The sequence below is a fragment of the Neomonachus schauinslandi genome, chromosome 3, assembly GCF_002201575.2.
Source record: "Neomonachus schauinslandi chromosome 3, ASM220157v2, whole genome shotgun sequence".
In the NCBI taxonomy this organism is placed as follows: Eukaryota; Metazoa; Chordata; class Mammalia; order Carnivora; family Phocidae; genus Neomonachus; species Neomonachus schauinslandi.
Genome location: NC_058405.1, coordinates 139191022 through 139335200, shown reverse-complemented (window position 1 = coordinate 139335200; position 144179 = coordinate 139191022). Strand labels below are relative to the sequence as shown.

Sequence of the window (144179 nt, the reverse complement as noted above, 5' to 3'; positions counted from 1 at the left end):
AACCCGCTTTGAGGTTACTGGCCTAATGGAAGACACAGAATATCAGTTCCGCGTGTATGCTGTTAATAAGATTGGATACAGCGACCCCAGTGATGTGCCAGACAAACACCGTCCCAAGGACATCTTAAGTAAGTGTTATCAGGAGAAATAGAGTTTTTCTCATCAGGCATATTATAAAAGGCAGTATAGAACCCCCTTATGTAGATTTGTTTATTTATGAGCATTAGAGTTGGTAGCTCCAGGAGTACATTGTAATGGAGACTGGGTTGGTACTTTATGATATCCTACACAGACCAAATGGAATGCACGCTGATCTGTGGCTTTGAAAAGCTTTTCATACTTACATAAGAATTCATGTCTTCAAAAGAAGAATATGGAACATAGGAATTTTATTCTGAAAATAGTTTTTTTTTTTAACTAAGTAGTGAGCTATTTGTCATTCTAATGGGCTTTTTTTTTTTTTTCATCTTCTAATCCATCCTTCTTCATAAGTATGTAATTACAGGCTGTCCATCCTAATTTCCCTTCTCACCATTTTTCTATTTGCTTATTTCCCATAACCATTTCTCCCTTTATTTTGAATTACTTGGTATAATACTTCACCCCCTATATATTTTTCTTCCCATATGAAATAAAGAGAGCCAGATTATACATCAGAGAGCTTCACTGAACATAGAAAAGAAAAACAAGAATGGAAGAGAGCCAAGAATCAATTATCTAGGGGCGCCTGGGTGGCTCAGTCGTTAAGCGTCTGCCTTCGGCTCAGGTCATGATCTCCAGGTCCTGGGATGGCGCCTCACATCAGGCTCCCTGCTCAGCGGGGAGTCTGCTTCTCCCTCTCCCTCTGCCTCTTCCCACTGCTCCTACTCTCTCTCTCTGTATCTGTCTCAAATGAATAAATAAAAAATTCTTTAAAAAAAATCAATTATCTACGTTTAATAGAGAGAGTTTGAGAGTATGGAAGGTTTGTGAGAGGAGGAGGAGAGAAGGTACAGATCCTTCAGGGAAAACTTGGGTTTAGCCTACAGGATATTAGAATATAGAAAGATCAACAATCACTACAGAGTGTTGAAATAGTTGACAAAAGTTTTGAGGATCATACTAAGAATTTTTTAGAGACCTAGAAATCCGTTCTGAAAAAGAAACTAAGAGTGGTAAGGTTAGTCCTTGGAAATATATTTGACTATTAAATTATTTTAAACAGTCCCACCTGAGGGAGAGCTCGATGCTGATTTGAGGAAAACACTCATATTACGTGCTGGAGTTACAATGAGATTGTATGTACCAGTAAAAGGACGTCCACCTCCAAAGATAACTTGGTCTAAACCAAACGTCAATCTAAGAGAAAGGATTGGACTTGACATAAAATCAACGGACTTTGACACTTTCTTGCGCTGTGAAAATGTGAACAAATATGATGCAGGAAAATATATCTTGACTCTGGAGAACAGCTGCGGTAAAAAGGAATATACCATTGTAGTGAAAGTGCTTGGTAAGTCTATTTGAAGAAAACAATCCTATGTTAAAAATGTACTTTATGTATTTTTTACATATTCATTTCTTATTTGTCCATGATTTGTCCAGATACTCCCGGGCCACCTGTCAATGTCACTGTTAAGGAAATATCCAAAGATTCTGCTTATATTACCTGGGATCCTCCCATTATTGATGGCGGAAGTCCCATCATAAACTATGTGGTGGAAAAACGTGACGCAGAGAGGAAGTCCTGGTCTACGGTGACGACTGAGTGCTCAAAAACAAGCTTCCGAGTGTCTAACTTGGAGGAGGGAAAATCCTACTTCTTCAGGGTGTTTGCTGAAAATGAGTATGGCATCGGCGATCCTGGTGAAACACGAGATGCTGTCAAAGCTTCTGGTAAGCAAATGGGCTACTACCCCATCATTTTGAGTGACCTCTTACCTTGGTTATCTGGTGCTTAAACCTATCATTTCTCCTTTGCTTTAGAAACTCCTGGACCAGTTGTGGACCTGAAAGTGATATCTGTAACTAAGTCATCTTGTAGCATAGCCTGGAAAAAGCCTCGCAGTGATGGTGGCAGCCGAATTACCGGATATGTAGTAGATATCCTGACTGAAGACAATAAGTGGCAACATGTTATGAAATCATTAAGCTTACAGTACGCCGCAAAAGATTTGACTGAAGGCAAGGAATATACCTTCAGAGTGAGTGCTGAGAATGAAAATGGAGAAGGAACCCCAAGTGAAATCACTGCTGTGGCAAAGGATGATATTGGTAAGCCTTTAGCCACGCATCTTCATTTTCCCTTTATTGCCATCAAAAGTGCACTCTTGAGCCCTACTCACAGGCTTATCTAAAAGTCCTTTAAAAATTATAATAATCTGAAAAAATTAATTGCCTGGTCTGAAAAATGACAATAATTTATCTCTGCTGTTTTACAGTGGCTCCTGACCTTGACTTAAAGGACATACCTGATTTGTGCTACTTGGCTAAAGAAAACAGCAACTTCCGTCTTAAGATCCCCATAAAAGGCAAGCCAGCTCCATCAGTATCCTGGAAGAAAGGGGAAGATCCTCTACCAACTGACACAAGAGTCAGTGTTGAGTCAACTGCAGTTAACACAACTCTTGTGGTACATGATTGCCAAAAATCTGACGCTGGAAAATACACAATCACACTGAAGAACGTTGCTGGCACCAAGGAAGGAACTCTTTCTATAAAAGTTGTTGGCAAGCCTGGCATCCCCACGGGACCAATCAAATTTGATGAAGTCACAGCAGAAGCCATGACCTTAAAGTGGGGTCCTCCAAAGGATGACGGAGGTTCTGAAATCACCAACTATATCCTAGAGAAGAGAGATTCTGTAAACAACAAGTGGGTGACCTGTGCCTCAGCTGTCCAGAAAAGCACCTTTAGAGTAACCAGACTTCATGAGGGCATGGAATACACCTTCAGGGTCAGTGCTGAAAATAAATATGGTGTAGGAGAAGGCCTGAAATCAGAGCCAATTGTTGCTAAACATCCATTTGGTGAGTGTCTCAGAGTCAGAAAACACAAAACAAAACATGTTTTTGAAAAAAGTTCCCTAGTATAACTCTTGCATCATCTACTTTTTCCTAGATGTGCCTGATGCTCCCCCACCTCCCAATATCGTGGATGTCAGACATGATTCGGTATCTCTAACTTGGACTGACCCCAGGAAAACTGGTGGCTCTCCAATTACAGGTATTTCATTTGCTCTTCTCCTACAGCTTTTACATTAATGTTTCTTCCAAATCGTCCTCCCTGAAAAACAAGCTGAATGTATGCTCCTTATTTATAGCACTACCTGCACATACAGTAATGGTTTTTTTTCCTTTCAGTACATTAAGCATTAGTTAAGCTAATACTTGATTTCAATGAAAATCTCCTAATAGTTAAAAAGGCTTCGTAGTGGTACCTCTTTTTCTAAGAATTTTTCAACAGAAGGTGCAATAAATATACATATTCCAAGAGAAAAAAAAAAGTGCCTAGGAAATAAAAGTATAGATACTAACAAGAATGACTATTTATTCCATATTATGTCCACATATAAACCATTTGGGCAAAAACATGTACTTAAAAACCAGACTGGCATTTGTATTTTCTACCTGGATTGACAAATTCACCGGGTCTTTTTTTTGTAGGGTATCATATTGAGTTCAAGGAAAGAAACAGCCTTTTGTGGAAGAGAGCTAACAAGACTCCTATTAGGATGAAAGACTTCAAAGTGACAGGATTGACTGAAGGTCTTGAGTACGAATTCCGAGTCATGGCAATCAATTTAGCAGGAGTAGGCAAGCCGAGCCTGCCATCAGAGCCAGTGGTGGCACTTGATCCAATTGGTAAGTCATTATACAAAGAAAAGCCCAGGTGTGTTTTCTGCGTGAAAAAAACACATTGGTATTTGACTGGCTTTTTTGCTTTGTTTTAGATCCTCCCGGCAAACCTGAGGTTATTAATGTAACAAGGAATTCAGTGACCCTCATTTGGACTGAACCCAAATATGATGGTGGTCATAAGTTGACTGGATATATAGTGGAGAAGCGGGATCTACCCTCTAAATCTTGGACAAAAGCCAACCATGTTAATGTCCCAGATTGTGCCTTTACTGTAACTGACCTTGTTGAAGGTGGAAAATATGAATTCAGAGTTAGAGCAAAGAATACAGCAGGTGCTATCAGTGCTCCATCAGAAAGTACAGGAACCATTATTTGCAAGGATGAATATGGTGGGTCTATTTTACTTTTTTATGCACATAAAAAAAAGCAAATTAAGCCTCCTTCCTTTGCTGATTAAAATGTATTTTTTTTTCTTTGCAGAGGCACCAACCATCGTCCTTGATCCCACGATAAAAGATGGGCTGACAATTAAAGCAGGAGATACCATTGTTTTGAGTGCCATTAGCATTCTTGGCAAGCCCCTTCCAAAGTCGAGTTGGTCTAGAGCAGGAAAAGACATGAGACCATCAGATATTGTTCAGATATCTTCGACCCCAACATCTTCCATGCTTACTGTCAAGTATGCCACTAGAAAAGATGCTGGTGAATATACCATTACTGCTACCAATCATTTTGGCACAAAGGAGGAACATGTGAAGGTAACAGTCCTCGATGTACCTGGTCCGCCAGGTCCCATTGAAATCAGTAATGTTTCTGCTGAAAAAGCAACACTCACATGGACACCTCCATTGGAGGATGGCGGCTCACCAATTAAGTCCTATGCTCTTGAAAAGAGAGAAACCAGTCGACTTTTGTGGACAGTGGTTGCTGAAGATATTCAGTCTTGCAGGCATGTGGCCACCAAACTTATCCAAGGAAATGAGTACCTCTTCCGGGTCTCGGCTGTAAACCAGTATGGGAAAGGAGAACCTGTACAGTCTGAACCTGTCAAAATGGTGGACAGATTTGGTATGTAGAGCATCTAAGGGAACTGACATGTTAACATATGCAGCACAGTTTATGAAAGCATGGATTTCTCATAAGTTTGCTTCTTTTTCAGGTCCCCCTGGCCCTCCTGGAAAACCAGAAGTATCAAATGTCACTAAGAACACTGCCACCGTCAGTTGGAAAAGACCAGCTGATGATGGTGGTAGTGAAATCACAGGATATCATATTGAAAGGAGAGAAAAGAAAAGCTTGCGATGGGTGAGAGCAACAAAAACGCCAATTTCAGATCTCAGATGCAAAGTAACAGGACTGCAAGAAGGAAACACCTACGAATTTCGTGTCAGCGCAGAAAACAAAGCTGGAATTGGTCCACCTAGTGATGCTTCAAATCCTGTTCTGATGAAAGATGTGGCATGTTAGTATTTACTTTTTTTTCAACACCACTCATTTGGGAGTGCCAGTATTTCAGAGAAGTTATCCAAAAGCCAAACTCCTAACATACACTTTTGTGTCTTTGCTTCTGTTTCAGATCCCCCAGGACCACCTTCAAATGCACGTGTCACTGATACTACCAAAAAATCTGCTTCTTTAGCATGGGGCAAGCCTCATTATGATGGAGGACTTGAAATCACTGGCTATGTCGTAGAGCATCAAAAAGTAGGAGATGAGGCCTGGATAAAAGATACAACAGGAACTGGTCTCCGAATCACTCAATTTGTTGTCCCTGATCTTCAGACTAAAGAAAAATACAATTTTAGAATCAGAGCCATCAACGATGCAGGTATTGGGGAGCCGGCAATGATTCCAGATGTTGAAATTGTAGAACGGGAAATGGCTCCTGATTTTGAACTAGATGCTGAGCTTCGAAGAACACTTGTTGTTAGAGCAGGACTCAGTATTAGAATATTCGTGCCAATTAAAGGTCGTCCTGCTCCTGAAGTGACATGGACCAAAGATGACATCAACCTTAAAAACCGAGCTAACATTGAAAACACGGAATCATTTACTCTTCTGATTATACCAGAATGTAACAGATATGACACTGGTAAATTTGTCATGACCATTGAAAACCCTGCTGGGAAGAAAAGTGGCTTTGTTAACGTCCGAGTCTTGGATACCCCAGGACCTGTCCTTAACCTGAGGCCTACGGACATCACAAAGGACAGTGTCACCCTGCACTGGGACCTCCCGCTGATAGATGGGGGCTCCCGTATAACAAACTACATTGTGGAGAAACGAGAAGCAACACGGAAATCCTACTCCACAGTCACCACGAAGTGCCATAAATGCACATATAAAGTTACTGGCTTGTCAGAAGGATGCGAATACTTCTTTAGAGTGATGGCGGAAAACGAATATGGAATTGGTGAGCCAGCAGAAACAACAGAACCCGTGAGAGCCTCCGAAGCACCGTCACCACCAGACAGTCTGAACATTATGGACATAACTAAGAGCACAGTCAGCCTGGCATGGCCTAAACCAAAGCACGATGGTGGCAGTAAGATCACTGGCTACGTGATTGAAGCCCAAAGAAAAGGCTCTGACCAGTGGACCCACATCACCACTGTGAAGGGGTTAGAATGTGTCGTGAAGAATCTAACCGAAGGGGAAGAATACACCTTCCAAGTGATGGCCGTGAACAGTGCAGGAAGAAGTGCCCCTAGAGAAAGCAGACCCGTCATTGTCAAGGAGCAGACAACGCTTCCCGAATTGGATCTTCGTGGCATCTATCAGAAATTAGTCATTGCCAGAGCTGGTGAGAACATCAAAGTGGAAATTCCAGTGCTTGGTCGGCCAAAGCCCACAGTTACGTGGAAAAAAGGAGACCAGATTCTTAAACAAACACAGAGAGTTAACTTTGAAAATACAGCCACTTCAACCATCTTAAATATCAACGAGTGTGTAAGAAGTGATAGCGGGCCCTATCCATTAACAGCAAGGAACATTGTGGGAGAGGTTGGTGATGTCATCACTATTCAAGTCCACGATATCCCAGGGCCACCTACTGGACCAATCAAATTCGATGAAGTTTCATCTGATCTTGTAACCTTCTCTTGGGACCCACCAGAAAACGATGGAGGTGTACCAATAAGCAACTATGTAGTAGAAATGCGCCAGACTGACAGTACTACATGGGTTGAGTTAGCAACCACTGTCATACGCACTACCTATAAAGCCACTCGCCTTACTACCGGACTGGAGTATCAATTCCGGGTAAAAGCTCAAAATAGATATGGAGTTGGACCAGGCATCACATCTGCATCTATAGTTGCCAACTATCCATTTAAGGTTCCTGGGCCTCCTGGGACCCCTCAGGTGACTGCAGTTACCAAGGATTCAATGACAATTAGCTGGCATGAGCCTCTTTCTGATGGTGGAAGCCCCATTTTAGGATACCACGTTGAAAGGAAAGAACGAAATGGTATTCTCTGGCAAACTGTGAGCAAAGCATTGGTACCAGGCAACATTTTCAAATCAAGTGGACTTACAGATGGTATTGCTTATGAATTCCGAGTGATCGCAGAAAACATGGCAGGCAAAAGCAAGCCGAGCAAGCCATCTGAACCTATGCTTGCTTTAGATCCCATTGACCCACCTGGGAAACCAGTTCCTCTAAATATTACTAGACACACAGTGACACTTAAATGGGCTAAGCCTGAATACACTGGAGGCTTTAAAATTACCAGTTATATAGTTGAAAAGAGAGATCTTCCCAATGGACGGTGGCTGAAAGCCAACTTCAGCAACATCCTGGAGAATGAATTTACGGTCAGCGGCCTAACAGAAGATGCTGCCTACGAATTCTGTGTGATTGCCAAAAATGCTGCTGGTGCTATTAGTCCACCATCTGAGCCATCAGATGCTATCACATGCAGGGATGACATTGAAGCACCAAGGATAATGGTGGATGTTAAATTTAAAGACACAGTAATATTAAAAGCAGGTGAAGCATTCAAACTAGAAGCTGATGTTTCGGGTCGCCCACCACCAACAATGGAATGGACCAAAGATGGAAAGGATCTTGAAGGCACAGCAAAGTTAGAAATAAGAATCGCAGATTTCTCTACTTACCTGATAAACAAGGATTCATCAAGAAGGGACAGTGGTGCCTATATTCTTACAGCAACGAATCCTGGTGGGTTTGCTAAACACATTTTCAATGTCAAAGTCCTTGATAGACCAGGCCCACCTGAAGGACCTTTAGCTGTATCTGAAGTGACATCAGAAAAATGTGTATTGTCATGGTTGCCTCCACTGGATGACGGAGGTGCCAAAATTGATCACTATATAGTTCAGAAACGTGAAACCAGCAGATTGGCATGGACAAATGTAGCCTCAGAAGTCCAAGTGACAAAACTAAAGGTCACTAAACTTTTGAAAGGCAATGAATACATATTCCGCATCATGGCTGTAAATAAATATGGAGTTGGAGAGCCACTGGAATCAGAGCCTGTGCTTGCAGTAAATCCTTATGGACCCCCTGATCCACCCAAAAACCCTGAAGTTACAGCTATTACTAAAGATTCAATGGTTGTCTGCTGGGGACATCCTGACTCTGATGGTGGAAGTGAAATCATCAATTATATCGTAGAACGGCGTGATAAAGCTGGACAACGCTGGGTGAAATGCAACAAGAAAACTCTTACTGATTTAAGATATAAAGTGTCTGGACTGACAGAAGGACATGAATATGAGTTCAGGATTATGGCTGAAAATGCTGCTGGAATTAGCGCACCAAGTTCTACCAGTCCATTTTATAAAGCTTGTGATGCTGTGTTTAAGCCCGGCCCACCAGGTAACCCACGTGTTCTAGATACGAGCAGATCATCCATTTCAATTGCTTGGAATAAACCTATCTACGATGGTGGCTCAGAAATCACTGGGTATATTGTTGAGATTGCCCTGCCAGAGGAAGATGAATGGCAGATTGTCACTCCACCAGCTGGGCTCAAGGCAACTTCTTACACCATCACCAACCTCACAGAGAATCAGGAATATAAAATCCGCATCTATGCCATGAATTCTGAGGGAATGGGAGAACCTGCACTTGTTCCTGGAACTCCAAAGGCTGAAGACAGGATGCTGCCCCCAGAAATTGAACTGGATGCTGACCTGCGCAAAGTTGTTACTATAAGAGCTTGTTGTACCCTGAGACTTTTTGTTCCAATCAAAGGAAGGCCTGCACCTGAGGTGAAGTGGACCCGGGAACATGGAGAATCCTTAGATAAAGCTAGCATTGAATCCACAAGCTCTTACACCCTGCTCATTGTTGGAAATGTAAACAGATTCGACAGTGGCAAATACATACTAACTGTAGAAAACAGCTCAGGCAGCAAGTCTGCGTTTGTCAATGTTAGAGTACTAGATACGCCAGGCCCTCCACAGGATCTCAAGGTAAAGGAGGTCACTAAATCATCTGTCACATTGACATGGGAGCCTCCTCTCCTTGATGGAGGTTCAAAAATAAATAACTATATTGTTGAAAAGAGGGAATCAACAAGAAAAGCATATTCAACTGTTGCAACAAATTGCCACAAGACGTCCTGGAAAGTAGACCAGCTTCAAGAAGGGTGTAGTTACTATTTCAGGGTTCTTGCTGAAAATGAATACGGCATTGGGCTGCCTGCTGAAACTGCAGAGTCTGTGAAAGCATCAGAACGACCCCTTCCTCCAGGAAAAATAACTTTGGTGGATGTCACCAGAAATAGCGTGTCACTCTCTTGGGAAAAACCAGAGCATGATGGAGGCAGCCGAATTCTAGGCTACATTGTTGAGATGCAGAGCAAAGGCAGTGACAAATGGGCCACATGTGCCACAGTCAAAGTCACTGAAGCCACTATAACTGGATTAATTCAGGGTGAAGAATACTCTTTCCGTGTTTCTGCTCAGAATGAAAAGGGCATCAGTGATCCTAGACAACTGAGTGTGCCAGTAATTGCCAAAGATCTTGTCATTCCACCAGCCTTCAAACTCCTGTTCAATACATTCACTGTACTGGCAGGTGAAGACCTAAAAGTTGATGTTCCATTCATTGGACGCCCTACACCTGCTGTAACCTGGCATAAAGATGATGTACCACTGAAGCAGACAACTAGAGTAAATGCGGAGAGCACAGAAAATAATTCATTACTGACGATAAAGGAAGCCTGCCGAGAAGATGTGGGACATTACACAGTTAAACTGACCAACTCGGCTGGTGAAGCTACCGAAACCCTTAACATTATTGTTCTTGACAAACCAGGGCCTCCAACTGGACCAGTTAAAATGGAGGAAGTGACAGCTGATAGTATTACTCTTTCCTGGGGCCCACCTAAGTATGATGGTGGGAGTTCTATCAATAATTACATTGTAGAAAAACGGGACACTTCCACAACCACCTGGCAAATTGTGTCAGCGACTGTTGCAAGGACAACAATAAAGGCTTGCAGATTAAAGACCGGATGTGAATATCAGTTTAGGATTGCAGCTGAAAACAGATATGGAAAGAGCACCTACCTCAATTCAGAGCCTATTATAGCCCAGTATCCATTCAAAGTTCCTGGTCCTCCTGGCACACCATTTGTGACGCTCTCCTCCAAGGACAGCATGGAAGTACAGTGGAATGAGCCAGTTAGTGATGGAGGTAGCAAAGTCATTGGCTATCATCTAGAACGCAAGGAGAGAAATAGTATCCTCTGGGTGAAGTTGAATAAAACACCCATTCCTCAAACCAAGTTTAAAACAACTGGCCTTGATGAAGGCATTGAATATGAATTTAGAGTCTCTGCAGAAAACATCGTGGGCATTGGCAAGCCAAGTAAGGTGTCAGAATGCTACATGGCTCGTGACCCATGTGATCCACCAGGGCGGCCAGAGGCAATTATTGTCACACGAAATTCTGTGACCCTCCAGTGGAAGAAACCCACTTATGATGGTGGAAGCAAGATCATTGGCTATATTGTAGAGAAGAAAGAATTGCCTGAGGGCCGCTGGATGAAAGCCAGTTTTACAAATGTCATTGACACTCAGTTTGAAGTAACTGGCCTAGTTGAAGATCATAGATATGAGTTCCGGGTTATAGCTCGAAATGCTGCAGGAATGTTTAGCGAGCCTTCAGAAAGCACAGGAGCAATAACAGCAAGAGATGAGGTAGATCCACCACGAATAAGTATGGATCCAAAATACAAAGACACAATTGTGGTTCATGCTGGTGAGTCATTCAAGATTGATGCAGATGTTCATGGCAAACCAATACCGACCATTCAGTGGGTAAAAGGTGATAAGGAGCTTTCAAATACAGCTCGATTAGAAATAAGGAGCACTGACTTTGCCACCAGTCTCAGCATAAAGGATGCAGTACGCACTGACAGTGGTAATTACATATTGAAGGCCACAAATGTTGCAGGGGAGAGATCAGTTACTGTAAATGTCAAAGTTCTTGATAGACCAGGACCACCAGAGGGACCTGTTCTGGTATCAGGAGTGACAGCAGAAAAATGCACACTAGCTTGGAAACCCCCACTACAGGATGGTGGAAGTGACATCATAAATTATATTGTGGAGAGGAGAGAAACCAGCCGCTTAGTTTGGACGCTGGTTGATGCCAATGTGCAAACTCTCAGCTACAAGGTTACTAAGCTTCTCGAAGGCAATGAGTATATTTTCCGTATAATGGCTGTAAACAAATATGGTGTTGGTGAACCGCTTGAATCTGAGCCAGTGATTGCCAAGAATCCATTTGTAGTGCCAGATGCACCAAAGGCTCCAGAAATCACAACAGTGACCAAGGACTCAATGACCGTCGTATGGGAAAGACCAGCATCTGATGGTGGCAGTGAAATTCTTGGATACGTTCTTGAAAAACGGGATAAGGAGGGCATTAGATGGACAAGATGCCACAAACGCCTGATTGGGGAATTGCGCTTGAGAGTAACTGGACTCCTAGAAAATCACAATTACGAATTCAGAGTCTCAGCCGAAAATGCTGCTGGACTTAGTGAACCAAGCCCGCCTTCTGCTTACCAAAAGGCTTGTGATCCTATTTATAAACCAGGACCTCCAAACAATCCCAAAGTCATAGATATTACCAGGTCTTCTGTCTTCCTTTCTTGGAGCAAACCAATATATGATGGTGGCTGTGAAATCCAAGGCTACATTGTTGAAAAATGTGACGTGAGTGTTGGTGAATGGACAATGTGCACACCACCAACTGGAATCAATAAAACAAATATAGAAATAGAAAAGCTGTTGGAAAAGCATGAATACAATTTCCGTATCTGTGCTGTGAATAAAGCTGGAGTTGGAGAACATGCTGATGTCCCTGGACCTGTTATAGTTGAAGAAAAATTAGAAGCACCAGACATTGAACTTGATCTAGAACTAAGGAAAATTATAAATATAAGGGCAGGTGGCTCCTTAAGACTATTTGTTCCTATTAAAGGTCGTCCTACACCAGAAGTTAAATGGGGAAAGATGGATGGTGAAATCCGAGATGCAGCTATAATTGATGTCACCAGCAGTTTCACCTCTCTTGTTCTTGACAATGTCAACCGATATGATAGTGGAAAATATACTCTCACATTAGAAAACAGCAGTGGAACGAAGTCTGCCTTTGTTACCGTGAGAGTCCTGGACACACCAAGTCCTCCTGTTAACCTGAAAGTCACTGGAATCACTAAAGACTCAGTATCAATTACATGGGAACCTCCTCTGTTGGATGGGGGATCCAAAATAAAAAATTACATTGTTGAGAAACGTGAAGCCACAAGAAAATCATATGCTGCAGTGGTAACAAACTGCCATAAGAATTCTTGGAAAATTGATCAACTCCAAGAAGGCTGCAGTTATTACTTTAGAGTCACAGCTGAGAACGAGTACGGTATTGGCCTTCCAGCCCACACTGCTGATCCTATTAAGGTTGCAGAAGTCCCACAACCTCCAGGAAAAATAACTGTGGATGATGTCACCAGAAACAGTGTCTCCTTGAGTTGGACAAAGCCTGAACATGATGGTGGCAGTAAAATCATTCAGTATATTGTGGAAATGCAAGCTAAACACAGCGAGAAATGGTCAGAGTGTGCTCGAGTCAAGTCCCTTGAAGCAGTAATTACTAACCTAACTCAGGGAGAAGAATATCTCTTTAGAGTTGTTGCTGTAAATGAAAAGGGAAGAAGTGATCCTAGGTCCCTTGCAGTTCCAGTAGTTGCCAAAGATCTGGTCATTGAGCCAGATGTAAGACCTGCATTCAACAATTACAGCATACAGGTCGGCCAAGAGTTGAAAATAGAAGTGCCAATTTCTGGACGTCCTAAGCCAACCATTACCTGGACTAAAGATGGTCTTCCACTGAAGCAGACCACAAGAGTCAATGTTACTGATTCACTTGACCTCACTGTACTCAGCATTAAAGAAACTCATAAGGATGATGGTGGACATTATGGAATCACAGTGGCTAATGTTGTAGGTCAGAAAACAGCATCCATTGAAATTATAACTCTAGATAAACCTGATCCTCCAAAAGGACCTGTTAAATTTGATGAAGTCAGTGCGGAAAGTATTACATTATCTTGGAATCCCCCATTATACACAGGGGGCTGCCAGATCACCAACTACATTGTTCAGAAAAGAGATACAACCACCACAGTATGGGATACTGTTTCTGCTACTGTTGCCAGAACCACACTCAAAGTGACCAAACTGAAAACTGGTACGGAATACCAATTCAGAATATTTGCTGAAAACAGATATGGACAAAGTTTTGCCTTGGAGTCTGATCCAATTGTAGCTCAATATCCCTACAAAGAACCAGGCCCTCCAGGCACACCATTTGTCACAGCCATTTCCAAAGACTCCATGGTCGTTCAGTGGCATGAACCAGTCAATAACGGCGGAAGCCCAGTCATAGGTTACCACCTTGAGAGAAAGGAAAGAAATAGTATTTTGTGGACAAAAGTCAACAAAACCATTATTCATGACACTCAGTTTAAAGCAGTCAATCTTGAAGAGGGCATTGGATATGAATTCAGAGTTTATGCTGAAAATATTGTTGGTGTAGGTAAAGCAAGCAAGAATTCCGAATGCTTCGTAGCCAGAGATCCCTGTGACCCACCAGGAACCCCAGAAGCAATAATGGTTAAAAGAAACGAAATCACTTTACAGTGGACCAAACCTGCTTATGATGGGGGAAGTATGATTACAGGTTACATTGTAGAGAAACGTGATTTGCCTGAGGGTCGCTGGATGAAAGCCAGCTTCACAAATGTCATTGAAACTCAATTTACCGTGTCTGGTCTTACTGAAGATCAAAGATACGAGTTCAGAGTCATTGCAAAGAATGCGGCTGGTGCAATAAGTAAACCCTCTGACAGTACTGGACCAATAACTGCCAGGGATGAGGTTGAACTTCCAAGAATTTCAATGGATCCAAAATTCAGAGACACAATTGTGGTAAATGCTGGAGAAACATTCAGGCTTGAGGCTGATGTCCATGGAAAGCCTCTACCGACCATTGAGTGGTTACGAGGAGATAAGGAAATTGAAGAATCTGCCAGATGTGAAATAAAGAACACAGATTTCAAGGCTTTACTTATTGTAAAGGATGCCATTAGAATTGATGGTGGACAGTATATTTTAAGAGCTTCCAATGTTGCAGGTTCTAAGTCATTCCCAGTAAATGTAAAAGTGTTGGATAGACCAGGACCTCCAGAAGGGCCAGTCCAGGTTACCGGAGTCACTTCTGAAAAATGCACTTTAACATGGTCTCCACCACTTCAAGATGGTGGCAGTGATATTTCCCACTATGTTGTTGAAAAGAGAGAAACGAGTCGACTTGCCTGGACTGTTGTTGCTTCAGAAGTTGTGACCAATTCTCTGAAAGTTACCAAACTCTTAGAAGGGAATGAATATATTTTCCGCATAATGGCTGTCAACAAATATGGTGTTGGAGAGCCTTTGGAATCTGCACCAGTACTGATGAAAAATCCATTTGTGCTTCCTGGACCACCAAAAAGCTTGGAAGTCACCAACATTGCCAAGGACTCCATGACTGTCTGTTGGAACCGTCCAGATAGTGACGGTGGAAGTGAGATTATCGGTTATATTGTAGAGAAAAGAGACAGAAGTGGCATTAGGTGGATAAAATGTAATAAACGCCGCATTACAGATTTGCGTCTAAGAGTAACAGGATTAACAGAAGATCATGAGTATGAATTCAGAGTCTCTGCAGAAAATGCTGCTGGAGTTGGAGAACCAAGTCCAGCTACAGTTTATTATAAGGCTTGTGATCCTGTGTTCAAACCTGGCCCACCCACCAATGCACACATTGTAGACACCACTAAAAATTCAATTACACTTGCCTGGGGTAAGCCCATCTATGATGGTGGCAGTGAGATCCTAGGATATGTAGTAGAAATCTGTAAAGCAGATGAAGAAGAATGGCAAATAGTTACTCCACAGACTGGTCTGAGAGCCACTCGATTTGAAATTTCAAAACTCACTGAGCACCAAGAGTACAAAATACGAGTCTCTGCCCTCAGTAAAGTTGGCTTAGGTGAGGCTACATCAGTTCCTGGTACTGTGAAACCAGAAGATAAACTTGAAGCACCTGAACTTGACCTTGACTCTGAATTAAGGAAAGGAATAGTTGTAAGAGCTGGTGGATCTGCCAGAATTCACATTCCATTCAAAGGTCGCCCAACACCTGACATCACCTGGTCTCGAGAGGAAGGGGAATTCACAGATAAGGTCCAAATTGAAAAGGGAGTAAACTACACCCAACTATCAATAGATAACTGTGATAGAAATGATGCCGGAAAATACATTCTCAAGCTGGAAAACAGCAGTGGATCTAAATCTGCTTTTGTAACTGTGAAAGTTCTTGACACCCCAGGACCGCCACAGAATTTGGCAGTCAAAGAAGTGAAAAAAGATTCTGTCCTGCTGGTATGGGAACCACCCATCATTGATGGGGGTTCAAAGGTGAAGAACTATGTTATTGACAAACGTGAGTCAACCAGAAAAGCATATGCTAACGTGAGTAGTAAATGCAGCAAAACAAGCTTTAAAGTTGAGAATCTTACAGAAGGAGCCATTTATTACTTTAGAGTTACGGCTGAAAATGAGTTTGGAGTTGGTGTTCCAGTGGAAACCGCTGATGCTGTGAAAGCCGCTGAACCTCCTTCCCCACCAGGAAAAGTGACACTCACTGACGTGTCCCAGACCAGCGCATCGCTGATGTGGGAGAAACCTGAACATGATGGTGGCAGCAGAGTCTTGGGTTATGTTGTTGAAATGCAGCCCAAAGGAACAGAAAAATGGAGTGTTGTGGCCGAATCCAAAGTCTGTAATGCAGTGGTTACTGGTTTGAGTTCTGGACAAGAATATCAGTTCTGTGTCAAGGCTTACAACGAGAAAGGAAAAAGCGATCCAAGAGTGCTTGGTGTTCCTGTCATAGCCAAGGACTTGACCATACAGCCTAGTTTTAAGTTACCATTTAACACATATACTGTCCAAGCTGGAGAAGATCTTAAAATTGAAATTCCAGTTATCGGCCGACCAAGACCTAACATTTCATGGGTCAAAGATGGTGAGCCTCTTAAACAAACCACAAGAGTAAATGTTGAGGAAACAGCCACTTCAACAATTTTGCACGTTAAAGACAGTAATAAAGATGACTTTGGAAAATACACTATAACAGCAACAAATAGTGCAGGTACAGCCACAGAAAATCTCAGCATCATTGTTTTGGAAAAGCCCGGACCTCCAGTTGGACCAGTTCGGTTTGACGAAGTTAGTGCAGACTTTGTGGTCATCTCATGGGAACCTCCAGCCTATACTGGAGGTTGCCAGATAAGCAACTACATTGTAGAGAAGCGAGATACAACTACCACCACTTGGCATATGGTATCAGCAACAGTTGCGAGAACAACAATTAAAGTAACCAAACTGAAAACAGGCACTGAGTACCAGTTTAGAATTTTTGCAGAAAACAGGTATGGAAAGAGCGCCCCTCTGGATTCTAAACCAGTTATTGTACAATATCCATTTAAAGAACCTGGGCCACCTGGAACTCCTTTTGTGACATCCATTTCAAAAGACCAGATGATTGTGCAGTGGCATGAGCCAGTTCATGATGGAGGAAGCAAAGTTATTGGCTACCATCTTGAACAGAAAGAAAAGAACAGCATCTTATGGGTCAAATTAAATAAGACTCCCATTCAAGACACCAAATTCAAAACAACTGGGCTTGATGAGGGCCTTGAGTATGAGTTCAAAGTTTCTGCTGAAAACATTGTTGGCATTGGCAAGCCTAGCAAAGTGTCAGAATGCTCTGTTGCTCGTGATCCATGCGACCCACCTGGTCGCCCCAAAGCCATTGTTATCACAAGAAACAACGTTACACTGAAATGGAAGAAACCTGCCTATGATGGTGGTAGCCAAATAACAGGTTATATTGTAGAAAAGAAAGATCTACCTGATGGCCGCTGGATGAAAGCCAGCTTTACCAATGTATTAGAAACTGAATTTACGGTGAGTGGACTTGTAGAAGACCAAAGATATGAATTTAGGGTAATTGCAAGAAATGCAGCTGGCAACCTCAGCGAACCATCTGAAAGCACTGGTGCCATTACTGCCAGAGATGAAATTGATGCACCAAATGCCTCACTGGATCCAAAATATAAAGATATAATCCTTGTTCGTGCAGGAGAGACTTTTGTCCTTGAAGCTGATATCCACGGCAAGCCTATACCTGATATTGTTTGGTCAAAAGATGGAAAAGAGCTTGAAGAAACAACTGCTAGGATGGAAATTAAGTCTACTATTCAGAAAACTACTCTTGTTGTCAAAGACTGTATACGTACTGATGGAGGACAGTATATTCTGAAACTCAGCAATGTCGGTGGTACAAAGTCCATACCAATCACTGTAAAGGTACTTGATAGGCCAGGGCCCCCTGAAGGACCTCTGAAGGTTTCTGGAGTTACCGCTGAGAAATGTTACCTGGCATGGAACCCACCTTTACAGGACGGTGGCGCTAATATCTCACATTACATCATTGAAAAGAGAGAAACAAGCAGACTCTCCTGGACCCAGGTTTCAACTGAGGTACAGGCGCTTAACTACAAAGTCACTAAACTTCTTCCTGGTAACGAGTACATTTTCCGTGTCATGGCTGTGAATAAATATGGAATTGGAGAGCCCTTGGAATCTGAGCCTGTTATAGCCTGTAATCCATATAAGCCACCAGGTCCTCCTTCACCACCTGAAGCCTCAACAATCACCAAAGATTCTATGGTAGTAACATGGGCACGCCCGGTGGATGATGGAGGTGCCGAAATTGAGGGCTACATTCTTGAAAAACGAGATAAGGAAGGCATTAGATGGACCAAGTGCAACAAGAAGACTCTAACAGATCTCCGATTCAGAGTAACTGGCCTTACCGAAGGTCATTCCTATGAGTTCAGAGTCGCTGCCGAAAATGCAGCTGGTGTGGGTGAACCTAGTGAGCCATCTGTCTTCTATCGTGCATGTGATGCCTTGTATCCACCAGGTCCACCAAGTAATCCAAAAGTAACAGATACTTCCAGGTCTTCTGTCTCCCTGGCGTGGAATAAACCAATTTATGATGGTGGTGCACCTGTTAAGGGCTATGTGGTAGAGGTCAAGCAAGCCACTGCTGATGAATGGACAACCTGCACTCCACCGACAGGATTACAAGGAAAGCAGTTCACAGTGACCAAGCTTAAAGAAAATACTGAGTATAACTTCCGTATTTGTGCCATCAATTCTGAAGGTGTAGGTGAACCTGCAATTATACCTGGCTCAGTTGTTGCTAAAGAGAGGCTAGAGCCACCAGAAATAGAACTTGATGCTGATCTCAGAAAGGTGGTTGTTCTGCGGGCAAGTGCTACTTTACGCTTATTTGTCACAATCAAAGGGCGACCAGAACCTGAAGTTAAATGGGAAAAGGCAGAAGGCACTCTCACGGAGAGGGCCCAGATCGAGGTGACCAGCTCCTACACAATGTTGGTAATTGATAATGTTACCAGATTTGATAGCGGTCGGTATAATCTGACCCTAGAAAATAACAGTGGCTCCAAAACGGCTTTTGTTAATGTCAGAGTTCTTGACTCACCAAGCGCCCCTGCGAATTTGAATGTAAGAGAAGTAAAGAAAGACGCGGTGACATTATCTTGGGAGCCCCCTCTTATTGATGGTGGAGCTAAGATTACAAACTACATTGTTGAAAAACGAGAAACTACAAGAAAAGCATATGCTACTGTTACAAACAATTGCACGAAGAATACTTTTAAAATTGAAAATCTGCAAGAAGGATGTTCTTACTACTTCCGAGTCTTGGCTTCCAATGAATACGGGATTGGTTTGCCAGCTGAAACGACTGAACCCGTTAAAGTTTCTGAACCACCCCTCCCACCCGGAAGAGTGACTCTTGTTGATGTGACCCGTAACACAGCTACAATTAAGTGGGAGAAGCCAGAAAGTGATGGTGGCAGCAAAATTACTGGTTATGTAGTTGAAATGCAGATGAAAGGGAGTGAAAAATGGAGCACTTGCACACAAGTTAAGACTCTAGAAGCGACTATATCTGGCCTAAATGCGGGAGAAGAGTATACCTTCAGGGTAGCTGCAGTCAATGAAAAAGGAAGGAGTGATCCCAGACAACTTGGAGTGCCGGTAATTGCAAGAGATATTGAAATAAAGCCCTCCGTCGAGCTTCCTTTCAATACTTTCAATGTAAAGGCTAGAGACCAACTTAAGATTGATGTTCCATTTAAAGGAAGACCTCAAGCTACTATAAGCTGGAAAAAGGATGGTCAGATTCTTAAAGAGACCACAAGGGTCAATGTTTCTTCTTCAAAGACTGTAACATCACTATCTATTAAGGAAGCTTCCAGGGAAGATGTTGGAACTTATGAATTATGTGTTTCGAACAGTGCTGGATCCATAACAGTTCCTATAACTGTAATTGTCCTTGACAAACCAGGGCCTCCAGGACCTGTTCATATTGATGAGGTTAGTTGTGACAATGTAACAATTTCCTGGAGTCCTCCGGAATATGATGGTGGCTGCCACATTAGCAATTACATCGTTGAAAAGAGAGAAACCACTTCTACCACATGGCATGTAGTTTCACAGGCAGTTGCAAGAACATCCACTAAAATAGTTCGTCTCACAACAGGAAGTGAGTATCAGTTCCGTGTTTGTGCAGAAAACCGCTATGGCAAGAGCTCCTACAGTGAATCTAAACCTGTTGTTGCGGAGTATCCATTCAGCCCCCCAGGTCCTCCTGGTACTCCTAAAGTTGTGCATGCCACAAAATCTACCATGATTGTAAGCTGGCAAGTGCCAGTTAATGATGGAGGAAGTCAAGTAATTGGCTATCACCTTGAATACAAAGAGAGAAGCAGCATTCTTTGGTCAAAAGCAAATAAAATCCTCATCACTGATACTCAAATGAAAGTCTCCAGCCTTGATGAAGGACTGATGTATGAGTATCGTGTATATGCTGAGAACATTGCTGGAATTGGTAAATGCAGTAAATCTTGTGAACCAGTCCCTGCAAGAGATCCCTGTGACCCTCCTGGACAACCTGAAGTCACCAATATCACAAGAAAATCAGTGTCACTTAAATGGTCCAAACCACATTACGATGGTGGAGCTAAGATCACAGGATACATTATCGAACGTAGAGAACTACCAGATGGCCGGTGGCTGAAGTGCAATTTTACTAACGTACAAGAAACATACTTTGAAGTAACTGAACTTACCGAAGATCAGCGTTATGAATTCCGGGTTTTTGCAAAGAATGCAGCTGACTCAGTTAGTGAACCATCTGAATCCACTGGGCCTATTACAGTTAAAGACGATGTCGAGGCTCCAAGAATTATGATGGATGTCAAGTTCCGAGATGTTATTGCTGTCAAAGCTGGAGAGGTCCTTAAGATAAATGCAGACATTGCAGGGCGACCTCTGCCAGTAATTTCCTGGGCCAAGGATGGGGTAGAAGTTGAAGAAAGAGCAAGAACAGAAATTGTCTCGACAGACTATAATACTTTGTTAACAGTGAAAGACTGTGTCCGACGAGACACTGGGCAGTATGTACTAACACTGAAGAATGTTGCAGGAACTCGGTCCATGGCAGTTAACTGCAAGGTACTTGATAAGCCTGGCCCACCAGCAGGACCACTTGAAATAAATGGTCTCACAGCTGAGAAATGCTCGCTTTCCTGGGGACCGCCCCAAGAAAATGGTGGCGCAGATATCGACTATTACATTGTAGAAAAACGTGAAACAAGCCACCTCGCATGGACAATGTGTGAAGGAGAATTAAGGACAACATCCTGTAAAGTAACCAAGTTACTCAAAGGCAACGAATACATCTTTAGGGTAACGGGTGTTAATAAATATGGTGTTGGTGAGCCCCTGGAGAGCATGGCAGTAAAAGCACTAGATCCATTTACAGTTCCAAGTCCACCAACATCTTTGGAAATTACATCTGTGACCAAAGAGTCCATGACCCTTTGCTGGTCGAGGCCAGAGAGTGATGGAGGCAGTGACATCTCGGGATATATAACTGAAAGGCGAGAGAAAAACAGCCTACGATGGGTGCGTGTAAACAAAAAACCAGTTTATGACCTGAGAGTGAAATCAACCGGACTTCGGGAAGGATGTGAATATGAGTACCGGGTTTATGCAGAAAATGCTGCTGGCCTGAGCCTTCCAAGTGAAACCTCTCCCTTGATTCGGGCAGAAGATCCAGTGTTCTTGCCATCTCCTCCATCCAAACCCAAAATTGTGGACTCAGGCAAGACAAACATAACTATTAGCTGGGTTAAGCCCTTGTTTGATGGCGGGGCCCCAGTAACTGGATACACTGTAGAATACAAGAAATCTGATGAAACTGAGTGGGAGACTGCCATTCAGAACTTAAGAGGCACAGAATATACCATCGGTGGACTAACAACAGGAGCCGAGTATGTTTTCAGAGTAAGATCTGTCAATAAGGTTGGTGCTAGTGATCCCAGTGATAGCTCCGATCCCCAAGTAGCAAAAGAAAGAGAAGAAGAACCTGTATTTGATCTTGACAGTGAAATGAAGAAGACCTTGATTGTCAAGGCCGGTGCCTCATTTACCATGACCGTACCTTTCCGGGGAAGACCAGTACCTAGTGTCTTGTGGAGTAAGCCAGACAGTGACCTCCGCGCTAGAGCTTACATTGATTCCACAGACTCTCGTACGTCACTTACTATTGAAAATGCCAACAGAAGTGATTCTGGAAAATACACAGTAACAATTCAGAATATTGTGAATGCTGCTTCACTGACCTTAGTTGTCAAAGTTTTAGATTCTCCCGGTCCTCCAACCAATATTACTGTACATGATATAACCAAAGAGACTGCAGTGTTATCCTGGGATGTTCCTGAAAATGATGGTGGAGCACCAGTGAAGAATTACCACATAGAAAAACGTGAGGCCAGTATGAAAGCATGGGTCTCTGTAACCAACAACTGTAACCGCCTCTCCTATAAAATCACCAACTTACAAGAAGGGGCAATTTACTACTTCCGAGTCTCTGGAGAGAATGAGTTTGGTGTTGGTGTACCAGCTGAAACAAAGGAAGGAGTAAAAATAACAGGTATGTTTTAAGAACAAAGAACATCTATATATCCATATTAATTTTCCTAGAATACTATGAATCACTCTAATTAGTCTCACTTAATTTTAAAGACTTTTGGTTCACACCTCAAATAATTCATACTATAGCACAACATGAAATCTCTAATAGAGAAAGTTCTTTGTTGATTAAAAAAATGCAGAAATTTACATAGCTGGAATTAGATCATATATGTTGAATTTAAATATAACTGAATTTGACTGCACATATATATAGTGTGTGTGTGCAGAAATTATATGATTAAGTTTCTTATTAGATTGTTCATCTTATTCTTCACTTTTATACCCATGATAAATTTGGGATAAATTTTACCATTTAATCTAGTCACTTGACACTTAATTTGAATTTGGATGCTATGACATACTATGACATGTAATGACAAAGCTTGGTGAAGCTTTGCTTAGCTCAGAAGCCAAACTAGTTACATAAAAAGTAGGACTCAAATCAAAGGAAGTATGTGGCCTTCATTTAAAAGTTTTCTTTGACAATGCAGAAAGAACACACAGGGAAAAAAATGTAATAATCCCTTTCTTCTGATGTTTTACTTTCTTAGAAAAACCAAGCCCACCTGAAAAACTTGGAGTAACAGGTGTATCCAGAGATAGTGTTTCCCTGACCTGGTTGAAGCCAGAACACGATGGTGGAAGCAGAATTGTACACTATGTCATTGAAGCACTAGAAAAGGGACAGAAAAATTGGGTTAGATGTGCGGTGGTAAAGTCAACCCATCACATTGTTTCTGGTCTGAGGGAGAATTCTGAATACTTTTTCCGGGTGTTTGCTGAAAATCAAGCTGGTCTGAGTGACCCAAGAGAGCTTCTGCTTCCTGTTCTTATTAAGGAACAACTAGGTATGTCGAATTTTATGTAGAAGCAAAATTTGAGATGGTTTGTACTGATGTAATTTTTAGAGACTCTTTTTCACCTTCATCTACCATGCTCTTATTTTTCAGAACCACCTGAAATTGATATGAAGAATTTCCCAAGTCATACTGTATATGTGAGAGCTGGTTCAAACCTTAAAGTTGACATTCCAATTTCTGGAAAACCACTGCCCAAAGTGACCTTATCAAGAGATGGTGTCCCCCTAAAGGCAACCATGAGATTTAATACTGAAGTTACTGCTGAGAACCTGACCATCAATCTCAAAGAAAGTGTTACCACTGATGCTGGAAGGTATGAGATCACTGCTGCCAACTCCAGTGGAACAACCAAAGCTTTCATTAACATCATTGTACTGGATAGGCCTGGTCCCCCAACTGGCCCTGTTGTGATTAGTGATATAACAGAAGAAAGCGTGACTCTCAAATGGGAGCCACCGAAGTATGATGGCGGAAGTCAAGTTACTAATTACATTGTACTCAAGAGAGAGACAAGTACTGCAGTATGGACTGAAGTGTCTACAACAGTTGCAAGAACCACGATTAAAATCATGAAGCTGACCACAGGAGAAGAATACCAATTCCGCATCAAGGCAGAAAACCGCTTCGGCATCAGTGATCACATAGATTCAGCATGTGTGGTTGTCAAACTACCATACAGTAAGTTGCAAACTTTTTAAAGATCCCAGGTTCTCATTTACATAAATGTTTTAAGTGTCTGTATTAACCTAAGGGATTTCTCTCTTTTGTAGCAACACCTGGACCACCATCTACACCATGGGTCACCAACGTTACTCGAGAAAACATCACCGTGGGCTGGCATGAACCAGTGTCCAATGGAGGCAGTCCAGTTATAGGCTATCACCTGGAAATGAAAGACAGAAACAGTATTTTATGGCAAAAAGTCAACAAATTGGTCATCCGCACAACTCACTTCAAAGTCACAACAATCAGTGCTGGACTTATTTATGAATTCAGGGCATATGCAGAAAATGCTGCTGGTGTTGGAAAACCCAGCCATCCTTCTGAACCAGTCCTAGCCATTGATGCCTGTGGTATGTATTTTTCATGAGGAGGATGATTCAGACTACTTAAAAATGCAAAATCTTATTTCTGCAAAACAAAATAATGTTGACACAAGTTCCACTGACCTGCTTTCTCTTATTACCACAGAGCCTCCAAGAAATGTCCGTATCACTGATATTTCAAAGAATTCTGTCAGCCTTTCATGGCAACAACCAGCTTTCGATGGAGGAAGCAGGATTACAGGCTACATTGTTGAGAGACGAGACCTTCCGGATGGCAGATGGACCAAGGCCAGCTTCACCAATGTTATCGAGACTCAATTCGTCGTCTCTGGCTTAACTCAGAATTCCCAGTATGAGTTCCGTGTCTTTGCTAGGAATGCCGTTGGTTCAGTCAGCAATCCATCTGAGGTTGTAGGGCCCATTACATGCATTGATTCTTATGGTAAGCGTTTTTAGAACTTTGAATCCCAACAGCAATTTAACCCAATATTTTTGCATACTTTTTCTGGTCCTAATCTATAGAATATCTTTTACTATGCACCTTAATTAGATATTTAGAAGAAAGTATGTGAACCAGCTGGGAGTCTCAGGAGGATTCCTTAATCTCTCCTGGTCTCTTAACTGTAAAATGTGAGATTTGGACTACAGGATATCTAAAGTCCCTTCCAAATTCAACCTTTTAGAATTCTTTGATTGTATGAGTTGGTGCTTTCCCTTTTCTATTTTAAACTATCAGAATCAATAATTAAAACCATGGTTGAATGCCCAGAGAATATTCCTCTTAAATAAGTAAAAGACCAAACAGAGGCATTAATGATGACAGTATTAGCAGTAGCTAACATTTACTGGGTATTTTTCATGAATTCTCTCCCTTAATTCTAACAACCCTAACATTAGCCCATTTTATAGAACAGAAACTGAGGTTTAGAGTGCTTATGTAACTTCCCTAACATGGAGCAGATCATTAGTGTAGAGTGGGAATTCAAAAAGACTCTAGAACTTTCTCTACATTGTTGTCATCCCAAAACACACATACTTGGCCATTCTGGAAAATCAGGAACACATTCAACTTAACAATGGTTTCAAAATTAAAATTTCATGAGGGTGAGGTACCCGGTGACACTTTCTCTAAAAGTTCCCTGTGTTGAAGGAGTCTCTCTGATATCTGGGCAAAAGTATTCACTCCTGTCCTCATGCTCAGAATCCCAGGGCTGCTCTTTATGAATCAGGCTTTGTGGACACTGTTGTAAGACTGTGAAGCAAGTCAAATTTAGTTCTGTATCTCAAAAGTTCTAAGCAGCCTGGCAGAGAATCTGTCCAGTGAAATACAGAGCCCTGTGAGTAAAGAATTCAGACTTCAAGAGTCAGACATGAACGGCCTACAGTTGGATGTCAGTGAACTGGGAAGGGAAGATAACAAGAACAGGAGGTAGTCAGAGGAAAAGAAAGGAGAACCTAGAATGAGAGAAAATGTATAATGCAGCTTCTTCGGGATGTTCTCACTACCATATCCCATTTTGTCCCTGGAATTAAACACCTGATAGACTTTAAAATACATTTCAAAGGCATTGAAGTCCCTGTGTGATTACTGCAATGTCACTGGAGGACAGAGCTTCCTCACAACCTTTCTTCCCCATCTGGGATAGAAGCATGGCTTGTAAAATTTAAAGTTTAAAATAGTAAGTAAATAAAATTAAAACTACTATATACATATATATTAATAAAAGCCAGTGACCCTACTTCGAAGTTGCAATTATTTTTTCCATCCTTGTGGTCTTTTAAATATTTCTCATCTGTTTTTCCTACAGGTGGACCCGTAATTGATTTGCCTCTAGAATATACAGAAGTTGTCAAATACAGAGCAGGTACATCTGTGAAGCTCAGAGCTGGCATTTCTGGCAAACCTGCGCCTACAATTGAGTGGTATAAAGATGATAAAGAGCTACAAACCAACGCACTGGTGTGTGTTGAAAATACCACCGACCTTGCATCTATACTCATCAAAGATGCAAGTCGCCTGAATAGTGGAATCTATGAACTAAAACTAAGGAACGCCATGGGCTCAGCCTCAGCCACCATCAGACTACAGATCCTTGGTAGGTGCTGATTATAGGCCGTCATATTTTGTTTGCCTAAAACTTAGCAATTTTAAATTAGTAGCCTCTTAAAAAGTACTGACATATTGTTTTATTCTTTCGTTCACAGACAAACCAGGACCTCCAGGTGGTCCCATTGAATTTAAGACGGTCACTGCTGAGAAAATAACCCTTCTCTGGCGCCCTCCAGCAGATGATGGTGGTGCAAAAATCACTCACTACATCGTGGAAAAACGTGAGACAAGCCGCGTAGTATGGTCTATGGTGTCTGAAAATTTGGAAGAGTGCATCATAACCACCACCAAAATTATCAAAGGAAATGAATACATCTTCCGGGTTCGAGCCATGAACAAATATGGAATTGGTGATCCACTGGAATCTGATCCAGTGGTAGCAAAGAATGCCTTTGGTGAGACATGACTTCATTAGGAAACTGAAATCAAATGCTTGAAATTTTTCAAATGAACTATTCTGCTAGCTTGTATGTTTTCTTAAAATGATTTTCTTAGAATGTTTTCTTTTGTCTCACATCTCCCCTCACTGTCATCTGTCACAAGGGAAAGGATAGTCAGTGAAACTAATATTCTTACATAGGATTTGAAGATTGAAAGGTAGAATTTATCAATGATGTCGATCCTTCAAACTCATTTTCCTTCTCTTTTCTAAATAGTTACTCCTGGGCCTCCAGGCGTACCGGAGGTGACCAAGATTACCAAGAATTCAATGACTGTTGTCTGGAGCAGGCCAGTTGCAGATGGTGGTAGTGAAGTAAGTGGCTATTACCTTGAGAAAAGAGACAAGAAGAGTCTGGGATGGTTTAAAGTCTTGAAGGAGACTATCCGTGACACCAGAGAGAAAGTGACCGGCCTAACGGAAAACAGTGACTACCAATACCGAGTTTGCGCTGTAAATGCTGCTGGTCAGGGTCCATTTTCTGAACCATCCGACTTCTACAAAGCTGCTGATCCTATCGGTAAGTGCTCATAAATGCAGCATCTTCACCTATGTCTCCTTCATGTCCCTAAATTGTACATGATCGTGTAATTACTGTATTCTGAATGGTCATTCCAGACCCTCCAGGCCCACCAGCTAAGATAAGAATAGCAGATTCAACCAAATCCTCCATCACTCTTGGCTGGAGTAAACCCGTCTATGATGGAGGCAGTGCTGTTACTGGATATGTTGTCGCAACGAGACAAGGAGAGGAAGAGGAATGGACTGTTGTCTCTACCAAGGGAGAGGTCAGAACTACAGAATATGTGGTATCAAACCTCACACCTGGAGTCAACTACTACTTCCAGGTATCTGCTGTAAACTGTGCTGGACAAGGAGAACCTATAGAAATGACTGAACCTGTACAAGCTAAAGATATACTTGGTATGTTCCCACTGGTATGGTTGTGCTTTGTTTTGTTTTTTTTATGGGAGTGCTCCTAGGAAATCATTCATTTTTTTGCTTTAAAATTAAAATATATGTCCATTTTATGTCTGCAGAGGAACCAGAGATCGACCTAGATGTGGCTCTCAGAACCTCTGTTATAGCTAAAGCTGGTGAAGACGTACAAGTGTTGATTCCCTTTAAAGGCCGGCCACCACCTACTGTAACATGGAGAAAAGATGAGAAGAATCTCGGCAGTGATGCCAGATACAACATTCAAAACACCGATTCATCTTCGTTACTCATGATTCCTCAAGTCACTCGCAATGATACAGGAAAATATATTCTCACAATAGAAAACGGTGTTGGTCAACCAAAGTCTTCGACTGTGAGTGTTAAAGTGCTTGATACGCCAGCTGCCTGCCAGAAACTGCAGGTGAAACATGTTTCTCGAGGCACAGTCACTTTGTTCTGGGATCCTCCTCTCATTGATGGAGGATCTCCCATAATTAATTATGTCATTGAAAAGAGAGATGGCACCAAGAGAACATGGTCTTCAGTGTCACACAAATGTACCGGTACATCCTTTAAGATAACAGATTTGTCAGAGAAAACTCCATTCTTCTTCAGAGTTCTTGCAGAAAATGAAATTGGAATTGGGGAACCCTGTGAAACTACAGAGCCAGTGAAGCCTGCTGAAGTCCCGGCTCCTATCCGTGATCTGTCAGTGAAAGACTCAACAAAGACTTCTGTTACCCTGAGCTGGACCAAGCCTGACTTTGATGGTGGTAGCATCATCACAGAATACATTGTGGAAAGGAAAGGTAAAGGTGAACAAACATGGTCACATGCTGGCACAAGTAAGACCTGTGAAATTGAAGTTAGCCAACTTAAGGAACAGTCAGTCCTGGAATTCAGAGTGTCCGCCAAAAATGAGAAAGGGCTGAGTGATGCTGTCACTATTGGGCCAATTACAGTGAAAGAACTTGTAATTACACCTGAAGTTGACCTGTCAGATATCCCGGGGGCAAAAGTCGCTGTGAGAATTGGGCATAATGTGCACCTCGAATTACCTTATAAAGGAAAACCCAAACCATCTATCAGTTGGCTGAAAGATGGTTTGCCATTGAAAGAAAGCGAGTATGTTCGTTTCAGTAAAACCGAAAACAAAATTACTTTGAGTATTAAGAATGTCAAGAAAGAGAATGGAGGGAAATACACCCTTATTCTCGATAATGCAGTTTGTAGAAACTCCTATCCCATTACAATCATCACACTTGGCCCACCATCAAAGCCCAAAGGGCCCATTCGATTTGATGAAATCAAGGCTGACAGTGTCATCATGTCATGGGACGTGCCCGAAGATGATGGAGGAGGAGAAATTACCTGTTACAGCATTGAGAAGCGGGAAGCTTCACAAACTAATTGGAAGATGGTGTGTTCAAGTGTTGCCAGGACAACTTTCAAAGTTCCTAATCTAGTCAAAGATGCTGAATACCAGTTTAGAGTTAGGGCAGAAAATAGATACGGAGTCAGCCAGCCACTTGTCTCAAACATTATTGTGGCAAAACACCAGTTCAGGATTCCTGGCCCCCCAGGAAAGCCAGTTGTATACAACGTGACTTCTGATGGCATGTCACTAACTTGGGACGCTCCAGTTTACGATGGTGGTTCAGAAGTTACTGGATTCCACGTTGAAAAGAAAGAAAGAAATAGCATCCTCTGGCAAAGAATTAATACATCACCAATATCTGGAAGAGAATATAGAGCTACTGGACTAATGGAAGGCCTAGATTACCAGTTCCGTGTATATGCTGAAAATTCTGCTGGCCTAAGCTCGCCCAGTGACCCAAGCAAATTTACTTTAGCTGTTTCTCCAGTAGGTAAGTAACTGAGTATTATTTGAATATATTTAATTCAGCAACTGAATATCTTACTAACAAGTAAATCAAACACAGCTTTTCTTCCACATATCACCTTCTCACCTATCTTCTGTCCACTAGAGAGCTGGTCAAGTAAAGCAAAGGGGATGATTTTAAGTCAGTCTAATAAAGTAATTTAAAGTTCTTTTTAAAGCTTAGCTACAAAAAAAAAAAATTGAAATTAAAATGAGCTCAGGGGATTTATTCATTTTTTCCTTCCACTGTGAATGAGCTGATGACAGAAATGGATTACGGAAATGATACTGTTAATTTCCATATAATTTTTTAGACCCACCTGGCACTCCTGACTACATTGACGTCACCCGGGAAACCATCACACTTAAATGGAACCCACCATTGCGTGATGGAGGCAGTAAGATTGTGGCCTATAGCATTGAGAAACGGCAAGGGAGTGATCGCTGGATCAGATGCAACTTTACTGATGTCAGTGAATGTCAGTACACAGTCACGGGACTTAGTCCTGGGGATCGATATGAGTTCAGAATAATTGCAAGAAACGCCGTTGGTACTGTAAGTCCGCCCTCGCAGTCTTCTGGCGTTATCATGACAAGAGACGAAAATGGTAAGCATTTACAACTGATCTCCAAATATGCCTAAAGGCATTCACATTTTTTTAAAGATCCTTTAGGCCCCTGGTCTGTAAAAGGGGAGCAGGAACATCATTTCATACAGATTACCCAGGGTTGTTATGTGGATGAATTAGATTTTCTACCTTTCAGATAAAAAGAAGAAGAAAAAAAGCTAATTGGCATCAATTCTTTTTACCATGGCTATTGTCTCACTCTGTTCCCATATAAATAGCATGCAAATGGGAATGAGGTTTTTAGTTTTGTAATTCCAGTCATTTATAATAAAGAAAAACACTCTCAAGAATAACTATCCAGCTTTACTGAAGTTAGTAAAATACAACATACACCCAATGGTACAGTCATCAGCTTGCTTGAGTGCAGCTGATGACCTCTTACAGGAACTTGTTTGAATATACAACAGCTTTAGGAAGTAAATGATTTATAAATGTTTTCTTCTTACAAATGGCAATGCAAGATTAATAACATGACAGACATAAAAAGGGGATAACCTGATAGCATGCAGATGTTCAGCCCCATAATCTAAATTCTCAATTATCAATCCTGCTTTCACAATAGCCTTTGGTAACACAGGATAAACATTACCCTTCCAAGCTTTAGGACATGGTGCTAATGTAAAACATGCTTATGTTTTTATTTAGCCAAACTAACTCATAGTATTTCTATTTCTTTTATAGTTCCACCAACTGTAGAGTTTGCCCCTGAATACTTTGATGGTCTCATTATTAAGTCTGGAGAGAGCCTTAGGATTAAAGCTTTGGTGCAGGGACGGCCAGTACCTCGAGTAACTTGGTTTAAAGATGGAGTAGAAATTGAAAAGAAGATGAATATGGAAATAACTGATGTCCTAGGATCCACCAGCATTTTTGTTAGAGATGCTACCCGAGACCATCGTGGTGTATATAGTGTGGAAGCCAAAAGTGCATCTGGCTCCTCAAAAGCAGAAATTACAGTGAAAGTACAAGGTACTTCTGAAATAACTTCTTAATCTTACAATTTACAGGACTTGGGTTAGAGACATGCCTGACTACATTTTTAAGGGGCAAGGAAAAATAAACTAACTCTGGAACCTTTTTCTTATAGATACACCAGGAAAAGTAGTTGGGCCAATAAGATTCACCAATATTACTGGCGAGAAGATGACCCTGTGGTGGGATGCTCCTCTCAATGACGGCTGTGCTCCCGTCACTCACTACATCATTGAAAAACGGGAAACCAGCAGACTTGCTTGGGCACTAATTGAGGATAATTGTCAAGCCCACAGCTATACTGCCACTAAACTAATAACTGGCAATGAATACCAATTTCGTGTTTCTGCAGTTAACAAGTTTGGTGTTGGGAGGCCACTTGATTCCGACCCAGTGGTTGCTCAAATACAATACAGTAAGTATCTGTATTTACCAAGTGGTACTATGTTGTAAGATTAACTTCCAACCAACATGTCTAACTTGTCTTCATTTTACAGCTGTTCCCGATGCCCCTGGCACTCCAGAACCTAGTAATGTAACAGGCAATAGCATTACCCTGACATGGGCAAGGCCAGAATCAGACGGTGGCAATGAAATTCAACAATATATCCTTGAAAGGAGAGAAAAGAAAAGCACACGATGGGTAAAAGTGATCAGCAAAAGACCAATCTCTGAGACAAGATTCAAAGTCACTGGTCTGATAGAGGGTAATGAGTATGAATTCCATGTCATGGCTGAAAATGCTGCAGGAGTAGGACCTGCAAGTGGTATCTCAAGACTAATCAAATGTAGAGAGCCGGTCAGCCCACCAAGTGCTCCCACTGTGGTCAAAGTGACAGACACATCCAAGACAACTGTGAGCTTAGAATGGTCTAAGCCAGTGTTCGATGGCGGCATGGAAATAATTGGATATATTATTGAAATGTGCAAAGCTGACTTAGGAGACTGGCACAAGGTAAATGCAGAGGCATGTGTGAAAACAAGATATACAGTCACTGATCTACAAGCAGGTGAAGAATACAAATTCCGGGTTAGTGCTATCAATGGTGCTGGAAAAGGAGAGAGCAGTGAAGTGACTGGCACAATTAAAGCAGTTGACCGATTAGCAGCTCCTGAGTTAGATATCGATGCAAACTTCAAGCAGACCCATATTGTTAGAGCTGGGGCCAGTATTCGCCTCTTCATTGCCTACCAGGGTAGACCCACTCCTAGAGCTGTGTGGACCAAACCTGACTCCAACCTTAGCATTCGGGCTGATATCCACACAACAGACTCTTTCAGCACCCTCACTGTGGAAAACTGCAACAGAAATGATGCAGGGAAATACACCCTTACTGTAGAAAACAACAGTGGTAGTAAATCAATCACATTCACTGTAAAGGTGCTAGACACTCCAGGCCCACCTGGCCCAATCACTTTCAAGGATGTGACCCGCGGAACTGTTACACTGATGTGGGATGCTCCTATCCTTGATGGTGGTGCCCGAATCCATCATTATGTGGTAGAAAAACGAGAAGCAAGTCGTCGTAGCTGGCAGGCTATCAATGAAAAATGCACTCGTCAGATCCTCAAGGTCAGTGACCTGGCAGAAGGCATTCCATACTATTTCCGTGTTTCTGCAGAAAATGAGTATGGTGTGGGTGAACCCTATGAAATGCCAGAACCAATCGTAGCCACAGAACAGCCTGCTCCCCCTAAGAGACTTGATATCATTGACACAAGCAAATCCTCTGCAGTCTTAGCTTGGCTTAAACCTGACCATGATGGAGGCAGCCGGATCACTGGCTACCTTCTCGAAATGAGACAAAAGGGATCGGACTTCTGGGTTGAGGCTGGTCGCACCAAACAGCTGACTTTCACAGTTGAGTGCCTGGTTGAGAACACTGAATATGAATTCCGTGTGAAGGCCAAGAATGATGCTGGCTACAGTGAACCCAGGGAAGCCTTCTCCTCTGTCATCATCAAGGAGCCTCAAATTGAGCCCACTGCTGATCTCACTGGAATTACTAATCAGCTCATAACTTGCAAAGCAGGAAGCACATTTACCATTGATGTCCCAATCACTGGTCGTCCTGCTCCCAAAGTAACATGGAAGCTTGAAGAAATGAGACTTAAGGAGACAGATCGAGTGAGTATCACAACAACAAAAGACAGAACCACCCTGTCTGTAAAGGATAGCATGAGAGGTGACTCTGGAAGATACTTCTTGACCCTGGAAAACACAGCTGGTGTTAAAACATTTACCATCACAGTTGTGGTCATTGGAAGGCCAGGTCCAGTAACTGGCCCCATTGAGGTCTCATCTGTCTCAGCTGAATCATGTGTCCTATCATGGGCTGAACCTAAAGATGATGGAGGTACTGACATTACTAATTACATAGTTGAAAAGCGTGAATCAGGCACAACAGCTTGGCAGCTTGTCAATTCCAGTGTCAAGCGCACTCAGATTAAAGTCACTCATCTCACAAAATACATGGAATATTCTTTCCGTGTCAGTTCGGAGAACAGATTTGGTGTCAGCAAGCCTCTAGAATCAGCACCAATAATTGCTGAGCATCCATTCGGTAAGAAAAATAAAAATATTTCCAACTCCATTATTAAGTATTTCCCTTGAATTTTATAAAACTGTATTCATATTTGATACCTTTGTTTATATTTAGTCCCTCCAAGTGCTCCTACCAGACCTGAAGTTTACCACGTGTCTGCCAATGCCATGTCTATTCGTTGGGAAGAACCTTACCATGATGGTGGCAGTAAAATCATTGGCTACTGGGTTGAGAAGAAAGAACGTAACACCATTCTTTGGGCGAAAGAAAACAAAGTGCCATGCTTAGAGTGCAACTACAAAGTGAGTGGCTTGGTAGAAGGACTAGAATACCAGTTCAGAACATACGCACTCAATGCTGCAGGTGTTAGCAAAGCCAGTGAAGCTTCAAGACCTATGATGGCTCAAAACCCAGTTGGTATGTATTAAAACTGAATGGGTATATTTGTTTATTATCATCATCACCATCATCATTATTGACACTAGAATTCAGAGTTGTATTTTTTTAACTTGACTTTTGCATCCCTTCCAGATGCACCAGGAAGACCAGAGGTAACAGATGTCACAAGATCAACAGTGTCACTGATTTGGTCTGCCCCAGTGTATGACGGTGGCAGCAAGGTTGTGGGCTACATCGTAGAGCGTAAGCCGGTCAGTGAGGTTGGAGACGGTCGCTGGCTAAAGTGCAACTATACCATTGTATCTGACAATTTCTTCACTGTGACTGCTCTCAGTGAAGGAGACACTTACGAATTCCGTGTGTTGGCTAAGAATGCAGCAGGAGTAATTAGCAAAGGATCAGAATCTACAGGCCCTGTCACTTGCAGAGATGAATATGGTAAAATAAATAAATAATAATTATCAATGTACTCCTTTTAAATGATTACCATTTTGTGAAAATAAACTGTCATATATTTATTCATATCCATTTTGCCTATGACAGCTCCACCCAAAGCTGAATTGGATGCCAGATTACAGGGTGATCTGGTTACCATCAGAGCAGGCTCAGATCTTGTCCTTGATGCTGCAGTTGGTGGCAAACCTGAACCCAAAATTATCTGGACCAAAGGGGACAAGGAACTAGATCTCTGTGAAAAAATCTCTTTGCAGTATACAGGCAAACGAGCAACTGCTGTGATCAAGTTCTGTGACAGAAGTGACAGTGGAAAATACACGTTAACAGTGAAGAATGCCAGTGGGACCAAGGCCGTGTCCGTCATGGTCAAAGTTCTTGGTAAGCATGTCAAATGTTCTTTTATTTCTTATAGAATTTTCAAGTGTGGAGAAAAAAAAGATCTGAATCATTACTTGCCATTGACACCTGTTTCAGATTCCCCTGGCCCATGTGGAAAGCTCACCGTCAGCAGAGTAACAGAGGAAAAGTGCACTTTAGCCTGGAGCCTTCCTCAGGAAGATGGAGGGGCAGAAATAACTCACTACATCGTGGAAAGACGAGAGACTAGCAGGCTCAACTGGGTGATCGTCGAAGGCGAATGCCCAACCCTGTCCTACGTAGTTACCAGACTCATTAAGAACAATGAATACATATTCCGAGTGCGGGCAGTGAACAAATATGGCCTTGGTGTGCCTGTTGAATCAGAGCCAATTGTAGCCAGAAACTCATTCAGTGAGTATGAACACTTTGAAACAACTTGGTAGTTAAATATAATGGAATCAGGGGAGAGGGAGGCATTCCTATCAATAGTGATTTTGTGTAATTCTGACCATCCTCATTTTCATAAAAATATAAACAGCTATTCCATCACAACCGGGCATACCTGAAGAAGTTGGGGCCGGCAAAGAGCATATCATCATTCAATGGACAAAACCTGAATCTGATGGTGGTAATGAGATCAACAACTACCTAGTAGACAAACGTGAGAAAAAGAGTTTGCGCTGGACACGTGTCAACAAAGACTATGTGGTATATGATACCAGGCTGAAGGTGACTGGCCTCATGGAAGGTTGTGATTACCAGTTCCGGGTCACCGCGGTGAATGCTGCTGGTAACAGTGAACCCAGCGAAGCTTCCAACTTTATCTCATGCCGAGAACCATCATGTGAGTTCCAAGAATCACACATAAACCATCAAAACCATGTTACAAATAATTTACCAATATACCATTTCCAAGAACCTCTGGAATTTATGAATGATCTCGAAAAGTATATGCTTATTAGAGGGATCTTAAATACAGCTAAGCCAGAACATTTCAACCATACTTCTGTTGATAAGTTAGCAGTTACATTGCTAAAAATTATCACAGTATTTTCCAGTCTGTGAAAAAATTATTTTCCTACCAATATGAAAGAGATTTTATAAATATTGTGTAGTGATAATAATTACTAAAAAGAAAAAAATGTCTCTTTTAAGAAGAGCATAAAGGTTAGTATTCTAATAAGTGCCTAACAAATTATTGTCACAAGAGCTTCAAAAATAAGTGGCAAATCCTTGTACAGAGTTTGAGCCCAATGACTAAAAAGAATATACCATTGTGACTGAATAGGGGAAGAAGAAGAAACCACTTCCTGTACTCATTAGAAACATAGAGGTGACAAGTGATATTAACCCTGTGAAAGCTGAGCAACTAAGGAAAAGTCCCTGAGAACAGGTATTTTAAGCAATGAGCTGGGCTAGAAGAATCCAACATAGCTAGCCAAAGTAGCAGGAAAAAAACATCTATCTTTCTAAAGAAATGTAATTTTTAAAATAAAATAATAATGATGTTGATAATGATATAGCATATAGCACTGTCCTATAATATCAGAGGAACCCAGTTACGCAGATTATCTTGGTGAGTGTGGACAAAGAACAAAAATGCCTTACTTTTCTGGGGGAGGGAGAATAAGAAAGGGAAGGTGACTACATACTTGTGGGTTAAGATGCAGCGATCATAGGGTAACTTGTATTTCTTATGGCCCATAAGGATACATCTTCAATGAATCCTTTTTTTAAATTTTAATCCTTTACTACACTATAAAAAGACCTTTTAAAATATTGAGTTTAATAAATCACAGGGTTTCCCCCCCCCCCAAACCTTTTTAAAAGACCTTTTGAAATACTGGGGGGGGGGGGGCAAGAAGAATAATGTCTTTGTGAGTCTTAAAAACCAAAAATATAAACCTCAAAGCTTCCTTATTTGTATAATGTCTGAATCCCCCTTTTTAAATTCCACAGATACCCCTGGACCACCTTCTGCTCCAAGAATTGTGGATACCACCAAGTCCAGCATTAGTTTGGCATGGACCAAGCCCATGTATGATGGTGGCATTGACATCATGGGATATGTTCTTGAAATGCAAGAGAAGGATACTGATCACTGGTACCGAGTGCATACCAATGCCACCATAAGAAATACTGAATTCACTGTGCCAGACCTTAAAATGGGCCAGAAATACTCCTTCAGGGTTGCTGCTGTGAATGCCAAGGGTATGAGTGAATACAGTGAGTCAACTGCTGAAATTGAGCCCGTGGAAAGACTAGGTATTTATAATATAAGCTTTTAGGTGAATTATTTTCTCACCACACCTGTTCGTGAATTACGTTTTGACATTTACTTTCCAGAAATACCAGACCTAGAGCTTGCAGATGACTTAAAGAAGACTGTGACCATCAGAGCTGGGGCCTCATTGCGCCTGATGGTGTCTGTATCTGGAAGACCACCTCCCGTCATCACATGGAGCAAGAAGGGCATTGACCTTGCAAACAGGGCAATTATTGACACCACTGACAGTTACTCTTTACTTATTGTGGACAAAGTTAACCGGTACGATGCTGGAAAATACACTATTGAAGCCGAAAATCAATCTGGCAAGAAATCAGCAACAGTCCTTGTTAAAGTATACGGTAAGTATTGGTCTTAAAATTGACTATACTGTGAGTAGATCTCTTAGAAAAAAATACCCCTTGACCTAGGATCACCTCTCTAGAGAGAAACCATGTTGAATACGTGTTCCTGGAAGACACAAAACAAAAAGCTATCAAGCAATCGGCAAATAAGTATGAATCTTACATTCTATTTTTTTTTTTAGATACTCCTGGTCCCTGTCCTTCGGTGAGAGTTAAAGAAGTATCAAGAGATTCTGTGACCATTACCTGGGAAATTCCCACAATTGATGGTGGAGCTCCTGTCAACAATTACATTATTGAGAAGCGTGAAGCTGCCATGAGAGCATTCAAAACAGTAACTACCAAATGCAGCAAGACACTTTACCGAATTTCCGGACTTGTAGAAGGAACCATGTACTATTTCCGAGTGTTGCCAGAAAACATTTATGGCATTGGGGAACCCTGTGAAACATCTGATGCAGTTCTGGTCTCAGAAGTACCTCTGGTGCCTACAAAGCTGGAAGTGGTCGATGTCACCAAATCAACTGTCACTCTGGCCTGGGAAAAACCACTCTATGATGGTGGTAGCCGACTCACTGGATATGTTCTTGAGGCCTGCAGAGCTGGCACTGAGAGATGGATGAAGGTTGTCACCTTAAAACCCACCGTCCTAGAGCACACTGTTACTTCCTTAAACGAAGGCGAACAGTACCTATTCAGAGTAAGGGCACAAAATGAGAAAGGCGTGTCAGAACCAAGAGAGATCATCACAGCCGTGACTGTACAAGACCTCAGAGGTATGTACCACATCACCAAAAACATCAATAATAGTGAAGTAAAGAAAACATTCTGAATTCGTGATACCTTGTCATAGAAACAATGCTTAAGAATTAAAGGGCTACTTTCTTTCTCCTAGTGTTGCCAACAATTGATCTTTCTACAATGCCTCAGAAGACCATTCATGTCCCAGCCGGCAGACCAGTGGAGCTCGTGATACCCATCGCCGGTCGTCCACCTCCTGCTGCTTCCTGGTTCTTTGCTGGTTCTAAACTAAGAGAATCAGAGCGTGTCACAGTTGAAACTCACACTAAAGTAGCTAAATTAACCATCCGTGAAACCACTATCAGAGATACCGGAGAATATACACTTGAATTGAAGAATGTAACTGGAACTACTTCAGAGACCATCAAAGTTATCATTCTTGGTAAGGATGTGTGACAAAGACACATATATGCAAGTTGTTGATGTTCAGTCACCCAATTGTGATCTGAAGTGAAAATTAATTTCCCGGATTTCTTTCTCTTTCATAGACAAGCCTGGTCCTCCAACTGGGCCTATTAAGATTGATGAAATTGATGCTACTTCAATTACCATTTCCTGGGAACCACCTGAATTGGATGGTGGTGCTCCATTGAGCGGTTATGTGGTAGAACAGCGTGATGCCCATCGTCCAGGATGGCTGCCAGTGTCTGAATCAGTGACTAGACAGACTTTTAAGTTTACCAGACTCACTGAAGGAAATGAGTATGTGTTCCGCGTGGCTGCAACAAACCGCTTCGGGATTGGCTCTTACTCGCAGTCTGAGGTCATAGAATGTCGCAGCAGCATCAGTAAGTCCTTGGACCTTTCAGGCCACCATTCTCCCCACCTGATTCGGAACGTGAACAGAAGGGAATCTGTTTTTACTATGTCCTAAGGAAAAAGAGGTCCCAAAATTCACCCCAGGGTCTTTCTAAGGTTTCTAAATTTTCCTGGAGGTTTTCAACATGGTTAATTTTTTTTTTTAATGAAAAAGAGGAAGGAGAAAAGGAGGGATGGAGACAGGAGGGACTGGCTAGGTTATAATGAGAAAAAAATACAGAATGCATGCTTAATAAATGTTTATAAAATTGAAGAAAATGAGGAATCTCAAGAAAAGTACAAAAATTGGAAAAATAGTCACAAGTCTTACATGCTATTTAAAAAGCTAAGACATACTTACAGAAATGTGCCTTTATTTTAATGTATTCTCATTGCCATAATGTGTTTACCTCTATCTTACTCCAGGTATTCCTGGACCTCCAGAAACATTACAAATATTTGATGTCTCCCGTGATGGCATGACACTGACTTGGTACCCACCAGAAAACGATGGTGGCTCCCAAGTGACTGGATATATTATAGAGCGCAAAGAAGTGAGAGCAGATCGATGGGTCCGTGTAAATAAAGTACCAGTGACAATGACACGGTACCGTTCCACTGGCCTTATTGAAGGCTTAGAATATGAACACCGTGTCACAGCCATTAATGTGAGAGGGACTGGGAAACCAAGTCGTCCTTCCAAACCCATCGTTGCCATGGATCCAATTGGTAAATACATTGTGTATAGGTCAATTTTTTGAGGTATAATTTAAATGTAGAAAAATTTATCCTTCTGAAATATGTAATTCTAAGTTTTGAAAAGGTCCTATTGTATAAGCACCACCACAGTCAAAATACAGAATTCTTCCATCAGCCCCAAAAGTTCATTTGTGGATACCCTCCCCACTCCAGCCCCTAGCAGCTTTGGGCAAGTAACTTTTTATATTCTCCTCTTGAATCTATTCCCCATTCTTTAAAATGGGACTTATAATACATGCCCTACATCAGTGTTTAATTCTTTGAATAAGTTAATATTTCTGAAAGCACTTTAAAATCTGATGATAAATGTAAGATGGTAGTAGTGTTCATAAACAAAGCACATTTAAGACAAAGGAAAAAGCCAAGAGCTTTAAGTATTTTTAACTGATAAAAATGAATAAAATTTTTTAAAAAACTATATTCTAATGCTAACAGTCCATGTTTACACAACTCATTGCATGTTAGGTGGCAGAGCCGAGTTTCAGCTTTGCAGCAACAATATCTTGTTGTCTTATTCTTAACCCCAGCTCCTCCAGGAAAGCCACAAAACCCAAGAGTTACTGATACAACAAGGACATCAGTCTCCCTGGCCTGGAGTGTTCCAGAAGATGAAGGAGGATCTAAAGTCACAGGCTACTTGATTGAAATGCAAAAAGTAGATCAACATGAATGGACCAAATGTAACACCACCCCAACCAAGATTCGGGAGTATACCCTAACACATCTACCTCAGGGCACTGAATACAGATTCCGTGTCCTAGCTTGTAATGCTGGTGGACCTGGGGAGCCTGCTGAGGTACCAGGAACAGTCAAAGTCACTGAAATGCTTGGTAAGACATATGATCGCTTACTTTCTGCTAATAATTGCCTTAAGATTTATTTCTTACCATCCCCCCCCGCCACTGCCCAAAAAATGCTAATTGTAACTGGCTCTTTTTTCCCAGAATATCCTGATTATGAACTTGATGAAAGATACCAAGAAGGTATCTTTGTAAGACAAGGTGGAGTCATCAGACTTACCATACCAATCAAAGGAAAACCATTCCCAATATGTAAATGGACCAAGGAAGGCCAAGATGTTAGTAAGCATGCCATGATTGCAACCTCTGAAACACACACTGAGCTTGTAATCAAAGAAGCAGACAGGGATGATTCTGGCACTTATGACCTGGTTCTGGAAAACAAGTGTGGCAAGAAGGCTGTCTACATCAAAGTCAGGGTGATAGGAAATCCCAACCCTCCTGAAGGGCCACTTGAATATGACGACATACAAGCTCGCTCTGTAAGGGTCAGTTGGAGACCCCCTGCCGATGATGGTGGTGCTGACATCTTAGGCTATATTCTTGAGAGACGAGAAGTGTCTAAAGCCGCCTGGTATACAATTGATTCCAGAGTCCGAGGTACATCTCTGGTGGTAAAAGGCCTCAAAGAGAACGTGGAATACCATTTCCGTGTTTCAGCTGAAAACCAGTTTGGCATAAGCAAACCCTTAAAATCTGAAGAACCAGTCATACCAAAAACACCACTGAGTAAGTACTCTTCCAACCACCACATTGTACAAATTCTTCCAGTACTCTTTCATTTTGAAATGAAAGCCATCAGCTTACAAGATATGGGACTGTACTCTTAACACACATTTTCTACTTTATATCCATAGATCCTCCGGAGCCTCCAAGCAATCCTCCAGAAGTGCTCGATGTGACCAAGAGTTCTGTCAGCCTGTCTTGGTCCCGGCCCAAAGATGATGGTGGTTCTCGAGTCACAGGCTACTACATTGAACGCAAGGAGACATCAACTGACAAGTGGGTCAGGCACAACAAGACTCAGATAACAACCACAATGTACACTGTCACTGGGCTTGTTCCTGATGCAGAGTATCAGTTCCGCATCATCGCACAGAATGATGTTGGCCTAAGCGAGACCAGCCCTGCTTCTGAACCAGTTGTTTGCAAAGATCCATTTGGTAAGGAGAGTTTCTGAAGGGGTTCAAACCAAAGAGGCAAGCCATCTTTGGTCTTTCTCTTTTATTTCAGCAGTAAAACTGATTCCCCTTTCAATTGTTTTAAAAATATTTCAGATAAGCCAAGCCAACCTGGAGAAGTTGAGATTCTTTCAATATCCAAAGATAGTGTCACTCTACAGTGGGAGAAACCTGAATGTGACGGTGGCAAAGAAATCCTTGGATACTGGGTTGAATATAGGCAGTCTGGAGACAGTGCCTGGAAGAAGAGCAATAAGGACCGCATCAAGGACAGACAATTCACAATAGGGGGTTTGCTGGAAGCCACTGAATATGAATTCAGGGTTTTTGCTGAGAATGAGACCGGGCTTAGCAGACCTCGAAGAACTGCTATGTCTGTAAAGACTAAACTAACATGTAAGTAGCCACTAGTTCTCTGCTTATGACCTACAAACTAAGCAACGTATTGAGGCTAATTCTTCCTTTATATTAAGTAGACATACAGAAAACCTTACTGGAGAGCAAGTGTTTGGGAAGAGTGAACTCACTTTGGCATATACACACACAGGAAATAGCTGCTATGTTCTATAGGGAGTCATTCCAAGCACATAACTCAGTAGATGTTAGGTGCAGTGACCTGAGCACCTTCTTAGAGCCATTTCTCCTTCAAATGCAATGGTTTGGGATTTTTTTTTTTAAAGATTTTATTTATTTATTTGACAGAGAGAGACACAGCGAGAGAGGGAACACAAGCAGGGGAGTGGGAGAGGGAGAAGCAGGCTCCCCGCAGAGCAGGGAGCCCGATGCGGGACTCGATCCCAGGACCCTGGGATCATGACCTGAGCTGAAAGCAGTCGCTTAACCAACTGAGCCACCCAGGCGCCCTGGGATTTTTTTTTTTTTAATGCTTCCTAATAAGACTTGTATGGTCAACAAATGTACCCCACTTCAGTGAACCTAAGGCAGAGATTCTCTCTATAGATTTATAGAGAGAATTCATATTTCCCCAAACCCCTAAACATTATTGATGTCTCCCAATTGTAAAGAGAAAAGTCACTCTACATAATAATGTGACGATGTGGCTCACTGAATCCCTATTTTCCATAGGGCCCCAGGAAAAGTGCTATGACATTGTTAAGAACTAGACTCATGTGTAAATCATGGTATCTAATAGAGTTAGTCAAAAGGATAAATTCATTCCTGATATACAAGGACAGAGGATTACAGATTCAGTGGTAATAATAATGCATTACTATTATCTTTCATCTCCTTCAGCTGGAGAGGCTCCAGGAGTGCGCAAAGAAATGAAGGATGTTACCACCAAGTTGGGCGAAGCTGCTCAACTGTCATGCCAGATTGTTGGAAGGCCTCTTCCTGACATTAAATGGTACCGATTTGGTAAGGAGCTGGTACAAAGCCGGAAGTACAAAATGTCTTCAGATGGACGCACACATACGCTAACAGTAATGACAGAGGAACAAGAAGATGAAGGTGTTTATACCTGCATAGCTACTAATGAGGTTGGAGAAGTAGAAACCAGTAGTAAGCTTCTCCTGCAAGCAACACCACAGTTCCATCCTGGTTACCCACTGAAAGAGAAATATTATGGTGCTGTGGGTTCAACACTTCGACTTCATGTCACGTACATTGGTCGTCCAGTACCTTCCATCACTTGGTTCTATGGCCAGAAACTTTTGCAAAACTCAGAAAACATTACTATTGAAAACACTGAGCACTATACTCATCTTGTCATGAAGAATGTCCAACGTAAGACTCATGCTGGGAAATACAAAGTTCAGCTCAGCAATGTCTTCGGAACAGTTGATGCCATCCTTGATGTGGAAATACAAGGTATTTTATTTTAGTTTTTAGTGTTTTTTTAATTTTTCAAGGAAAAAGAGATCTCAGGCGACATACTACAAAGAAAACCACTATCATTGTATTTTCTCACAACAGATAAACCAGACAAACCCATAGGACCAATTGTGATAGAAGCTCTATTGAAGAACTCTGCAGTGATCAGCTGGAAGCCACCTGCAGATGATGGAGGCTCCTGGATCACCAACTATGTGGTGGAGAAATGTGAGGCCAAGGAAGGGGCTGAATGGCAATTGGTGTCTTCAGCCATCTCAGTGACAACCTGCAGAATTGTAAACCTCACAGAAAATGCTGGCTATTACTTCCGGGTTTCAGCCCAGAACACTTTTGGCATCAGTGAGCCTCTGGAGGTTGCCTCAGTTGTGATCATTAAGAGTCCTTTTGGTGAGTACAACCTCTACAGTCTTCCTATGGCAAAATTCCATCCTTACATAAAACTCTTATTAACAGAAATAACTTTTGAAAGAAAATAGCCAAGATTCAAATAAAGTACAAGTGCGTTTTGGCTCACTAAAATTGAACTTTTGCAATCTACAAGGGCAAATATAAACCCTGTTCTTCTTTAAAAATGAACTTTGTGTTTTGATAAGTTTCTTAGCATAAAGTGACCCATTTCATTTTTCTGGAATAGCTGTTCTTAGAACTTTGGGTTCGTAAGATTTTCTTTAAAAAAACTAAGCTTTTAATAAAGCTGCTTGTTTCACCTCATGACTCAAATCTTTCTTGTTTCTTTGAAACAGGAAAGCCAGGTGCTCCTGGCAAACCAACTATCACTGCTCTCACAAAAGATTCTTGTGTTGTGGCTTGGAAGCCACCTGCCAGTGATGGAGGTGCAAAGATTAGAAATTACTACCTTGAGAAACGTGAGAAGAAGCAGAATAAATGGATTGCTGTGACAACAGAAGAAATTCGAGAAACTGTCTTTTCAGTGCAAAACCTTATTGAAGGTCTTGAATATGAGTTCCGTGTGAAATGTGAAAATCTAGGTGGGGAAAGTGAATGGAGTGAAATATCAGAACCTGCCACTCCCAAATCTGATGTCCCAATTCAGGCACCACACTTTAAAGAGGAACTGAGAAATCTAAATGTCAGATATCAGAGCAATGCTACTTTGGTCTGCAAAGTGACTGGTCATCCGAAACCTATTGTGAAATGGTACAGACAAGGCAAAGAAATCATTGCAGATGGATTAAAGTACAGGATTCAAGAGTTTAAGGGTGGCTACCACCAGCTCATCATTGCAAGTGTCACAGATGATGATGCCACAGTTTACCAAGTCAGAGCTACCAACCAAGGGGGATCTGTGTCTGGCACTGCCTCCTTGGAAGTAGAAGGTAAATACCTCAAATCTATAAAAATCAGTTTGGTGCTAGATGACATATTGTTAATTAGGGTTGGGGGGGGGGTCGTTGCACTTAAATAGTGTTGGGTATTGCTAAATTACATTCTTTCTTCTTTTATTCTGCTACAGTTCCAGCTAAGATACACTTGCCTAAAACTCTTGAAGGCATGGGGGCAGTTCATGCTCTCCGAGGTGAGGTGGTCAGCATCAAGATCCCTTTCAGTGGCAAACCAGATCCTGTGATCACCTGGCAGAAAGGACAAGATCTCATCGACAATAATGGCCACTACCAAGTTATTGTCACAAGATCTTTCACATCACTCGTTTTCCCCAATGGAGTAGAGAGAAAAGATGCTGGTTTCTATGTGGTCTGTGCTAAAAACAGATTTGGAATTGATCAGAAGACTGTTGAACTGGATGTGGCGGATGTTCCTGACCCACCCAGAGGAGTCAAAGTTAGTGACATATCACGAGATTCTGTCAACTTAACATGGACTGAGCCAGCTTCTGACGGTGGCAGCAAAATCACCAACTACATTGTTGAAAAATGTGCAACTACTGCAGAAAGATGGCTCCGTGTAGGACAGGCCCGAGAAACACGTTATACCGTGATCAACTTATTTGGAAAAACAAGCTACCAGTTCCGTGTAATAGCTGAAAATAAATTTGGCCTGAGCAAACCTTCTGAGCCTTCAGAACCAACCATAACCAAAGAAGACAAGACCAGAGCCATGAATTACGATGAAGAGGTAGACGAAACCAGGGAAGTTTCCATGACTAAAGCATCTCATTCGTCAACTAAGGAACTGTGTGAGAAATATATGATTGCTGAAGATCTTGGGCGTGGTCAGTTTGGAATTGTCCACCGTTGCATTGAAACATCCTCAAAGAAGACTTACATGGCCAAATTTGTTAAAGTCAAGGGGACTGATCAGGTTTTGGTAAAGAAGGAAATTTCCATTCTAAACATTGCCAGGCACAGAAACATCTTATACCTCCATGAATCATTTGAGAGCATGGAAGAATTAGTTATGATCTTTGAGTTCATATCAGGACTCGATATATTTGAGCGCATTAACACAAGTGCTTTTGAACTTAATGAAAGAGAAATTGTAAGTTATGTTCGCCAGGTCTGCGAAGCACTTGAGTTCTTACATAGTCACAATATTGGACACTTTGACATTAGACCAGAAAATATCATTTACCAAACAAGAAGGACCTCCACCATTAAAATCATAGAATTTGGTCAAGCCCGTCAGCTGAAGCCAGGGGACAACTTTAGGCTTCTGTTCACTGCCCCCGAATACTATGCACCTGAAGTCCACCAGCATGACGTTGTCAGCACCGCCACAGACATGTGGTCACTTGGAACACTGGTGTATGTGCTGTTAAGTGGTACCAATCCATTCCTGGCTGAAACTAACCAACAGATAATTGAGAACATCATGAATGCTGAATATACTTTCGATGAAGAAGCATTCAAAGAGATTAGCCTTGAAGCCATGGATTTTGTTGACCGGCTGTTAGTGAAAGAGAGAAAATCTCGCATGACAGCATCCGAGGCACTCCAGCATCCATGGCTGAAGCAGAAGATAGAAAGAGTCAGTACTAAAGTTATCAGAACATTAAAACACCGGCGTTACTACCACACACTGATCAAGAAAGACCTCAACATGGTTGTGTCAGCGGCCCGAATCTCTTGCGGTGGTGCAATTCGATCTCAGAAGGGAGTGAGTGTTGCTAAAGTTAAAGTAGCATCCATTGAAATTGGCCCAGTTTCTGGGCAGATAATGCATGCAGTTGGCGAAGAAGGAGGATATGCCAAATATGTATGCAAAATTGAAAATTATGATCAGTCTACCCAAGTGACCTGGTACTTTGGAGTCAGACAGCTGGAGAACAGTGAGAAATATGAAATCACCTATGAAGATGGAGTAGCCACCATGTACATCAAAGACATTACCAAATTTGATGATGGCACCTACAGATGCAAAGTAGTCAATGACTATGGTGAAGATAGTTCTTATGCAGAACTATTTGTTAAAGGTGTGAGAGAAACTTACGACTATTACTGCCGTAGAACCATGAAGAAAATTAAGCGCAGAACTGACACGATGAGACTCCTGGAAAGGCCACCAGAATTTACGTTGCCTCTCTATAACAAGACAGCTTATGTGGGTGAAAAGGTCCGATTTGGAGTAACTATAACTGTCCACCCAGAGCCTCGTGTAACATGGTATAAATCAGGTCAGAAAATCAAACCAGGTGTTGATGATACAAAGTACACATTTGAATCTGACAAGGGTCTTTACCAGTTAACAATCAACAGCATAACTATAGATGATGATGCTGAATATACGGTTGTGGCAAGGAACAAATATGGTGAGGACAGCTGTAAAGCAAAACTGACTGTAACCCCACACCCACCACCAACAGATACAACCTTAAGACCCATGTTCAAACGGCTGCTGGCAAACGCAGAATGCCAAGAAGGCCAAAGTGTCTGCTTTGAAATCAGAGTGTCTGGCATCCCCCCACCAACATTAAAATGGGAGAAAGATGGCCAGCCATTGTCCCTGGGGCCTAACATTGAAATTATCCATGAAGGCCTGGATTATTATGCTTTGCACATCAGGGACACTTTGCCTGAAGACACAGGTTACTACAGGGTCACCGCCACGAACACAGCTGGATCCACCAGCTGCCAGGCTCACCTTCAAGTGGAACGCTTAAGGTACGTCAAGCATGAATTCAAGACTAAGGAGGAGCGTGAACGACACGTCCAAAAGCAAATTGACAAGACACTAAGGATGGCTGAAATTCTTTCTGGAACTGAAACGGTGCCACTGACACAGGTAGCCCAAGAGGCTCTGAGAGAAGCTGCCATCCTTTACAAACCAGCTGTAAGCACCAAGACTGTAAAAGGGGAATTCCGTCTTGAGACGGAAGAAAAGAAGGAAGAGAGAAAACTCCGTATGCCTTATGAGGTACCAGAACCACGCAAGTACAAACAGACTACCATAGAAGAAGACCAACGCATTAAGCAATTTGTGCCTATGTCCGACATGAAATGGTACAAAAAGATACGTGATCAATTTGAAATGCCTGGGAAAATTGACAGAGTTGTACAGAAAAGACCCAAGCGCATCCGCCTTTCAAGATGGGAACAGTTCTATGTGATGCCTCTTCCACGCATTACAGATCAATACAGACCTAAATGGCGTATTCCCAAACTCTCCCAAGATGATCTTGAAATGGTGAGACCAGCCCGCCGCCGTACACCTTCTCCTGATTATGACTTTTATTACAGACCTAGAAGACGTTCTCTTGGTGACATGTCAGATGAAGAATTACTCCTTCCCATTGACGACTACTTGGCAATGAAAAGAACAGAGGAAGAGAGGCTGCATCTTGAAGAAGAGCTTGAATTGGGTTTCTCAGCTTCACCGCCAAGCCGAAGCCCTCCACGTTTTGAGCTTTCTAGTCTGCGTTACTCTTCACCACAAGCTCACGTCAAGGCGGAGGAAACAAGAAAAGACTTCAGATATTCAACGTACCACATCCCCACGAGGGCTGAGACTAGCACAAGTTATGTGGAACTGCGGGAACGGCACGCCCGGGCCTCGTACAGGCAGCCAAAACAACGGCAGAGGATCATGGCTGAGAAAGAGGATGAAGAGTTGCTTCGTCCAGTCACTAGCACCCAGCGACTCTCAGCATACAGAAGTGAGCTTGACCACATGTCAAAGGAAGAAAAGTCTAGAAAGAAATCAAGGCGACAGAGAGAAGTGACAGAAATAACCGAAATTGAGGAGGAATATGAAATCTCAAAACACGCTCAGCGAGAGGCCTCCTCAAAACATGCTCAAAGAGAGTCCTCCTCCTCATCAGTGTCTAGGCTGCTGAGGCGGCGGCGTTCCTTGTCTCCAACCTATATCGAGTTAATGAGGCCAGTGTCCGAGCTAATCCGGCCACGCCGACCGCCAGAGGAGGAATATGAAGATGACACAGAGAGAAGGTCCCCTACTCCGGAGAGAACTCGCCCTCGTTCCCCTAGCCCTGTGTCTAGTGAGAGATCACTCTCGAGATTTGAGAGGTCTGCCAGATTTGATATCTTTTCCAGGTACGAGTCCATGAAAGCTGCTTTAAAGACTCAGAAGACATCAGAAAGGATGTATGAAGTTTTGAGTCAGCAGCCTTTTACGCTGGACCATGCCCCTCGAATCACACTGAGAATGCGCTCCCACAGGGTACCATGTGGCCAAAATACGCATTTTATCTTAAATGTTCAGTCTAAGCCAACCGCTGAGGTTAAATGGTACCACAATGGTGTCGAACTCCAGGAAAGCAGTAAGATTCATTACACCAACATGAGCGGGGTATTAACCCTAGAAATTCTGGACTGTCAAGCTGAGGACAGCGGAACATACCGGGCCGTGTGCACCAACTACAAAGGTGAGGCCTCGGACTACGCGACCTTGGATGTAACAGGCGGGGATTACACTACCTACACTTCCCGGCGCAGAGACGAACAAGTACCCCCATCTGTTTTCCCTGAGCTGACAAGAACAGAGGAATACGCTGTTTCGTCATTCAAGAAAATGTCTGAGATGGAAGCGTCTTCTTCGGTCAGGGAAATGAAGTCACAGATGACAGAGACAAGGGAAAGTCTCTCGGCATATGAACACCACGCATCCGCGGAAATGAAAAGTGCTGCGGTGGAACAAAAGTCGCTGAAAGGAAAAACCACACAGAGAAAGATCAAGACGACTTTGGTGGGAGCAAGAATTCTGACGAAGCCAAGGTCTGTCACTGTGTATGAAGGTGAGTCTGCGAGGTTTTCTTGCGACACAGATGGGGAGCCAGTACCCACTGTGATCTGGCTGCGTGGCGGCCAAGTGATAAGTTCTTCTGCCCGCCACCAAGTGACCACCACAAAGTACAAATCAACCTTCGAAATCTCTTCGGTCCAGGCTTCTGATGAAGGCAACTACAGCGTGGTGGTAGAAAACAGTGAAGGGAGGCAAGAAGCTCAGTTCACTCTGACTGTTCAGAAGGCCAGGGTTCCTGAAAAGGCTGTGACGTCACCACCGAGAGTCAAATCCCCAGAGGCTCGAGTGAAATCTCCAGAAGCCGTTAAGTCTCCAAAACGAGTGAAATCCCCGGAACCAGTCACTTCCCACCCAAAAGCCTTATCACCCACAGAGACAAAACCCACACCAACAGAGAAGGTTCAGCAGCTGCCGGTCTCTGTCCCACCCAAGATAACTCAGTCCCTGAAAGCAGAAGCTTCTAAAGATATTGTGAAGCTGACCTGTGCAGTCGAAAGTAGTGTATTATGCGCAAAAGAGGTCACCTGGTATAAAGATGGCAAGAAACTGAAGGAAAATGGGCATTTCCAGTTTCATTATTCAGCAGATGGTACCTATGAGCTCAAAATCCATAACCTCACAGAATCTGACAGTGGAGAATACATCTGTGAGATATCTAGCGAAGGTGGAACTTCAAAAACGAACTTCCACTTTATGGGACAAGCCTTTAAGAGTATCCATGAACAGGTGTCAAGGACATCAGAAACTAAGAAAGCGGTTCAGAAAACTGCTGAGTCGACAGAAACCAAAAAAACTGAACCAAAAACTCCTGAACCAATTTCCTCAAAACCAGCCATCGTTACTGGGCTGCAGGATACAACAGCTTCTGCAGACAGCGTCGCTAAGTTCACGGTTAAAGCTACTGGAGAACCCCAGCCTACCATCATCTGGACAAAGGATGGAAAGGTAACCAGGTCTTAAACGTCTCTCAATTTTATCTCCTAAAAATCTAACCCCTTCCCTCCTCCCTGTCTCCCCAAAAATGTTTAAACTTAACTTACTTTTTAAAACTCAAATCACTTGCATTCTATAGGCAGTTACACAAGGAAGTAAATACAAACTCTCTGAAGACAAAGGAGTTTTCTTCTTAGAAGTTCTTAAGACTGATACTTCTGACAGTGGGCTTTATACTTGCACAGTAACAAATTCAGCTGGATCTGTGTCCTCTAGCTGCAAATTAACTATAAAAGGTAGGTTGGCTTTTGTTTTTACCAGTGTTTTTCAGAAAATTATATTAAGGGGCGCCTGGGTGGCTCAGTTGATTAAGTGACTGCCTTCAGCTCAGGTCATGATCCTGGAGTCCCTGGATCGAGTCCCGCGTTGGGCTCCCTGCTCAGCGGGGAGCCTGCTTCTCCCTCTGACCCTCCCCCCTCTCATGTACTCTCTCTCTCTCTCACACTCTCAAATAAATAAATAAATAAATCTTAAAAAAAAAAAGAAAATGATATTAAGGAAAGTTTTCTAAACATTCTCCCTTATACACACACACACACACACACACACACACACAAAAGTATTAAAGTAAAACTGTTTTCCAAATTCCAGAATACCATTTGTACACAAATATAGAAATACACATATTTAAAGAAAGCATAATATTAGCATAAAAAGCACTTATCAAGTGCCTAATTATACATGGTGATATATAAGATTCCAAAGAGGCAGCCCCTGTTGCCAGGAATATTTAGGAATGAAGTCAGGCGAATATACAAAATGGTACTGCTTCCATAAACCTACACTCTTGCTAATTTTCCCAAGCAATGCAGTTAGTAAAAGAGCTAGATTACTTTTCCAATTAAAATTAGGCTGCTTTCATTCAATCTTCTAAAACATAATTCAATTTTTTATCAAAAAGTTCCTAAATCCACACATATCCTAAATATTTTGACTGTTCTTTTCAAGACTTTTTCAAGTCATAAGAATCGTCTTCAGTTTAGTTTAAAGAATCATTATACTGATCTCAAAAGTCATGCATGACAATTTTCCAAGACTAGGGCTGAGAAAGAATTAAATATTACCTACACTGCATACAAAAGGCAACGTTCCTTTTCTTTGTCTCATTTATTCGCTTGTAGAATCTATAAGAGTAAAGGGTGGGTGGGGCCTCTTTCCAGTTAAGTTTGCCTTACAGAGGTTTCTTTTTTAGCTGTAAAAGACACTGAGGCACAGAAAGTGTCTACACAAAAGACCTCTGAAATTACGTCACAAAAGAAGGCAGCTGTCCAAGAGGAAATTTCCCAAAAAGCGCTAATTTCTGAAGAAATGAAAATATCAGAGGTGAAATCTCAAGAGAAGGCGGTTGTCCAAGAGGAAATTTCCCCAAAAGCCCTAATTTCTGAAGAAATGAAAAAATCAGAGGTAAAATCTCAAGAAAAGTTAGCCCTCAAGGAGGAAGCTTCAAAGGTTCAGATTTCTGAAAAAGTCAAGAAATCAGGAGCAACCTCTCTGGAAAAATCCATCGTCCATGAGGAAATCACTAAAACATCAAAGGCATCAGAAGAAATCAGAACGCATGCGGAGATCAAAGCATTTTCTACTCAGATGAGCATAAGTGATGGTCAGAAGGTGACCTTAAAAGCCAACATTGCTGGTGCCACGGATGTGAAATGGGTACTGAATGGCGTAGAGCTCACTAACTCTGAGGAGTACAGATATGGTGTCTCGGGCAGCGATCAGACCCTAACCATCAAGCAGGCCAGTCACAAAGACGAAGGGATCCTCACCTGCATAGGCCAAACCAGCCAAGGGCTCATCAAATGTCAGTATGATCTGACCCTGAGCAAAGAACTCTCCGATGCTCCAGCCTTCATCTCACAGCCCAGATCTCAAAATATTAACGAAGGACAAAATGTTATCTTTTCTTGTGAAGTCAGTGGTGAGCCATCCCCAGAAATCGAATGGTTTAAAAACAACTTGCCGGTAAGTTTAATTCTGAATATACCATCGAAGAAAATTTAAAATGCCACATCTATTCCTGAAGAGCTCAAAGAAACACTTCTTCCCCCTCCTTACATTTTAGATTTCTGTTTCTTCAAATATCAGTGTAAGTCGCTCCAGAAACGTATATTCTCTTGAAATCCGAAATGCCTCAGTAAGCGACAGTGGGAAGTACACAGTTAAGGCCAAGAATTTCCATGGCCAGTGTTCAGCTACCGCTTCCTTAACAGTCCTTCGTAAGTATATCTTTCCCATTTTCCTCACATGCTTAAGGCCTTTATGTATTTTTTCCCCTTTGTCTTCAGCACAGCCAACTCTGAGGAGCCTCATTAAATTCCATGTGTAACAGGCACAGGCCTCCTGTGTGAATTCAGCCTTACGGTCAAATTTTCTTTGCAGCTAAACAGATATGTGGACAAATTAACTTTCTAAGCCAAGCTACCAAGTACCCGGTTATATATTTTTTTTCCAGAATGCACAATAACTCTGTGATTTTCTATATGACTAATCATTTTTCCCCTAGTTATTCTAGCACCTGCATGTAATGTAATGATAGAAATCTAAAGATTCATTTCTCGGAGACATTGAGCTAGCTCTTGACAAATGTATGTATTTGCTTATGCTTTCACAGCAAATTGTTTGGGTTACGTTTGTGTGTGTGTGTGTGTAAGTTTTCCATCTCTGGAAGTCATTGTCAGATGTCCCCAGTTAACCAGAGGTCATTGATGTTCACCGTGTATCTGCTATGCTCCACAGCTCTAGTTGAAGAACCTCCCAGAGAGGTAGTATTGAGGACAAGTGGTGACACAAGCTTGCAAGGAAGCTTCTCGTCTCAGTCAGTCCAAATGTCTGCCTCTAAGCAGGAGGCCTCCTTCAGCAGTTTCAGCAGCAGCAGTGCTAGCAGCATGACTGAAATGAAATTTGCAAGCATGTCTGCCCAAAGCATGTCCTCCATGCAAGAGTCCTTTGTAGAAATGAGTTCCAGCAGTTTTATGGGAAAATCTAGCATGACACAACTGGAAAGCTCAACTAGTAGAATGCTTAAAGCAGGCGTAAGAGGTGAGCAATAAAAAATTACTGGTAGAGATAGACAAGCCTAGTAGCACGGTAGAGTCTTTAGTTCATGTAATTTAGTAGAAAGCAAATCATGTTTTCAGCGATCCTAAAACGTTTTTGTTGTTGTTCTATAAAGGAATTCCACCTAAAATTGAAGCTCTTCCCTCTGACATCAGCATTGATGAGGGCAAAGTTTTAACAGTAGCCTGTGCCTTTACGGGTGAGCCTACTCCAGAAATAATATGGTCCCGTGGTGGAAGAAAAATTCAAACCCAAGAACAACACGGGAGATTCCACATTGAAAACACAGATGACCTGACGACTCTGATCATCATGGACGTACAGAAACAAGATGGTGGACTTTATACCCTGAGCTTAGGGAATGAATTTGGATCTGACTCTGCCACTGTGAATATAAATATTCGATCCATGTAAGAGGGCCTGTGGTCCTCATACTCATACTCCTTCTTAACCTTTCACAAATGATTCACATGGACTAATCTTTCTGATCTGTAAATATTCCAAAAGAAAAAGTAGTTTTGTATCAGCCTAAATGAGTCAAAGTTCAAAATTAGACATTTCGATCTTTCATAATTGTTGACCTAAGAATATTATACATTTTCTAGTGACATGTACATACTGTATATAGCCGGATTAACGGTTATAAAGTTTTGTACCATTTATTTTATGACATTTTACAATGTAACTTTTGAAACTAACCGTTGGTAGGAGAAAGTTTCTTACGGAACGAATACCCTGCTCAACACTTAATCAATCTTTGTGCCTCAACATAATGTTGATGTCTAAGTATGCCTCAGTGGGTTGAGCAATTCCCCATTGAAGAAGTCCTATCCACCTAAAAGATGATGCCATGCATGTAACCGGACATGTGCACCAATACCTATTGAATCAGAAATGTAAGGCATTGGTGATGTTTGCATTTACCCTCCTGTAAGCAACACTTTAACGTCTTACATTTTCTCTGATGATGTCACACTCTAAGTTATCACGACTTAAATATCACCAGAGCAGAGTGTAACGGCCAACACTCTGTTCGCTCCTTCTACACTGTCTCTGACCATAGAGAGTGCGGGAATAGCTTGGAAAAGTAACATCGCCTGGCCATCCCTTCATTTCACCAAGCTATTCAAGTATTCCTATGCCAGAGCGGTGTCAACTCTTGGAGGTTCTGGGGTGCAGCCAACGCCTTCGTGTGGTAGCTCTAAATTCAAATTTAAACCTGAGAAACTGGGGCAACTAAGCAATGAGCCACAGCAAAAAAAAAAAGAACAACAAAATAAAGCTGTCGTTAAATTAAAAACAACTACACCATTACTAACTGCCCAAAATGTCAATTTGATGTAGTTCCTTTCATGCAGTTATAAATTCAATTGTTAGTTACAATTGTTGGACCTCCTTGAGAAATAGTAACAACAAAATAAAGCAAGCTATCTGCACCTCAAACTGTGTGGTTGGTTGTTTTTTGTGAAATTCTGGGGTTGGGGAGTATGACCTCACAAATCACAGAAATTATCACAGATAAGATTGAGTAAATCGAGCTCAAAAAGGCCCATGTCAATAGGTTCTTTAAAGCAAATATTTGAATTACTGTGTTAAATATATTCAACAATTTTTTAAAGCACAGATTTGATTCTCATGGATAAATTTATTCTCAAAACTTAACAAAAAACCCCCAGAATAACAGCTTAAATCATTAAAATTATCAAGAAAAGTATTTTTATGGGGACTGATTCAACTCAATCCATCAAAAATCCGGAACATCTACAGTTCACAGTATTTTGTGTTAGACACCCTTGGGAACAACACAAAGATGAGCAAGATAACATAGACCCTACCTGAAGGGATGCAATGAAGAGACAATGACAGCCCGGACAGGCTGTGAGTTTGGGGGGGGGAGGCTTGAGGGAGGGGAGGGAAATAACCTCCCGGACAAAGAGGGACACCTGTCAGCCAGAGCAGTCTCTGCAAGCCAGGGCAGCTAAAGAGCCACCACTCAAGAAACCTGGTCGGGTACACTTACCCTGGGGGACCTGGGCGGTACCAACAGCATCTACGACATCATGTAACCATTTTAAATGCCTATTCTTACCTTAAAACGAGAGACAGAACTTGCTGGGTGATTCCTGGAGGGGATTTCCAGCCCCAATGTGCTAATATCCTCACGTCCCATCTGTGACTGTACAGCCCATGCTCATGTGAACTCTAAAGCTGAAAGGATTTCACCCTGGCCTCGAGAGCCAGTCTGGGCCGGGGAGAGCAGGGAGGGCCGACAGCCTATCCAGCCAAGGGCAGCCACGCCAGAGGCAAGGTCTGACCTCTTTTTATGCCTTAGCAGAAGCCTGCGGTCTATGCCCGGCCGCGTGGGGCGGCCATGGGAACGTATTACCTTCGTTCAATAGTAGCTGATTATATAGATGAACGGTGTAGAGGTGGGGCGGGACGTAAATGGCAAACAGCTGGTAAAATAACAAATTCAACTGAGAGTCTCTATGGAGACTGATTCAAGAATAATGTTTTATGCTTGTGCTCCAAAAAGAGAAAGTAATTTGTATTTGTTTACTCTGCCCCAAATATAACTTTGAAGAATTCAGAGGAAGTCCAGTTTCCTTGTAATAGGAGAAAAGATTGTCTGCTAGAAAAATAGGAGAATCTTTAAAAATAGATTGGCCCATCAATTTTTAGTCTAAGGTTATAAAAAGTGAAAGCTTTACAGCTTTACAGTGATAATGTCAGGCTGGTAGACCCTGTGGGTACACAAGAGGTGGGGGAAAGAAGGAACCTGCAGAGGTGAGAGGGCACCTTACTGCCCACTGCCTTCTCGGTGCCAATGACCCCTGCCCCGAGCTGGCAGGGGGGAGGTACGAGTCCAGCCCAGCAAGCCGGGCTCCCCTGAGGATGCGGTGTGGGAATGTGGCTCATGGGGATGACCCCCATTCACTCCTACCCCACTTTAAGAAAAGGTGGGAGGCAAGTAAGGGGAGAAAGCATGCCAATGCTTTCCAATCCCTCAGGAATCATGTGGAAAAGCCAGCGAGTCCTGAAAGTCAGGACTCCAAATCTGAAATTCATGTTTATCCTCATATCTTCAGGGGTCCGTGAACATACTGAGATTATGTCTATGTATATTTTTTAGGGATTATGACTCCTAGTTTTCATTTCATTTTTAAAGATGTCAGTGATTCAAAAAGTTTAAGAAATACTGCCCTACATGTTTCAAAGGGAGCAGGCAGATAGATGCCAAGGCATCTGAGAAATACCTACACATAGCTCCCACAAAAAGAGGCAGTGGTGAGCCCCATTTTGGAAACCGCTCTGATAGGGGAACAGAAGGCAAGCTGAGGACAAAGCAGAAGCTGACACCCTGCAAACACCCCCCCCCCCCAATATGTGTGACATTCCTCAGGCACTCCTGGCTGCCCTAAAGGAAAAACAAATAGTTAACTTGTACGGATCACAGTCCTGCAAGACCTGAGTCTCCCTCAGTTTACAAATGTCCTAGTGATTTATAAGGAAGAAGCTTTCTTATCAATAGCCTAACTTCCAGAGACCCAGAACTGTTTCCTGAAGCCCTAACATCACCCTCCCCTCCATAAAATTGAGGGAGCCTGAGGCAGAAGGAAATGTAAATAAAACTGAATTTCTTTTAAACCTGCAACGCATTGATAAGGATGTGTGATAGGAATGTAACATCCTCCAGGAAGCTCCCAACTATCTTACTGTTAATGCCTTACTAGAGAGGTAAACCACCTTAACAATGGCAAGGTCTCCGGTCTCCTGTGAGTCTTCTTTGACAAATGAAAGCCTTTCAAAACCTCCGTTTTTCCTTACCTCCCCCAACCGCATAGTATAGAATCAGCCACGCCTCACAGCCCCGGGGCAGCAGCTCATTCTGCCCACGAGTCCTGGCCCCGGGCTTTCATAAACCACCATTTTGCACCAAAGATGCCTCAAGAACTCTTTCTTGGTCTGGGCTCCAGACTCCACCCCACCGAACCTCATCTATATTCCAAAATCACATCACCTCCAGGGCTCCATGTTCAGGATTCCTTTCCTTCTGCAGCCAGAAGGGGCTGCTATGGATGAGCCTGGTGTGGGTATGTACTTCTCTGAGAGCCCCCCCAAACCAGGTGTTCCTGAACCAGCAAAGCCCCAAGGACAAATGCTTCTTGCTAAGGACGGAACAGGTATACATTTCCTGAATTATAGGGGAAGGTTCTAGGGCTGTTGAAACCCTGTCTGACCCCAGTCTCAGCCTTAGAAAGAACATGAGGGCAGAATTCTTCCCTGCACTTGCAACACAGGAATGAAATCAGCTTTTTGTTGACGGCTGCCGGTTTTGCCTGAGAGCCCTGTAGTCAGGGGAGGCACACAGGCACTCCCCCCGCCATCTGCTGAGAACCTCGCCCACATCCTCCTCTACTCTTGTGTCCTGCCTAGAACAACCTGAAGAAGATGCAGAGAAGGGACACCACCAGGTCCATCAGGCCAAGACCAGATAGGAGGCTGAGATGCCCTGTCTCATAAATGGAAGGACCACTAGGGGAAGAAAAATGGGGCCCCAAGTGGAAAGACCCACCCAAAAGAAAGCTGCAAGGGGAGAACACGGAGATCTAGGGCCTTTGAATAACGTGCCCAAAGCCACATAGTAGCAGAGCTGGAACGAGGGGCCAGCTCCCCTTTTCCCAACATGGGCTCAGCACCTCTTCACAACACCAACATTTGAAACTGCAGAAGAGTGAGAGGGAGGAAGGGAGCCCTGTTTAGGGACAAGAAGGTTCTGTTCCACCTTTCAGGGTCATTATGGTTCCAGGACAGGGTAGACAGCAAGATGCCCTCAGGTCACTCCCGATAAAAAGGCTCCTCAGTGCCAGTGTAGCCCATTGCTCCTCTCAGAAAGCTTAGAACCTTCACTGCCATCTGCTATATAGCCAGGAAATAGGGGCTTATCTGACCCAACAACATGCCATGTGGACAGACAGTGGGTGAGAGAGCCGGCAGCTCTCTGGACACTATGTTGTGGGCTCTAAAGAAGGAACAGAAAAGAACCTTTCCCACCTTCAAGGAAGGAGGCAATCTGCCTGGTTCTCAGTGGATGCCTTAGACGGAGGGAAGCCAATGGAAAGTTCCTGGAATGTTTACGGGAGGGGCCCCAGCCATGGTCAGGGAGGTTTTGAGAGCTGGGCACTGGACAGACATTATTCCCGAGCACTTGGAGGATTTGGTTTTCGTCGCTTCCACTGGAGACTGGGATGAGTAAATTTCTTACTTCAGGGGAAATTTCTTTCCCTTTCCATGAAGAATTAGCAAAGTAAAGATGTGAACAAGGACATATCCTTGCAAGGACTACAACTTTTTTTTTCCTTAACACATACGAAAGCTGTGTGTGGGGATTGCAAGAGCATGGCCTTCAGCCCAGAGACCGTTCTTTCGGTTCCGTTTTCTCTCCCCGCCTTGGGGAACGTGGAGCTCGGTGGTGATGTGACGGTGGGTGTCACTTCCTCCACACGTGCTCCAGATCAGAAAGATCACCTCTAGCTTGTACCCTGCAGACGTGAGCACACAGTACTGCTTTCATTTTCCAACGCTGTATGAAAATATCACGCACGACTGACTTAGGACAGAAAACCAGAGAAAGCAGCAGAAGGCAGGATGTATCAAGAGCTACATTCACCCTAATACCACCTGCAACAGTGCATCTCAAGCTTGACAGAGCATAGGGAGAACCTGAGGATCGGCAGATCCTAGGCAGGGGCCCGACATTCGACAATTCCAATAAGCTCCCAGGTGAAGCCGATGCTGCTGATCTTCAGGCCACACTACCAAGGACCTGGAAAAATGATTGGCCTTTCTGGCTGTTAGATGATGGCCCCGAACTTGAACGCTATCTAACATGCCTCTTAAATGTAACAACCAGGAGTGAGAGCTTCCACCTAGCTCAGTGGTTCCCAGCCTTGGCTACTCACTGGAATCGCAGGGGAGCTTTAAAAAATACCAATAACTGGGTTCCACGCCGAGGGAGCCTGCTGTAATTGGTCGGGGTCAAGCATCAGGAAGTGTAAATGCTCCTGGGGGGTTCTAATGTACAGCCAAGGGGGAGAACCCCTGACCTAGCCAAATCAGGTGACCCGTTAAATGTTTTCATTTAAATGTTACTTCTCCTCCTACAATCTTTTCTCACATCACAGCACTAACTTTGATTTAGCCAATCAGATTTTACATTTAAGTGCACAGGAAACCAGTTGTCACATTATTTTAAAAGCAAAGGGCTACCCTTCCTTACACTTTCAATACATGCTGTCCTTAAATTTTTCTTAGTGATGTAGCAAATTTATTAAAGGTTCCCCCACACTGTTGACATGGCTCAGTTTTATTGATTTATAAAACTGCTACAATACTTTAAACAAGCAGAATTTTCATAACAAAAATATAGAGTACACCTTTTGGAATTTGGAAGTGAAAAAAAAAAATACAAAGGAAGTATACATATACTTCAAAATCAAGTTTATTTTTCCCCTGGGAACAAAAATCCTATTTAAGAATGTTTCAAGATTAAAGTGCTTAGTTATATCAATCTAAAGCCATATTTGCTATTAGGTTATTAAGTTTTATTTAGAGACTAGCTTTTCTATCAATTTCAATATTTCCAATTTATTTAACTTCTAAAGTCACAAATTGTTCATTAAACATTAAACGTTAAACCCACAGCTCTTGTTGTAAGAACCATTATTAGTTATGACTAACCCAAAATAAAAACATTTCAAAGGCAAAAAAAAATCATGTGCTTATGTAATACTTATACACATAAAGAAAAAGCTATTTTAAAACAACCATGATATTTTATTGAGGTAAAATAATGGTTGGTGTGCAAATGTGAATAATAAATACTATTTAACTAGTTAACTAAAAAAAAAGTGAAAATTTAGGACAGCCAATTATATTTAAGATAGTCAATTTATCTAAACTATTAAAAATAAAGCACTGAATTTTAAGTGTACTCAAGAATTACAAAGCAAAGGGACACCTGGGTGGCTCAGTTGGTTAAGCATCTGCCTTCAGCTCAGGTCATGATCCCAGGGTCCTGGGATCGAGCCCCGCATCGAGCCCGAGCCCGAGCCCGCATCCTTGCTCAGCAGGGAGCCTGCTTCTCCCTCTCCCGCTCCCCCTGCTCGTGCTCTCTCTCTCAAATAAATAAACTCTTAAAAAAAAAAAATTACAAAGCAAACTTGAATGCTAACAAAATAGCACTTAGTAGTCAATGAATAGTGACTGAACAAATTTTTTAAGTTAAATAAATATGTAAGCTATCCTAAATTTAAATGCCCTCTTGAACTCACCACCCTTCCCAAATGATTCTTTTGTTTTCCAAAACAGTTCACCAAAAGAGGAAATGCTGAGGAGGCTCTTTTGGGGGACTCTGTATCATTAATCAAACATGGAGAAAAAGTTACAAATATTGAATCATTATGTTAAACACCTGAAACTAATATAATGTTATATGTCAATTATACCTCAATTAAAAAAAAACTTCTATTTCGTTTGAGCCATTAAAAAATGGAGAAAAAGATAAAGTGAATAAGAATATTTAAAAAGGAAAAGCAGAATGGGAAAAGTTCCCATGACTTTCTCTTTGGCTAGATAATATTGGAAAGCTCTTAGAAACTTACTTTTAACATTCACCCATGATTTTTATAACATAACATACAACCATGATTTCTTCAGAGTGGGCAAAAAGGAAAGGCTAAGATAACATATAGAATTTGAAAACCAGAGGGCAAGAAAAAGATTACATAGTGAGACTTATTTAAAGTCTCCTATTTAATTCAATTTAATGAATGTGAACTATCAAAAACCTCATCTAAAACTATATCCACTTCCTTACTCCCTTCATACTCTCCCAAAAGAAAGAAAAAAACACCTATAGGAGTTGAATCAGAAAGTGACAAACATTATAGTAAAGGAAGTCACATGTCCTCGAAATATACTGTTATGAGGCCAAAACATGGTAGGTCAGGGGTACATTTTGCTACGCTTCATAACTCAAGCCATATTCAAGGACATTGTGTGGCCAACGTGGCCTGATTCACAAAAGCAAGAAAGAAGTTTCAATCTACAAATGCCACCTCTCCCGCCCACGGCCAAAAACAATGGCATCTGTTTAAAAAAAAAAAAAAAAGCAGTAAGGAGAAGGGACAACTCTAAGGAGAGCTGCTACTTACATAAAACTGCAGATGAACTAAAACTCTTCTCTCAAGTGATGACTAAGGGCGACTGAAACACAAAAGGTGACTTATATAAAGCACTGGTAGGCTACTGAATTGCACTTGCTAACCTTAGACTTCTTAAGGTTTTTTAAAAGCATGGCACTGTTTTGGGTCTTTTTCCTGCCTGGGCACCACGTCAAGGTTGCAAAGGTCTTCGAATTCAAAAAGGCCCCGTTAGTAAGTGAATGGTGTGTGTTACTTAGGCACACACACACACTGGCCTGAATAGGTGATGGGCTAGTTTTGTTTCCATTTAAAATTTATACATATGGTTAAGTTCATCCTGGTGTGATAGTATAAACTGAAAATAAGGAATCAATTATGAATTGTTCAACTTTGTTTATTGTGAGTGCTTAAAAAATGTAATCTAGCAAAGTTACGCAGAGTCCAACCATAATCATTGCCCTATATTCTGGATGACAGAAAACCCTTGCCGCCACTCCCCACAGCCTCCCGCAAAGACCATGACACACATCATTCATCAGGTAGGTGGCTTACGCTCTGCTGATCCCAGCCTCAAACTCAGAATCCCTGGAAGCTATAGCTAACTGGTCAGAGTTGGCACAGAAGGAAAAAAAAAAGACAGTCTGCCATCCATGGTCACAATGCTATAAACCACAGGTTATTTATTGCCGCACACTTCTCTCCGGCCGGCCACTGCAAAACAAGAAGACAAACAAACAACAAATAATAAGCCAAATACCAGTGGCATATCTTACTTGTACTGTAAGGTCTCACCCAGCCTGAGGCAGCATAGCAAGGGACCCCAGACAATCTTCCGGGTATGCTACCTCTGACGCATGCTCAAACACCTGGACGACCTAGCAACTCCTAGCAAGCACAAAGACCACAGAAAAGGACACAGGATAGAAATTTCCTATTTAGGGACACCTGGGTGGCTCAGTCGTTAAGCGTCTGCCTTCGGCTCGGGTCATGACCCCAGGGTCCTGGGATCGAGCCCCGCATCGGGCTCCCTGCTCCGCAGGAAGACTGCTTCTCCCTCTCCCACTCCCCCTGCTTGTGTTCCCTCTCTCGCTGTGTCTCTCTGTGTCAAATAAAGAAATAAAATCTTAAAAAAAAAAAAAAGAAAAGAAATCTCCTATTTAATTCAAGTACAGTCTGATTCGGGTGATTTAATTCAAGTACAGTCTGATTCGGGTGATAAGACTTAAAAGATATTTATTGTATGCTCATTTACCATGTAAATTTGTCAAATAAAGATTTTAATCACATGGACACGTATACATTCCAAGACAGAAATCTGGATGCTTCACACTTGCTGTGTCTGGGCCACACTTGTGATTGCTGCCAAACAAATAAAAAACAACTCTGTTTTGACTGAGTCATGGTAGTTTCTCCAGCAAACTTGTTTTATCCTCTGTAGCTCCACTTGTAAAATCAATTGTGAAACTCAATGTAAAGCTGTATCTCAAAACAAAACAATTCCAGGTTCCACTGTCCACAACCAAGAAACCATACGTCCAGACATACTTGCATACACATTCGTGCACACACAATTAAAGAAAAGCACTAGAAATTCTACGATTGCCTTTCAAAAGAAAATGGCCTCATTCTAGTTATCCAGAAAAAAGCAGTCAAGTCATAGCTCCTTGCATAGGGGGATTGAAAAGAAAATAAAAGAGCTGAAGTGCCGGTCAGGTCAACAACAGCAGAGGCCAGAATTATTCTACCGTCACACACCAAAAATACTTGTGAAGTATATAGAGTTACCTCCTTCTTTATTACCAGCTGCACCATAGAGACGTGCCACCTTGCTATCGAAGAGCTAATCTGAGCAACTGCACGTACACCTACATAAAAGAAAAGTTAGTGCATCGGGAGAAGGTGTGTAAGGGTACACTCCAAAGAAGAGTGGTTATCTGAGGGGCAATGGGGCTATCAAGGCGAAATTTCACTTTCTTCATATTGTCTAAATGATAATAAAGAGAACATATTCAGGTACTGCTTAAAAAAATAAAATCTTCAAAAAAAATAAATAAATAAGAGAAAGGGTGGGAAATAACCCAGCTCTCTCAGAAACTGAAGTCCAGAGTCCGGGGAGAAGATGATGGCACGGAGTGGGGCTGACAAGTTCCCCTAGAACGCCTCCTCTTCATTGCACATTAGTCTTTTTTCTGAAACTGCTAACCTCATCCGAAATGACCACCTCTGCCTGCTTAATGCCAAGAGAGGCTGCCAAGAAAAGAGTGTGTGGATACAGCTCATGGGGGCTACAGCCCCCTTCGTGACACTATTCTCTCACCTCTGTTCTTAACTGCCCCTGGGCTACCAAACCCGGTAATATACTTCATACTGAGAGTTAAGTGCGTAAAACAGTCTTTGCGACAAATTTTCAAAAGCACAAAGACTATCAACAGCATTCTCCTCTCACTGTGACGATAGAACTAAGGAAGAATTCATTACAGTCATACTTTTTATTCCTAACTGATATTCTGAATACATCACCCACATAAAACTATTCCTTCACTGATGTCAAAGGAATTGCTTAATTTGTTAATATCCCTGCACATTAATTCATTTGTTTTATCCATCACAATTACTAAAAATCTAATCCATCCTGCTGTAAATTCTGGCTTTTGTGGGTTATTTATTCAGCAACTAACACTAGTCTAGAAGCACATGAACTAAAAATACTAAATAAAACAGATAATGTAAACACTTAGAATTTCAGGATATAGTAACAAAATGTTCATCATGCTGATCAGTCATGTAGGAGTTAATCCTGGTTCTGCATATTTTGGATATTTTTGTATGCCTGTATGCCTGTACTTTAGTATCTTTGTTATAAGGGTATAATGAGGTAAAGCAAAAAGCCCGTAGTAAGTGTTACAAATGTTTTATTATCAAAGAGACCAATAAAAGACTTTTTTGGGGGAAGCACATTATGGGACAGAAAAGAAAAATTCTATCCTATGAAAATATGCTAGATTAGTTACTGCATTTGGAGAAAAGGCAGCATAAGGGCTCCAAAGCTGCAGACATCAAAGCTTCAGAGATAAAATATCAAAGCAAATAATAAAGGGGCACAGTAATATTCGCATCTAGGGAAGGGGGGGGAAATGCCAGCATCAAGCTAATGCCAGGCATGGTTTTAACCCTGGCCATGTCTCCCTGTTTCATCTGTACTATCAAAGTTAACCTGATAATTTGCAAAGAGGTTTATTCACATTCCTTTTGTAGGAAAATTCCTCATGTCTAGTGGTATTAATATTTACAGCCATTGTCACAACCACTGGACTCCAGTGAGAGAGAATTCAAAACTTCTTATAAATAAAAATCCTTCAAAAAAAGAAAAATCCTTCTCCAAAGTATGCAGCTCACTACCCATAAAAACAGGAGTGTGAGCACCTAATCCCACTTCACCTCTAAAAAGTAGAATTCAGTGTTATCATACAGTCAATCTAGATACAAAGGAGATACTTAAACTTGAGCAAATGCAGACATTCTGATGCATAAATTCACATTTTCTGAAAACTGTACAACCACTCACAAGGTCATAGATCCAGAGACTGGAGACCACCATTTCTCTATTTCTATACCCTATATATTCAAAGAGTATTACATCTACTGGCTGTAGATAAGGCATAATAAACAATCATCTCCAGAAGTTTATTTTCCTCACTTCATATTTAGATGATCAAAACGCAATACCAATAAAGCTTAAAAACACATCAAAATCGTTATTACATACTTTTAAAAACGTATACGGTAATAATTACTGATTGGACTTTTAAGGCTTTAATGTGTCTTAGAAAGATAACCTTTAATACCTGAACATTTCATGTGAAGTCTAGCTAAATGTAGGGCCAAATTATCAAACACTAGATTTTCCCATATGTCAATAATTCTTCCTATGATGAAAATCTTAGGAATCTTAATCCAAGTCTAAATGGATTACTGGATTAAGCGTGATAGTCGTAAAAACCATCATGGTAACAACAATATTAACAGTGGCTAATGCTGACTTAACACATACCGCGGGCCAGGCAGGCTCTGTTCGGAATGGTCCATATGCACTGACTCTTCTAATCCTAACACCCTATGAGGGAGGTAGTACAGTAGAATCAATCATATTAATTAAAAATCATTAGAGAGTGGAAATAATAAATTACAGAATGATACTCAAGAAATTTTATTTTCTACACACTATTTGAATTCAAAGCTAGACTTCCAGTCAAATATGGTAGACTGACCAGCTGTATTTATTTTCTCTACCTCCAAACCCCACCAAAAAGACATTAAAGGAATATAAATGTTATTAATTCATAGACAAAGAGAACAGACTACAGAACCATGAGATTTTAAGAGAGTTTGTAAAAATAAAAGCCAGGAGGAGGTGTGATAACCTAGCAGAAAGGAGGAAGTTAAAGCCTTACTACCCAGAAGAGAGAAGCCAACAAATACATTCTACCAAGCACCTAACAAGTTCAGGACTTGGAAGTACCAGGTGTTACAGAAAAAGGGGTGAAGTATAGGGATGAACATAGGACTAGAAGTCTGTATAAAAAGCAACAGGACCCCATGGGGCGCCTGGGTGGCTCAGTCGTTAAGTGTCTGCCTTCGGCTCAGGTCATGATCCCGGGGTCCTGGGATCGAGCCCCGCATCAGGCTCCCTGCTCAGCGGGAAGCCTGCTTCTCCCTCTCCCATTCCGCCTGCTTGTGTTCCCTCTCTCGCTGTGTCTCTCTCTGTCAAATAAATAAATAAAATCTTTAAAAAAAAAAAAAAAGCAACAGGACTCCAGGTCCTCTCCCCAGCCAGACGACCCACCCACCCCCAACCTCCATCGACAGGTGACCTGAGGGTCACCATCCAAAGAAGACTGCAAGGGCCAGGCGAGGGGACTGAGGACATGGGGAGGCTGAAAGTAGGAGATTAAGTAAAAGTCACCATATAAACTGTGGGGTCCTCAGTCCTCTTTTTCTACCCTGCTACCAAACCCCAGGAGTCCTTTCTAGAGAAACCGAATAGCTCCAAAGAAAAGATCTCCACTGAAATGCAACAGGATATTATTTAAAAAAAAAAAAGGAACAAAGAGAAAAAAAAAATCTTAGAAATTAAAATGCAGGGGCGCCTGGGTGGCTCAGTCAGTTAAGCATCTGACTCTTAACTTGGGCTCAGGTCATGATCTCAGGGTGTGAGATCGAGCCCATGTCGGACTCAGCAGGGGGTCTGCTTGAGAGTCTCTCTTTCCCCCTCCCTCTGGCCCTCACCCCCCTCCTCGCTCTCTCTCTCATTCTCTCTCTCTCTAAAATAAATAAATCTTAAAAAAAAAATTAAAACACATAGCTAAAAAAAATTCAAGAGAGCTAGAAGATAATATATAATACAACTCAATGAGCAACCAGAAAGGAAAATTTTTTAAATTAGAGGATCAATCTGGAAGATCCAACATTCAAATAACAGAAATTCTAGAAAGACAGGCTAGAGAAAATGGAGGAGAGAAAATTATCAGAAAGATAACACAAAAATATTCCCAGAATTGAAGTAGACAAGTCTACTAACTGAAGGACTCCACCAAGTCGAGTGCCCATCAGCACGAATCAATAAAGACCCACACAACACCATGAAATGTCAGGAGTAGGGAGAAGCTCCTAAAAGCTTCCAGAGTGTAAAAGCAGGTCTATGTAAAAATTAGTATCAGAATTCTCACAAAAATAGCGAATACAATAAGACAATGCAGCACTTCAAAATTCTGAGAAAAAAATTATTTTCAACATATACTCCAAACTACCAATCAATCAAGAGTAGAGACATTTTCAGACCTGTAAAGCCTCAAAATCTTTACCTGCACCTTTTCCTAAGAAGTTTTCAGCGGTGAATACACTTTAGCAAAAAAGGGGCAGTAAATCAAGAAAGAGAAAGTCATAGGATCCAATAAACAGGAAAAGACTAAAAAACAAAATAGGTCCCAGAATGACTGCTGAGCCATGCACGGGCCTGAAAAGCAACAGTCCAGATGGCAGAAGGCAAAGGATTGTGGAAGAAAGGTCTCCGAAGGTCAAAAAAAAAAAAAGGAATTGACAGATTATATGATGTTTTTGAGCACTTAAGCCTTCGGATAATCTTTGTGATAGGTACATAAAAAACAGCAAAATTTTAAAATCAGGCAGTTATTAATCCTTAGGAAAATAACGTTTTAGTAGAGAAGAAACAATGACAGATCATCATGGGGTTCATGAGTGACCAACATTTACAGTAGTCTCCCCCCTTATCCCTGGGGCACCCATTCCAAGACCCCCAGTGGACGCCTGAAACTGCAGATAGCACTGAACCCAGTATATACTATGTATTTCCCTGCGCATATATACCTCTGATAAAGCTTAAGTTATAAATTAGTCACAGTAACAGATCAACAACTAATAATAAAATAGAACAATTAGGATGATACACTGCAATAAAAGTTCGGTGAACGTGGTCTCTCTTTCTAATATCGTGCTGTACTCACCCTTCTCCTCGTGGTGACATGAGAGAACACGCCTGCGCGTGAGACGAAGGGAGGTGAACGACGCAGGCGCTGGGACGACGGCTACTAATGACCTGATGACATAAGGATGATCACCTGCTTCCAGCCCGCGCCTGACTGCAGGTAACTGAGGCCAAAGCAAGCGAAGCCACAGAAAGCAAAACAGCAGATAAGGGAGAAAGTTACTGTGTAGCTATTGATTTTACGAAAATCTCTGGCTAAACTACACTGGGAGATTGGGAGAGATGGGGAAGAAATAGAGGGGAAGGTAGGGATCTAAGAAAAGCAAATCCTGCCTGCCCTGAAAGAAACTCAAGAAAGCATTTCTGAAATTGACAAATCAAGAAAAAGAAACACAATATATTTTCAAGTAGGAACAAACCACTAAGAGTTGAAAGTGCTTATCTCTAGGGCACTAAGCTGGGATGAGGGGGAACTTTTTTTTTTCATTATAAACTATGTATGTGCATGAGTTACTTTTTAATAAAAAGAAAGCTAAATTTTTTTTAAATGTTTTTCATTGACAAATTTGGTATGAATTCAAAGAAAGGAAAACTGGGGAACTGGAAAGACAAGAAAAGGAAACCCTCTCTACCAGCTACAACCTGCTTACCCCACCTAGGCTACTAAAAGAGAGACCTCCTGGAAGGAGCTCCAGCAGCCTCATCAGGCTTTCTTTCAGGCCAGGACATGCCCTCTACGTACACTGCTCAAAGGACAGACCTGGAGGCACTTCATTTAATAAAAAAAAAAGGGAAGAACTGGTAGAGTCCAAATTAATGATATAATAATGTATGTGGAATTAGTATTAAGAGCAGTATAATAGTAATATATTACGAAGATATATTTCCTGAGATCTTCATGATGATTTCTAAGTAGTAAGTGTTAATAATGCAGTGAAAAACTACACTTCAGGGTCAAAGGTCAAACTTTCACCTTCAAAGATCAAAGTCAAATAGTGACTATGGAAATGAAGATACTTTATCCCCTGCTTTAGAATTTAAATTCAAGTGACAGCATCCATTTCTCAACTTGTCCTGATTGACGATAACATAATAATTCAAGGTAACATAACAGAATTCAAATTTAGTCCAGTTAGAACAGAATTCGCATCCAAGTCACTTTAACCATGGAGGCCTGGGTTCCCATACAACAGAAACCAGGCACTTGGAAAGAAAAGCAAGCACTGGCTTTGCTTAGAAGGTCGATGATATACCAAAAGTCTCCAATTTCTCAATAACCCCAAGGCCTAGACAAAGCAAAAAAGGAATAACCAATACCTATACCTTATAGAAAATTCTGACAAGCTAAAACTCTTACAGAACTGTTCTTATTTGGTTTACCTTTTTCTTAAAATTCAGAAAAGTCAGGCCATACTTGAACATACACAGGGCTCCTCAAAACGCAAGGTTCACTGAAGCTTTATAGGTTGCTTCATGCTATCAATTCTAGATGTCATTCAGGATATATTTATACTCCCCCCAAAAAATGATTTCACAAATGTGTTGGTTCCTAAGGGGAAAAAGCAAGGCCCAGTAACAATAAAAGCCATACTGAGGAATATGGCAACACCTGTTCAAAGCACCTGTTTCAAGGGGGAAAAAATGATACGACCCAGAAACGATAGCATTTTATTTTAAAAAATATTTACAGAAAACTGTTCAGGAACTCATCTTTTTGGATAAAGCAATAAAAAATGGATTTATTTCCTATGAGTTCAAAAGCCTGTTATAGTGTTTTCATTATAAACCTACTGGTTCGAAAAAAAAATACCGACCTGAAAAACTCCCTATCAGTAGCACCTTGACTTTCATGATCTAATCACTACGCAAATTCTTACTACCAAGACAAAAAGCAAAAACTCTGATTACTTGCTCAACATGAAACTTACTACATTATTAAAATTTTTTCAAATTAAACATGAAATACAACATAGGAGCAGAAAAAAAATTCCACTTAATGACCTGTGTGCTATTTAAAATCACAATACTTTTAAGTAGCATACAGTTTATCTAAATGCATATTAATGTATTTAGATTGTTTATGTCCATTTTAAACTTACAATTACAGATTTATTTTTAGTGAAGTAAATACCAAATATTAACTCTTTAAAAAAATGTTCCACATAAACCTATGAGAGAAATTTAAAGTGAAATAGGCCACACTGTTCTAAGCTCATAGGCAGCAAACCTAAAAACATGCCTCATTTGTGTATTCACTAGAAGGTCCAAATATACAAACAAAATCAAAGCAATAAAGAACACTAATAGCACTTGATAAAGATTAGACAGAGTATCAACAATGTAAATAATACAATGTATTATATGATGAGTTTGAATGCAAAAACCATGTATTTATTAAACATGTGATTAACTTAAAAACACCAAACCAGTTTGTTTTAAAGTGCTCCTCATCCAAGACCTTGGACAAAACCATCCCTCCAAAGTGAATTAAAAAAAAACAGTTTACAAGGCAAACAATGACAATAGGTATGGACAGGCACTACCAAAAAATGCTATTTGTTCTTTAATTAAATAATGCCATTCTCAAGTGATGTAGAGCAGTCACCTTGACAGAATTCCTTTTTTGTATAAATAGTCATAAATAAAAAAATGTCTCTAGATAGTCTAAAGAGCTGCAAACATTAATACCTTACAACAGCAGCTTACTGTCTATTTTAGGAAAAAAGCACTAAAATCCTCTTCCACTGAAAGGCGTTTATTTCTCTGGTGTAAGTGAGCAAGGTCACTACAACATTCACCTCTTTTCTAGAACAATGTAAATGACAATGTATACACATCTTAAATTTGGTAGGTCATAAAAGTTAGGATGCAATCATTTTTTGATGCAACAGAAAAATAAATAAATAAAAGTTAAATACTTTAACCCAACATTTGGTATTGACAAATCAGTAGTGTCAACTTCACATATGAAGGACAGCACAGCCTGGTTTTTAAAAAAATCCTCAGTATGTCACGGTATTGGGGCTAAAAATATTTAGAATATTAAATGTTTCCTTTTGCTTAAGGGAATACAATAGAATCACCATCAAGCTGCTACCGTAACTCATTTTTAGCTGGGCTAAAGTGACCATTTGGTCCATGGCACAAGTTACAGATACCACACTTCTGTCAAACAGAAACCTTATGTTTCTAAGATTTCATGTTTATAAGCTACAATACACACTGACTCATCCGTCAGTCCCTCATGGTTTTTTAGAAAAATATCTACATTTGTCCTTATGGAGGTCAAAATGTTACACCATCATTTGTTTAAAAAAAAAAAAAAAAAGATGCACATTCATACTGTGAAGTTATTAGGAAAATACTCTTGCAAATAAACTATATAAAGATAAAATACACTTCAAAGGTATGTGGGTTGTTTCGTTGTTGTTGGTTTTACAGTATTCTATAAAGTGCAGAGAAATCCTAAGGGAAAAACCACCCCCTATAACATAGTTTCAGTACAGCAGCTTTTGCATAGCAATACTTAGAGGAAGTTGGGCACTTCCGTCTCCTCAGGAAGAGAAGGATGGAAGAGGGTCTTCCGATTCAGATTTCTTTTTGGCCGTAAGTCTGCTTTCTTCAGGAATGGCTGCTGATGCCAGATCTCCATTAAGTGTATTTCTTGAACAGTGAATGGGTCCTATTAAGAAATTAATTAAAAGGTTAAATATCCTATCGATATTAACTCCAGTTCTCTGTGGAAAATTTTTTTTTTTAATTTCCTATTTAGGGACATGAAATTCCTTCAGTTTCCTGTTAATTTCTTTGACTATTTGCTTAATAGGGAAAAATCTCACCATCCCACTATTGGCAGTCATAAGGAGAAACTTCATAGTTAAGGAAATAAATTACAAGGCCACCAGCAGTAGAGATATTTGTTCGGTTCACTGCTAGAACCGTGGTTGGCACATAGTGGGCAGTTCAGCAAACATATGCAGAAGTGAATGTAGTCTTAGTTACCTACTGATTTTTCAGCCTGATTGATGTAATGCTGTTAGTATCCTTCCTGTTTTCTAGGGGGAAAAAAAACAAAACAAAACAACAAGATCCAAAAAAATGCCTAACCCAAGATCACACAACTGGTAATAGAATGAGGACTAATTCAGGTCTTACTCTTCTCATCATAAGACTTTCTGAGCAAAGCTGACAAGGTACCTCACACTGAAAGTTCCCATATTTCCATGTGGAATACAACTCACAGAACTCACTGCAGCTGCAACTGAACACAGCTAAACACACTGGCATGGCCCCATTCCCAAACAATTGCACTTTTGTGTGTACATGTTAATTGAATTTACCATGAACGGTTACTACTTTTATAATTGTTTTAAATCTAGTTAATAAAAAATAGAGGTTTTCTCTCTCAAGGAAAAGAATATTTGGGGATATTCTTAGTGGGGCAGCCACTAAGACTGCCCAACTGCAAAACACGTACTTTCTAAAGAAGAGCACTAATTCAGTCTCTGCTTTGTCAACTAACCGAGACACTAAACTTTGGGATAAACAGATGGAAATCTAAGGATAAAACTTCTCTAGCCACACTTCCCAACTTAAAAAACGTTCTAGAGAACTGAGATATATGTTTGTATATAACTACGGATGCATGTGTGTATGTGTGGACATGAGTACATGTGTGTGAAGGTATGTGTGACTAGTTCTGTTACACTCCTTAACAGCTAACTATGGGAATGCTAAATGGAGTCAGGCATGCACACTGAGAGCTTCTGAAAATTGGTTTCAAAAATTCAAAACCAGGGTGCTTACAAGAGAGCTAAGAAAAATGGCTGGATTTTTTAAAAAATTATTTTCGCCATCACAAACGAAAATGATCCCCTTAGATAAGTAAAAAGGAGCAGTATCTAGAGGAAAGCACAGGCAGCATAGAGAACTCTTTCCTGGGCTCTAGATTCAAAGGGTCACGTAAACCAGGCAGAAAAAACAAGGTCAATCAGAATCTACCCTACCTGCCTCCCACACCTAACCTCTAACCCTCTTCCGCTTATCTCCTCCAAGTTGTACTAAATTGGCCTGGGAAAGTTTCCTTCTCCCTTCCCTTTCCCACCCTCACCCCTTTTCCTTCCTTCTTATAACCACTGTCCCAACTTAAATTCAAAAATGGCAATGAACACAGAGTAGTGCTCTGTATCAATAAACAGTTCTGCAAGAGAAATGGACAACAACAACAACAAAAGATGCCATCACCTTCTAAAAATCTGAAAATGACCAGCAGTCCCTCTCCAAACTCCACCACCTTCATGAACTCTATCTTCCCCCCCGCATTAAACCTGTTTAACTTTCTGGTTCCGTAAAACAAATTTTAATCAATGTGAAGTAGCTGGGCTCTTCCAGGCAACCTAAAGAAATTGAAATACCATTTATGATGTCATTTCCACAAGAGAAATAAAATCTGTGTTCCGAACGGCAGACTTACAAATTCTTGGAACACGACCTGTCCCCTAACTAGGAACTGTATGTAATTTCCATCACACATGCTTCATGCGCAAGAGTAAAGACTCTGAAAAGCAGAAGTCTACTAATGGAGTTGTAATAGTAAGACCCTATTTGTGTTCACTAGAAATCATGGTCACCACTGTCTAACTAGATATTCTGAGACATATTCGCTCTCTCCCCAATAAATTAATAAATATTAAAAACAAATAAAAAAGTCTAGAAAATCAAAAAACCAGAAAAATCAATCTAAAATATCCAACATAGAGGGCGCCTGGGTGGCTCAGCTGGTTAAGCGGCTGCCTTCGGCTCAGGTCATGATCCTGGAATCCCGGGATCGAGTCTCGCATCAGGCTACCTGCTGGGCAGGGAGTCTGCTTCTCCCTCTGACCCTCCTCCCTCTCATGCTGTCTCTCATTCTCTCTGTCTCAAATAAATAAATAAAAAATCTTAAAAAAAAAAAAAATGTTTAAAAAAAAAAATATCCAACATAGAAGCAAATCATCACCACTCAACAAAAGCTTTGAAAAAGCTTTCTCTCTGAAGAGAAAAATAACTAAATTTGAACATAAACCACAAAACCTTTCCTAAAGTATTCAATCTCTTTATGCAGCCTCTTTAAAGAAAAAGGGAGAAAAAGGTACAGGAATAAATGCTACTATAATTCACCACCACCACCGGAAAAATTTATTTTCCTTGGCCATTTCAAATTATTTAAGTAACAATGCTGATTTTTTTTTTCTCTGAATTTAGACCTTGCCCCTAGAAGCCTACCCACAATTCACGCTTTCTTCTAACATGTTTTTGAAATGTAAATATAGTGGGAGTAGAACATTACTAAGAGATTACTAAAATGTACTGGGAAGAAAACATTTTGATGTGTTATATATATATATATATAAATCAAAGATACGGCACTTACACAGAGGTATTCAGCACTTCTCAGGTAATAACAAAGGTGTCTGTAAGAGGAAATAGGAGCTTCTGTGGATTGTGTGCTGTTTGCCTGGCTCTGAATTAAGGAATGAATCCAAGGGCAAAGTACAGCGTTGACTATCAGTATCCTTCGTTTATTTTAACACTTACAGAGCACCACAACAATTCTGGAGAATAAGCCAAAGAAAGAGACAGAGCTGCATTTAACTCACTATCTGGGTCTTCAAGAGGAATATCATTACAAGAGTCTGTATCTGAGTAGGTTCTTCGGCGTCGCTGGGAGAGTCGGTGAAGTGCAGATACCGGTTCTTTTACACAGTGGCTACTCCTACAAATTAAACAGAACGCATTACATTGTAATACCCTCAACTTAACTGCAGTGATTTTTGTTTTTTGTTTTTAGAGAGAGTGAGCCCGCATATGACTGGGGGGTGCGGGTGGGCGGGGAGGGGCAGAGGGAGAAAGAATCTTAGGCAAGCTCTACACTCAGAAAGGAACCAGACGTGAGCCTTGATCTCATGACCCTGAGCGCATGAGCTGAACCGAAATCGAGTCGGACACTTAATGAACTGAGCCACCCAGGCACCCCTTAACTGGAGTTTTAAATGACTTCTTCAAATGAAAGAGGAAATATTTTTATTTCCAAATTTCTATTTTAGCAACATTCAACTCCTTCAGAGGTCACACTACAGGCAAGTCAAATCATTTAGAATCCAGCTGGTAACCTGAATATGACCTCTGAGCCAAACTAAATGGAAAGGGGGTAAAATAAAGCAACTTCTTTTATAGAGAAGGGTCCAGTGAGACCATAGACATATCAGAGGGTTAACCAATGTTTGAAAACTAAAAGTTATGACTTCACAAGTGCATGTATCTAGTGTCAATCCATATCTGATCAAAAATAGCAGAGTGAAGGGGATAGGCAAGTAGGTAAGGAACATGCTGGAGGTCAACTCACTGACAGCAGCAAGAACAAATAGACATGGCAAATGGAGGCTACAAAAACTATTTTAAAAAGCAGTCTGTGGGGCGCCTGGGTAGCTCAGTCAGGGAGGCGTCAACTCTCGATTTCAGCTCAGCTCATGATCTCAGGGTGGTGAGATTGAGCCCCATGCCCATGTCTGGCTCCGCACTTAGCGCTAAGTCTGCTTGTCCCTCTCCCTCTGCTCCTTCTCCCCCCTACCCCCGGCTGGCACACACTCGCTCTCTCTCAAATAAATTAATAAATACTAAAAACAAATAAATATAGTCTAGAAAATCAGAAAACTAGAAAAATCAATCTAAAATATCCAACATAGAAGCAAATCATCACCACTCAACAGCACTTCAGCTGCCACTGTATGGAAAGCCCAATATTACTGTTCCTAGTGACTATCTTGATTCATCAAGAAAAAAATAATTTTAAAATTCTAATTATATTTGGGGCACCTGGGTGGCACAGTTGGTTAAGCGTCCAACTCTTGGTTTTGGCTCAAGGTCCTGATCTCCCAGGGTTGTGATATCAAGCCCCACATCAGGCTTCTCGCTCAGCACAGAGTCTGCCTGAGACCATCTCTCCCTTTCCCTCTGCCCCTCTCTCCTGAACATTCCCATGCTCTTTCTCTCTCCCTCTCTCTAAATAAATAACTTTTTAAAAAAATTCTAACTACATTTTATTTAATTAGAGGTAGAAAAGATAAAATACAGTTCAGAAAAACTTCTATCACAAAAATAGAAGTTTGTAAAAGGTATCAGCTTCTGTTTTTCTAGAAAATTCAGCTGCTGAAACTCTTCATTCCCTGACAGGATTGGAGATATATATATTTACACCACAGGGCTCCTCTGAGCATATGATAATTCAGAGGTTATATAATCATGGTGGGGAGGGGGTGGGGAGTGACAATACTAAGGGCTCAGTTAGCACTTTTTCTTAATGTAGAAAAATAAAAGCTAATGTCACTACAATTTCACCAATTTCCAAAGAACCAAATAAGACAATCTGAGCAACTTAAAAGACTTACCTACCAAGATAAAAAACACTTTAGTGGCCTGGGATATTGGATAAATGTCTTAAATGTGCTGATAATGAATATACACTTTAAAATGTCAATTGGTTTTTCTCTTTTTTCAGTAAGATCTTTAATTCTTAACAAAACAACACATCAGCATGAATATATGACTGTAAAAAGCTGTCGTAAAGTGAGCCTAATCACTGGACCCTTGATACCTCAAAAATGGATTTCTACCAACCATCATTTGATGTAATTTCAAACATTTAAAAAAGGTACAAGAGCTGACAAGGTGCTTACCTTGCTGGTTAATTTATTCACTCATTTATCTTCACTGACTTCACCTACTGGGGCTAGGCCCTATACTTAGATATAATGCTAAGCAAATCAGAACCAGGCTCTGCTCAAAAAAAGTTTCCATCCCACACCACTTCATGTTAAAGGCCCAAAAAATTTCTCTAAGTAGGTATAATTCTGAGAGAACTTGATTGAAAGAAAAGGTTATTTTACCTCTCTGAACTGCAAGAACCAGGATGGCTAACAGAACGCTTCATCTAGAAATTTAAAAAGAAAGTGAGCATAATCCATACATCAAGTAGAATAATACAGCTCTAATGTATTATCGTTATCATAATTAACACAAATTTGCTCAGATGAAAAAAATGACTGGATAAGAAATTTATCTTTTACAGACTCAAGCAACACTATCAGCACAATGTCAAGCTTTGTCCCTAAAAACCATTCATTGGAATCTTTCCCAACACATATCAAAAATATGCTAGATCCTTTTCTCAATAATAAAAACCAAATTTTATGTTTTATATATATCATATATGTGTGTATGTGTGTACATATATATAAAAATATAAAAAATGTATATAACCACTCCAAAAAAACCATACTATTTAACGGAGTATCTAACGAGCCAGAAAATATTCTAATAAATATCTCTCCCTCTCTTTTTCTTATAGGCCAGGAAAAGAGTCTGGTAGCAAAGCTTTTCTTTATAATTCATTATTCAGGTAGCTGTTACACAGATGTTCTAAAGTATGGTTTTCATGGAAGATGGCATTAGTAGTTCAAGTCTTTAAAGAACTCAGAAGAAGGGCGCCTGGGTGGCTCAGATGGTTAAGCATCTGCCTTCGGCTCAGGTCATGATCCCAGGGTCCTGGGATTGAGTCCCACGTCGGGCTCCCTGCTTAGCGGAGAGCCTGCTTCTCCCTCTCCTTCTGTACCTCCCCCTGCTCATGCTCTCTCTCTCTCTCTATCTCTCTGCCTCAAAAAAATTAAAAAAAAAAAAAAAAAAACTCAGAAGAAGAACCCTAAGTCTCAAATAGGTCTCTAAAACATATATTTAAAAAAATTTTCAAAAACCTGATTAAGAGCATTAACAAATATGACAAATACTAAACTTAATTTAAAAGATCCAACTACTCCACCAAAAAAAATAGAAGGAGGGCCCCAATTAACAGATTATTTCAATGTTCAGCAAGGTAGCAAAAAAGCAAAGTTTATACTACAGGCTAAGGACAGTTGCTTTTATATGCAGGGGCTCAAGGGTCTTACAAGTCCAAATCTAACATCTGTGTTATGTAAATGCCTGCTGTATTTGTAACAGGAGCCACCAGTTGCTCTGAGAAGTCCCAGTTGAAATGATAACAGATATGACCAACCCAATTTGTAGTCCAGGAACACTAATATGATTGACATCAAGTTGCAAATGGACATTAACATCTCCTTTAACAGAAGTCAAGTCCTTTGGGATTACTCACCCAAGGACATCACCACTACAATAATCACTCAATCTGTGGGTCAAAATGACAATTGTTTGAACTGATTATGATTTGAAATAAAATTGAATGCAAATTTATTCTAGGAGGGACACAATGAGATTAACTACATAAAGTAGTTTAAAAATCAATTTAAATAGTTTTAGAATTCTCAAATCTTTCACAGCTTTATCTTCCATTTACTCATATTTTTAAAAAGAAAAAAAAAAGATTTTCCCAAAAAGACTGTCTGAACTTTTTTCCATGCTGTGTCTCCAGAACTAATTATCATAAGCCACAATTTTTCCTTGATGTATGAAGTAAAATGGCAAAGCAAGTAAAAATAGCCAGTATTTTTTAGATTAGCTTATTGGACTTTCTGTAAAGTTGCTACTGATAAAAGTTTTTGATTTAAAAACAGACAGTTATTAGAGTTTCTTAGACATAAAATACACATATGACCTCTCTGGACTACAGAGCATTTGTTACAGAAGGCATTTTCCTCAGAAATTCAATACAAAAACAAGGCAGCTTTGAGGTGGTTTTATTGCATTTGATTCTATAAAGTCAAATACAGTAGTATTTGTAGTAAAGTCTGTACTTGACACCTTAAAAAACAGTGTACCCCTTATATATCAACTTCAGGAACATAGCACTAGAACAGACATCTACAGTCATATCATCCTGAATGCGCCCAATCTAGGAACATAACATTATTAGCCCATCATACATTGATTAGAAAACAATGATCTAAATAAATTTAGATAATAAACTTTAGTTAATCTCATATAGCTAAATTGGCTGGGGTGGATAAAAGAACCTAGGAATAAGTTGTACCCTATTCTTTCTTCTAACAAATAAGCCTTCAAGTAATTGCTAAAATAGTACCAGGTGGCATTCTTCCTTCTATAAAAGGGCTCCTGAAAACACTTGGATGAAAGAAATGTAAAGTCTCATAAAACTCTGTCTCATCTACGAGTTCCACACAGCTTGCCTGAGTGAGTTTATTAGCTTGGGAAGGACAAGGAGTCCACCGCCCGGGGGGGAGAGTACTTGTTCAGGGCAATCAGAAGGAAAGAAACTAACACAAAGCACCTGTGTTAAACAGGTCAGCCCCTTTGCAATGACCTGCTGATGGAGGAGACCTTTTATTTTATAGATGAAGAAAATGAGGTCCAGAGAGATTAAAGAACTTGCCTACTCAGAGGGCTCAGTTCCAAATACTGACTATAAAATATTGTTTTCCCTATATCGTGTTGCTTCAAACCCCTTACAACATGTTTACAATTTGCTTTATTTTATCCCTTTGCTTAATTTTATCCCTAATTTTATCCCAAGAAGAGCAGTGCCCCCAACCTCTTCTGTGTCACAACACCCGCAGAGCATTATAATATTTTCCCGGCACACTGGGATAAACGGTACAGTTCTCCATGGGGAGGCAATCAGGACCTTGGTACATGCTGAGCCCAAAGAGGTGAGAGGCTCCAACACCGAAGATGAGTACAATCTAAAAAAAAAATTCAATCTGTTGATTATTTCCCCTCCCACTGCCAGTTTCCTCCCTTAAAAATAAAAACAAAAACAAACATGCAACATCACTGGAAGAAAAACAATTCCCAACCATTTGAACAGGAGAAGGTGACACAGGAGAAACCAAGGGATCCGGATGGGACAGCTGAAACATCTCAGGTTTAAACTTGGCATTCGCTATCTTCACACATTCCTCAAGTGTTGTGATGAACGTATTACATGTGGCACTAAGCAGAGAAGAGGCTTCATTCATGTTCTGAAAAATTACACACTGAGGTGAACAGACTCACACACAACTATATGGAATCATGCACCACATTCTAATCAAGTGACTTAACATTATCTCCAATAGACACCTTACTAGCTTATATGCAAATCTACTTAAAATCTACTCCCTTAGAAAATTAAAGCAATACATGAATACAAAATGTCTATCAAGCAAACAGTGTATGAAATTAGAGTCTAAGAAAAAATAAGTTTTGCATTTAAACCAAATAACCAATCATATTGAAAAACTATGTACAAAAATGTATCTTAGATAAACCTAACCTAAACAGCAATTTTCTAAGTAACCAAATTCTGAAGGCGGTCATAGCAAAGGAACACCCTGAGAGTTCCTTAGTGGCAGGCGCAACTCATATATACTCCAAACCCCTTCTCCCACTTCGTCCTTGGTAGACTACAAACCCCAATCTTTTCTTTATGACAGCAATGTGTCCTGACCCTGGGGGATGAATACAGACTGGTCTGAGCCAGTCATGGCAAGTCCATGACCCTTTGTCAAATATTGGTATTTCTTAGTTTCCTTTGACCCAGACCAAAAAAAAAAGAAGTCTGCTGAGGAGTTGCTGAGACTTTTGTTCCCAGATAAAAGCCCAGGACAGCAAGTTGAGAAGGTCTCTCTCCACCTTGGTTACCCCAACTGCCTCCTGCATCTGCATGACCTTGGCAGTCACCCTGAAGCCTTCGGCATTAGGGGAATAATCAAATACACCAAGAATGGCAGAGTGGAAGGTCCTTGATACTGTCACTGAGCTGCAGAGCAAATGTGAGGGCACCTACCTCCAGAGAGCTTGTGGTGAAACAGTAAATGCCCTTGGGGTTTAACATGCCTGCAACTAAAGGTGACCTCACAGAAGATTGCTCCCCACCAGGAGAAGGCCACAGCCTCGAGGGGCAGGAAGATTTCTTGTCCCATTTCTCCCAAGTTAGGTAAAAGGAGACTAGGAACCATGCCGGCCTTTCACCCAGAGAACAGTAGCGCCCACTGATCCTCCTTTATCACAAAGTGTGAACCTATCTCATTGTCAGGCCCCACACATCTGAAATTTGATTCCTGTATTACCGTTCTGAGGACATTTTTAAAAAGTTCTTTGAGGGCGCCTGGGTGGCTCAGGTGGTTGAGCGACTGCCTTCGGCTCAGGTCATGATCCTGGAGTCCCTGGATCGAGTCCCGCATCGGGCTCCCTGCTCAGCAGGGAGTCTGCTTCTCCCTCTGACCCTCCCCCCTCTCATGTGCTCTCTCTCATTCTCTCTCTCTCAAATAAATAAATAAAATCTTTAAAAAAAAAAATAAAAATAAAAAGTTCTTTGATAAAGCTAAATTATCAATTCTCAGTCCCTGAAACTGGAACCTTATTACCAAAAGAGAGAGAACAGCAGTTGCCCAATGATTCCAGCCCAGAAAACAAAGCCTGGAATGCTTCTTCCCCACCCCAACCTCCAAATCATCAGATTGGCTGCAAAAATCAGCCTTGATTCCCCGGAGAAATGTGCTGCTTCCTGCTTTACTTGGTTGCACAGATATAATCTAGAAGATCCTACAGATATCTGGAGTCTGTAGTAGGGACAGCCCGAAATAGCTAAAAATAGCTCATTTTGAAAACACTTCTCTGCCACCCTACAGGAAGAACCTCACCCACCAGGGTATTACAAAGCATAACCAGACATGAAAGGATCATCTTTGTATACCTCTATGCTGGGAGATGAATGATTCTCATCATGGTGAACAAATTCTTGGATAGTATGAACTTGCTGCATTAGGAGATCACAGTAGAGGCGAAGTTCAGACATTTTGGTTTTCAGAGATTCACTGGTTTCACTTATTTCTGAAAGGAACATATATAAACATTCAGTTAGATTGTTTTCATATCCTTTGAACAATAAAACAAAATGGAGGGGCGCCTGGGTGGCACAGTCGTTAAGTGTCTGCCTTCGGCTCAGGTCATGATCCCAGGGTCCTGGGATCAAGCCCCGCATTGGGCTCCCTGCTCCGTGGGAAGCCTGCTTCTCCCTCTCCCAGTCCCCCTGCTTGTTGTGTTCCCTCTCTCGCTCTCTCTCTCTCTCAAATAAATAAATAAAATCTTTTTAAAAAATAATTAAAAAAATAAAACAAAATGGAATAATTTAAAAAGTAAGACGATATAAAAACCTATAGCTTAAGAGGTGGGGGCCCTTGGAAATAGGATACGAGGGTCTTGAAGAAATACCTTCTCTTCAAATAATTGGGAAAAAAATGGGAGTCATATATCTGACATGAAGTTTAGGTAGATTAATTTCCAGAGGCAGGGTGATGACCACGGGATTTTTTTTTAAAGATTTTATTTATTTTGCGAGAGAGGGAGAGCACGTGCGTGCACTTGAGTGGAGGGAGGGGCTGAGGCAAAAGGAGAGGGAGAATCTCAAGCAGACTCCATGCTGAGTATGGAGCCCAACACGACTCAGGGCTCAGTCTCCCCAGCCTGAGATCATGTCCTGAGCCGAAATCCAGAGCTGGTCACTCAACCGACTGAGCCCCTCGGGCGCCCCCCACCCTGGATGTTTTATACAGGATATTCCCATTCCATTACTCATCTTTCATTTAAAACGTGCTTGTATTTCTTCTTTTGTAAACTGTCTTTTCTAACCTTTACATATTCTTCCAGTTCTGACGTTTGGTTTTTTCTCTTAATAACATACAAATTAGTAATTTATAAAAGTTCTTACACACTAAAGAGAGCAATCTTTCCCCTGTCCTATTCTATATACTAGAAGCACTTCTCCAGATCTACCTGCTCTCTTTCAGTTTTCTTTATTGTGCATTTTGACATATAGAAGTTTTTAATTTTTATGTAGTCAAAACTATTATATAAACATCTATTTTCTTCTGGTCCTGTCATAACTTCATCTTCACATTATATTGGTTTCAGAATTGTTTTATTAAGAGCTTACTTTCTTTAATATGTCCAGACACACTAACTATCCAGCCATAATCTCAGCCATTCACTTACCAATACCCTCTAAACCAGCAGTGTAAATAGCAGAGGACGCAGGGGAAAATACCCGTGCTAGATCCTGGCATTTCTCCATCCGCCGTGGGTCGGGGCACTGCTTTGTGATACCAGCCACAAAGCCGCTCTAGCCACAATGGGCCAAACCAGCTCTATCTGCCCATTTGACCTAACCGAAATTAGTTTCTACTCAAATTTAAATCCATTCCTTCTTTTTTTTTTCAACTGTAGTACAATACATGTAACGAAATTTACCATTTTAGCCATTTTAAGTATACAGTTCAGTGACATTAAATACATTCACAATGTCCTACAACCATTACCATCACCCATCTCCAGAACTTCTTCATCTTCCCCAACTGAAACTTTACACCTATTCAACAATAAAGCCCCATCTCCCCTGCCCCCTAGCCCCTGTCAACCATTATTCTACCTCTGTCTCTATAAATCTGACTACGTATCCCAGTAAGTGCAATCATATAATATTTGTCCCTTTGTGACTGGCTTATTTCACTTACCTTTCAAGATTCATCCATGTTGTAGCATGTGTCTGAATTTCCTTCCTTTTAAAGGTTGAATAATATTCCGTTGTATGTATAATACTACATTTTGTTTTTCTCTTTCTTTGTCTATGGACATTTGGGTTATTTCCACCTTTTTGCTATTGTGAGTTTCCACTCCTTCCTATCCTACCCTTGGACATACTCTACCCATGATGTTCTTTCATATGTTTTTAAATGATTATAAATTCAATTCTGGGCCTTCATTTTTCAGTACCCATAATTTAGTGTTTTCAGTAATCTAACTAACTTCTACTGTTTTTTAATTATAAAAGTAATACATATTTGGGATGCCCTGGTGGCTCAGTCGGTTAAGCGTCTGCCTACGGCTCAGGTCATGATCTCAGGGTGCTGGGACAGAGCCCCACGTCAGGCTCTCTGCTTAGCTGGGAGTCTGCTTCTCCCTCTCACTCTTCCTCTATGTTTTCCCTCTCTCTCTCTCAAATAAATAAAATCTTTTATAAAACAAAGTAATATATACTCAATGAAAAATTTTGAAAAACCAAAAATATATAGAAAAGAAAAATCAAACAACTGCAAACTCACTACCAAAATATAAATTTTTTTTTAAAGATTTTATGTATTTATTTGAGAGAGAGAGAGCATGAGTGGAAGGAGGGGCAGAGAGAGGGAGAAGTAGACTCCCCACTGAGCAGGGAACCCCGATGCTTGAAAAGTGAGTCTCCTTCCCACAAATTACCTTTCCAAAGGTAACAACTTGACCAACTTTACATATTTTTCCTGAGCTGACCAATGAATGGATATATAATTTTGAATCCTGCGTTTTTTGCAATTAAATAACATTGGGCATTTTCTCACATTATTAAAATTCCTTGTAAACATTTTACTGGCTACATATCAGCTTATATCAGCCTATAGTTTACTGAACCATTCCCCTAAATTTCAACCTTTGCATTATTTACAAGTTTTTTTTACTATGATGAATATCTATGCATGTAAATCATCTTCTACATTTCTGATTATGTCTTTAAGATAGATTACTAAAGGTGCACAGGACACTTTACATTTATGTTTAAGAAAATATTCTCATCACAAAAGAAAAATTTATAGTTACCTTTTTCTTTTTTCGTCCTCGTATCAGTCAAACAGGCTTTGGAGCTCCCCAGAGCAACCAGCCACCTCTGTCTTTCCGCCGCATTCACTGCCTTCATGTAAAAATGCTGCTCGCCTGGAATGATTAATTCCATTCTTGTGTTGTCTGCTGAATGGACTATGAGGATAAACACGGGGGAAATAGAGTCACAAACTTCAGTAATTTGGGGAGAATCAAACAATCACTCTTATGCAGTATTAGATGTTTCAGACACCTAAAACAAGAAGTTGAGCTTCAGGATGCAGGCACTGCCTCTCCCTAAGGGGCTATCGTGGCCCCTTGAAACCACATGCTCACATATACTCAGGCTGGCAGGGGGCCAAAGTGGTGGTGGCAAGAGAAAGAGAACATAGCACTGAGAACTAAAAGCTCCCTCTCTGGGGAGCTGCCTATACTACTTTCAGTACACAGACACTGTCACACTCATCACACATGTTTTACTGATTTCCTTGAAAGGAAAGTGTGTTTTATCCCCTCCCCCCCCAAGCCTAGGGCAGTGCCTGACATTCAGAAGAAGCACAATAAATGGTACCTATGGCCATCCTCCATTAGCACGGCAGTCCTCAACTAAGGGCACACCATAAGCGTGAGTATTTGAGACCTTCTCCTCTTTCCCACCATCCTCCCCGCCTCTCCTAAACCACCCCTGTCTTGAAACTCAGACAAAAGAGAACTAATCAAGAATTATACTGAGCCAATCCTCAATCTTTGTTGTAAGACTAAATTTGTGCTACACTGTCCTTAATCAATAAGCATTTACCCAGCTCAGAGGAGTGCTGGTAGAGGGGTAAGATAGGAGAGAAGAAAGAAAGGAGTCTTCGCTCTAACAGAGCTGACAATTTAACCAGGGAAACAAACCGACACACCAAAAATAATCAAAACAACTAAATGATAAACTCTTTGGTACAGAGACATCCTGTGTAATTAAAATGAGAGAAAGTAAGAAGAGGTTGGAAATAAAGCTCCAGGAAGAAGGATATGACAATAGTAGGATTTAGTTAAGAGAAAAACTGCATTTAAAAAGGCCTGGATGAGGAAATAAACATAGTATGTACTGAGGAGACAAGCCTAAATAGAACCTTGTGTTGTATTACAGGATAATGATATTCATGAATGGACAAGGTGAATTGAGCCTAATTTTCAGGGGCCTTGAAAGTCTGGCAGAAGCCCTTATTTATACGATTAATTACTGAAAATATTGACCAGATGTACTATAGCAAATAGTGCCAGAAAAGCTTTGCTAGCTTATCATTCTACTTATAAAGGCCATCCTCGGATATAGATATATATATATAAACATGCCACAATCAGTGATGGGTGTAAAAGATTTCCAAGCTAGGATAAAACTACTGAAATCCCCATGCTCCAAGAGTAACTCTTTTTTGGCTACTTAATACTAGTGAAAGCACCAATAGCGGGCGCCTGGGTGGCTCAGTTGGTTAAGCAACTGCCTTCGGCTCAGGTCATGATCCTGGAGTCCTGGGATCGAGTCCCACATCGGGCTCCCTGCTCAGCGGGGAGTCTGCTTCTCCCTCTCACCCTCCTCCCTCTCACCCTCCTCCCTCTCATGCTCTCTGTCTCTCATTCTCTCTCTCAAATAAATAAATAAAATCTTTAAAAAAAAAGAAAGAAAGCACCAATAGCTACCTCAAAGGAAAACAAAGCTCTAATTTCTAATAATTGTTGCTACAAATGAAAATAAGATGACTCCAGGGATGCCTGGGTGGCTCAGTCATTATGTATCTGCCTTCAGCTCAGGTCATGATCCCAGGGTCCTGGGATCGAGCCCCAAATCGGGCTCCCTGCTGAGCGGGGAGCCTGCTTCTCCCTCTCCCACTCCCCCTGCTTGTGTTCCCTCTTCGCTGTCTGTCAAATAAATAAATAAATAAAATCTTTAAAAATAATAATAATAAAATAAAAAATAAAGAACAGGCAGAAACTTTGTTTAAAAAAAAAGAAAATAAGATGACTCCTTCTTTTTTTAAGTAGGATCCATGCCCAATGTGGGGCTTGAAATCACAACCCTGAGATCAAGAGTCCCACACTCCACCAACCTAGCCAGCGAGGCGCTCGAAGATGTCTCCTTTTTAAACATACCAAAATTGGTGTATTAATCAAGGATGTCCCCTCCAAAGTAGTCACCTGAGAAGACAATAAACTTAAGAACAAGGCTCCTAAAACATCAAGTTCTTAGCACAAAATGGACAAGATCTCTATATGCAAAACTGTAAAACATTACTGAAATTAAAAACCTAATTAAATATAGGAATATACCATGTTAATAGATCATAAGACTCAATATTGTCAAGAACACAATTCTCCCCAAGTTGATGTATAGATTCAATACAATTCCAGTCAAAATTCCAGCAGACATTTGTGGAAATTTACAAGCAGATTCTAATATGTGTTAAGGAAATGCAAAGGGCCAATAATAGCCAAGACAATCCTGAAAAACAACAAAGTTAGAAGACTTAGACTATCAGATACTAAGAAGTATAAAGCTAAAGAAATTAAGACAGTGTGACATTGGCAGAAGGATAGAAAAGCAGGCCCTTGGAACACAAGACAGTCTAGAAAAAGACCCAATGTACACGGTCACTCACTTGGTGACAAAAATGTTTCTACAGTGCTCTAGGTGAAAGGCTGCTGTTTTCCATAATTGATACTGTCAACTGAATATCCCTATAAGAAAAAATGAATCTTTTTTTTTTTTTGACAGAGAGAGCGACAGCAGGAACACAAGCAGGGGGAGCGGGAGAGGGAGAAGCAGGCTTCCCGCCGAGCAGGGAGCCCGATGCGGGGCTCGACCCCAGGACCCTGGGATCACGACCTGAGCCGAAGGCAGATGCTTAATGACTGAGCCACCCAGGCGCCCGAGAAAAAATGAATCTTAACCCCTGCTGATACCGTATATTAAAATAAATTTTAAGTCAATCACAGACCTAATATGAACTTAAGTATACAAGGTAAAACAATAAGCCTTCAAGAAAAAAAAAGATTTCCTAAGCAGGACATAAAAAATTCTAATTTAAAAAACTGAAAAATTGGACTTTATTGAAATTAAGAACTTCTGTTTATCAAAAGATATCTTTAACAAAGAAAATGCAACCCATGAAGTGGAAGAAGATACAATACAAAAACTCATTCAGACTATATAAAGAACTCCTATAAATCATCATGAAAGACAGCCTAATTTAGAAATTGGGCCAAGGGACGCCTGGGTGGCTCAGCCATTAAGCATCTGCCTTTGGCTCGAGTCATGGTCCCAGGGTCCTGGGATCAAACCCTGTGTCGGGCTCCCTGCTTGGCGGGGAGCCTGCTTTCCCCCACTCCCACTCCCCCTGCTTGTATTCCCTCTCTCGCTGTGTCTCTCTCTGTCAAATAAATGAATAAAATCTTAAAAAAAAAAAAAAAAAAATTAAGCCAAAAACTTAAAAAGGAATCCAAAAGAAGAGGATGTTCAAATGGCTAATTAAAATCTGAAAAAAAAAAAAAAAACCTCATCATTAGTTATTTAAAAAATACAAGACAAAATCACCATGAGATACCACTATATACACTAGAAATATTTAAAATCTTAAAACTGATAATGCAAGTTTTGGAAAGAATGCAAAGCAACTGGAACTCTCATGCTCTGCTAGTTCAAGAATAAATTGGTACAACCACTTTGGTAAACAGTTTGGCATTACCTGCGACAAAGATTTTCTCCTGGATCAAACTTCAGTCAGACTCCTCTGAGCCCTCTGCTTGACAAGGCCTGACCTTGGGCTTCCATCTCTGTCCTTACAGGGTCCAATTTTAGCAGGACTTCTGCTAAGTCACTTTAGCCAGAATCCTCCACCATCAATATCTGATTACCCTCAATGCCTGAACAAATTCCTCTACCCCCAACATCCCCCAGGTAATGTCTGATCACCCCGGCCTGCCTTCAGCAAGAATCCTATAGGTCAGTTTAGCCAGAATGCCCCCTACTCCCTGATGTTTTCTCTTAGTAATTTTCCATCCACCGACCCTCCCCCCAATTCTACTCCTTGGCTACAAATTTCCACTTTTCTTATCATATTTGGAGTTGAACCCAATCTCTCTCCCCACTACAAAACCCCAGTGCAGTAGTCCCTATACCTATCATGAGAGACTTGAATAAATTTGGCCTTACTAGCAAGTGTCAAAAATAATTTTCTCCTTAATTCTGCTAAAGCTAAACATATGAATACCCAATGCCTCAGCAATTCTACTCCACTTCCAGATATATACTAAAGAGAAATGCATACATATGTTCAACAAAGAAATATATAAGAATCTTTATGGCAGCTTTACTCATTATAATCCCAAATGGAAAATATATATATATATATCAATACTAAAATGGATAGCCAAATTGTGGGATATTCATACAGCAGAAATACTACAAATCAAAAGAATGATTGAACTACTATTACACAGAACAACACGGATGAATTTCACAATTTTGAGTGAAAGAAGCCAACATACACACAAAATACTGATTTATTCCATTTATAAAATTTCAAAAGTAGGCAATATTTATCTATGGCAATAAAAGATTAATGTTACTTTTTAGAGGGATTAGTGGCTGAGGAGACAGGATAATATCCCAGCATCTGGGATGCTGATAATATTCGAATTCTTAATCTGATCAGTGGTTACACAAGTGTGTACACTTTGTAAACATTCTTCAAGCTGAATATTTAGGATTTATTCCCTCTTCTGTATGTTATTCTTGAAAAGAATGATTACTTCAAACAAACAACAACAGTAAAAATGCTGCCATACTTGAAACATTTTAGAATTGCCTTAGGATTCTGCCACTAAGTCTTTTAAATATCCTCAAGGGTGGAGAATCTTTGAACTTTGTAGTTTGATTTCTGACTCTCACCAAATATCATCTGGAATCAAATCTGGGGAATAAAACGAGACAAAACCATCACTTTAAAAAAAAAACAAAAAACAAAACCTCATGCTTTGAATGTGCTTTTCTTGTGCAATTTATACACTGGTTCATAAGGCAATTCTTTTTTTTTTTTTTTAAGATTTTATTTATTTACTTGAGAGAGAGAAAAAGAGAGAGCGCATGCATAGCACAGGGAGAAGTAGACTCCCTGCCAAGCAGGGAGCCTGATGTGGAGCTTGATCCCAGGACCCTGAGATCATGACCTGAGCTGAAGACAGCTGCATAATTGACAGAGCCACCCAGGGGCCCCCATATGGGAAATTCTAAAAGAGGAGTTCTAAAGTGTTACAGGTGATGATCGTGCAATTAAAAATAAGTACGTCAAAAATGAGTACCTGGAAAGCCAATACTTACTGGTATACATTTCAGTATGTTTGTTAAAAATAAACAACAAAATTATACCACATATATTTCAGGGAAGATGCAGTAATAATACACTAGGCTGAAGTGTTTCTATATCTTAGATAGCCACGACTTCCTTCCATTAGAACAGTAGTAATTCTCAACTAACGGGAGCATGTTACAATCAGACATGTGCATTTTGGAGAAAGCTCCCTGGATGACACTGATCCACTCCAAATTACGAATCACTGCTGTTGAAAGAGTCCTAGTGGTAAGAAGTCTTAAATGAATGAAGAACCAGATGTGTAGCAAGCAAAAATTCCATTCTGTCTCCATGGCTAAATCATACTAGAAACTACCATGAAACCACATAAATTTAGCAATCCAGCCCTGGAAAATGTAACATAACACATTAGCTGCTGCTTTGGTTTAATCTAAATAAGAAAATGCACAGAGCAGTAAGATTACTCTGAAGCATTTGATAGCCATGACCAAGAGCTCACCATGTCAAAGGAAGTACCCTTCAGGAAGGACAAGTATTCAAGCTACAGAGGAGAAACGAAAAAGGCCTGTAGGTGTTTGATATTTACTACTCTAGTGCTTTAGTTTTTCCTTCAATTCCCTGAAGAATTCAGTACTTTTTGTAATCATTTTGTCTGATCTCTCCTACCCACCTCCACCCCACACAACCCAACCATACATACAAATCAATCAGTGGTCTATGAAACCTTCCATCGTGAAAATTACAGCATGACCTATTGCTTTATTTCTTCTCTTTCGGAAGAAAAGGAAAAAACTTCTATCACCCAGAAGAGTTTATCTCCAATTCGGCAAAGAACCAGAGTTTATAACTCTGACTTCATGTTTTATCAAAAACCCTACAGAGCTTGCCTCATTATCTTCAGCTTTTTTTTTTCTTTCTTTTTTTTTTTTTTCAAATAAGCTCTATGCCCAACGTGGGGCTTGAACTCATGACCCCAAGATCAAGAGCTGCATGCTCTACCAACTGAGCCAGCCAGGCGCCCTGCCTCAACATTTTTAAAGCTCAGCTTCTAATCTTCACAATACCTTTACAATGAGAATGAAAGAGAACACTTGTGGACTCAGTATGGACACTAAAGTAGCATCCCTAAGAGACTGTTTTCAGGTCCAAATTGGAGACTAACACTAAGATTTTTGAACTTCAATTCAAAGTACATGTATAAAAGGAGAAATGCAAAAAACTGTGCTTAATAATGCTAAGTGCCACTCTTAATTGCTAAGGAAATAAATGGTATTGGAAGATCCCTACTGGATGAGAAATGCTTTTTTCCCTCTTTTTAGGTTACAGTGAAGAATGCTTTACTTACCTAACTTCGTTTCTCTAATTCCACGTATTCACTTACCTTTAATTTCACAAACTGCCATCTTTATACTTCCTTTGCTCCCTTTGCAAACATCATCTTGTGAATCATAGTAGGACAGGATTCCATTATCTAGAACAAACCAACGAGGCTGCCAACCTACAAATATTGTAAACAACAAGATTAATAAGAATTTAATTTAATCACATAGACAACTATGATTTCAAAATTTACCATCCATGTTTTCTTGGCTCTAAGGTAACACACTGACAATGAAATTTTTAATGGCCAAGGCTTACCCAAAATGTTCTTGCCTCAGTCCCACTTTGTTGGGAGAGCCTTCTGTAGAAATGTGTCGGTCAGCATAAATATAGGTAGTAATACCTTTATTCTGACTCACCACCTTCTCATTAACAACCCATGAGACTCATCCTCAGTAATAACCCTACAAAGGGTAAAACATGACCTCCCCCTTTTCCTGAAGGGAACAGAGTTGGATTTCAATGTGATGGAAAAAGCAACAGAAACATGGATTCTAGCCCCAGCTCTATTCTCACTCTTTAGTTAGGTAAGCTAAAACAAATCATTTCAATAAATATCAAAAATTCTCAGTCTCCATAACGAGTGGATTGAACAAGATGACCTCTCAGGTGCCACCCAGCCCTTTAATTCTGCAATAGGACCTTCCCCCCCCCTTTAAATGTTGCCTAAGCAAACTCCCTCCCTTGCCAAGTGAGTGCTGAATGAATTCTAGTCTCTTCCACAGAAGCTGCATATTCTGTGGTGAGAGCATGGATTTCCCACATTCCCTCTCTCCTTGCCCTGCTGCTGCACAGCTCAGGCAGAAATGCTAGAAACTGCAATCACTCATTTCATTTGTGTTTATTCAGTGACTAGATCACACAACTGTCATAGACTTCGCTCTAAGGCAAAGCTGAGGATGAGCTTGATGGCTTTCTTCAGAGTTCAACTGCCACTGCTGCAAGCCAAACTCAGTGTACCCTAAAATCTTATCAAGCATGCTACTAATTTACAACAGTTCACTGATTAATAACACAGTGACCATGACCACAGTGCCTCTCTGAAGGCAGTGTGACTGTCCTTGTTCTTTCTGTAACTATTAAATCACAGTTCAGCCTGGTCACATTAGACATAGCCTGCTATATGCTTAATCAATTCAATTTTTCCAGGGCCAAATAGTACCAAGACAGTGGCCGATGGGAGAGTCATTCTTACCCCCCATACAGACCCAGGACTTACCTCCCCAAACGGCTTTTCCTGTAACACTTTTGAAATGACATCATAAAAAGGTTAAATTTCACAAGAGGGAATGTCATAATACAGTTCAGAAAGCTGGATATCCAAAATAATTAAAATACGTTTCAAACACTTGGAAAATTCCTGTTATGAAACACTATAACCCCTAATGAGGCCTAGCAAATTAAAAGGTAAGTTCTTTTGGTACATGAACTTCATCTTGTTTGTCATTGCATTCCCAGCACCTACAATGGTGCCTGGCACATAACAGGTGCTAAAAAAAATGTATCAACGGGGGCGCCTGGGTGGCTCAGTCGTTAAGCGTCTGCCTTCAGCTCAGGCCATGATCCCAGGGTCCTGGGATCGAGCCCCACATCGGGCTCCCTGCTCTGCGGGAAGCCTGCTTCTCCCTCTCCCACCCCCTGCTTGTGTTCCCTCTCTCACTGTCTTTCTCTGTCAAATAAATAAATAAAATCTTTAAAAAAAAAATGTATCAACGATTAAATGAGTGATTAAACACCAGAAAAGTGAGATATTATATGTTATCCATGAGAGTAAAGATATGCAGTATATTGCCTGAGAGTATATTGTATATTGAGCATGCACAGAAATGGTAAAAACATTATCTTTCCAAACACTAATTCACCGTGGCAAACAAATTATAAGCAGGGTGGTAAAAGTACACTCCACCCCAAGTCCAGTGTGCCTATAAGTCAAATTGTGATTTTGTAAGCCTGCATTATTGTGATTCAATATCTCTTTAAAACAAATAATGAGCAAAATGACTCATTTAGAATTTGCAGCAACTTGAAAGGTGACCATGGTTAAATATATTAAAATAATGAAGACAGTTATTGCTACACACCTTTTTGAAGAAATATTTAATTAAAACAATCTAATTGAGGGGTGCCTGGGTTAAGCGTCTGCCTTCGGCTCAGGTCATGATCCCAGGGTCCTGGGATCGAGCCCTTGCAGAGCCCTTGCATCGGGCTCCCAGCTCAGCAGGGAGCCTGCTTCTCCCTCTCCCACTCCCCCTGCTTGTGTTCCCTCTCTCGCTGTGTCACTCTCTGTCAAATAAATAAATAAAATCTTTTTAAAAAAATCTAATTGATTCACACATCTATATAACAGAGGACTATGTCTCTGTGAAAAAAATTCATAGGCATTCTTTAAAAAAAAAAACAAAACTTTCTTTTTATCTCAAACTACCAAATGTTACTGAAATCCTTATTCTCTACAAAAGATTCTCAAAGAACACTGTCATGAAACTGAAAGTTTCCTTCAAGATCATTCAGTACGGGGGCACCTGGGTGGCTCAGTCGTTAAGTGTCTGCCCTCAGCTCAGGTCATGATCCCAGGGTCCTGGGATCGAGCCCCGCATCTAGCCCCGCATCTAGCCCTGCATCGGGCTCCCTGCTCAGCGGGAAGCCTGCTTCTCCCTCTCCCACTCCCACTGCTTGTGTTCCCTCTCTCTCTCTCTCTGTCTCCCTCTGTCAAATAAATAAATAAAATCTTTAAAAAAAAAAAAATCATTCAGTACGAACAGCTACTCATTCTTCTGACCTAAGATGAACTAAAATTAATAGTCAGCATGCCACTGAATCAAATTTGTATTTTTAAGGTGGAATTCTTCCAAACAAAAGATTTCATTTCAGCAAGCTTCTACAATGCATACTAGCAGTTTGCTTAAATGCTCTGCAAAGACTAAAAGCTTAAGCACACGTGGTTAAAAGCTCAACCAGCTGGTGCTCAGCGCCCTAGATGAGAAAGATGGCCACCAAGACCACATTTCGCTCCAGGAATAAATTATGACTCATGTCAGTAATCACCCATTGCTCTAGGCTAGGCATAAGGGGTTCCTCCCAAGACACTGTTGACCCTATGCTTATGAAAGGTTGCAATGAGATGATCATTTGCATCTCAAAGAATAGAAACCATTGTCTTTAAAGTTAATACCATATCTCAACTAAACAGCGTAACTGTTCTCACAACTGCCCAAACAAAAATGCTTAAGAAAAAATATTTATCTCATTTTTTAAAAGTTCCCTGCTAAAACATGTTATTTATAAAAACAAACTGACATTTTAGTGTGAGCAAAATAAAACATGCATGTATCATAAATGTTAAAGCATTTGCTGCTTTAAATCAGGCTTTAGCATTCCGATTAATCGGAAAGAAAGAAGGAAAGAGAGAGGGAAGGAAGGAAGGAAGGAAAGAAGGGAGGAAGGAAGGAAGGAAGGAAAGAAGGGAGGAAGGAAGGGGCGGGCAACCATAGTCAATGCTTATGCCTTAAAGTGTTTATGTGCAGATTTTGCACAAGGTCAGGGTGGACACAAGTTGAGCGTACCATGCAGTTACCAAGAGGTTCAATACTCTGGGCAGAGTAAGTAAGTGGGTAGCAAGTCAAGATGCCTATTATACTGGAACAAGAAATCTATATCCTGCTTAATCTTATTTTATTTTTTTATAAAGATTTTATTTATTTATTCATGAGAGAGAGAGAGAGAGGCAGAGGGAGAAGCAGACTTCCCACAGAGCGGGGAGCCCGATGCGGAACTCGATCCCAGGACTCCAAGACCATGACCTGAGCTGAAGGCAGACGCTTAACCATCTGAGCCACCCAGGCGCCCTTAATCTTACTTTAAACCCATTTCCTTTCCTCTAATGTGGTGAGATCATAGAATTCTGGAGTTGGACGCCACCTTTCAAGATAAACTGATCATCCTCTACTTCATGAACTGAGATCTTGAGAGAGTAAGTGATTTGTCCATACCAGTGGTTGATAGCAGAGAGGGGTCTACAACTCAGAATTAAGGCTCATTAAATGAGCCAGGCTGTTGGTGTCATGGAAAAAGCCCCTTCCCTGCTGGTCTCTCATTTCTACATTTCGGAGTTTTTCTTTCCAACCCACTTCATGGGTGACACTGACTGTTCTACTTCTGTGCATTGCACTGTCCTCCACTATTTCTCACACTTACCTTAATTCCAAAACATAAAGACAGCTCACTGACAACCAACTCTTAAGATAATGTTATCTGGGGACAGTTTAACAACTTCAACAAGACAACTTTTAAAATAAACCGTGCTAAAATTTCCTATAAATTTAAAAAGAAATAGAGAAAGGATTTCTTAAAATTAAATCTTGATCTTACAGAATCCATTCTAGTCCTGTACCCTGACAACTCAGTTATGAACAAAATGCCGAATCAAGTGTGAATAAGGATGAAGACTGCACCAACACATGCAGAGTAACTGGAAATTGTTACGGAAGCCACAGGAGGAAATAAGTATTATTACACGGAAAAAGAAGCGGTCAGGCTCACTTCCTACCCTTAGGAAGGTGCGCAGTCTCGAACCGTCCCCTGCAGTGGCCAGTTCCATCAAGGGACTGAGTGAGGGATTAAGCCCGGGAAGCAAAAGGAGCCCATTCTCTGCGAGGGTCACTGCAGGCCAGGCAGAGGGAAGGGCCCCTGACCCTCCTTTTCCGTAGCCTCCCCACATATACCCGCCCAAGGCCCCCGTCTCCCCCCCCCCCCCCCCCCCCCCCCCGGGGTACCCGAGCCCTCTGACCTGTGAGATAGTTGGTCCACTTATACAGAACCCCCTCCATGCTTCAGAGCCCGGCGCCGCGCATCCTCCTGGCCGGGCGCCGGCCGCGGTGCTGGGTAGGCGCGGAGCCTGGGCAGCCCCTCCCGGCCCGCCCGGGCACTCCCCGGGCAACCCTGCCGGCACCGAGCAGCCCTCAGCCCGTGCGCGCGCCGCCGGGACGTAGCGGCCCTTAGAGGCCGGGGCGGCGGCCGCCGCGTGGAGGTCGGGGGCTGCCAGGCGCGGGCTCAGACATCCCCGGGCGAGCCTCGGCGGCAACAAAATCACGACCGCAACCGGCCTCCGGCTCGCGCTTCCACCACACGGCTGTTCCCTCCCGCGCCCCGGCGCTCCCTCCTCTTAGCCCGCCTTCCTTCCCCCCGGGCTCCCCGTTTGTTTTCATTGACCCCGACGTCGCTTTCACTTCCTGGATGAAAGGGGCCGGCTCGTCCCGAGAAACCCCTCCCCGGCGGCGGGGCAGGAGGAGCGGGCGCGGCCTGCTGCCCCACCGCGGTGCTGGAGGCTGCGGGAGGGGGCTGGCGGCCGCGGCGCACCCTTGGCCTCCCGGCCAGGCCACCTGACTCCGTCTCATCCTCCCTCAGGCCCGCGGCCGGTGGTCCCGGGGCTCCCCACACTTCTCCCCCCGCCCCGGAGAAGCCTGGACCGACCGCGCCGTGGGGCTAAAGCCTCCGAGCCCGGATGGGCGGACTCGGACCCCGCGGTGCACTCGGCCCCCCGCAGCCCCGAGGACTAGCTGGCCGCGCACACGTCCCGCGGGCGACGTAGGCCGCTCAGGTTTTCCTATAGCTAAGCCTCAGGTCCTTCCGGTGGTTGTTTCAAGAACGTAAAAGAACTACCTATTTATGTTTCCTTCCTACCCTCCCCACATTCAGTGGGCCCAAGAAATTACCTCCTAGGAAGATATCTCTGTGTGCCGCTGCGAGTCCTCCGGCAAGGAACCGCGAGGGGCCCCAAGAACAGTCACCACGCTGACAATTAACCTTAGATAGCGACTACTTCATTTAGAATATAAAACATGGAACCAAACTTTGGAATTTATTTTATTCTAGAAATAAGGGCTTTCCCCTAGCTTTTATGATTTTAAGAAATCCTGTTTGGAAATGATCATCTTACATAATGACAATAATTCAGATTTATGAAATGCTGCAGGCTTTAAGCAAAGCAGGCCCAATGCTGCGGTTTTGCTTAGCATAGCCGAGGTAGACGAGGTAGAACGAACTCTCTTCCCAGAACCTAATCCAGGCCTGCGCTGAAGCTTTTCTGATTTGGGTAAAAAGTCTTTGGGTATTCACTGGGAAATCAGGTGAATTGGTGAATGGGTCGAGAGATTGTGTAATAAGTCGAATATAGTTACATGTTAATGATAGAATCCAAGTGATGGCTAGAAGGCCGCGGTGATGGGGTAATAAAATTCAATTTTTCTGTATGTTTGAAAGTTTTTCATACTAAAATATTGGGTGGGGTAAAAGCTGGTTTTGTGTCAAACTTGGTCAAATTCCTGCTGCGCATTAGCTGTGAGATTGGAACAAAAGGCCCAACACTCAAATAACTTCATTTTCTCATCTGCGCACAGCGGATGGTTACCAATCTCGCAGAGCTGGTAAGAGAAGAAACACCGTCAAGTTTTCCCCCAACTCCCACGGGCCCTCAAATCGAGGGCGGCCCCGAGGGGTTGGGGGATAGAAACACAAACCAGCAGCAGGTCCCAAATCGCTGGAGTTGGCTGGTGGGAAACGCCTTTAAAGGGGCGAGGAGCGGCAACACCTCCGTTTACTCGCGACGAGGTGGCCGTCAGATTGTGCGTGGCTTAGCCTGGAACCTCTTAATGCATGCCTCCACCCCGAGAAGGTGCTTTCAAGGACGCCCCAGAAGCAGAATGCTTCCCCCGATGCCCGCCAGTGCCCTAGGGGTCTGAGGAGAAACCTTTTACGCCCAGAAATGACAGCCGCATTCTCTGACTACAACATCCCACCTCCAGGCCGTTTAATTCTTTTGCCGGTTTCATTTTAGGAAACGCGATCATTACCAGCGAACCCTGAGGAAACCTTCTGTAAAATATGCGGATTTAACGAGAAGCGGTGCAAGTGTTCCGTACTGCCTTAACGACTGATGACAGCCATCCAAAGCGCCGGGTACCAGAGGGACAGAACAAAATTCTGTGGCCGAGCGCGCAGCCGGAAGGGGGCGGGGCCATAGGTCGGCCCGCCCCCGGCCCTTTGTGACGTGGAACAATGCCTGCCACGCGTCGGAACTCAGCTGCTTTCGCAGCGTCTGGGCACAACTGACACGCGTGAAGGAACGCCGTGTCATCTGAGGCCAACTTCAGGAATCATGCAGTTTCTCTTAAGATTAATCGTTTTCTTTTATGTATGGGGCATTTTTACTGCTCAGGGACAAAAGGAAGAGGAGAGCACAGAGGAAGTGAAAATCGAAGTTTTGCACCGTCCAGAAAACTGTTCTAAGACAAGCAAGAAGGGAGACCTGCTAAATGCCCATTACGACGGCTTCTTGGCTAAAGACGGTTCGAAATTCTACTGCAGGTAGGAAATGCTGTGAATTGCCCCGGTGTCCGGTTGATGCATGAAATCTAGGCTCCCTCTACCAACCAGAAGCTAGTGGTTGGTTAATTGGTTTGTTCTTGTTATTTAACAGTAAGAGTTGAACCTTTTATTCCTGGGGGGTGGGGAGGGGCATTCCTACTGATACGCAGTAGTTCCCTATTGAACTATTACTTTTTAAATTATTAAAAATGTTGGCTGAAGAGATTGTCGGAAATACACTACATACACACGCACCCCGACCACCGCCACCACCCTTGGGATCCACAGAAGGGTAAGTCATGGTACTGTCTGTAAGGATGTTCTCAGCATTTTTTTTGGCCATTTGTTGGAGTCTCTTTACAGAGGATTAGGTAGGGTAGTTTAAGAGATTTTATCTGGCCTTCAGAAGCATGATATTTACAGACTGAGGGCCACTTTCCAACCGTATCCAAAAACCACGACAATAACTTTCACTGGTGTCTTCTGGGCCCTGTGTTTTCTCATCTCCCCCCTCACCTCACCACTGCCAGCTCTGATTTAATTGAAAGTTTATTACTCAGAGGAAGAATGGCTTTTCTTCATTGGTGCTATTACCCTATAAAGATAGGATTGGGGAAAGTTAGTTCTTTCGATTTGGAAGAAAATAAATAAATTTAATAAGAAAAGGTACAAATTCTAATTATTGTTCAAATGACTTTTTGAGGCTAAACCTGCACTATCATTTTTTAGAACAAACTCAGAAAGATTAAATGAGTTATTTGGACAAGCCATGCAGCTAGTTTGAGGCCGGAGACCCATTAAAAAGGTAACTATTGAATAGTTTTTGCAAGATGGCAATAAAAAAGATAATGACATGACTCCTAATGACTAGCTCTGGGCAAATCATACTTCTTTCTGGCTATTATGAAAGAAGTTTGAGCCAAACATCCCGCTAAGGGGTTCAGAATGAATACTAATAGGGGACAAGAAAGAAGACTTCAATTTTAAATTATAACCTCATGTCCAGATGTATTTTTTTAAGATTATTTATTTATTTACTTGTCATAGAGAGAGATAGAGAGAGCACAAGCAGGGGGAGCTGCAGGCAGAGGGAGAAGCAGGCTCCCCGCTGAGCAAGGAGCCCGATGCAAGGCTTAATCCCAGGACCCTGCAATCATGACCTGAGCAGAAGGCAGAGCTTAACTGACTGAGCCACCCAGGTGTCCTGTCCAGGTTTATTTTAAAGTTCGATTTCATTTTTCTTAAAATCAGCTTACCTAAGTGTTGTTTTTTATTATAGCCGGACACAAAATGAAGGCCACCCCAAATGGTTTGTTCTTGGTGTTGGGCAAGTCATAAAAGGCCTAGACATTGCGATGATGGATATGTGCCCTGGAGAGAAGCGGAAAGTGATTATACCCCCTTCATTTGCATATGGAAAGGAAGGCTATGGTAAGGTGTTTTAATATTGTATCTCTAAGTTATATTTAAAAATAAATCATAGCTTTGGGTATATATCCAAAAGAATTGAAAGCAGGGTCTCAAATATTTGTATACTCATGTTAATAGCAGAACCATTCATGAATAGCCAAGAAAAGGAAATAACCCAGTGTCCATTGACAGATAAGTGGATAAACAACACATATACACATAAAATAGAATATTATTCAGCCTTAAAAAGGAAGGAAATTATTCTACATGCTACAACATAGATGAACCTTGAGTACATTGACTAAGTGCCCAATCACAAAAAAACACTGTATGATTTCATTTGTGTGAGGTATGGGGAATAGTCAAATTCAAAGAAGAGTGGTTGCCAAAGTGCTGGGGAGAGGGTGGAATAGGAGAAGTAGTTTAATGGGTATAGAGTTTCAGCTCTCCAAGATGAAATAGTTCTGGAGATTGGTTGCACAGCAATGTGAATATATTGAACTGTACAATTAGAATGGTTACAGTGGTAAATTTTATGTTACATGTATTTCTCACAATTAAAAATTTTTGAATCACTAAAAACAACCAAATAAAATAAAAAACCACAAAGGAAATAGTTACAGAATCATAGGGCCCGATAAACTAGCTGTATCTAGTCCAGTCCAGCATGGTCCCCACTTTCTACATATAAAGAAAATAAGACATCGTTGGAAGATAGCTCTCTGACCAGATTTCTTTCCCTCATATAGTGGCAGTACTCATAAAGATCCTGTATATTCTATAAGCTCTACCTTAGTCATTTTTATTTGTTTTAGTACATGTTATTTTATTAATTATTACATAAATGTCTATAGTATATACCTGAGGTAAGCAGTACAAAAGTCAAATTCATGAAACTCGGGAAACTGAAACATATGATCTTAGAGTAAAAGGACAGCACTGGAACGTAGTAAAAAGAGCATCTGAATATTAAAAGCTGTCAGGGCGCCTGGGTGGCTCAGTTGGTTAAGCGACTGCCTTCGGCTCAGGTCATGATCCTGGAGTCCCCAGGATGGAGTCCCGCATCAGGCTCCCTGCTCAATGAGGAGTCTCCTTCTCCCTCTGACCCTCCCCCCTCTCATGTGCTGTCTCTCTCTCTCTCATTCTCGTTCTCTCAAATAAATAAATAAAATCTTTTAAAAAAATAAAAATAAAAAGCTCTCAGTCACTAATCCCCAAATTCAGGAGCAGCCTTGAAATATGGAAGAAATGAACTGCTGCTTTCAATATCTTACCTATTTTTAAAATCCTATTGTAAGATCTGAGAACCTAGGTAAAGCAGATAAATGGGGAAAATTTTTGCAACTACTGTGAAGACTCACTAACCAATAATAAAAATGACCTAGCCCTAGAAATAGGCAAGCAGCCCACTAACAAAAAAAATACAAATGACCTTTAAATCTATGGGAATACTTAGTTTCATTAATAATTAAATAAAGGGAAATCAAAACAAAATGAGACACCATTTTCACTCATCAGATTGTCAAAGGCATAAAAGTTAGCACAGGTATAGAAAACCAGCATTCTCATGCATTATTGCTGGGAATGTAAGTCACTTGACCTTTCTAACCATTTCTATCAAGATTTAAAAGCACAGGGGTGCCTGGGTGGCTCAGTCGTTAAGCGTCTGCCTTCAGCTCAAGTCATGATCCCAGGGTCCTGGGATCAAGCCCCACGTTGGGCTCCCTGCTCAGCAGGAAGCCTGCTTCTCCCTCTCCCACTCCCCCTGCTTGTGATCCCTCTCTCGATATGACGCTCTCTGTCAAATAAATAAAATCTTTAAAAAAAAAAAAAAGATTTAAAAGCACATATCCTCTGACCCAGTAGTTCTAGTTACAGGAATGTACATTCAGGTATATATAAAAGAACATTCATTACGGACTTTTATTTGGTGGCAAAAAACTGGAAACTACCTGAGTATCCATCAATAGGGAATTAGTTAAATATGGTATAGCTATACAATGGATTATGGTGCAGCCAATAAAAAGAATGCTATAGAACCATATGTATTAATTTGTTAAAAATAAAGTGGGATGGGGCACCTGGGTGGCTCAGTCGGTTAAGTGTCTGCCTTCTGCTCAGGTCATGATCCCAGGGTCCTGGGATCAAACCCGCATTGGGCTCCATGCTCAGCGGGGAGTCTGCTTCTCCCTCTCCCTCTGCCCCTCCTCACCTCCCCCACCCATGCTCATTCTCTCTCTCTCAAATAAATAAATTAAATCTTTAAAAAAATAAAAATAAAATAAAGTGGGATAGAATGTATTCATGCAAGGAGTATTTATTACGCATCAATGCCAGGCCCTGTTCCAGGCCTTGAGCATAAGCCAATGTACAAAGAAGAAACCATTTCCTATCCTCAAAGATCTTACATGTGAGGGGGAGAATTTCACATATGCATCATGAATCTACACAGATTATATGTGAAAGGATATACAGTCACCTGATGACATTAAGTGTTCCTGAGAAGGAAACCTGAGGGTCAAGAGTAAGGAGATTTCTTCTTACTCTCCAATATTTTGTACTGTTTAAATTTTTTGCCATGTGCATGTATCAATTTTTCCAAAATTAAAAATTTTTTCAATTGCCAAAATTAAAAATGGAGCTGAATAAAGAGGGAAAGTTTTTAAAAGGGGGAAAATGGTCAGCCTGGCAGAGGGATGGTTTTTACTTTGCATTCTCAATTAGGTCTTTGCTCGCTGTTGCTGTGTGAAGACTAGAAAGAATCATTCCCTCCTCATAATATTTAGAATCCTTGCTAACTCCACCTATTTGAAATATTTAGTATATAATTGAAGTCATTAAAGATTAGTTTTCTACGATGAGATACTGTCATTACTCCCAAAATTTCGTTGAATGGCACACTCTCTTTGAGGCTGTTTTGTTAATTCATTAATAGTAGCAATCCCCTCACCTGTTCTTTCCAGCAAGAGCAGGGGATCCCTGCCCCAAACTGGATTGCAGGGAGGTTGGTGGCACAAGGCAGACCCAATCAGACTGAAAACTCCCAAGGAGACAGTTCCAGGTAACTACAGCTTCGTTCTCAATGCTTTTGGCCAGTCATTTGGTCCCATCAAATAGCTTCCATGGAACCATAATTTGTACATCCTATTTTTAGTTGTAGAGGAATCTGGGAGAGGGAGAGAAAAAAAATTGAAGATAAATTAAATTGAATGCAATACTTGCCCAAAAATATTGTCGTAAGTTGAGGCCAATTCCAGGCAAGATGATACAGGCAAAGTTTGCCTTTTAGACTTTTTAATCTCATTTTAACCACATCTCTCATCAATATGTGCTCATCCATTCTATCGGGCCCCCTTTCCCTATAGCAAATGACCACTTAGTTATCCTTTTTGTAAACTAGTTTATGCTTAGCTATGAATGACTACCCAGGCTGCCTAAGCTATTAATAAACCAGAGCGTTGCTGCAGAGAGGTACAAGTTTAACTTTGAAGAAGTTAGTTCGTATTCAGTTTGAGGTGTCCCCAATAAACCTAAAAATGATGAATCTCATTAGTAACACCACCAGCACTTTTGTTTTACACATAAGGAAACTGTGGCCCAACAAAAGTATGTTCTTTGGAACATACTTAATTGCTGGCTTACCTGCATTATAATAGGTGGGATTAGATTACGTAAAAATTGCGGTGGAGCATTACAATAGGTAGGATTAAGTTATGTAAAAATTGCAGTGGAGACCATACATAATGCTTAACAAACCACTTCTTGTCAAATAAGCTTTTTTAAATAAGTTGTTATTGAGACCTAACATGAGCTCTAACTATTTTAGGCAGTACTTGAAGAAGGCTTTCCTCTGTGCAGGACCCTTTCTTCATATGACAGAGCACCCTGCATGTCCTGAAATGCATGTGACTTTTAGTGCTTTAATTAACAGTACAGTGGTATGTATAGATTCTTTACATTAACTCCTACGTCTTTGATCTGCTTCTCTAAATACAAATAATTCTATAGCAAATTCACCTTTTTCTCCTTTTTATGCTCTAATTTCTTTGTAAGACAAAACCTAATTGGCAGTATTTTCTGTATTTACAGTGCAATTATTCAGAAACTTCATATGTACGTGTAATATTTTTTCTTAAGAAATTTGAATTTGTGTTTTGAGGTTGTCTTTATTATCATTAGTTATTTCCCTGTTGTAAGGAGATTGTAACTGGACAGAATAAGAATGGATTTTGTAAAAATGATCATTGAGTTCATCTCTACCTTTTTTTATTCTAAAGTCAGGTAATAGGTGGTTACATAGCTTGGAACTTCATTAGTCATAGGATGCATGAGTAGATTTTTCTATGTCCTGGCTTTGGAGATGACTGATCCAGTTCTCCTTTTGGCTATAACTTTCAAGCTCTTTTCTCTTTGGGTTATATAAATACTTTAGCAAGAATTCTCGACTTTCATTAAAGAAATTACTATTTCCTTTAGAGAACAAGCAGCCATTTTAAAAATAAGCCATAGGGGCATTCGTTCAACAAATATTTGAGCGCCTATAATGGACGAGACTCTGGGAGACTCTGGGCAATATTGGTGACACAAACTAACCCCTGCCTCTTAGCCCATCATTTCTACAGGTTATTTTTATGAAATGGTCATCTGAAATAGCCCAGAGCTTGCTAAGATCATCTGTGACATGATGTCACAGATGAGTGAATGGGTTAACTTTATTCAAGAGGACTGTTCAACTTAATAAAACTTTTTATTGTGATTAGAGATTTTATAAAATTGTTACTGTTATTCTGTCATTGCACTTATTTTTTAATGTCTACAAAGGATTTGAAATACATTGAAACGTATGTTTTATTCATGCTTCCAAATAACTATACAATATCATTTTTTTTTTAAAGATTTTATTTATTTGAGAGAGAGAGAGAGAGAAACAGCATGAGAGGGGAGAAGGTCAGAAGGAGAAGCAGGCTCCCCGCTGAGCCGGGAGCCCGATGTGGGACGCGATCCCAGGACTCCGGGATCACAACCCGAGCTGAAGGCAGTTGCTTAACCAACTGAGCCACCTAGGCGCCCCTACAATATCATTTTTTAAAAGATTACTGATTTACACTTTGAAATTTTTCTGCCCCTGCATTTCTTCTCTGCACTAGCTCTCTTCTGTATAATAATGGGGCATATTAATAAAAATTTCATGAGTTGTATTTATTTTAATTCAATCAGGAAATAATGACCCACGAGGTCCTTAAAACTGATTTGGTTTAAAAACATGGAAAAAAATTTCTTAAAAGTGTTTGGTAAGCAGTTTTTATAAATATGAAATAATATAATCATAATGCTATAATGGCTATTCATGAATAAATATTTGAACATTAACTTCATGTAAGTTAAACTGTTAAAAATTATACCTTTAGCAGAAGGCAAGATTCCACCTGATGCAACATTGATTTTTGAGATTGAACTTTATGCTGTGACCAAAGGACCACGAAGCACTGAAACATTTAAACAGATAGACACGGACAATGACAGGCAACTCTCTAAAACAGAGGTAATTCAAACAAATCCCATGTGTACAGTCTATTTTTTTCATCACAATTTAAATACATCTCTGTTACATCTGTTATTTTTTAGTTCTGCTGAGCATGGGCTGATTACTTTGCTTTTATAGAGCTGGTTACTAAAAAATCTAAGCTCTAAGAAGAAAATGTGCTTTTTCAATATAAAACTTGTAATGAGTCATCCTGTTCAGTTGCCTTTCTCCCTGCCAGAGGGTCATTAAAATACCAAGCTAGGGGCGCCTGGGTGGCTCAGTCGTTAAGCGTCTGTCTTCAGCTCAAGCCATGATCCCAGGGTCCTGGGATCGAGCCCCACATCGGGCTCCCTGCTCAGCAGGGAGTCTGCTTCTCCTTCTCCCATTCCCTCTGCTTGTGTTCCCTCTCTCGCTGTGTCTCTCTCTGTCAAATAAATTAATTAATTTAATTAAATTAAATACCAAGCTAATCTCTACAGGGAGAGATGATCATTGTGGGGATTACATGAGATTAGGAAAAGAGCTAGCAAGAATTTGAATTGTGTGCACTAGAAAGTTGTAAGCAGGAGCCAGGAGTTCACGAACTAGCTTCTGCGTTCCAGTTAGTCTTTTTTTTTTTTTTTTTTAAAGATTGTATTCATTTAGGGGCGCCTGGGTGGCTCAGTCGTTAAGCGTCTGCCTTCAGCTCAGGTCATGATCTGGAGTCCTGGGATCAAGCCCCACATCAGGCTCTCTGCTTGTCGGAAAGCCTGCTTCTCCCTCTCCCACTCCCTCTGCTTGTGTTCCCTCTCTCGCGGTGTCTCTCTCTGTCAAATAAATAAATACAATCTTTAAAAAAAAAAAAAAAGATTGTATTCACTTATTTGTCAGAGAGAGCGAGCACAAGCAGGGGGGGCAGCAGGCAGAGGGAGAGAGAGAAGCAGGCTCCTTGCTGAGCAGGGAGCCTGGTGCAGCACTCGATCCCAGGACCCTGGGATCATAACCTGAGCCCAAGTCAGATGCTTAACCGACTGAGCCACCCAGGCGTCCCTCCAGTTTTTCTTATATATGAATTGAGGGATTAATAAAGATGTCAGAACAGTAATAGTCATCTTCTTCTGTACTTTCTCAGTACCAAGTACTACTATAAGCACATTAGTATGTGAACTCACTTAATCTTTATGACAGTTTATGAGATAGACACTTGTCATTATCTCTATGTTATAGAAGGGGGAAATGATGCCCAGACTAAGTAACTGGCGTAAGGTCACACCACTCTAAGTGGCAAAATCAGACTGCAACCCAGCAGTCTGGCTCTGCTATTTTGCTCTTTCTTTCTTTTCTTTTTTTTTCTAAGATTTATTTATTTATTTTAGAGAGAGGAGGGGCAGAGGGAGAGAGGAACTCAAGCAGACTCTGTGCTGAGCAAGGAGCCTGACACAGGGCTCGATCTCACAACCCTTGGCTAAAACCAAGAGTTGGCTGCTTAACCGACTGCACTAGCCAGGCACCCCTGCTACTTTGCTCTTAACCATGGCCTACCCTGCCTCTTTCGGGGGAGTTTCCAGCATAGATGTTTCAGGGCTAATGTTTGTACTGTTGAAGGCTGGTGCCTTACTTAGTCCCACTGACTATACCCTTTTTGCTTAAATTGAATAACCCAGTTGTCTCGCCTCTTATTTGGAGACAGTTTAACATGCATGACTCTACCACCTAAGGAACAGAAGGTACCTGAGTCATTGATTTCAAGAGACAAGTAAGCCCCCTTTCTCTGTTTCTTTTTCCTCTCCCTCTCCAGTCCTTCCCCCACCCTGATTCTACTTCCTCCTCCAGGATATTAGTAAGGACTTTCCCCTGAAGCTCCTTTGTTGCTCAGCCGTGGAAGAGGGATATGTGAATGAAAAGATCCCCTGTTCCTTAAGAAGAAGGACAATCAGAGGGGTAGCAAACCCATGCCAGTACATACTTTGCGTTGACTCCTCATGAGTTTTAGAGTAAACAGCAGCAGATGAATTCACACAGCACCCAAGAGCTCAGCCAGGGCACATAGACCATTCGTTACCAAATGAACACAAAGAGGCACATTCTGCAGTATGAAGACTCTTCAGTAGGTCTTGTGGGATCTTTAGTTCTTTCTGGAAAATAAAGGTAGAGAAAGTCCAAAACAGTGACCTGCTTAGCAACAGTCTGTCCAGATGTCTTTCAGGTATCAGCTGCATTATCACTAGATGGTAAGCGTGACTTTCACATGCGTGAATGATAATAACTGTCTTTCACTGACATCTATAAACATTACTCTAATCCTCACATCAATACTACCAAAGAGATACTGTTTCCCTCCTTTTACAGATGACAAAATTGAGGTCCAGAGAGGTTAAATTATTTGTCCAAGATCACACAGCAAGTACATGACAAAGCCTAGATTTGAAACATGAACTAAAACTACCTCCCTTCATCATCAGAAAGATTGAGTCAATTTTTTCTTTAGTATAAGGTGAGAGAGAAGAGGAACACAGTATTTTTCTTAAATTATGAAGTAGAAATAGTGTGGAACTCATTGCCAGCAAAATTAAGGTTATGTTCTTACCCGCTGCCTTTTTGTACCTGTCTACTACAGTGTACTCGAAAAGTACGTCCTGAGAGCCAGTAATATTGGTTATGAAAATCTATTTACTTAGAAACTGAGGAATATTTGAGGTTCTTTAAAATTCTTTTCACCTACATAGGATTGCTAAGGCTCAACTGGAAGAAAAAATGTATCTCCCTCAATAGGACTGAAGTCTCACTTGAGAACAGTTGATCTATCCTTCATTAAGATCCACTGATCATTCTAAAATAAAGTCTACTCATGATGGACTGAGTTGGGATACATACTGCTAAAAACCTGTCAGAGTTCAACTTCAGCTTTCAAAAATACTCTTGCCTTTAAAATACCCAGACTTGCTGAACAGCATTTCCAGATTATTGCATATTGCTTTCTTTAGTTATTATATCTATTAGTACTTTCCATTGGAAATAGAATTGAGTCACATATATAATTTAAAAATTTTAGTAGCCACATCTTAAAAAAGCAAAAAGAAACAGGTGAAATGAATTTTAATACTGTTTTGTTGGGCGCCTGGGTGGCTCAGTTGGTTAAGCGACTGCCTTCGGCTCAGGTCATGGTCCTGGAGTCCCGGGATCGAGTCCCACATCGGGCTCCCTGCTCGGCGGGGAGTCTGCTTCTCCCTCTCCCACTCCCCGTTTGTGTTCCCTCTCTCGCTGTGTCTTTCTCTGTCAAATAAATAAATAAAATCTTAAAAAAAAAAAATACTGTTTTGTCTAACTAAATATATCTAAAATATTTCCCTTTCAACATGAAATCAATGTAAAAATTATCGATTATTTTTTATTGTCTTTAAAATTTGTTGTGTGTTTAACCCTTAGAGTAGCATATCTCTGTTTGATCTAGCCATGTGTCAAATGTTTAGTAGTCCCATGTGGCTAGTAGAAATGTCATATTATACAGAGAAAGAATACTTAATACCTGTTCTTTATTTGTTCTTATTATTATAGAGATTGCCATAGTTATGTAGATTTGAAGGAGAGTTATAGAAGCATAGAAAAATTAGGAAAATTAAATTTTATTTCAAAACCTATGGTTGAATTTTATTGATAATACAATATATGCATTAATTTTAGAGATTATAAAAATGCCAATTTGGGTTTTATTCACTATTAGAAATCTTTAAGAATGATTTTCCTGATTTTCCTTTCATAATGTGGACAGTATAGATTATTGGAAAACAGTTTCAACAAAACTCAATTCAGATGTTAATCTTTGAGTATGTACCCCTAACCATCTATAACCTCAGGCGAAGCTAATTTGAAGATGTTTCTTTTCAGAAAAATTGCTTCAAAGGTTAAAGGAATAAAACCTTAAACAGTTTTTAAAAATTTTATATCACTTATTGTAAGTAGCCTTAGAGTTGAGTTTCCTTATGTAAACATTTCCTTAAAGTTACTGAAAATTTACTGTGGTACTTTTTTGTTAAAGACATTATTTTGGCCCTCTAGATAAATCACTACCTGAAAAGGGAATTTGAAAAAGATGACAAGCCACGTGACAAGTCATATCAGAATGCAGTTTTAGAAGATATTTTTAAGAAGAATGATCATGATGGTGATGGCTTCATTTCTTCCAAGGAATACAATGTATATCAACATGATGAACTATAGTATATTTTTATTTCTAAATTGTCTTAACTACTTACTGTACTTTATATATAAAACAAAGTCACTTTTCTAGAACTTGTATTTTGTTTTCTTCCCATGAGAACATATTTTGATCCCCTCAATACGTGTAATTTTGACATAATAAATGTGCGTTATTTTGCAAATTTAACATTCAGGAAAGGTATAATTGTGTTTCCTACTGCTTTATTCTGTGAACACGAATTGCAGCACCATGAAATAGACCTCCATGTCCCAGTGGTCAGTTCTCCCCCTTCAGGAGATAGGAGGACACCTATGTCAAAATTTACAAGTTCTTCCCAGCTCTAACCTTAACAACATGTATAAATATTTAAATATCCAATTTTTAACGTTTGATTGTAAAAATGCCCCATATATTGAAAATATTCATTAGGACCCAGGAATGAACATTTCATTTGTTTATACATTTCATAGCATTACAAAGAGGGATATAAAAATCAGAGGACTAAACAGATTTTCCTTTTGTATGCATATAGGAAAATACTAGTTGTATAGCTCTGTCCCATAGAGAGCCTTAACACAGTCTCTGTACTTTCTGGTACAAGCTCTGGCCTTTGGTCATTATTCCAATGGAGAATGTTTATTTTTTTTTTAAAGATTTTATTTATTTATTTGAGAGAGAGGAAGAGAGCACAAGCTGGGGGAGGGGCAGAGGGAGAGGGAGAAGCAGGCCTCGATCCTAGGACCCTGGGATCATGACCTGAGCCGAAGGCAGACACTTAACAACTGAGCCACCCAGGTGCCCCTTCAATGGAGAATGTTTAAAGGTAATTGATCAGACCAAAGACTTTGTGCCTCTTACATAGCAGACATAATGAAATCATACTGCTCTGAGTCTGTACTCCTTTAGAGATCATTATAAATATGCTACCTCCTCTTCCTTCTTGTAGGCCTTTAGATCTACCATCCCTAACTTTTTGTCTTGATCGTTTTAAGTTAATGCCATGGTATTTCTTAGTTTCCAGTTCCCTTTCTCTATGTACCTCTATCCTATGTCACTTCATTTTACGATATTCTTGTTCTTGATCATGAATGAGCATTACATACTGCTACCCCATCAAATTTTTGAAAATGCGTAGAATTTATTTTACACGTGAGGATATCAAATGAGGATACATCATCTAAAACTAATGATGTAATGTATGGGGATTAACATAAGAATTTAAAAAAATGAGGATACAAACGGGGATATACACTGCAATAACAGTTTTGTGTCATGGTCAAACCATGACATCCAACTTGTTGAGAATAAGAGGTAAGAGATGCTGTAGAAGATCACCCTGGTGTCAAAGAAAGTGCACGTTATTTATTGGACCACGTAAGGTTTTGCCCACTGCATATGTAGAAAGGTATGGTCAAGATTAAATAGCTCTGCTCCAAACAAGTGAGTTCAAACCAAAGCTTTTTCCATTTTCTGAAACTTGCTCTTTCCAAACCATTGTTCAGTGTTCATCTTTTAACCTCTTTAGATACACTGCCAGAAATTCTATTATCTAAAAGTTCAGGGGTAACGCAAAAAACACCAGATTAACAGATATCACATATGCATAGCACAGAGTTTGACACTTCATAAAACCAAAACCTTTGCTATCTTTTCTTTCCTCCTAAGAGTGCTTCATCATGCCTGTACCTAATTTTGTAACTCCTCACTTGCTCAATTGCCAATTCTCGTTCCTTGACTTCCCTCAGGAAAACCTGCTCTGTTGAAATGAACGAAGTTGGTGACTCCATATTATGTTTTGGTTTGGAAACTGCCCCCATTTTCTATATAAAAAAAAGTCACTAGAGCATTTTGCAATCAGTATACTCATATTTGCATTTGACTCATATATTCTTCTCAAAACACAAATACAGTGGAAGAAGATATACATGAAATCATTCCATAATACATTCTGTTCATAATTCTATCCTTTCTGTCCCATTGTTTTCCAAGTGCTTTTAAACTTATGTTTTTAAAAATTATAGATGATGTAAAATGGAGATTGATTCTAAAACTCTAATCACATTTAAATAAATAAAATTTTAATCATTCTACATAACTAATCAGGTATTTCGTAGTTACACGATTGCTTTATGCTTTCATAGGCATATACCTAGTAGTGATTGCTGTCACTACATTTTGAGTTCTAGAATTTTCATTACTTCTGCAATTATTTTAATAAGGGCATGTAATAAATTAATAATTTAGGCTGTTTGTATATGAAAAATTTCAGATGTCTTATAGAGTAGCTGAAAAAGATCTCTCAGACCTGAATATGTTAAATATTTTAAACATATTCAAAGGAGAAAGAATAAAGGTGTCCTAGCTGCCTTAACTTTAAAATGACAGTAATTAGTTTTTATAAAGACAAAACTAGTGAGCATGTGTACATCACACAATGGCATACTGCTATCAGTCACCCTGTGAACTGTGTCCATAAAACCCCACACTGAGCTCAGTGTGCTTTTCATCTGATACCACAATTAAACATTTAGGATTATATTAAATTATTAACACATTTTTCTCATTTTACCGGACCTAGGGCAATGATTAAAGCACCATAAAGTCACCACTTTTAACCTCCTGTCTTTCTTAAATATTAAAATTCAATTAAAGATAAAATTGATATTTAGAAAAATCACTATGTAAAGTTATCTAAAACAATAGCCGAATCCCAAATATAGTTCTAAAGTAACTGGAAGATTTCATGAAGGAACATCTATATTTTGAATTTTGCATTTAAACCTTTTTTCACATAAGTAATATTAATCTTTATGATAATTTATAGGGCAGACTCTATTATCATCTCCACGTTTATAAATGAAGAAAATGATGCCCAGACAGGTAAATTTCTCTTTCTTCTCCCTCTTTAATTTGCCACAATTCATCAAAGCATACCTAGATGATTTTGGAAAGGTGTGTGGCACAGTTGCACCTAAAACACTACATTCACTTTCCATTTTATTTCATCCTCTTGTGCCAAACATCAAAACAAGGAACCGCATGAAGTCTCACATACTTATGCCCATCGACAGAGCACTGAAAGCACCCATAAACCGTCTCCCTTTTAAAGTTCCCCATTCCACAGAGTATGCAAGGTCCTTTTGGAATGTTGTGATTAAGCAAGTTAACTCGGATATGAGTCCCTTCTTTGAGAGAAATATCAGTCATGCTGAGAGGTTTGTCATAGTAGTCAGAAAAAAGATCATCTAAGTACAGCTGTGAACGAGAAATGGCATCCATCACTCTTCTATCTGAAAGCACAAAAACAGAGAAATGTGTTAGAAGTCGCATAAGAAATATAAAACCAACCCGCCTTTATACGTATGTGAATCTAAACCATCAGTCATGAAATGATTTGGCTTTTAAATTTAAATTCCTCCTTAACAGACAAGGAGTACTGATTGGATAAATTCGAGTATTAACCCGAGAAGAAAAGAAACATTTGGAATACTCTTCAACAGACATACTTCTCTCAAATAGAATATTCCTCAGTCTGTAGAGCAGCGCGAATGTTGGGGTTTCTTCCCTCTCAAATCCTCCTTTTGACACTGAAGTGACACAAAGGTCTATAAAAAAAAATTTTTAGATGTTATAACTTGAACAACTCATTTAATTGCTAGTTTTAGTTGTGGCTGATGAACCCTGGTACATGCCATTCACTGTATTTTTTAAGTTAAATTTTATATGTTTTTGGGAAAGCTAATATTCACATGGTACAAAATCCAGACTACAAAAGGGGGATACAGTAACAAGTCTCCAGTCTACCCTGGACCCCAGCCTCAGTTTTCCACCCCAGAAGTGACCACTGTTAAGTTTCTTAAGTATACTTCCAGAAATACTCCATATATTTTACAAGCATAAAAGAATATATATGTGTATGTATGTATGTATGTATGTATGTATACACATAAAATTATTTAGGCTCAAATAGTTATATACTATGCACATTTCTTTAAAATGTCCCCTAGACGTTACTCCATGTCAGGCTCTATATCTCATTCTTCTTAATGGCTTCACAGTATTCCATAGTTATGAATGTACCATTATTGAACTAGTTACTGATAATAGATCTTAAGGTTATTTCCAGTCTTTCATTATCACTAGCTGAATATCCTTATACCCATATCACTTCCCATATGTGTAAGTATATCTGTAGGATAAATTCCCCAAAGCATATGCACATTTTAAATTTTGATAGCTATATCAGTTCTATCAGTTTATACTCCTCCTAACAATCAATATAATTGTAAAAACCTACATCTGAAGTGTCCCAAATAGACTGTAATTAGCATGTTTTGTCATGTTTCTGGACTCCCTATTCTCTCCTCCCATAGAACTACAGAAACAAAAACAGGTCTAAAAATGTTTATAAATTACCATGGCTAGGGGTCTCCCTTGCCTAGTCCTTTGAGGTGGCTGGCCTCCTAATCTTAAAGACCTGTGAAATGTCGAAGTCTAAAGTGAGCTGCACTGAGGTATTATATAAGGTATACAGGTATTCTGTAAGGTATATAAAGACAATTTTACGGTAAGTGTTTATATTGTCAAAGTTATTTTTTAGGGAGAGTTGGGGGGGGAAGCTGGGCCTATGAGAGGTAAAACTGAAAAGAATTTGTCTTTGGCTATCTTAGCTTGGACGCCCTGACACCGACAGGCATCTTAAATATCTACCCACTCCTCTATTTGCCATCATCAAAAACGACCTATTAGAAGATCATCTATTATCTCCCCATGTAAGTCAAGGAATACTTTGTCAGTGGATTGCACTTGAGCTCTTATCTATAATCCTAAGTGGGGTGGTAGGGAGTCTGCAGCTCTCACCAAGAAGCAGAAAAGAGGTAGTGGGTAAATAGGACCAGAGGGTCCTTCCCAGCTACTGGGAAGGCATAAGATTGACAGTGCTGTGAATATCATTCTTCCACAATTACACAGAGAGAGTATGTATGTGCTTGTTTCTCATTAAATTCTCCTTAAAAGTATAATCATTTCAGTGTTGCATGCAAATCATTCACTTACCAAAGGCACCATCCAAGTAAATGAAGAGTTCAAAAACGCTGAAAGCTATGGTTGTGTGTGCTGGAAAAACAATAGCTTTGTCCCTTCCCTTGGGATTCTGTTCATCCGTAAAATGAAACTATAGTAAATAAGTAAATAACATTATTAAGGAGGATAACACATAAGGATAGCTTTTTAGAGAAACAAAACATCTCATACAATCTTACTATTAAGACAAAAACCAATTACCCCATTGAATTTAACCAAGTCCAAATGGTCCAGTGGGGTCTCACGATCTAGGGACGACCACGCACCACCACCTTCTCACTAACATTGGGACTAGGGCCAATGATTAGTGCAACCGCAACAGTAATGTTGACATAGACACCTTTTCTTTCAACCACAAACCAACTATTTAAGTGCTACAGTTGTTTTCAGCCTACTCTGTCAATTGTTCTAAAGCCCCTGGAGTTTTCAGCAGCTTTCCAAAGCTTTCCATCAACTTCTTTACCAAAAAAATCTCCAACAATTAAATAAGTGTTTCAGTTTGTGCCCCCAGAATGGTCCAGTGTTACACAACTCACCGGACAGCTAAATGTAGCCACTGAACAGAACTTTTATTTGCAAAGATTCCTGAAGTTTTTCATTGAACTCTTTCTAACAACTGATTTTAATAAGACCAATCGAGTCATTATTATGTGTCATTACTATATGAATGACAAAGACAAATAATGCTAAGCTGAGAACTAAACACAAATAACTTCCAAGAGTGTTTTTTAAGGTATTTAACATTGAATGAAGCATGTTTGTTTAATTTTAGAAAAATTAAAATAATATAAAATCAACTTTTAAAAATTCAAGTATAAAATACATCACTTAAAAAGAAAATCAAGAATTCAACATAAGCATTCAACTTGTATTCTTTTTTTTTTTAAAGATTTTATTTATTTATTTGACAGAGAGAGAGAGACCGCGAGAGAGGGAACACAAGCAGGGGGAGTGGGAGAGGGAGAAGCAGGCTTCCCTCAGGGCAGGGAGCCCCATGCGGGGCTCAATCCCAGGACCCTGGGATCACGACCAGAGCCTAAGGCAGACGCTTAAGGACTAAGACACCCAGGCGCTCCTCAACTTTTATTCTTAAAACATCATTTAAATAATCATAGGAGGGACTCCAGTATACATTATTTCATAAGGATTAATGTTTTGTTTGTATTATAATACACATTTAGAATCGAAGTTTTCTTGGATTTTTTAAAAATTCTAAAACAAAACTATCACTGTGCAAAATCCTATATACACTTGTAGCTCTTTAATCTCAACATTTGACAAAATACACACATCTCTTTAGAAATTGAGTACTTTTTAAAAAAATTCCCATTGCACATTTTTAGCAAGAGAAACCTAATGAGGGGCGCCTGGGTGGCTCAGTTGGTTGAGCGACTGCCTTCAGCTCAGGTCATGAGCCCAGGGTCCTGGTATCGAGCCCCACATCGGGCTCTGTGCTCAGGGGGAAGCCTGCTTCTCCCTCTCCCACTCCCCCTGCTTGTGTTCCCTCTCTTGCTGTGTCTCTCAATGTCAAATAAATAAAATCTTGGAAAAAAAAAAAAAAGAGAGAAACCTAATGAGTGTGGTTTACCCGCATGGCTTCCCCGCGAATTCCAGCATGCACAGACAGTGAGCACTGTCGTGTAGTTCGAATGCTTTCCATGACCACACACAATACTGCCTTTCTGCTGCTCCTTGTCTGACGTATCAAGCTGTGGTCAAAATTAATTTTTCTAGAATAAAGAATAGAGATAGTCACAAGAATCTGTCACATCTAATTACATATAATCGAGTACATTTCTTTTTTTTTTTTTTTTAAGATTTTATTTATTTACGACAGAGAGAGACACAGCGAGAGAGGGAACATAAGCGGGGGGGAGAGGGAGAGGGAGAAGCAGGCTTCCAGCTGAGCAGGGAGACCGATGGAGGGCTCGACCCAGGACCCTGGGATCATGACCTGAGCCGAAGGCAGACGCTTAACGACTGAGCCACCCAGGTGCCCCAATCGAGTACATTTCTTGCTGTCATGTGTTACTCATTCATGGTCCACCTTAACTAAAAGTAAATCAAGGCAGGTCTAATACAAATCAGAAAATATGCTCAATAGCTACTAGTAATCTGCCTCTCCTTTCACTTTTCTTAAAACATGCTTATTATAGGAGTCTGTCGGAAGAGATTCCCTTAGTATATTTGTTGCAAGCAGATTAGTGTATTCCTTTTTTTTTTTAAGGACTTATTTATTTATTTATTTATTTATTTATTTATTTTTAAAGATTTTATTTATTTGACAGAGAGATAGCGAGAGCAGGAACACAAGCAGGGGGAGTGGGAGAGGGAGAAGCAGGCTTCCTGCCGAGCAGGGAGCCCGATGTGGGACTCGATCCCAGGACCCTGGGATCATGACCTGAGCCGAAGGCAGACGCTTAACGACTGAGCCACCCAGGCGCCCCAGGACTTATTTATTTTTATTAGAGAGAGCGTGCAAGCAGAGGGAGGGGCAGAGGGAGAGGGAGAGAGAGAATCCTCAAGCAGACTCCCTACCAAGCACAGAGCCAGACACAGGGCTCAATTCCAGGACCCTGAGATCATGACCTGAGCTGAAATCAAGAGTCGGCTGCTTAACCGACTGAGCCACCCAGGCACCCCAGTGTATTCTTTTAATCTAATAATTTAGCAAATGGGTACAGGACCAAAGCAATTTTGTGGAAAAATGAAAAATTCTGTGTACACCAAGTGATTCTGGATATCTACCCATATCTAAAGTCTGGATGTATTGCTAATTTGTAGTTTTTCCAACAAATAAAACAAATAAATTATCCTGAATGCTTTCAGCATTCTTTATAACAAAGTTTATACAATTAAAATATTTAATGAAAACACTGAAGCATATTAAGTATTATTCTACTGACCGTGTAGTAATTTCCTTGAGTAACGTTGATACTTCCACTTCATGTTTGGTCACCACACCAAATGAAGCTTTAACTGCAACAGAATCTGATCCAGTGACGTTAATCCCAACATCATTCACAATATGGTTGCCTCGTCTTCCATAGAAGGAAACATCTGATTCATCTTCATAATTCAGTAACTGATAAGATGAAATACCTTTATGGAAAGGAAATCAATATTTTTAAATGTCTTGATTTCATCTAACATAGATTATATATAGTAATGCATTAATTTAGTATTTAAGACTCCCTTACATAAATGTTGAGAAAGGTGACATCTCAAGCCAAGATTTAAAATAGCAACTCATTTAAATTAAAAAACAATAAATATATTTACATAAATTATGGCTTTATTGTTAAAACATGTAAACATTTTTTTTGAAGATTTTATTTATTTATTTGACAGAGAGAGAGAGAGTGCGTGCAAAAGCAGGGGGGGCAGCAGAGGGAGAAGGTGAAGCAGGCTCCCCGTTGAGCAGGAAGCCTGACATGGGGCTCTATCCAGGGACCCTGGGATCATGACCTGAGCCGAAGGCAACGCTTAACCAACTAAGCCACCCAGGTGCCCCAAAACATGTAAACATCTTAAAACATGTAAAATATCACTCCTGCTAGAAAATGAACTTTTTTTAAAAAAATTAATTTTTTTATTTGAGTGTAGTTAACACACAATGTTACATGAGTTTCAGGTATACAGCATAGTGATTCAACAAATTTATGCGTTATGCCATACTTACCACAAATGTAGCTACCATCTGTCACCATATAATACTATTAAAATATTAACGAAAAAAAATTTTTTTAATTAAAAAAAATAAAATAGCAACTCAATTAATTTAACAACAACCAAAAGATAGAGTACTTAAAAGAGAACTCAAGTTCTTTGTTCCACCAAAAGAACTCTGTAAGCTGTAAGATCCACTGAGTGGTTGAAAGAAAATCAGTGTTTACAACAAATAATTTGTCAAAATGTCAATTCATTTTCTAATCTAGCCTGTAAAATACATTTCAGTTTACCAACTACAATAACTGAATCATAAGAAATAAATGTAAATTACTTTCATCTCATTTGACCCTGTAAAGTAGGTAAGACTAAGTAATACCCCACTTTATAGATGACAAAATATATTATTTTGTCATATTCTAAGTTGATTCAGTTAGAACAGTCTATAAAGTATTTGAAATAAAATTATACAATAAATTTCACAAAATAGGTTGGAAAATTATTCAACCAATAAGAGATTTGATACTACATAAATTTAGATATTATTAATCTTAACATTAATACTACTATCATAAGAAAAGTTGCTTTTATAAATGTGCAAATATTACAAATATTAGTATATACAACCGATGTTTAGATTGTCAGTAATACAACTGAATGAGTCGTCACTCCCAAACAGATATTTAAACTTACCAGCTGAAATTTCTCTGTCTCCTAGAAGAATATCTTTCAGTGTAAAAGGTGTTGAGGTAAATTTATATCTAGGAAAGAGAAAGCATCGCTTCTTTTTTACCACCAGACTTAGAGGTTGGTATTTGTCAGCCTCACTGAGGCTTGGAACAGGGACTAATCTCCCTCCATCTCCAACTTGCTTGACAAAGCTCTTGGTAGCAGCCGCAAACATATTAATATGGTATCAAGACATCATCAATTGCAACCCTCAGATAACAATCCATACTTTCAAAGAAAACCAGGCACAAACCTAAGACTTACTTGATTTTAAATATAATTGAACACACTAAAAATACAACGCATGGTTTCACCAAGTAGCTTACCAGTGTACAATTCACAACACTGTCTCTCCTGGTGTGCTCAAGTAATGAATTATAGATCAACGGTGTTAAATGATACCCTGAGAGCAAGTCAATTTGGAATTGCAGTCTATAAGCACTAAAACATATGCAGAAAACTACTGAGCTTAAAATACTACCAATGTCCTTGATGAGGGTTACTGTTGATAGTAGTTTGTCAGTTTTGAGGAAACCTATAGTCCTATGGGAACAATGCAGTTTAGGCACTAACATTAGCCCTGGCTCCCATCTACAGTGGACCTTGTCCAAAGGGAATTCCTTCACAACTTCACCATGCCAATTGTGACAACAGTGAAGTGCTATTTTGAATCCTTAGAGTATACAGTTCATTCATTTTCCTTATATGCTACAAAACCAAGTGATTAATATAAAATATAAATTCACAGAATATAGAGAAGCAGTTGCACGCAGATTTTTATGAAATAACAAATGAAAGCCATATTACATACATAAATGCAGAAATAACTATATAATACTCACATATATAAATATAAACTATGATTTAGGGGTTTCTTACTCTGTAGCTGGCACATAGACAACTCTTTGAAATAGTGCATTTATTTTGTTTCATCATTATTACCTCAGTTACTCAACCTTTAAAGAGAGCTATATCACGTTTGGGCTTGTTTTTAAGATATCGGGGCAAAAAATAAATTTTAGAAACAAATCTGAGTGCTGAAATATTGTACTGCCATAGTTATGTGGATGTTAATATGTTTTGAAAAAGTGGCTATGTGAACTTACAGTAAGATACTCATTAAAACATAATAGTAGGTAGTAATCGCGATACATACATATACAGAGGGGGTGGTAGGAGGAAGACAGAATAGGCTAATTGAAGCCTCAAATAATATAAATCAATTTGATTAGATTCAGGATTCAGCTGTTTTCATTTGTTTGCCAGTATCCAAGGCTCTCGTGTAATCAAGAAAACCCCAAAAACCAAAAAAAGTTTTTAATAACGTCCCTTTGTGTGAACAGCACTGTGCAATCTTCCACAACACAGAGAAAGCACAGGGAGTCATTTCTGTAAATGGCTAACAAACCCCTAGGCGACACATCTACCGTCGCTGTCTGATCCCCACCTAAGGTGGTGCATCCCAGACAAACGCAATTACGACTAACAAGGCAGGTGTACAGAAACAGCATTTAATTGGATCCCACAGAAAAGCCTTCGTTACACCTAACAGGCCCTGCTCAGATCCGCCGGCCCAGCGTTCGTCTCGCGACCAAAGCCTAGAGACAATGGAAACCACCCGGCGGCAGAGGTGGGGGGGGGGTGTCCCCGGACATCCCTGCGAGCTCCTCAAAGCAGGGCGCAGACCGGGAGAGCCCACTGCAGCCCCCCAAGGCGGATATACAGCGAGTCCCAAGCTTCGGGGCCAGGTCCAGGGACGTTCCGTAGCAATTTTGCATTTAGAATCCTGAAATCTTTTAAAGTGACGCAGCCCCGATCCCTAACCTCCCTCAGCTCCACCACCGAAAAAGAAGCTGAGCCTCAGGCCTCACACACTGTGAGGTTTGCCTCCCAACAAGCCGCCTCTCCGGGCCGGAAACCGCCTCCTTTTAAGGACACAGAACTTGCGGCCACGCCAAGGCCGTGGTGGGTGGGTAAGCGCTGGGAATCCGCCGGGCTAAGGCTGGGAAACGGCGGGAGCCAGAGGAGCCGGGACTGGGAAAGGGGCGGAGTCTGGAAAGCAGGGGCGGGGCCGGGCGCCCAGGAGACAGGAGAGCCGGTAGGCGGGGCCCGGCTTGGAGTATGGCCCGCAGCCCGGGCAGCGAGGGGGCGTGGCCGGCACTGCTGCACCGAGACTCCGCCTCCGCCCGTCCCCTTCGCAAGAGGGACGCAAGCCGGGAGGAAAGGGGGAGTTGAGGAGGCGGCGGCGGCGCTGGAGCGCTCCTCTTGGGGACCGGCCGACCCGGGGAGCGAGGACATCGCTCCACACCACTCTTCCGCCTGCCGCCAAGCCGTCCCTTCCCGCTATGTCCCAGAGCAGGCATCGCGCCGCAGCCCCGCCGCTGGAGCGCGAGGACAGCGGGACCTTCAGGTCAGCGCCCGAATAGTCGGGGCCGAGCCCGGGAGGGCCGGGAGCGGTGGGCACGAGAGGCGGGGCTGAGGAGCCCGCTTTCCAGCGGCATTCTGGGTAAAACCCCTTCTCGTTGCTCTCGCCCCCGCGGCTGCGGGCGGACCCGGGGGCACTCGGCTCCGCCCTCTCGGTCGCGCGCGGGCTGGGGTCTGCGGCCTGGCCCCGCCCCTCTTGCGGCCTCGGGCTGCGCGCGGGGTGGGCGGAGGTGGCGCGCCGCCGCTACCCGGGAGAGGGGTTAATGTGGGCTTGGTCCTGAGAAACCACAGGGAATGACTCCTACCCGCTTTGAAGTTATCTCCCGAAAGCCCTCTTTCACCCTGCCGGTTGCCCGCCGCAGCGGGGCCGGGAGACTGGGGCGCTTCGCCATCTCTGGCGCTGGCCGCAGGGGAGATTCGGCGCCTCCCGCATCAGTGTTGGTGGCAGTCAAAACTAGCCTCTGTATGCTTCTGCTTCCCTCCCCGCTTTGGCATGCAAAGCACACCTTTTTCTGGTTTTTGCAGTTTGGGGAAGATGATTACAGCTAAGCCAGGGAAAACACCAATTCAGGTATTACACGAATACGGCATGAAGACCAAGAACATCCCGGTTTATGAATGTGAAAGATCGGATGTGCAAATACACGTACCCACTTTCACCTTCAGAGTAACCGTTGGTGACATAACCTGCACAGGTCTGTATGCACAGTTAACCCCATGATCATGTGGGTTGGCCGGCGAGCCTTGGTATTGCTTTTCAGTTCGGAAAAGTGACCTTTTTACCAGGGACAGCTGTAAGGAGCAGGCTCTTGAAACTAGAGACCTCTCATCTCAGGTCATGGGGACTTTCCAACTTCATCTGATTCTCTCCCTAATTTTCTCTTCTCCAGATACCAAGAGAAGCTCAGAAACATCCCCTAGGATCCTCCTAGGGTTCTTTTAAGAATTAGGGAGAAGCAGGAAAGGTTCTTGGAGCGACCATAGCTGGATCAGTAGGTGCTGACAAGTTTTATAGTGTCATAGAGTATGGACGATGCCAGGAGCCATGAGCCCAGAATTTTCTGAGCCTCTCCCCTCTTTGTATGGACTCACCTGGCACTTTGGGCCCATTGTACCACACTTGATTCTGTATCCAAGCAAAATGAGGAAGGCGGCACAAATACCGTATTTCATAGCACCGTCTAGTTCCTGACACTGTACCAGTTTTAGTAAGATGTCATCTCCTTTTTTATATGTGAGGAAACAGGTTCAGAGAAATTATCAGTTAACATGCCCAAAGTCACATAGCAATGAAGTTTCAGAGTTCAGACTCCCCTTATGGTCTGTGAACTTGAACAAATGATAACTAAAGTTGCCATTTGTAAATGTAGGCATTTTGTTTCTTATGTATCTATTTAATTGCAAACAAAAAATAATACTAAATTTAAATCGGAAGAATGCCAAGAAAACAATTCAACGGGAAGGTTGGAGTTGCACCATCTGGTAATCTAAAGGCATCAATCGTTTAGGTCCCTGAAAATCTGGAGTCCACTATTTTCTTTGAAACGACTTTAAGAAAATGTTGAGACTTTTTTATCTAGATGAGGCAGGTGGATTGTAGGTGCTAGCTGGAAGTCTCCTCACAGTGAACCACGGGATCTTTGCATTACTCCTTTAGCAGGTCTATTTTTAAATTTTCAGTGAAAATTTAAGAAAAGAAATAGTCCTTTTCCCTTCAATATGTCTTGGGCCAGGGATTAACAACCTATGGCCACTAACCATTCTGCTTGGGCCCCTGCTCTCCTCACACTGCCCCGTCTTCCTGTGCAAGTTTATGTGCCTCCACAGCTTCAAGTGCTATCTAAAGGCCAAATATTCTGAAATCTCTGTCTTCATTCAGCCCAGGTCCGGTTATGGAACGGTCTATCAACCTGTGCTTACTGGGCATCTTCACTTGGATGACCCAAAGGCACCTCAGTCTCTCATTGTCCCAGACTGACTCCATCTCTCTTCCCTCAAGTCTGTTCCCTCTGCATTCCCTAGCTCACTAAAGGCACCACCATCACCTATTGGCTCACACTAGAAAGTTGGGTTTCATTTTCCTGACTCCTCCTTCTCCCTCTGCCTCTTGCCCACTCTTCCACCAAGTCTTACTTCTTAAGCAGCTCTGGCATCTGCCTGCTTCCCTTGTCTCCCCACTGCTGTTGTCTGGGCCACCGATGTCTCGCACTTGGACCGCAGCTGTCATCTCGCTGCTGCTTTCTCAGCCTCTAGTCTCGGGCTGTCCATTCCCCGGATGACCCTGGCATTCAGATCTGTTCGTGTGCTTCTTGCTCTTCAAATCCGTTCGGTGGTTTGCCCATCACCCTCTGGTTGAATACAGATTTCTTGATCTGACTTAACGGCCATGCTTCTCGAAACGTGATCAGCAGCAGCATTACTATCACCTGGGCACTTGATGCAAACCCTCTGGAATATCAGGCCCCATGCCAGACCTGCAGGACTAGAATATGCATTTTAACAAAATTCCCAGGCAATTCCTGTGCACATTAAAGTTTGAGAAGCACAAATTTAGAAGACTGTTCTTAGACCTCTCTCCCTACCCTCCCAATCCTGTAGCCTTTTATCGTTTCCTTAAGCTCCTACCTCCCCAGCTCCTTGGGGCTCTTGAGAGCAGCGTGCTGGGTGTTGCCTCTGAGCCCTGGCAAGGGCTCTTTTCTTTGCCTAGAATGCTCTTCTTAACCCCCAGCTCTCTTCATCTTACTAGCTTTTACTAGTCTTTTATGTCTTCATTCAGTTATCTCTTCCTTCCTGAAACCTTTCTGAATCCTTACCAAGAGGAGGGGAGCTGCCCCTTTCGTGTGCTTCCCCTCCAGCCTGCGCTTAGGCTGGTTCTAACACATGCGACTGTATTTCAGATGCCTCTTTACAGACAAAATCCTGCACTAGGCTGTGTACTCTTTAAGGGCAGGGATTCTGTTTCATACTCCCCAGTGTCCCTAAATCCCTAGGTTAGTGGATAAAGGTGTATGGTTTGTATGTCCTGACATTTGAGGGTTACAGTTGAAATTTATTCCATTATCCTGTTCCTTTCCTCCACACCAGAGAAGTGGATATCAGCACTCTGGTACCACTTTTGAAAGGTTCTCAGCACCTAGCTTGAACTCAGAAAGCAAAAGATTGAATTTACCATTTAACAGGTGTGATGGCTTACTGAAATTAGGCTGCAGTTTCAGTGATGAGTCAGGCCTGTCCCCTGCCACCCTGTTAGCTACTTAGGTAAGGGATATAGATTGTATGGAAGACACATAACATCATCTCTCACGCTCCCTATATAAACCTTCTCCCACTGTACCCAACATGTAGCCAGGACTGCTTAGCCAAACAGAGGGGATTAATGCAGTATAGGATGGACTATTGGAATAAAATTGTGCACATTTTGCTGTCAAACAGTGTTGATATAAGTGGCTCCCTTAGAGGAGACTTCTTGCTATAGCATTCATTTCCTCTCTCTCTAGGAATAAGGAAGAGTGAAATACTAAGTTGCATTTTTTTTTTCAGAAAGTATGACATGGTCTACTTTATTACCATTTTATGTAATAAATATACACAAGGATTTTTAATAATAGGTATACATAGAATTAGATACATAAAACTTAAAATTATGGGTTTTTAATTTATGTATTTCATGGGAATATTTTGTTACAGTATATAGTATATATTTTTATTAACTTTATGTGTGTGTATATATATATATAAACTGTAGTGACTTTGTATTATGCAAATGTCTACGCAAGCCTCACATTTTCACAACACATAAGACATTTCTTTTTTTACCTTAATTCAGGTGAAGGTACAAGTAAGAAGCTGGCGAAACATAGAGCTGCAGAGGCTGCCATAAACATTTTGAAAGCCAATGCAAGTATTTGGTGAGCTAAATTTCTTTGTATTCTGCAGCTCAAAAATATCATGGCTGAGGTAAGATTGAAAGTTTGAACATGCTCACAAAAGCAACAAAGTGAACAGTTGTTACTACCTAGCTCTAAAATTTTATTTCCTTGTGAAAACCTGTCATCCATTAAAGACAGCTTTATCCTTAAGAAATTCATTCCAGCAATTAACTGTTAAATGAAAGCTCTCAGGAACTAGGCTTTTTTTCCCCCCTCAGTGGGATGCAACAGTAGAAAACCCCAGTTTTTCTGGCAAATATCTTCCTGTGTTAAGAGTGTAATAATTTCTACACTACATAAAATAAGTTATGAAGTGGAAAAAGATCAGTGGAAAATACTCTTCGGAAGATTCTAATTTGGAAGGAGACGAGATTTCCTTTATTATAGAATGTATACCAAATACAAGATGTTAAGTGGGATGTTAAGTCTTGATGGGATTTTTCCAAAATAAATTGGTTGTCACTTTAGGTGCTTTTGGAGAGTATTGGTCCTGGAGCATCTCATGTATCCTAGAGTGATGTCCTTTGGTTTCTAATGGACACACTGGAGCATGCTGAGCCTTTAAGTTCTCCTCTTCCCTGCACTCAGTTAGTCCTCAAGTACAGTCTGGTGTACCTGCTCAGAGTGGACAGCAGAGGCCCGGGGGCATTTAGGAGAGGTTTTTCTCCAGCTTCAAAACTTCTGGTCTAGCACGTACTTAGGTTCTCATGCAGTGCTCCTCCCCTTTCTAAGCCCTTCCAAACCATTCGAGTAGTTTAGAATGAAGCACTGACAAGCTTTGAATCTCACAAAATGGTGCTTGATTCCCTGGGATCCTACATTATAGCTGATTTATGCTGGCTTTGTAGACATGCCAAAGGGCATGGCAGGTATTGGATTCTCCCCTCGCTGGTGATGACCAGGCTATTTCTGTGCAGCCCAAAGGTCAACCCAAAGGGTTGAGTGTATTTGTAGAAATGAGCATACGGAGTGTCCTTTCTGCACATGGGCACTTCACTTTGTCAGCAAAAAAGGCTAACAGACTTTACTATATATTTGTGCTTCTTGACAGATAAGATGGGAATTACTAAGCTGTAATCAGGTCTAAAGTGGCCTGATTTAATACAGAGGCTTTCTCATTTCTCCATCACAATTATTTGGGTAGCTTCGGCGTGCAGCATTGTAAGTGAATATTCCTATCTCATCAGCCTCCGTAAAGCTTCACATTCTGGCAGGTGGAAAAGCAACCTGAGGAAGTGGCAATAACTGAACCTTTTTGGTCATGGAAGAAATGACTCTTCAGTCGCCTAGGTGGTAGTAACCTTGAACGTAGCTTTACTCAGTGCTAGACACTCATCACCTAACTAATGAGTAATTTCAAACTAGTTAGGAGACATTGTTCTCTTTTTCCCTAATCATAGACGCCACATTGCATGTAAATCTTAGGAGGATTATTCTAGTTTAGAGCAGATGGTAGATCAGACAGATTTGTCTTCCATAGTTAGAGTGAAAAAACAACTTTATAATCTGTATCATTCCCATTACCGGGCTAAATTTCCTAATTATTAGGCTTCCCTTTTTGTGTGGTTGTAACAGTAGTATGCTTTATTTAAATACATTTTTATTGAGCACCTATTATATGCACAGTCCTGTAAGGCTTATGGAGGTAAGTAATACATAGGCTCTGTCATCAAAAGGATTTTACATCTGAATGCAGGAGCGGTGTGATGAGGGATGGACAAATTACATGTATTTGTAAGAGTATATAACTTACGGTAAAATAATTTGCTTAAGAAAGGGTCAACCTAAATGTTAATAATGGTTCAAAGGAGGGAGAAGTTATGTTCCATTAGCGTAACAGGATAGGTTTCTTAGAGAAAGTGGCATATGAGCTAGACCTTGGACAGGGGATAGGTCACATTCTCATAGAAGAGGTGGGGTAGAAGGCTATTCTGTGGAGAACAGCAGAGGCATAGAGGATTAAATAAGAAATGCTTGTCATTTATTTAATAGTTTGGGGAAAATTATTTTGTTTTATAACATTTAAAAAAAATGTTTAGCTTTGCAGTTCCTGACCCCTTAATGCCTGACCCTTCTAAGCAACCAAAGAACCAGCTTAACCCTATTGGTTCATTACAGGTAAGTCACACGGTTTTTCCTTACATAACATTATGTCTATTGAAGAAAGATGTCATAAATTGATAATATGATAAGGGCTGAAACAAGGAATAAATATTTTAAAGATAAGATGGTATAATATTTTGTTTTCCCAGTTATGATCATTAGCTATTACAGCACTAACTTGAAATTATTTTCCTGTTTATTTACGTTTTGGATTTTCTTCCATATACAGTATCTGCCTTTGGTTTGTGGAATTCTCATTTGAGATCAACAGGACCCCAGTGCACATGGGTAGAGTGTTTTATACTTTAAGAATATGTCTTGCCACTCTTGTGACAAACCTCTTTCTACTTCTGTTGACACAGAAGATTTTATAAAGAACCCAAATCGGGTAACCTACCTCAAGAAAGGGGAAGTAGTCTATTTGCTTATTCTACAAAAAAAAAAAAAATCAGCTTTGAATTTCTGCATGCAGAATATCCTTCTTGTGGATTATCCATGTGCTCTGTTGGACAGCTCCCCTCCCCGTTCTCCAGCCCGTCCTTTGGTCCCTTTCTTGCTGTCTTTTTCTTGAGTTTTCTTCCCGTGATCTTTCCTCAGCTTTGTCCAAGTCTGTTAGCCGCCTTCGCTCATGTGCTCTTGTTCCAGTGCAGTAGTTAGCCAGCTGTGGGCAGGAAGTCTGCAATTAAGGCAGAGGCTTTTGGAACTGATGACCGTTGAGACCCATAGATGTTCCCCAAGAGGGCCATAGTAGCTCCTCTTTCTCTTTGAGCTCTTTGATATTTGCTCACTATGGCTTAATGGAAGAACACCATTCCTATCCTAGCAGTAAGCTGCTTCAGTTTTGGTATTGTGGGCTTGCAAGATATAAAATGCAGGAATATTTATGGGGAATATAAGGCCTTCCCCCATTTTTCCATTGCAGAAGATCATTATTCTTTTCAAACATATAAATGGAAGTGGGATCAAAATCATGAAAGGATGTCATTTATGTGATTGAGCCATTGCATAGTAAAAATTACTACTAAAGCCTCATCTCGATTTTCTAGGAGTTGGCTATTCATCATGGCTGGAGACTTCCTGAATATACCCTTTCCCAAGAGGGAGGACCTGCACATAAGAGAGAATATACCACAATTTGTAGGCTAGAGTCATTTATGGAAACTGGTAGTTATTTCTTTTTACTCTCATACAACTGAAGACATTTGAAATATTTTCAGATGATGAATGACCATAGAAAGTTCTGTTGTGATTTCCTTTCAAATATTTCTGGGGAGAAAAATTGATATACTCCTATTCTACTGTCTCTTTCTGCAGTTGAATTTAAGTATAAGTATTTGGCTTAAGAATACTTATGCTTCTTAATTCGATATTTTTAAAAATCATGGAAAAGCCTGTTAACGGAAAGAAGTAAATAATTGACTTTACATAGCCTGCATTGATGTGTTAGTGACTTAAAAATCATTTTAGAGGGACGCCTGGGTGGCTCAGTCCTTAAGCGTCTGCCTTCGGCTCAGGTCATGATCCCAGGGTCCTGGGATCGAGCCCCGCATCGGACTCCTTGCTCTGCAGGAGGCCTGCTTCTCCCTCTCCCATTCCCCCTGCTTGTGTTCCCTCTCTCGCTGTGTCTCTCTCTGTCAAATAAATAAGATCTTTAAAAAAAAATCATTTTATAAAAAAGCAGTAAATCTCTTGGAAGTTTCAACAGCTGTTCTAGAAGATTGGAGGACTAGAGGAAGATCACATTTGAAAACAAGATATAAGAGACTAGGAAGCAAAAAAATAGCATGAGATAAAAATAAAGTAGAAATTTTCCCTTTGAATGATAGCAACTTCCATGTTGTAAGGGCCAGAAACGATGGGGAAAAAGTCCCTTAATAGAGTACTAAGTGAGGGTCCCTATTGTAATTTCTCTATCATGTTTCTATCATTCTTAAAATGGCACTTAAAATGGTTAGATACCTGTTTCAAGTAATAAGCGACCGTTCGCCCTGAGAGGCAGTGCGGGCCAATGCAGAAAGCACTGGACTGGAAGTAGGAACCCCAGCTTCCATTCTTTTTTTAAAGATTTTATTTATTTATTTGAGAGAGACCGAGCACGCACGGGGAGGTGGGGTCGGCCAGAGGGAGAGGGAGAAGCAGGCTCCCCATTGATCAAGGAGCCCAGTGTGGGGCTCAATCCCAGGACCCTGAGATCGTGACCTGAGCCGATGCAAGCAGAAGCTTAACCGACCAAGGCAGCCAGGCGCCCCACCTCATGTCCATTCTTGATGCACCTTAATTTGCGAGGGTAAGCAAATTACTTAATCTCTCTAGGCCTCAGTTTTTAAATCTGTAAAACGAAAAGCATGGAAGTAGATGATACTTATGGTGTCTTTTAACTGCAGTATCTCCTGTGCCCTTCTTATTTGTGTTAAAGAAAAATTCCACATAGTTGTCAGTTTATAGAAGATTGTAAGCAAGAAGTAGACATCAAGAGATAAAAGCTGTAATTCAAATGTACCTTGATAAATTTGAATACTTGGTCAGAATTAAACCAAAAATGATTCATTAAAGCTAGGCATAGGGAAATATACCTGTTAAAAACAGAAAGTATAACTATTAAAGACAAAAGTCAAAGAAAAGAAAGGCCTCCATAAATGTAAGAATTAATATTTGTATCGGGGTACCTAGGTGTGCAGTTGGTTAAGCACCCAACTCTTGGTTTTGGCTTGGGTCGTGATCTCAGGGCTGTCAGATCGAGCCCTGCATCAGTCTCTGAGCTCAGCAGAGTCTGCTTGGGACTCTCCCTCTGCCCCTCCCCACTGCACTCATGTGCTTTCTCTTTCCCGCTCTCTAAAATAAATAAATCTTTAAAAAAAAAAAAGAATTAATAGTTGTATGAAGCACAATAAGCAAAGATGGCAGATCAGCAAAAGAATAGTATATAAAAATCATGAAATTGTTCTCTGATCAAAAAATCATACTTTATACATGTGATTATTCTCTATGGACACTAATTTATTTTCTAAACCTACCATTTCTTTCTTTTTTATTTAGGAAAGGGGGCATCAAAAAAACAAGCCAAGAGAAACGCTGCTGAGAAATTTCTTGCCAAATTCAGTAATATTTCTCCAGAGAACCACATTTCTTTAGTGAGTAATGACCAAGACACCTATGATGACAATGTGATTAAGCATCTCTTGCTCTAGGAAGCTTCCCTAGAGTCCTTGTCATATAGACACTTGAGAGTTTTAATTTTTAAAAATCTCTTCACTGTTCAGATGTACATGACCCCAATTTTAGCTGTCACAAGGGTGACCAGGTAAGAGGGCTTGGGAGACACGTTCAAATGCAGAACCACATGATGGGACCTAAAGAGGATAAGCCAGGAGTGCCATTTTTGCGTTCACATTGACAGTGCAGTCGTTCCTGTACCCACTCAGCAGACATTTCGTGAGCTCACACTGTGTGCCAGACCTTGCGCCAGGTTCTGTGCATAGCATGTATAAGACAGTCTCTGCCACTGGGGAGTTTGTAGGCTCCCGAAAGAGAAAAGAACCCGACAGACTGGTCCTCTCAGAGAGGGCTCGGCAACACAGAAGGATCCAACGAAGACTGGGGATTTCAGGAAGACTTCTTGGAGGAGGCAATATCTAAGCCAAGACCTGCAGGATGAGAACAGAGGAAAAGAATTCCAGAGAGAAAAAAGAGCACCTACAAAGACCAAGAGTAAAATATTATATGTCATCTGGGAACCCTAAATAGTTTGGCATGGCCAGAGCATAGGGTTGGAGGAGGGTGTCTTGGACAGTGAGGCCAGAAAGGCAAAGAGGGATTAAATCTGGAAGGGACGACTATAGTCAGAGAGATTGAACTTTATCCTGAGGGTGGAGCAAAATCACTAAAGAATTTTAATCTGGGAAGGAGAGGCTTAGAAGGGAGTGACTGGCTGCCCTATGGGGAATGAAGGAGTCTTAGACTCAGAGACCTGTAGACTGTTGTTACAGAAAATGGATGAGAAATGATGGTGGCCGTCGACATGGTCAGTTTAAAAATTATTTTGAAAGCTGGGGTGAATAGGGCATGGTAATTGATTTGGATGTGGGGAGTAAGGAAAAAGGAGAAAGTAAACATTTTTAGATTGGGAACTGAGTAGATGGTGGTACCATTCAGTAATATGGGGAACACAAGATGAGTGGGACTTGACGGGGAGAAGATAATGAGTTAATATCTACAGTGAGTAGGATATATTGAATCTGAAGTGTTTGTAGAATATGTTAAGTAAAGATACTAGGTAGGCAGCTGGGCAAACAAATACAGAGCATAAGAGATTGAGCTATACATGACATTATTTGAGATTATGATGTTCATATATAGGTACATCTCATGGTACATTATCTGAGGATTTATTAGGTGGTTAATGAGAAGTGAGGACTATAGCGTGTCCTAATTGATGATAATAAAATAAGGGCTCATTCTGTAGGGAAAAAAAAAATCAAAGACTATACACAAATAAAGTAACATAATTTTGGTTTTACCTTTTTAATAGAAAAACATAAAACGTTGCATTCACTTCTTTTAAAATTGGATCAGAGATGACACCAAAATCACAAAGCACAAATAGGTTTATAACTGGTTTCATAGGTGAATTCTATTAAATCGTCAAGGAAGAAGTAATTTCCAATGCTATTTAAATTCTTCCAGGCAATACATATATACATAGGGCAGGCTTCTAAATTTATTTTGCAAAACCAACATAACACTAACACCAAAACCTGACAATAGCAAATCACAAGGGAAAAAATTATGGATTAATCTCCCTTATAGTGAAACACCTTAATAAAATATCTAGTACAACAGTAAAAGAATAATACACCATAGACAAGTTGGGCTTATTTCAGGGATGCAAGGATATATCTGTTGCATTTCAGGAATGCAAGGATAGGTTCTGTAAATCTGTTACTATAATTAATCACCTTAATGGGTCAAAGGAGAAAAACAGTCAATGGATGCCAAAAAGATATTTGGCAATCATTGACAAACACTTTTAAAATATCCCTGTTGTTCTGAGAAACAGAAGAGATGAACATAGGGGAAGGGAAGGAAAAGTAAAATCAGATGAAAATAGAGAGGGGGACTCCTGGGTGGCTCAGTCAGTTACGCGTCTGCCTTCAGCTCAGGTCATGCATGATCCCAGGGTCCTGGGATCGAGTTCCGCATCTGGCTCCTTGCTCAGCCGGGAGCCTCCTTCTCCCTCTCCTGCCATTCCCCTTGCTCATGGGCGTGCCCGCATGCTCTCTCCCTCTGACAAATAAAATCTTAAAAAAAAAAAAAGAAAATAGGCAAACCATAAGAAATGCTTAATTCTAGGAAACAGGGTTGCTGGAGGGGAGGTAGGTGAAGGGATGGGGTAACTGGGTGATGGGCATTAAGGAGGGCACTTGATGTAATGAGCACTGGGTGTTATAGACAATGGATGAATCACTAAATTCTACCCTTAGAAGGCAGAAACTAATAATACACTATGTGTTAAATAAATTGAATTTAAATCAAGAATTAAAAGAGATAAAAATGATCATTAACTACAAATAATATGACTGTGTCCCTGTAAAGCCCTGTAAAAGGAAAACTGCTAGAATAAGAATTCATCAAGGTAACTGATCATAAAATTAATATATAAAACCAATAGCTTTTTCATATTTAGGATTATGAAGGTAACCACTAGAATAATTAGAGAAGAAAGTTAAAAATTGCTTCTGGAAAGGGGACTGAATGTAGGGTTGGAATGAGGCTCAGGATTGTTGGTTTTATAATTCTGTACTCTTTGACTTTTTGTGGTGTTATATTAACAAAATTTATGAAGCTCGGTAACATTGATAATTTTATAGCAAAAGAGAAATCTGTCCTAAAAAAGTATACTAGGAAAAAAACCAATAGTTTTTCTGTTTACAAATATTAAGAGGTGGAATGAAAAAGATCTCATTTTCAATAATAGAAAAGAGGCTAATGTGCTGGAGAATAAACTTAAAATGTGCAGACCCACATGGAAAAAATTTCAAAACTCTGTTGAGGGATTTAACAAAAATTGAATTAATGTAAAACTACTTATTTTCAATAGGAAGACTCAATATTGTAAAATATATAAAAAGATAATGTAGTCTCACTCAAAATCTACCAGAATTCATCTTGGATCTCAATACAGCTTTACCAAGTTTATCTGGAAAAATAAACTCTCAAGAATAGCCAAGAAAACTGAAAAGGAAGAGTGCAGGAGGTGGGATTATACCTACCAGAGAATAAAACCTACTCTAAATCTATAGTACTGAAACATGTATTGGTTACAGGGATAGACGGAGGATAGAATAGAGAATCCAGGTATAGACAATAATCCACATAGGAGCAGAGTATATGACAATAGTGAGACTTCAGATCAGTGGGCAAAAGGATGGATTATTCAATAAATAATGTAGAAACAAAGCCACATTTATGGTGGGGGGTGGAGGGGAGGATGTACACATCTGTGTGTGTGTGACATATTTAGGTTGCTCCCTTACTCCTTAAAATAAATTTCAGATTGATCAAAAATTTGAACATAAGAATTGAAACCAAGTATGAAAAAACACGGCAGAGCTTTCCTTTTTAAAATTCTTAGCATAGGGGAAACCTTTTTAAAACCTAAAACCTAGAAGACGTAATAAAAGTGATAAATTTGACTCCATAAAACCTATTACACAGCAAAAAAAATCTGTAAATAAAACTAAGAATTAAAACAAGAAATTATTTTTAACACAGGTCTGTAATTGGACTATTTTCAGTACCACATAAAAAGCTCTCACACATCAATAAAAAAGAGATAAAAATGTTTTAAAAAAAATGATCAGCTCCACTCATGGAAATTAAAGAGATACTATTTTCACCTTTTAGACTGATGAAACCTACTAAGTTTGATAGTCCCAGGTGTTGGCAAGGGTATCAGAAAACAAGCACCCGCCTAGGCCGTTGATGGTAGTATAAATTGGTTTAGAAATGAGTCCGGAAGTATTTTCTCAAAAGCATACGTGCTCTTTGACTCAGTTCTACTTCTAGAAATTATTCTACAGATAAAGTCATCCAAGTGCAAAAGAGTTTTATTGTAACATTGTTAGTAAAACCAAGAAATCAGAAATAACCCAAAAGCCATAATTGAAAACTGGTAAGACAAATATAATGCCTATATGTGCGTTGATATGAGGAAAATAAGATACGGAAGAGTAAGCTATCATTTTTGTTTAAAAAGAAGATTATGGGGGCGCCTGGCTGGCTCCGTCAGTAGAGCATATATGACTCTTGATCTCAGGGTCCTGAGTTCAAGCCCCACATGGGGTGTGGAGCTACAAAGAGAGAAGGAGGGAGGGAGGGAGGACGATAGAAGTAAAAAGTAAAATAAAAAGATTATGTGTGTGTGTGCTTGAATTTAGAATTATAGAAGGTTATTGAAGAAATAGTTTTAACAGTAAGTACCTTTTGGAAGTGAAACATGTCTTCTGGGAAGGAGTGATAAGGAAAAGAGACTATTCTTCATTATATATTTCTTATTGAAACTGTCAATGAATTATAATTTTTTAAAGATTTTATTTATTTATTTATTTGACAGAGAGACGGCGAGAGAGGGAACACAAGCAGGGGGAGTCGGAGAGGGAGAAGCAGGCTTCCCGTGGAGCAGGGAGCCCGATGTGGGGCTCGATTCCAGGACCCTGGGATCATGACCTGAGCCGAAGGCAGACGCTTAACGACTAATCCACCCAGGCACCCCCTGAATTATAATTTTTTAAAAAAACAAAATTTTTTAAAGTTCCAACCAAGGAATACAAAATTCTATTTAGCAAACTTTATAGATTATTAATTCTATATACTGGCCATCCTTGTGATCTTTTTTTTGAAAATCCCTTAACCTCCATCAGTCTCATTAATAAGACTATGGATACGTTGCCCTACTTCAGAGGGCAGTTGTTTGTTTTTTGTTTTTTATTTTTGTGGGGCTTTTTGACATAATATATGAGGCAATTTGAGAAAAATAAACTAACATGGAAATGTAAAGCATTCTAAGAACAGAGGTGGAAAGGGAAGGATATAGGGAAGAATAAAGAAAAGAGGCAAAGGAGAACGTTCTGTTGGGTTCTGGGAAGAGTCTGGTAAGAACTTTATGACCTCCTGCCATTCATTTGAACAACTTGTTCTTCTCAAACCTAACTTGTACATTGCACCTTTTCTACAGTTTCTTTGTCTTCTGCTTCACAGCTGTCAGAGTGATTGGTTGGTATTTAATACAAGAAATCATAAAGATAAAATCATTTTATATTTTAATTTGTAAATTGCTCCATTAGGCAGATTCAGTTATTTGCAGGTTTGTTTATACTGCTCTTAAATATCTTCTACATCTTTTTAAAAATATCTTATACATCTTAATGTGGCCATCAGAAAATTTGAGAGACCTTTGTCCCATACAAAAGTATTTTTAAATACTTCCAGTATATTTAAACATGCTTTATAGAGTATTAAATGTGAGCGCCTAATACTTTTAATTATAGCATTAGAACTCAGTCTGAGTTACGAGTCTTAATCTTCATCTCTGTTTTTCAGACAAATGTAGTAGGACATTCTTTAGGATGTACTTGGCATTCCTTGAGGAATTCTCCTGGTGAAAAGATCAACTTACTGAAAAGGAGCCTCCTCAGTATTCCAAATACAGATTACATCCAGCTGCTTAGTGAAATCGCCAAGGAACAAGGTTTTAATATAACATATTTGGATATAGGTATGATTTTTTTTCTTTGGCTTATCTCAAAACCTATTTTTAAAATGTATTTCAGAAACAAAGCCTGTATTACAGTTTATTTCACTGACCAGGGATACTGAAATGGTGTGTATGTATACACCTCTCACACACGTATATATTTATATATATAAAATTAGAGCAGTTCTGTTTATCACTGATATGTCCCATTCTTATAATAATAATAGCTAACATCTGTATAGTTATAATAAAAAACAGTAGCTAATATTTATTGTTTTGACTATAGACCAGGCCCTGTTTTAAGGATATTACATAGTTCAGCTCCCTGAATTCTCAAACTAATCCTGTGAAGTTAGGTCTATTATCCTTACATGTAAGGAAAGAAAAAGAAGGCACAGAGAGTTTCAGAAACTTGCCTGAGATGATGTAGCTGATTAGCGGTAGAGTCCAATCAGGGGAAGAGTCCCTGCAGATACAGTGTCTGTTAAACTAGCCCTGATGGAGAGCTTGACAAATAAAAAGGCAGCCACGTTTCTAGAACAAGCACTAAGTTTGTGGGGGCCAGACCCCTTCTCTCCACTTTGTCACTGTTTGCCAATTGAAGGAGATCAGTGGGGACAAGTACTTTATAGCTTTATTCCATCCCAGCTCTCCTCGTCTATATTTCCTCTAGCCCTTAGTCATTTAGGTAGACAAATGTGGATAGAATAGAAAGCAAGTCACTTTGGATTTTAATTTGCTTTTTAAAGCTGACGTGCGTGCATGCGTGTGTGTGTGTGGTGTGTGTGCGTGCGCACAAGTGTTTGGTGTCTTGATTTAACATCAGTGTAATTTGTGAAGAATTTGATATCCTTTGTTCCATCCTCAGTGGGCTGTGGGGACCCAGCTTGAAGGAGCTGCCAGCTCTGGTGTGTAGGTGTTTAAAGAATTTCTGATTTTTCTCTGCTACTTTAGGATTGAATGATGGGTTGAATACAATGTTTTAATATACTGAGAATGATGCCGAACCAGGAATTTAGGACAGACACATGGTCAGAAGAGGTGGCTGATGGAAGACCATTCATTCAGTAAATATTTATTAAGTACCCACACTTTTTTAGGTGTTTAAGACACAGATGAATAAGCCATGTCATGAACAGGACTATGGATGGTTGAATCCGGGAAAAGAAGGAAACTTGAGGTGGCTTTTGAGATTATGAATTAATGATGCCCTTGAAATGCATCTTACCAATTTTAAGAACTAAGTCGTTCTTCTAAATATAGAACAGCAGTCTAAAAACCACAATTAGCTAATTTGGCTAACTTCTATGCAGTTACCTTCAAAAGAACCTAGACATCCTCCAAAACAAAAAGATATACAAGTGGCCGACAAGCTCACAGATGCTCACATATTCTTAGTCATCAGGGAAATGCAAATCAAAACCACAGTGAAGTACCAATTCATACCCACTGGGATTACTGTGAAGAAGAAAATAGAAGATAACAAATGTTGGCAAAGATGTAGAGAAGTTGTAGCCCTCCCACACTGCTGGTGGACTATAAAATGGTTCAGCCGCTGTGGAAAACAGGAGTTTTGCAGCTCCTCAAATGAGTTACCGTATGACCTAGCAACTCTACCACCAGGTATATCCCCAAAACAATTGTAAACTTCAATTGTTAAATAATAATAAACTTAAAAATTCAAACAAATACCCACATGTTCACAGTAGTACTATTCACAATAGCTAAAAGATGGAAACAGCCCAAATGTCCATCAGCGGATGAATGGTTAAGTCATTTGTGGTATATATGTGCAATTAAATATTCAGCCAAGAAAAGAAATGAAGTTCTGATACATGCTACAACATGGATTAACCTCAGAAACATACTAAGTGAAGGGGCGCCTGGGTGGCTCAGGCGTTAATCGGCTGCCTTTGGCTCGGGTCGTGATCCCAGGGTCCTGGGATCGAGCCCCACATCGGGCTCTCTGCTCGGCGGGAAGCCTGCTTCTCCCTCTCTGACTCCCCCTGCTTGTGTTCCCTCACTCGCTGTCTCTCTCCCTCTCTCTCGAATAAATAAAATCTTTAAAAAAAAAAAAAAAAAACATACTAAGTGAAAAGCAAGACACAAAAGAGTCATATTATATACCATTTAAATGAAATATCCAGAATAATTTACTCCATAGATTGGTGGTTGCCAGAGGGGCTTTGGGGTAGGGGAGATGGGGAGCAACTTCTTGATGTGTATGGTGTTTCTTCTTGGGAAAATGAAATGATGAGAATGTTTTGTAACTAGATAGAGATGGCAGTTGCCCAACATTGTGAATGTACAAAATATTACTGAATAGTTCACTTTAATATGGTTAAGATTATGTTATATGAATTTTACCTCAATTTAAAAGGAAAAAAAAAAATCGATGATAGAACTAGAAAGCCTCTTCACACATTAAAACACCTCCACTGTATCTTGAGGTTTCCTAATATTGACTCTAGCAGAATAACATTGAATCGTGGCCACTTTTAACAAACTGTAACTCACCTGTTTCTACTTCTTTCCCTTGTGTCATCTAACCATCTTTAGTGACAGTGATTCACCAGTTGATGAGAAGAACATTTGTTTCCTGAGCTTAGATACCGTATATACAACATGGAACTAGACTATCTGCACAGATGTAGAATGAAAGAACATGAAGGCAAAAGATAGGTCTTGCCCTGAGCCATGTATTTCCTGGTTCACATGTCTCCTGACAGTAACCCTAGACTCCATAGTGAAAAACACCGTCTCTCCCGTGCCCTAGCCGATGGTCTTTTTCCCTCTAAAAAAAGTTGGCTACGGTTCAATTTGCGAACGCTGCTCAACTAGCCACATTAGAATGGCCTTGGGAGCTTTAAAAAGAAAATGTAAGAATCTGGCTACTCCCACCCCGAACCCTGCGTTTCTGACTGAGCAAGCTGGAGTGAGGCCAAGGCACCTGCATTTAAGTTCCCTCAGGTGGTTGGGAAGCACAGCTGTGTTTGAGAACCACTAGCGCTGAGCAGTTGTGTTTTGGTTTTTGTTTGGAGAAGAATGATAAAGAGGAGGAAGTGGAGTAGTATACCATAGATTTATACTGTAGTGAAGACTGTAGGAAGGCAGACTGTAGTAAAAACTTGTTTTCATGAAGGATCTGCTTTCTGTACACTTGGCATTCACTATCATGTTTGAACGTGTCATTACAGAAGAACTGAGCGCCAATGGCCAGTATCAGTGTCTGGCTGAACTCTCCACCAGTCCCATCACAGTCTGTCACGGCTCCGGGATCTCCTGCGGTAATGCACAGAGTGAGGCAGCTCACAACGCTCTGCAGTATCTAAAGATAATAGCGGAAAGAAAGTGAGCCGGAAGCGATCCCGAAAGCCCTCGGTAGCACATAAGAAGTGCCCCTTCGCCCCTTCCCAAGTAAAACGTTTACTACGTTTGAGTTTGTGTGTTGTTTCTAAATCTCTTCATAGATTCCATCAACACTCCAGGTTTAATGATCTCCTAGTAGTTATTAAGCTCTTTTTAATGGCTTCAACTTTGTATTGGTATATTGTATTTATAAACTTTGTACCATAAGCAGAGTGTAGCACCCAGGTTACAATGCCATGTACATACAGGGAAGAAACTGCATGTTTGTTGTTGATGATTATGAAGATGAAGATGTTGAAGAAACAAAACTGCTAGCAACAGTCGTTCTTACTGGTGCTTAACCTCTTCTTTGCGCAAGGCTTTGTACAGGGAATTCGAAGGAAGCCTCTTAGAGTTGGGAGGAACACACTAACAGGCGTTTATTGAATGTGATTATTGAATTTCAGGGAACATGATTGGTCTGCTGTGCATTTGAATCCATGTAATAAAGAGCTGTTGTTGTAAAGGTTCCACTCGTTTTATTAAAGCATTCTTGGGAGTGACATGATGTGGATGCTCTGTTACTTACTACCTATATCTACTTCTGAAAGTCAAAGTTGAAAAAACATCCATGGTCTAAGGAAAAACGTACAAATATGTATATGTGATGAGTCCCTTCCGTATTTTCTCCAAACAAATGCAACATTGTCTATTTCTTTGACATAACCACTCATATAGGAGTTAGCAGTTGAAAAAGCATTAGTAAAATTACAAAAACAAAACTTCCCAGTGCACTCGATTCAGTTACAAGAGTGTTTCAAGAAAAGCAATGAGTGATTGAAAGGGTAGATCAGCCTCAGGAGCAAATTTTAATTTTGCCTTTTATGTTTCCATCTATCATCAGTGGTCCCTCTGCCAGCACCAGTGGATACGGCTACCCTTGTAGATTAGATGAAGTCTCCAGGCCTGTTTTCAGAACGCAGGGAAAGCTTCAGAGAGCAAGAGAGCTCTAAATGATAAAGGCAGGTTTTGACAATCTCAAGGGTTAATCCAGCGGAACCCAACCTACGACACTTGTACCAGAAGCGATACAAGAAAGCAGATATTAGGACTGGATTTGGGAGCTGGTTCTTCTGCCACTTGGCTTACCAGATAAGACAACCACCCTCCCCCACTGGTGGTAGTTGGGACACAGATGTCCCCTTGCACGCAACATGACGGTGCACTGTTAACAGCTTGACCAGTACTGAACTGGGATAGGATACCAGGGGTGGGCACGATGTATCAGACAGTTGAGAAATATGAAGTGAAACAGTAAGGACAATAGAATTGACTGTTACTGCTAAGCTCAAATGACGTCTTGGAAAAAGATAACAAAAGAAAGAATGATTAATTGGCAATTAAATGAAGAATTTTAAGACAGGCAGCAGAGTATTAAACTAAAGGTGAGGCCTTTGTAAGCATGGATCCCGTGTAACTGACTATATAAGTCACACATCCGTGGCCCCGGCTGTCAGCCCTGGCAAGTCATTTAGAGGGTGAAATGAGTCATTTCATTCAAGGGTGGTCACATCCCCTTCTTTTGGCAGGCTGAATCCAGTGATGGGCCAACAAAGATCTGACCCTTCTGCTCTAATTTGGGACAATTCTAAAGGGCCATTCAGCTTCGGGCTTTCTCATGGGGTCACCTGAGAATTTGGTTGAGACTATATTACAAGCCAATTCCTCTGTCCGATCTCCATTTCTTCCCTTTCTTTCCACAGACAGTGATCCGTGGGACCTATCACCCAAAACCATTTGCTAACTAAACCTCCTGCCCCAGCCCCACTGTCTCCTTCTCAGAGTCTGCGCCCTCAGGAGCCCGGCTAAAGCTAGAGAGTATAACTTAGTGAGAAAAGACATTAATAGAAAAAAATCAGATCAATTCTGTAATTTACAAATCACACAAAATTACAACTCTGAAATACTTTAGTTTCTCTTTAGACATATCTTTCGCCTTTTACTAAAATTTCTAGAGGAAGGCCTGGCTGTGAATTTGTAGGCAGTTTTTCCTTTTGTGAGTCTCTGTGGGTGGTCTGCATATGGGCTCCAATATGCAAGGCGTAGTTGCATTTGGAAAACATTCCTCCTGACATCTAAAGGATATGTAGGAGATGAAATATAAATTATCCTAACTTGAGGACAAAGCCCACCATGAGTAAGCCTACATCTAGAATAGTAATGTACTTCAAGGGTCAAAGAACAGTTAAAAATCATGAAAGTGCCCATATTGTACTATGAGTTCTAAAAAGTATAGATTCCCAGCCCCAAAGCTCCAAGTATTAGAACAAAGAAGCAGCTCTTAATCGATGAAGAAAGTGAATTTATTTGGACACAAAGTATAGCTTTACCTGAAAAATTGCAAACTTGTGGAAATTATTGAAGGCGTGGTCCATTCTGAACATTTTATTCGCTTGACAACCTATTCAGAATTATTCAGAGATAGGCAATCATGATGGCTTTCTGCCCCAGATAAAGCTGATATCAAAAAAGGGAAGTTTGGTCGAACTCATGGATACCTAGAACAGATTGGTGGTTGTCAGAGGTGGGGGGTGGGTGTGGGTGAAGTGCATGAAGGGGATCAGAAGTCACAAGCTTCCAGTATAAAATAAGTAAGTTAGGGGAATGTAATGTATAACATGGTGACTATAGTTAGGAATACTGTATTCTATATTTGAAAGTTGCTTAAAAAGAGGAGATCTTAAAAATTCTCATCACAAGGGGCGCCTGGGCTTGAATTTAAATTCCTGAGATATAGTCGTTAAGCATCTGCCTTCAGCTCAGGTTGTGATCCCGGGGTCCTGGGATCAAGTCCCACATCGGGCTCCCTGCTCCGTGGGAAGCCTGCTTCTCCCTCTCCCACTCCTCCTGCTTGTATTCCCTCTCTTGCTGTGTCTCTCTGTCAAATAACTAAATAAAATCTTAAAAAAAAAAAAAATTCTCATCACAAGAAAAAAAATTGTAACTGTGTGATGATGGATATTATTAACTAGACTTATTGTGATAATTTTGCAACATATACAAATACCACATTATTATGCTATACATTGAAACGAATATAATATTATATGTTGATTATACCCCAATTTAAAAAAAGAGCAAAGGAAAAAAGAACAGAAAGTTTGGGCTTATTGGAAGAGAACAGTAAAGCAAGCCTTGATTTAATATATTTAATTTAACATTTCCTGATTTCTTCATTTCCCTTTGTAATTGTTTTAAGGTTAGTTTATCAAATGGGTCATTTACAGAGAACATGTGCAATGATTAGACAGGTGCTACTCAGTTAATCTGAACATCAGACAGGCCAGGGTCAATAG

General features: G+C 40.7%; 5 protein-coding genes across 6 annotated transcripts in view; 3 read left to right on the top strand and 2 right to left on the bottom strand.

Moving 5' to 3' along the window:
* Window positions 1–54668, top strand: part of TTN (titin) — a 269090-nt gene extending 214422 nt beyond the window's left edge. Inside the window, 49 exon segments of the mRNA XM_044913684.1 lie at window positions 1–128; window positions 1205–1492; window positions 1585–1875; window positions 1966–2253; window positions 2421–3008; window positions 3100–3204; window positions 3645–3842; window positions 3932–4228; window positions 4320–4907; window positions 4999–5301; window positions 5416–22521; window positions 23114–23410; window positions 23513–24100; window positions 24193–24495; window positions 24614–24910; window positions 26277–26564; window positions 26674–26973; window positions 27235–27537; window positions 27636–27941; window positions 28058–29824; window positions 30153–30446; window positions 31149–31436; window positions 31555–31854; window positions 31937–34003; window positions 34100–34402; window positions 34517–34822; window positions 34928–35218; window positions 35315–35611; window positions 35739–36044; window positions 37160–37465; window positions 37547–37828; window positions 38014–38607; window positions 38727–39014; window positions 39121–39420; window positions 39857–40159; window positions 40717–41019; window positions 41134–41718; window positions 41847–42152; window positions 42267–42566; window positions 43425–44000; window positions 44106–44411; window positions 44768–45361; window positions 45499–51146; window positions 51274–51430; window positions 52387–52517; window positions 52599–53159; window positions 53260–53413; window positions 53934–54236; window positions 54370–54668. The exon segment at window positions 1–128 is cut by the window's left edge and continues 178 nt beyond it. Coding sequence (XP_044769619.1) covers window positions 1–128; window positions 1205–1492; window positions 1585–1875; window positions 1966–2253; window positions 2421–3008; window positions 3100–3204; window positions 3645–3842; window positions 3932–4228; window positions 4320–4907; window positions 4999–5301; window positions 5416–22521; window positions 23114–23410; window positions 23513–24100; window positions 24193–24495; window positions 24614–24910; window positions 26277–26564; window positions 26674–26973; window positions 27235–27537; window positions 27636–27941; window positions 28058–29824; window positions 30153–30446; window positions 31149–31436; window positions 31555–31854; window positions 31937–34003; window positions 34100–34402; window positions 34517–34822; window positions 34928–35218; window positions 35315–35611; window positions 35739–36044; window positions 37160–37465; window positions 37547–37828; window positions 38014–38607; window positions 38727–39014; window positions 39121–39420; window positions 39857–40159; window positions 40717–41019; window positions 41134–41718; window positions 41847–42152; window positions 42267–42566; window positions 43425–44000; window positions 44106–44411; window positions 44768–45361; window positions 45499–51146; window positions 51274–51430; window positions 52387–52517; window positions 52599–53159; window positions 53260–53413; window positions 53934–54236; window positions 54370–54668 — 41377 coding nt within the window.
* A 17040-nt stretch (window positions 54669–71708) lies between these two features.
* Window positions 71709–97306, bottom strand: PLEKHA3 (pleckstrin homology domain containing A3). Its single transcript, XM_021703077.1, has 8 exons — window positions 97101–97306; window positions 92316–92432; window positions 85581–85736; window positions 82648–82784; window positions 80768–80932; window positions 77888–77931; window positions 75602–75717; window positions 71709–72645 (listed from the first exon to the last, which is right to left on the bottom strand). The coding sequence occupies exons 1-8, from the start codon at window positions 97138–97140 to the stop codon at window positions 72518–72520; spliced, it is 903 nt and encodes a 300-aa protein (XP_021558752.1). The 5' UTR covers window positions 97141–97306; the 3' UTR covers window positions 71709–72517.
* Window positions 97307–99348: 2042 nt separating this feature from the next.
* Window positions 99349–110981, top strand: FKBP7 (FKBP prolyl isomerase 7). Of its 2 annotated transcripts, none has more exons than XM_021703101.1 (4): window positions 99349–99676; window positions 100956–101107; window positions 106498–106628; window positions 110646–110981. In XM_021703101.1, exons 1-4 carry the CDS (start codon window positions 99468–99470, stop codon window positions 110805–110807), a joined length of 654 nt encoding a protein of 217 aa, XP_021558776.1. In that variant the 5' UTR covers window positions 99349–99467; the 3' UTR covers window positions 110808–110981. The 2 variants fall into 2 exon arrangements, with proteins under 2 accessions (XP_021558776.1, XP_021558774.1); XM_021703099.1 differs by having other exon boundaries at window positions 106495–106628.
* A 2803-nt stretch (window positions 110982–113784) lies between these two features.
* PJVK (pejvakin) lies at window positions 113785–120442 on the bottom strand. Its single transcript, XM_021703246.1, has 6 exons — window positions 120232–120442; window positions 118776–118971; window positions 117458–117599; window positions 115843–115960; window positions 114294–114392; window positions 113785–114077 (listed from the first exon to the last, which is right to left on the bottom strand). The coding sequence occupies exons 1-6, from the start codon at window positions 120440–120442 to the stop codon at window positions 113785–113787; spliced, it is 1059 nt and encodes a 352-aa protein (XP_021558921.1).
* A 2170-nt stretch (window positions 120443–122612) lies between these two features.
* Window positions 122613–140965, top strand: PRKRA (protein activator of interferon induced protein kinase EIF2AK2). The gene is made up of 8 exons (XM_021703050.1): window positions 122613–122677; window positions 123217–123386; window positions 126518–126599; window positions 128660–128738; window positions 129770–129887; window positions 131760–131854; window positions 137322–137496; window positions 140673–140965. The coding sequence occupies exons 1-8, from the start codon at window positions 122613–122615 to the stop codon at window positions 140828–140830; spliced, it is 942 nt and encodes a 313-aa protein (XP_021558725.1). The 3' UTR covers window positions 140831–140965.
* Window positions 140966–144179: the final 3214 nt, after the last annotated feature.

Coding starts and splice junctions, on each gene's coding strand:
- PJVK (XM_021703246.1), bottom strand. CDS start 120,442: ATGTTTGCGGCTGCTACCAAGAGCTTTGTCAAGCAAGTTGGAGATGGA. Junction 117,600..118,775: donor CTCAAGGAAATTACTACACG/GTCAGTAGAATA, acceptor TCTTTATTCTAG/AAAAATTAATTTTGACCACA. Junction 115,961..117,457: donor TTCGCGGGGAAGCCATGCGG/GTAAACCACACT, acceptor TATTTACTATAG/TTTCATTTTACGGATGAACA.
- FKBP7 (XM_021703099.1), top strand. CDS start 99,468: ATGCAGTTTCTCTTAAGATTAATCGTTTTCTTTTATGTATGGGGCATT. Junction 101,108..106,494: donor ATATGGAAAGGAAGGCTATG/GTAAGGTGTTTT, acceptor TTATACCTTTAG/CAGAAGGCAAGATTCCACCT. Junction 106,629..110,645: donor GGCAACTCTCTAAAACAGAG/GTAATTCAAACA, acceptor TTGGCCCTCTAG/ATAAATCACTACCTGAAAAG.
- PRKRA (XM_021703050.1), top strand. CDS start 122,613: ATGTCCCAGAGCAGGCATCGCGCCGCAGCCCCGCCGCTGGAGCGCGAG. Junction 126,600..128,659: donor AAAGCCAATGCAAGTATTTG/GTGAGCTAAATT, acceptor AAAAATGTTTAG/CTTTGCAGTTCCTGACCCCT. Junction 128,739..129,769: donor ACCCTATTGGTTCATTACAG/GTAAGTCACACG, acceptor TCGATTTTCTAG/GAGTTGGCTATTCATCATGG.
- PLEKHA3 (XM_021703077.1), bottom strand. CDS start 97,140: ATGGAGGGGGTTCTGTATAAGTGGACCAACTATCTCACAG. Junction 92,433..97,100: donor GTGGACCAACTATCTCACAG/GTCAGAGGGCTC, acceptor CAATATTTGTAG/GTTGGCAGCCTCGTTGGTTT. Junction 72,646..75,601: donor TCCTCTTGAAGACCCAGATA/GTGAGTTAAATG, acceptor ATTTCTTAATAG/GACCCATTCACTGTTCAAGA.